Source organism: Cebidichthys violaceus, unplaced genomic scaffold (assembly GCF_023349555.1).
Source record: "Cebidichthys violaceus isolate CVI_PGR_0920_01 unplaced genomic scaffold, fCebVio1.0.p SCAF_26, whole genome shotgun sequence".
NCBI lineage: Eukaryota > Metazoa > Chordata > Actinopteri > Perciformes > Stichaeidae > Cebidichthys > Cebidichthys violaceus.
The window spans coordinates 5,580,460-5,715,027 of record NW_027176439.1 but is presented as its reverse complement, the minus strand read 5'-3'; the positions used below and the strand labels follow the sequence as shown (position 1 = coordinate 5,715,027).

Below are 134,568 nucleotides of genomic sequence, written 5' to 3'. Positions count from 1 at the left end.
CGCAGAGCCTCCTCTCATTAAGCAGAGGCCTGCAGAGCTGTGGCAATTAACTTCAGCATAATGACTGGCAGCGCTTTGGTGACATCTCGAGTCGGAGGGTGGTGTGTGTGTGTGTGTGTGTGTGTGTGTGTGTGTGTGTGTGTGTGTGTTTGGAGGTTGTTCACCGCCCGTCGCTCTTTGTAATACCCTAACAAGCAAACCGTTGTAGTCATAACCACCGGTGCAGTCAATACCATGGAGAGTAAACGGCACCATGAGGACATCACTGGAGGGGGTAGTGTGGTGCTTTCTACACTGACGAGGAGTACAGGGGAACGTGGCTCTGCCCTCCAGAGATCTGCTGACTTTAAGCAGACGTGACATGTCCTGCAATGACTTGGGACACCTGGAGGAACAGTTTCTGTTAGTTGTTACAAACTTTAGAACTAGATTTGGTTTTAATTTTTTTGACCGTGCTTTTCGGCTCATCAGATAAATATGTCAGTTGTTGGTCGGAAACGCTACAGAGAGCAGAGGACCTCCAACATCTGGGTTAGGGGTGGCCTACCGGTGGTCCTGACTGACAACGAGGCCTATTGTGACAAGAATGACCAGTCATGTGGTGTTGCTCCTTCATTTCCACAGCACTAGGTGCACCAACAGATATTTTTGATGAGTTATGTGGGAATGAATGGCGGAGGAGCACCATAAACAATCATATTGCACAGCAAGAGGTGGCCCAGAGGTTTGGGGTTTTTTCCACACACAAGACCTTCCATGAACTTCCATTGATGAAATGTATAAATCAGCAAAAGCTCCTTCTGAGAACATGTCTGAGAAACGCCGTGGCATAGGAGAGACTGTAGCGGCTGTTGATCCTGAGCATCGAAAAACAAACACGTTCACAGTCTGCACTTGAAGTTTTGATCATCGATATGTTTAAATATGTATAACAGATATTGTTAAGATGATTGTGTATTTACAATTGAAGTAATCTCACTCTGTTTGAGGAACCAATTTAGAAAATGAAAATCATTTTTCCTAGTTTGCGTGCCCCTGGCTCCTCACCCGGCCGCTCTGCTTTCACACTTTGTTTGCTGTTTTACTGATCCGTGGCACGTTTGCATGAATTTCATCATCAAAGTGCAGCTGCCATCTTTGCCGGGAGAAGAAGCTGGCAACGTGCCCTCTGACGAAAAAAATCAATGAGACATTTCGTTATTTCCATTTTCCTACAACACTCCTAAGCTGCTTTCAGCTAACAATGCATACACGTCGCTAACGATGATGTCACAGCATCACCTGGACTTTCTTCTTGATATCACCACAATTGATTATAATGAGATTTTGTGATTATATTCAACACATTGTTTTCTAAAAGCCCACTTTAACAGCTTTTCACGGAGATTTCAACCGCATCTCCCGGTCGTCATCAGAGCGTGGTATTGACTCAGTTACCGTCACATGAACTAAGTAGAAACCTTCTGTCTGGAGTAGCTAAGGAGAACCCTAAATTGGTGAAACTGCATGGACCCCGGAGGAGAGGCTGAACAGCTGCTTTTCCACTATCGTGCCGTTGCGAGTATAAGAGCCATCTTTGGGCCAGCTGGTGCTAAAGTCCCAGTGAAACGGAGGCTAGAGCGTCTTTAGATTCCTCACTGTGACGTAGTCCCCAGTGCAGCGGAATATTTGAACAGTCATAAGAGGGATCAAAAAGGCATTTTTCATTCCATCTTGACTCTAATGGCGACGTCCTTACGAGCCGAGCTTCTTTCCAGACACCATTAACATTTAACAGATCGATTTAACAGATCTGGGAAGCTCTTATTTCTTACGACTCATAAACAGACACTAACTCATTCAGGGAACATGATTTAACATAATTCGTTATACATTTTGGCTCCATGTAGAGTGAATAAACGAGATGTTTCCCAGATAAAACTCGTCTGCCTTAATAAAGCAGTTTACACATTATTTTACTGCTGATATATTGATAGTGAGCAGAGGATATGCATATGATGTGTCCAGTAGCTGCTGTGCTGACATCTCTACTGCTGCACCCGTCGCTATACGCCTAAAGTCAGGTACGCCCTTATGACCTTTGACCCAGGGGCTATTGGTGGGACATTGGCACCTGGAAACTAGCCCCGACAGAGCTCACACTGAGGTGCCGTCTAACACCTGAAGCGGAGATAAAAACCAAACCGGCATCAGCACGCAAAAGAAGCTGAACACTGGAAACAGACAACATCAGACAACCAGTCACAGAATGGTCAGAACCGCACATCTTACAGGAACAATTTCAACTTTCGGTGGGTAGCAACTGCTGTGGATTAGGATACATTAAATCACATTAATTCATTAACATAATTGGTATAAATTTAAGACTCGGAAGGAGTTTCGATCACTGCTTGGTGTAACATTACTAGCTGATTGTTGTGAAGATGAAAATATACCAAACAGATACAGAAAAAAACCTTTTGGAGAACCAGACCCAGTGTGTTTATTTCACTTCTAACTTCGACATGTACCTCTACCCTTTATGAATACATATGTTCAAGGGAGGATCGATAAGCTGTCGGAGGAGAGGTGGTATTTGTGGTTGATTGCACAGCCTGCTGGTTAATAAGGCTTACAATATGCAAAGGTCAGCTTGGCATGAAAAATGCTCTGCCTCTAAAAAGCAGGCGCAGCTTTGTGCAGGTATGAAAGGAGGATTGCGGTGGGCAAGAGAAAACAGCATCAGCTTGTGTTCGTCTGGATGCCAAAGACGGCAGAGTGGACGTCAGCTGGAACATACGAAGACGCCCGTCTGCGTTAACTCAGTGATGGGTGGTGGTTCGTTTTAAACGCAGTCTTGTCTCTTTTACTATCGTTTTCATTTTCTTAAAAGTGTGTTCATTGCTGCCTGATGAATATTTTACTTTATTAGAATAATAACTTGATTTCAGCATCGCTCACGTATTCATAAGCTCGCTGATCTCAGACTAAAGCCACTAAAGCTCTCTGTAAACCTCAGAAATGAGACTAACTGCTTGCAGATTTAATTAAAAGACTAACACGAAGGTCATCTGACTTTTCACAAACATTCGTCCATATTTTTGTGAACAAATATCGTGTGTGTTTTGGTAGATGGGTGTGCCATGTCTCATAATTATGACTTAGTTTCTCATAATTATCAGTTTTCTATAATCATAATGTACCAAAACATAACTATGAGTAAGTATCTCGTAATATATTAGTGATAGATACGTGAAAAAAAAGGAGTCTATATTCAGCTATAAGTTACGGGAAGTCCAATAAAAAAAACTGTCAGGTAACAGGAGACAATCCCAAAAACTATGAATGCTAAACATACAAGAAACAAGCAACTAGAGCAGACCAGCTGACACCTCAAACAGGGAAAACACACACGAGACACATCAACTAATGAAGCCACCTTGCAACCAGAAAGGTAACAATTAACCTTCATGAACGGAAAACACGCCGTGAAAGGGTTAAAGCAGAGTACGCCACGGTAGCAGACCGTAAATGACAAGGTAGACAGCAGCTACGCCCTAAAGCATAACCCCAATGTATTCTAAATGGACCATAATTTACTAAATAAACATCATGTAATATTGAAGAAGACTTGAAACTACAGATTGGGATCATAAACTCATGTTTACAATGTTTACTGAGATAATAAATCAAGAGAGAATTAGGGTCATTAGGGTCATATTGTCACAGACTTCTTTGCAACCGGACTTCTTTTTACGACCAGAAGCGTCGCCCCCTGTTGGCCATTAGAAAGACCTGCATCACCTGCACTGAATGCTGGCGCTGCACGTACAACTGTGAGGTGAGGGATTGTCCGACCTAGACAATAACCAAACTATCATTGATAATCTATTGGGACCTCAGTTATGAAGCAACAAAGCTTTTCTTTAACCCTTTTTGTGTGAGTGACAGGCAGACACAGTATGGAGAGCAGATCTAGCAAATAAACACACACTGACATGACTGAAGTGATGCAGGCTAACTGATAGGATATCAGTTTTACAAAGTGCTCAGAAGGAGCTCTTCAGCTTCGTTTGGCGCTGGCATAGTGTGCATGTGTGTGTGTGTGTGTGTGTGTGTGTGTGTGTGTGTGTGTGTGTGTGTGTGTGTGTGCAAATGAAATGTGTAAAGCCACACAAACAAACACACAAACACATGTTGGTGTAAAGATGTATAGCGGTACATTTGCAGAACATAATATGCTCACTAATGGGTGGGCGCCTTCCTTCGTTTCTTTTCAATTAGCTTAATACATTTGTTTACGACTGAGGAATAGATTTCATCAGTATTCAACTGCACTCTTTTGAAGCGGTGAGAACGAGGCTCGGGTTTGAGAGACGCCAGCTTCATAGAAAACAGTTTGATTGTCTAAACAAACACCTATTGAATTACCATTAATTGCATTTCTTCATTCGCTGGAGTAGATGTCCTGGCTGAGAAGATGCAGCTGAGTCACGCCACAGCAATCTGAGTCCGGTGATCAATAAATGCAAAGGTTTATTATCTTTGTTTACATCTTCTATTTGTGAAAAATAAACATTCACCATCTGTTAATCACGTCTCACCTTCTAAATCCTTTTAATTAATCCTCACCGTTCCATCCATCACAGTGCATTTCAGAGTGTGGTTCTCACAAAGCACAAAATCTTCCGATTAGATAATATGTGTGCGCTGAAGCAAATCGACACTTGATGTGTGGCTGATAGAATGACAATAATAGGCACACAGACAAAAGGAGCTTTAACCATTGACTCTTATTTGATTTGGCAGGTTGAAGAGTACATTCTCATTTAAATCACACAAACAGTGTTGGCTGCCAGCAGCAAGAGGGCCGGTCGAATCCATAAATTAACTAAATCATAACGCTGAACAATAACATCCTGTGCTTTGATGATAAAAAAAAGAAAAAAGAAAGGTCAATCGCTGTGGTTATGGACAGAACATTCATCTTACTAAATCGTGTCGCTCTGCAGCGCTATAAGAACAATCATGATTGCTCCATCAGCAACAAGACCGTTCATCTTTATTTAAGACGGCTCAAAACTATTCATTTCACAACACAATCGACTAGAGACCCACCCTTTCGGCAATGCAGATTGTGACAAATACGATTATGAATATCGTTACTAAATCTCACAGTGGTTTTAGGTGGATTGAAAAAGAGGAAGAAACAAGATGGTGCTTTTAAATCAATGCTAACCTTTCTGATTATTTAACAGTGAAAGCCTCTCATTGTAGAACTGGGACTGACAGCAATGCACACCGAACCCACTGGGACTTTAAGTTTGATCGGCGTCTATTCTTATTGGAACATGAAAGTTGATGACCTCACTAGATGTCTTGTATACCCCCCCCGTCATCCCATCAGTCAAGATGTATGAAAATCACCTCTATTTTCTATTGTTTTGCCTGATTACATCTCTTCTCATGACTGTGTGGGTCTATAAGGATAAAGGAAAGCATATAATATTTAAATTGTAGTGTTATACAATAGCATCAATAGCCATTTTAAATGAATGGCAATGTCCTTAGCTATATGAATAAATGTTCTCCTCGTGCAAGCCACTTAGAAAGGAGTTGTTCGTACAAGTGACAAGTGTTTCCAGCATGAACTCTAATGTATGCTGTTGGGTTTCACTGGGGTCTCACTGTTCTCCAGGAAAAGAACAAAAGTCGACGGGGAGAACTAAATGTTTCCAGGAAGTGCTTGTAATGAGCTGGCAGGTTGGCAAGGAGAGAAAAAAAAAAAGAAGGAGCCAAGCTGGAAGCCAAACAGCAAAATGGAAAATAGCAATCATATCCTCACAAATTGTTTAGGAGAGCACCTGCTTTGTTCGAGTGGAGTGGAAGAATAGTTGGGTGAAAAGCTGTCCACAAAAGGAAAATAAACAGCAATGACAATGTCCTGCAGACGTCCTCATGACAGTACTGTACGTCTTCACTTCATGTGTTTGAGCACATAACTCTACCTTAGTCATAAAAATCTGAATTGGGAATTTCTAAACGGTTCATAAATGTGTTGTTTGTCCTCATGTGCTCCTTCCTACTGTCTCCAGAGAGAATGTAGAATTCGTACATCTTCTTTTGTACAAGATGTTGACATTTAAAAAAAAAAAATAGTCAAGAGGTAACTGAAACGAATGAAACTGCTATAAATGAGAAACAATACAAAGCGCGTGTTTTAACGTGGCTTTTTGTTTAATTATAAAAAAGATGGGGATGTGCAAAAACCACAGCAGCTTCTGACAACAGGCCTCAGAAATAAAGACAGACAGACAGACAGACAGACAGACAGACAGACAGACAGACAGACAGAAATAAAGAAAGACAGACAGACAGACAGACAGACAGACAGACAGAAATAAAGAAAGACAGACAGACAGACAGACAGACAGACAGAAATAAAGAAAGACAGACAGACAGACAGACAGACAGAAATAAAGACAGACAGACAGACAGACAGAAATAAAGAAAGACAGACAGAAAGACAGACAGAAATAAAGACAGACAGACAGACAGACAGACAGAGGAACTGCTGTCACGTCGGGCAAGTCCCATTCCTGCTTTGTATTCAGAGCTTGTAGATGGAGTATGGAGGGAAAACAAGGAAATGACATGAGAAGTTGGCAGCCATGTGGCTTTAGTCTCCCCGTCCCTCTGTTGATCCGTTTTTGTTTTTTTAATTGTCCGTTTGGCTCTCTGAAGCTTAACCACAGACCTTATTTCACACATCTAACCACAAACCCACTCAAAGAAACATTGACTTTGAGACGAGGGAACCGAATGTACAAAAACTGCGGTAAAAACACGACTTTCTGTGTTTTAGGACTCAACCCTGCAGCACCTGTGGAAGTAAACCTACTACTGTCGGTAGATGAACACTACGTGGTCCTGAGTCCGGCTGAATATGCAGGCGTGGAAGTCTCTTGAACGTCTCAATTATCCAGCAGCTACCAGACATTAAAAAAAAAAAAAAGTTTTGCAACGTCCGCCTGGATATTCACTGCTGGATTACTCCAGGCTGACAGTAGCACAGCTAAGTGCTTGTTCCAAGGCCAACATGAAAATATTTATAACGGGAGATTAACAGCATTCTGTTCGGTTTACATTAGAGCCTGGCTGACAAATCATCTGTTATGGCAGCATAATTCACGAACAACGAGGGAAATGTTTTCATGAGTGACACACTGTGAAATGAACGTGGAAGCCTGGGCTTAGCTTCTGTTCCCTCCTTGACGTGTGCGTGATGGAGCCTCGATGCGTAGGTAGGAGGTACAGGTGGAGGACGCTTATACCATTACAAAATGTCATTTTATCTGAACGGGGCTCATCACACATGGACAGTAGAGAGAATACTAACTGCGATATGGTGAAATTTCAGCTCCAAACTTTGAACTTCAAAACACAAAACTCCTGCTGTCACTTCATTCCGCAGACATGCTTTAAACCAAAGGCACCCTTGTGCCCTGAAAAATTGGTTATTGTAAAGCAAATTTGCATTTAAATTTAGTTTGAATCAACATAACAACAAAATATTTGTTTTGAACTTATCTGCAGACTGTGAGTATATCAGGAGCATGATCACGGTCAAGGTGTCGCGTTTCATTGGTTTTCTCTTTTCAGCTGCTGGCAGCAGGATTCATTTATTGCCTTCTTCAAGCAACTCAATGCACTTTGTTAAGGCCACAACGCTTTTGTAGCGGTCTTGTTAAAAACACCCACACAGGTGTTTTCAATTATTCTGGCTGATTAGAAAACTGCTCAGGTTGAAGGTGAGCTGGAGCTTTGATGGGAAGATCTGAGGCGACTAGTTTCTCCTGTCCTAACACGACAAAGTCCACAGGAGCCTCAGGAGGACGTCGGTCCGTCCTGAGGTCCAATCAGCCAGATTCACTTAAAACACCTACGCCAACTTCAGACACAAAACGGGACACATTTACTGATATGTGCGCAGAAATGTTACTATTTTGCGCAATACATTGCACGCAAAATGATCGTCAGTTTCGTGACACATTACCACTGGTATCAAATCACTCTACATTGACAGGCCTAGAGGTGCATCTTGGAGAAAGCGGCTTAATGTTACAGGTTTCAGGGTAACACACACACACACACACACACACACACACACACACAGAGACACAGACACACACTACATTCAATTGTTGTTGAAATATGGTCATGGCGACCAATCAGTCTGTGATCAGCATCTCTTCTCCTCTTCCGTAGACATTCCTCAAAGTCACAATTGTGCCTCATCTCCCCCTAGTTGCTGTCGTTTCACTAGGAAACATATCATCAGTGCTCATAATAAAGTAATGTAATGAAATGCCAGCTGATCGTCAGCATTGAGCATCGTCTGCCCCTGGGTCACAGTTAACAGATGGAGCTCTCAGATTGCTGTATGTCTGATGGAAGATAGAAAATACTGTCTGTGTGAGGAAAACGCAAAAACGAGCCTCTCGTAGTCGAGATCAGGGGCTTCACCTCCTCCGCACTCCAAAGGGCTGATAGCTTGACACCCATCTTCAACATCATCTAATCTTCACATTTCTCCCCACTCTGGGCCACTTGTGCTGCTCAGTACTCTCTCTGTATTTAACCTACAGTGTAGAACTTTCTGCCTCGGCCACCACGGCTCTGCTGCACATCTGCTCTCACTCCAGGAATGTGAGAAAAGGTGGGATGACAGTTGGATTAACTTATTATTTATACGCACTTTTGCTCGCCCACATAATTCACAGGCTGGGTATTAGCTGGCATTAACATGGATCCGAACCCAAAGCCTTTTCCTGGATAGGTTTTCACTGCCGTGGTTACGCTTGTCTTTCCAATGAGACCATTGTCATCCAATCACGCCAGGATGCATTAACTGTCAAGTGTGTACGCTCCAAGACCATTGGGATCCGGTCAGTCAGACCACATGTCACAGTGGCCTGGCTCGCATTGAGTACGGCTCTCAGTGAGGCGTAGACAGCATGTGGACTCAATGCAGACAATTTATCAAACCTAGATCTCACATCGTCCCCCCCCCCCCCCCCCCCCACATCAGAGAAGAGAGGAGGAACACCGGGACTGGAGAACAGCTGAGACCTGCTGGATCCTGTTAAGTTACTGGGGATGAAAATCCAATATTTCCTGATTTTGCTGCTTCAAAATAAAAGCTTATAAATAACAAAATAACAGGAGACTTTTATTGTGAGCAATTTATGGGAAATTGTGTTGATCACCCAATTAGCAGACCTTTGTAAGCGGCTATTCTTCAATAAAAGAAGTCTATGATTCATCTGAGAGGAAGAGTAAGCAGCAAAAAATTCTATATAGAAATATATATATAAAACCTTTAATTAACCAGGAAGTCACATTTAGATTAAAACCTCTTTTACAAGTGAAACATAGCCAAGACAGGGTCAAATAACAGTATCCGACCGATGACAGGACAACAGCATCAGATCACATTACATCACATTACATCACACAGTGCATTAAGGAGGCAGCATTGTGCTCATGCGTTTGTTAGTTAATTGAAGCAACTGCAGCAAGCACTGACCACTTCCTGTAATCTAAGTTTAAAATCATTTGAAGAGAAAAGGACCTCAAGTTTCAGCTATTTACTGCAGCTCATTTCACCACAAAACACATCTTATCACTATCCATCAGGCCGGTCGCATCGATGTGTCAAACGTCGTCACACACACACACACACACACACACACACACACACACACACACACACACACACACACACACACACACACACACACACATGTGTGAGCAGAGTTTCCATCTGGCGCATCCAATGACAAAAGCCCCATTGAAAAGACAAGCGTAGCCACAGCAGATAGGATCAGCAGGTCTTTTTCAGCGATCCCGCCGAAACTGGACGTCAGGCTGTCGACACCGCCGCTTCCTTTTGGCAGCTGACTGTCAACTCAGCGCGTCAGTCTCCTCTGGTGTTGGTGGAAGTCCTTCCTGTGACACATTCCCGTTGTCTGTCCTAGCTGTCATGAAGAACACACTGTTGGCTGGGATGGACACACATTATAATTGATTGATTATAACCCAAACTCACCCAGAAAATAGAGCCTGCTACACACACTGTGCCAATGTCAGTCGTCTGAGAATTAGAATTTTTTTGCTGACTTTTTGGGAGTGTAGCTACATAAATACAGGAAGAAAACTACACCTGTATCACTTAATTTACTATAGAAAAAATTAAAAGCTTTCATTTCTTTGCAAATGAATCTATTAGTTGTGTGCATATGCATTGGCTGTACTCAATAGATGTGTAAGTCATGGTTACATTTGACACGTGTGTCTAAAAAGCATGCAGACAGTGGTCCTGAACATCTCAGGGACAGACTGCATGTGTGGAAAGGGGCAGTAGAGTCTGAGAGCAGCAGGAATGAAGGGTTTCCTGTGTGTTTTGCTTCATTTTACTGCTAAAGATGCTCCCGTGTGTGACCTTCACACGCAGCGGAGAGCCAGAGTCTTTGCTCGTGAAGTCCGCAGTTTGCATCCGCTCACACGGTCACACATAGAGGACTTCATCAAGTTTAAGTTAAGCTTCAATACATTTGGTGTGTTTGTATGTCACACTCATTGTGGCATAGCTTACATACAGAATACTCATTTCCTTTGACGTCTTCTGTTCGCCTGTTGGAAAAGGGTTTCTGAGGATGTGTGCAATCTGACGAACACTTTATATGAAGCACACGGAGGTCTTGAACGGCTCTTGTTTGTGCCGCCAGAGATATAAAGTGCATGGCTCTCTGTGTACCGGAGGAGTTTTTAAGTACAAAAATACACCGTTTATGTTTAGAACGGCAAATGTAAAAGCACTTATGCACTGGCTGGTTGAAGCACTATTTTGTACCATCAATTATTTTGAGTTATTATCTTCCTCCGTCTGCTAAGAGGAAACACCAACATGCTTGGGGAGTCTTCTTTGTCGTCCTTTTCAGGGTGACTAACAAGTCTTGCTACATCACAGGCCTGCTGTCCAAACTAATGACCACTTATTACCAAAATCACTGTGAGGAATACCCTAAATAAGATCCTCTCTCTCTCTCTCTCTCTCTCTCTCTCTCTCTCTCTCTCTCTCTCTCTCTCTCTCTCTCTCTCTCCCATGTTCCATTTTCTTTCCACATGATTCATCTTTGAAACCACAGAGATGTTGACCATTTTCTCATCCTTTCTGCTCCGGAGAAACAGCCTTCGCATTGTGTTGCGTCATGCTTTTACTTTTTTACCTTCTTATGTACCTAAAACTTCATGTGTCCACTTAATTTGCTAGCATGTTAACCCCAAAGATGTTAAGAAGTGATAAAATGAAAGCCCTTCAAAATTGCATGAGCTAACGTCAAATCACAAATTGTCTCATGCCTGCGATTTTGAAGGGCTTTTATTTTGAAATGCTGCATCAGAATGTCCTGGTTCTCTCTGAGTGACACCTTGAGGTGGTCTGCTATCAACCTGAGGTGACATGATTTTGTAACTATGCACCATTTCCTCTGAAGATGCAAATTTTTGGAAAGTTTTACTTGAAATGAGAAGAACATTTATTTATGTATTTCTATATTATTTATAATCCATCCAGTTCAATTTGAAAACTGGGAATAATAATTGTTAAAATATAATTGATGTGTACTTTCTTTACTTGATTTAACAGTTGTTGACTACACAGAGACGTTGTTACTAGTACTAGACTTCTTGAATATATATATATATATATATATATTAGATGATCAATCAGGTTAAGTACAACAATTCTTTTAAAGATCACACCAATTCAACACAAAGCTAAGAAAAGCAGTAACATTTTTACTTTGCTGTATTGGTACTTTTACAGGATCTGAATACTTCTTCTACCACTCTGATATTTAAATCTCTGAACAACATATGAAATTCATGCACAGGGATGGAAAGTCACAAAGTTGCCGAGCCTCTTCCAATTTGCTTCTCCCAGTTGATGCGCCAGATTTGACCTCTAACATGCTTTGCTGGCAGCACATTGTGTTTTCCTTATTTTAAAAATTCACCCAAGCACTCTGAATTTTTAAAAGCATTACACACAAGCAAGACCATTCGGACTGCTTCTGCTGAGCACCTAATATCTGCGATTGGCTTCATAAACCCAGGCCTCATCCCAGCCAGTAATCCCACCATGTAATCCCTGGAATAACAATGCAAATGAACATAAGCGTCACCAAAATATGAGACCAGTGGGTTTCACATGACAGCGGCGGCAGAGGGCCTCCTCTCAGGCACTTTCTGCACTGATAGCTGTAGTGCTGTGTTGAATTAGTCACAGCGGTAATCTGTCACTAGGCATGATGCATTTCCATAAATTGACTGAAAGCTTTTGATTAATTTAATTGGCTTGGCTTCAGTCACTGCACTTTTATGAATTTATAATTGTATCAAGGGACAGCTGCTGTTTGTCCCATTCCTTTACCAGCCTTTGTCATGGATGATTTATTGCGTACAGTTGTTTCTATAATGAGGTTTTTAAATGTCTTTTTTTGTGTGATAAACAATAGATCATTGGGCGGTACAGTGAGCAACATGGGACTTCAAGGGTTCGTTCAACTTATCTTTGGATTGAAGACAGATAATTCTGGTGTTTCCTCCCAGAGACGAGTTAGCGTTCTAGCATTTGATTGGCTGGAAGGTGAGGGGGTGTCTGAAATCTCACTGCAAACATCGTCCTTACTGGCAGACACAGAAGGAGCGAGAGCTGATCAGTGTGCTTCAGCTATCTTAAAGGTTGTCTCTGTCTCTGCGTCCCCCCTCGCTAATCAGAGACATCTTTGATGTGTCTGGGACTCTCCCTCTCTATTCCAGGACGCTTCCCACTGAAACGCTTGGGGAAGGGGCTGTGAGCTGCATTTCATCACAGGTGGTGAAGCTACCTTTGTGAAGACTGAGACACATAATGGTGAGATAAGTGTTTTATGGCTGGCTATATCCATCTGAAGGAGACTCTGGGAAGTCATTGTGTCCTGCACATAACCCCCCCGTAACACCACATGTCCCCCCGTCTCCAGTCTTTGCAGTAAGCTAACATAATTGACTGCCGCCTGTAGTTTTATATTTAGCATACAGACATGAGAGCGGCGGCAATCTAAGAATCCAACTCTCAAGAAAGAACACAAACAAGTGTGTTTCCCAAAATGTTGAGCTCTTCCTTTAAAGTCAGCTATCCTCAGCTGGTATGAGCCTCACTTTGTCTCGAGATGGTTTTTCACTTCAACTGGGGGAATCAACACAAGTTCAAAACCATTTCAAAACGCTGCCACCAAGAATAACAAAACCGGTGACACGATTTCTTTGCCCAACTGTTCTGATATTTGGAGTCGGCCCGTTTGTATCACCACCATGTTAATCCCAGATGCTTCAGTGGTGTCAGTGAGCACACAGCAGTTTGTCCTCCTGACATGTAGCTCTATTCTCTATTGGTCCTGTCATCCCTCCAGGGAACTGCCTCTGTTATTTGTCACTATAGGCTCCGTACACTGAGCCAAAACTGCTACCTGCAAAAGTTTTCAATAGTTGTCAAATCACAAATTGATTTTCTTAAATTCCTTGAACGGTAGCAGCATGTAATTTGCCCTTCACAGCGTGAAAAGACACTGGATCTCCGTTGTACGGGCCTAAAAGGAGCAAGCATGGGGGCTGTAAATTGGTAAATCGGTGGCTTGAGCCTTGTTGTGATCGCTGGAGTAGGGTATCACACCTGCTGCCCATCTGTTGCTGTATACTTAGGGACCTCTAGGGTGGCAGGTCCGGACTGATGTGGTTCTCTGGTGCTCATGCTAATGCTGGTCTGCGTGTGATTAACTGAGGCTGGAGGTCAAGGACAGCTAAAGCCACTTCGTGGTTTTGAAAAGTAAAACTGATCGGTGGGGTTTTACATCGAGTGATACCAGATTAGAGAACGCTGCTGTTAAAGAAGGATGTGTGTTGTGAGAGTTTGTACGTCGGTGGAGAAAACTGTTAAGGCTGAAGACAGCAGCACAACCGGGAAGGACCCAAATACGCAGTCTGAGATTCAAAGAAGATAATTCAACTGAACAGAAAGTCTCACAAGTCTGGACAAGACTTTGTCTAAATCTATCCAATAGTTGTCGAGATACTTCAGGACCAAAGTGGTGCACCGAACATAATTCATTAAAATAACATACACAAATAAATTGAATACATATCTCTATCTGGCTTTCCTTTTAATCGCCATTTAGATGTGAACTTGATGTGAACTAGACATGAAATTGATATGTTCCAATTACATAATCAAACCTGAAGTCATTCAAAATAATGCCGGCACTTTACAGTCTCCTCAGTTAATTAAAAGTGCGGCAGGGTTATACAATCCTTCCACACCAGACTAGAGACCTCCAGCAATGCTGCAGTCAGTGAACACTTAACCGAACAAGACCGAGACCAACTCCAGCCAGTCCAACACTGACACACACACACACACACACACACACACACACACACACACACACACACACACACACACACACACACACACACGATCAAATGTGGAACATGCGAACCTATAGGCACTCCTCAAATTGATCTGCAAAAATCCACATTCCCATAAAATCAGTCACGGAAAACAAGCATAAGTGTGTAAGTGTACATGAGGAATAAAAAAATAAATAATAGATAGAGTTGAATTTTATTTTGAAGGAATTTTCCTTTGTTTTTATGAGCAAATCACAGTAACGATGTTAAGTAATGTAGTGATATCCCAGCAGACGTGGTCTTAAAATAAAAGCCCGAGTTGTCTCAAAACTGATGGTTTATTCTGAAACAAGACCACAAACTTCAGAGAGTGGTCTGGATAGCGGTCTCCAGACCGAGACTGATCTTGAGGACTACATCACTGGCTGGTTTGATGGCTGGCATCTAAGAAAAGTGTTGATATCAGCCGGAGAAATGAGCAAATCTGAACAAACAAAGTGTGTGTGTGTGCATACAGGAGAGCGGGGGTTGATGGCGCTGCTCCGAGCCGGTCTGTGATTATGTCCTTGATGTACGAGGCTGCGACGCGGCTGACAGTGAAGTGAAATGATAGTCCTTCAATTTGTCTCTGGAGAGACGCCTTCCAGGATTCAAGACTCCACTCAGCTCTTCACCACCTGCCTCCACTCACACACACACACACACACACACACACACACACACACTGTAATCACACACACACACACACACACACACACACACACACACACACACACACACACACACACACACACACTTTACCATAAAGGAAAGGGACACTCAGTCGCGTCAACATAGTTTAGACATGCTTAATAATCTCACACACAAATGTGGATTCATATAGCCCACACACACACACACACACACACACGCACACACACACACACACACACACACACACACACACACACACACACACTTGTAACTTACTTACATATTTCTTTTTCAAAAAGACTGATGAAAGAAGCTAGAAGCAAGTGGATCAAAGGCTAGTTTGGGTGAGACTTCAGGACCCTGGTGACTGACTAGTGCTGGCGTCTTCCCAGGTAGAACGTCAGCTGTTACAAACCTCTAGAACCTCCTATTTCTCAAAGACCAATACACTTTGCTTTGTGGTTTGACGGGACATTTATCCTCCTCCTCACAGACGTGTAACAAAGGGAGTCAAGGTACAACTCATCCATCCTCCCTGTAATCATCAGGCAGCTGTTTTCCTTCTCCCGTCTCTGCCAAATCCATCCAAAAGCTCTGACACCCTTCACCAAATGTGGAAGGAGGACAGTCGAGGAGACTCGAGATGTATTATCATGAGCTACCGGGCTGCAGGTGCTACCCAGGGGCCGATGCAGCGCCTGAGATGTGATAATTAGCCTCGATGAAGGCTCCCCAGGCTAATTTTGTATCCATTTCTGTCCTCCTCTCTCGTTTGTTCCAACACATTTCACACTCTCTCTGTCTCTCTTCCCTCCGTCGTCAGTCTACTCACTTTCCTCTCACACTATCTGAGCTCTCCTTCTTTCTGGTTTTTGGCTCTTTTCTCTCCAGCTTCCCACACTATTTCACCAACTTCCTTCTCCTCCCTGTTTTTTTGCTTCAGTCTTCTGGCTCCTCTTCCCTGTCAGTCCTCCAATTTCCTTCAGAGTTTCAGGCTGTCATTAATAGTTTAGACCTCCGGCCATTATATTGATTTGCTCTTTTTTTCCCCTGCTTTTCTTCTGTCTACTTTAACTATCCCTCAGTGCGTTTGCTTTACTGCCTTGGCTGACAAATCTAATTACTGTCTCAATGCTGATCAATGTCTAACTTAATTATTGAACTTGTCAATGACAGAAATGCTGTTGCATCTGTAGATTAAACGATAAGGCAGCGGAAATGGTGGCAGATGTCTTCTTATTTTTTAAATCAGACTTGTGTATTTCGTTGGACAATAATACATATCCTGGGTTTTTCACTGTTGCTCGGGGCTGAAGACTACAAGTTTGACCATGAAAAACAATCTGGGGGCGTGGGTTTAGAAAGACGTGATTCCCAAATCTCTGGAGTCGGCTCCTCATCTCCGCTTGAGACAAGAACTGACGCCGAAGAAAGCACGGGATGAAAACATATTTCAATACGTCTGGTTCTGCTACATCGATTTCTAAATCACTGTTACTAGCATTCATGTGTTCGCGAGGAAGTAATAACACCGAGTTCTTAGATGTGCCCAGTGGCGTGGTGTTGATTTGATTTGACGCGTTTTTAGTGTCGTTCATTTGTGACGTGATGCTTGTCGTTTAGGCGGTAAACTTTCTCTCTACACTCATGGAGCGCATTCTTCTCATTGAACATACATCCAATGCGTCTCTCTAATCATGGCGGCATCATATTCTGACGCTCCATTGACTCAACGAGCATTGGCGCTGCACTACAGACCCTCTTACAATTAGCAAACAGTGACGACGGGCTTGAGTGTGCCCACGCAGTTTGGCAGTGGAAGTGCAACCGCTTGTAAAGGACATGAACCACCAGAGGTCGTGAAACAAACTGACCTCCTACATCTGTGGGCCATTTGTGAGTCGCCTCGCGGCCCAATATTTGGTGGCCGGATATATGAGCACGTCTTTGAGGGAGAAACCAAGCATGTAAGGTTACGCCAGAGTCAGGAGCATTCAGATGTGTTATCTGTGGTCACTCACACTGAAACACCTGTTGCTCTGAAGCTGTTGCGATCCTGTTGGACCGTAGAGCTCGAGTCCGCTGTCTGACAACCGAACATGCAACAACCAGACATTTTGACGCTGTTACCTTTTTGAATTCAGTGTTTAAAGCTCACTAACTGGGGGCGAAACATCGCATGCATATTTTTGATAATGTCAGCTGGAAATGTGTCTGTATCCAATTGCCACCTCCACCCCAACATCCACTCGAGTCCACGTTCTCCGTGTGAGGAATTGTATTACTGTCACTCAGTTTCCTTGTGTGGAGTGACGCTGTACATATTCTATAGTCACATAATAATCATAATAATAACAACTGCCATACAACCTGCAAACAACCTGTTGCACATGTAAGGCTGCCTATACTTCTCCTCGCCTCGGTGCAAATCTACTGAAGTGCAAAATAGACCAAAGGAGTTTTCACTCATTTTCATTTATTTGAATGATCTTAAGGAGAATGCACAGTAATTGCAGAGGTCTCTTTGAATCAAATGGCACTTTTTAAAGACCGGATGTCTGCATTATGGACTTGATGAGCAACATCTCATTGTAAAGCTATCATTTTTTTGTCACATGGTTACCCTCTGTCGACCACATTTCACTTTACCTTCATATTACCTTGGTTTAAAACGGCCACGCTTTGGGTTTTGTACTTGATGTGTGAAAGTGTTTTATATGAGAGAAGGATAAAAGAGAAGATGTGAAAAGAAGCACAGATGGTGCTACCTGGAGGTTAGGCTTCCTCTGACAGACCTCAGACATTTGCTCGCTGAATTTCTCTCCGCTGGTTTGGAAAATGACAGGAACCAGATGCAGTGCGAGGCTGAGCTTTCCAAAGGCTGACAGGAGACCTGCTTATTATGACCTTTTATTATAAATCATACATCGGCTGTGGTTTAACTCTCATACTGCTGGAGGTCCGCCCTAAACGAAGCCGGCGATCAGGTGAGGTTATTTCTTTACCGTGTGTCTGCCCGTCATTTCAGTCCGTAAAAACCTGCAATAAAGCGTCCATCACCATGATGAAATGAACTGCCTGCTTTCAGTGGAGACATTTACTCTCCCGAGGCGGTCTGAACTAACCTTTTCTATCCTGACGACAGCTTTATTCTAGGCATAGCACCCGACACCTTTGGGTAAAGAAATGTCCAAATTCACTTATATCAAACAATAACAGGAAATGAACCGGCAGCTTAAATATTGTACTGGTTTTGCACAAATCAGCCAATTTACTGCAAATTACATCTATTTAACATTTTGAAGAGTTGCTTTGCTTTTGTTACTCAGAAACCTATGGGTGACATCAAGGAGAATATTTCCATATTTTATACAGGCCATGGTCTGCATGCAGTGACTCTTGACAGAGCCAGGCTAGCTGTTTTACAGTGCTGCTTCCACTCTTAATGCTAAGCTAACCGTCTCCTGGCTCCAGCTTCATACTGAGTGGTATCGATCCTCTCATCTAACTCTCCGCAAGAAAGCAAATATGTCTTTTCCCCCAAAATATCACACCACTCCCATTAATCCAATTCAATACTTGTACCCAGGTTTTTTTTTTCACATGGCCTCAAGCATTTCTATTCATGTAATTGTTTCATTAAGAGATCAGATATGCTGTTGTATCCACATGACAGGGAGTCTCTCGGTGTTATAGCTGACAGAAGGTTCCGATGCTTGAAGGCAGCTCCGCTGTGGTTTAATATGCATGCGGTGTGCTCTGTCTGAAGGTCCAGCGCTGCACAGACATGTTTTTATCTGACACCAGCAACACACTCAGCCTCTTGTTTTTTCGCCTGTTATCACACATGCACTCACACACACACACACACACACACACACACACACACACACACCGAGCCTCCTGTCCCCGCTGCTTCTTCCTCGTCCTCCTCTCTCTCATCTCTGTGCACTCGGACCGCGGGGTCAGGATACACAAAGACAGAGAGCGAGCTGCGGCGGACACACATTCAGAGTAAAGTGTTGTTTGGTCTATTCTCTCTCTGAACATCATGGCAGCCGTGTGGCACTTTCTGTGCCAGATGCTCGCTTCCATCTTTTAGTCACAACTGTTGTTTATGTGGAGGACAAAACAAATGAAACGAATACCGTAACGTTCTTTAATAGAAGACATTAAAACTGATACCCAGATTTTGGCAACAATCACAGATAAAACCACCCACTGTACAGTAAATGTGACTCCACAAATAGTCATCGACATTAGAGGCGCTAACGGATACACAGTCAACGCAGAGCAGGGAGAAGATAACACAAGATTTTTTTTTTTTCTTTCCTCTTTTCAAATAGCAAAAGCATGATGGACGTCTTGGAGAAACTGTTGAAAATGCTAAATGTCTTTCAGGAATAAGTTAGCGTGACGTAAACGAGCAAAAACAGATACGACACAATAGAACTCAGACTGGCACACATGGCTGTGTCTGACCACTACTCAGTGCATGGTTCAGATTCATGTGTCTCCCCCATGTACAGTATTCAGTCACCTATAGGGTCAGAGATGTATTATTTTTCACTGCACAGTAGTCAGCTTGTACTTCAAATGAGAGTTGAAGTGCTGACTTTCAGCTTTCAGAGTATTTGAGGGATTAAGAGAACATCTTGGGGGATCAGGAGGAGGAGTAGTTGTAGTCCTGCACCCATGGGGGGTCAGGATTTCAAAAGGCTACAAGTTCTACACGGTGGGTCGGATCTCAATGTGGTCTGAAGTTAAAGCTGAGAGTCAGCATTTTAAAGGACACGGCTGTGATTAGATTTTTCTCATTGTCATCAAATCTCACAAAGACCTAAATGAACAATGCATTAACCCTTCCTGCAAGACTTCTCTAGAGTCGGTCAGCCTTTTCATTATCCCCAAAAACACATGGTTTCATTTCTTAAAAAGGCTCAGTAATCTACTAAAACAGCTGGGCACCGTAGCTTTAAGCCAACGCTATTCAAGCAGCAGTAAACAGTCAACAATAATCAACTGCAGATGAAGACAAACTTGGCGCTCTGTTGAGTATTTCCAACCCAGTCGGCAGAATAAAATGCTGGCATTGTTTCTGAACCCGACATGTTCAACGTCGTCGTTTCTACATACGTTTCAATCGTTGTGCTTTTCGTGCTTCAAGACTGCATTCTTAATTAAGGTTTAGGCAACAAAAGTGCTTCGCTGGCTTTCGTAAAAGTTCATGTTTTGGGTTAAAATAAGTATGTTAGTAATTGTCAATGCAGCTTCATGATATGGGAACATAGTGGGGGCATTGTCATAAGCATACAGGAACACTTCTGGGCAGACAGGTGATCACATTCAATATTGAGGGATTATGTAACTCATGTGCAAAACACATTTTTCTCATCACCACAAGCACCGAAAAGCTTCTTTGTATTATAAGATTTTGATCCATTCGTTATAATTGGAAAAGTCTCGTATCAGGTAACGAGAACATGATTCCAGGCTGAATGAATAAAAACAAGGAGATTCAGTCTGAGGGATGTGTTAACAAGAAGAAGAATACAGGAATATTCACAGCCTCAGCCTATAACTTAACGGGTTCATTGAATGCACAGGAGTACAGAGCCATAGCAGAACCTGACTCTCAACCTTCTGATTACATCTAGGACATAAATATCAATAAAGCTATGTGGCAGGGTCAGTGAAAGCGGTGCTATTTAGCTCTCAGACACAGCTGAGAGAGAGAGACAGGAACACTTGTTGTCCACTTGTTTAGGAACAGGCACTAGTACTGTAAGAAGATGTCTCTTCATGGCACGACGTCTTCATCAAGGACACTCACTCCCATGTGCTGCTATTCTGAAACTACACGTCTCCATTGGGCTAATTCATTTTACAACACAACACAGATACAGATATCTCTAGATCGTGATTTAAGACAAGTTCTCTTTTAAAGTTCATCGTCGAAACATCACGTTCAAAAATGTAGTAGGTTTCACAGAGGAGACCACGGAGAAGGTTGGAATTTGTGCGAGACGAGTAAAGTATTTTTCACAAAGCAACAACACTGAGCAATCTTTACATTGATACTATAGTGCAGAGGCTGTTCTTGGCTGCAGTGCAGTGGGTTCATACTGGCAGGGTGCAGTTGTTCTGACCCTGCTACTATACTAACACATATGAGGCTATTTACTCCGGCTGAAGCATCACCCGTGTGTTTACGTAGTCTTCTAAATAACATTTATTTTCTCAATGAAGAGCACTGCGAGTAACACATAAGTGAATGTAAGGACACTACCTATGTTGTGTGTGGCTCTCAGGTCACTGTAGCAAATAAGCGCACTAATCCTTTCTCTCCGTCTCACACACACACACACACACACACACACACACACACCCACGGCCCTGATGTGGTAATCTGTATATATTCCCCCCCCCCCCCCCCCCCCACATTTAATAGCGAGACCAAATGCATGGGTGTGCGCCTTGTGCGCGAGGTGCGCTTCTTCTGCGCGTTTCGGGCCGGTCGCCCTCTCCACTCCTGTAATTAGCATGATTGGAGAGCGAGGAATGGATGGAAACACAGGAAGAGATGGCGCTGATGAGGCTATTCACCCCGCTGTTAGCCTGCCTGGCGCCTCTCCTCAGCAACAAGCTGGCATCTTTTGTCTCCATCGCTCCAGCTCTCACCAGCCACGGTGTGTGTGTGTGTGTGTGTGTGTGTGTGTGTGTGTGTGTGTGAGAGGCAGAGAGAGGGAGCCTGCCGTATGCTCATTTGAAGAGCACTCAAACAAAGTTGATTACACATTCATTAAAGCCACGGGTTCTCGTTCGCTCGCTCCACTTGACCAGTCCAAGTGACGGCAGAATGAGAGGACGCACTCTGCATTCAGGACACGGGGGGGGGGGGGGCTGGATTATTCATGGCTTGCTGGCTATGATTAGGGCACCGTGGTCAAATGAAGGATAAATAAATAAAAAGACAATGAGGTGATATCGGTTCATAGTGCTCTCTCCACGTCTATACTCCTCTCACTACCTCAGCCAGCTGACGCTACATTATAATGGACGCCACAGATATGTTGTGTCATGTTATGTCTGTCATCTGCCCCCTGTAATTACATTTGACGGGCTTCGTTGGGATTCAAATTCAATGTGATATTTAAACATTGCGCTGACAAATCACATCAAGATTCATTTCACTTTGCAAGGTCGGCCTGTGTGACCGAATCACATCCTCTGCCTTCGGGTTTCAAAAAAGAGGAAACTGGTGCTCTACACTTACAGTAAACACACACACACACACACACACACACACACACACACACACACACATTTGTATCACTACCCTCGTGAGGAGCTAATTTGCATTTTATCCAACTCTCTGACATCATCCAATCAGGGCAGGAGGCATCAAGGGTGCAGGTCTTGTTCATACTGTAATCAAATAACTACGTTCTAATAACATCAAGGGCAATGCTCCTGTTCCCAGCTGACTGTCTGTGGTTGAATTGTGATGATACTGAGAAGGTCTGCTGCCTTTGCAGATGCTCATTTAGATGTACAATATCATTTTAGGCTGATTCGCATCTTTGGATGCTTCCGCCCAAAGGAGAAACACAGAGGAAAGCTATTGCTTGAAGGTCAAGTCACAGCGTGTCACTGCTGCTGCTGGAGAAGCTACAGGTTCTCTTGTCCATGCTTTTAAATAAAAGAAAATAACCTGCGGTTAGGGCTCAGTTAATACAATGTGGTGTCATAACTCCAATCAGGATTCAGCATTACAGATTTGGAATCAAGATGTGACGAGAGGTGTTTGTCCTTGTTTCCAGGGCAATCAAATGTGATTCAACTCCACCAACACTGTCCTGATGAAGCAGATTAGCAGTATTGTTAAACTCATATAACAATAAAGCATATCTGAGGAAGTTGAACACCGATTGTTGCTTATATACTCATTCGTATTGATGTAAAAAAATAAATACTTATGAACTGAAATCAGGTTTTTATGGGCTTTAAGCCACCAGTATCTGATATAATCATTCATCACTGAAGAACAATCAGGGCAAAGTCATCATCCTACTATGTGTATTAGAATTGCAGTGAAAGTTCTTCCCTAAATCTTCTTCCCTTCAAGTTGGAAGTCCCACACCATCACTCCACATAGTGTATGTCACATTGTTGGCGCGCCGCATCAAAGCCAGAGATCTATGCTCTTCATGTTCTCACCACTGAACTGATGACTCGGCCAAGACATTAATCAGCCAAGAGCTCTGCAGGATGTCTCACTTTATCATAAAAAGTGGAATGTCTTGTGTCATGACGGCGCGTTTTCTTTTAATGTGACCTCCTGGTGTCCCTGCGCCGTGTTTGTACTTAGGCGTTAGATGTGCGTTCATGTCGCCAAGACAAAGTTCTGTTAGTCTTATGATTCGTATCATGTGCTGCTTTCAAATACAGTCGTGTATCTGATGCTCAGTTTCATGTCAGCTGACACTGGAATGTATAACAACGGCTTTTTGAGAATAGACCAGGAGTCAGGGGGTGACTGTGGGGTGTGTGTGTGTGTGTGTGTGTGTGTGAACGTAGAATGATGGTTGCGTGTGTATATCCATCTTTAAGAAAGGATCGAGTCAACATTTTTCAAAAATGTTTCAAGAAAAATGTGATTTTTCATTGTGAAGAGGCTTACACCAACAAGGATGGATTTTTAAAAATGAATAAATCATGATTCAACTTTCAATCATGTTGCAACAAACTAATCTAAAACTCTCTCTTAACAGCTTAGTTTTTACTCTAAATTCAAGTTGCGCCAGAACTTTAATCTCCAATTCAACATTTAATCCAGTATCAACTTTAACTTTGAACTAAAAGAGGTTTAACTTTTAAAATGACTGCCTTTGTCAGACGTACTGAGCTGAATAATCAAGTTCTGTGAAGACCGTTATGGGACAGACTCAACTCAATTGAATTTCCTCCAGAATACCGGTTCAGAAAAGAACCTGTTGTTGAGCTGAACCGGACGATTGGACCAACAGTACTCTGTTCTTTTCCAAACTGTGCTGTTTTTATCCTCTATTTTTTGGCATTATTGCCCCAGAATTTGTAGCTTGTTCTGGTAAGCCGAAAGATATTGAATTGCATCAAAAAAATATGTAAATCTAGAGGATTTAGTTATTAAACTCACTCCAGGACGTTTGTAGTAAAACTGTTCTGGCTTCCATTAAAGCGTTATGCGTGGAACCATGAAGTGATTATCATGATATGAGTTGGAACTAATGCAGCTATTTGCCACTGTGGTACAGAGACAAGCTTCATATGCTTTCACTAAAAACCCCATGCCAAGCGTGACAATTATTACAGTAGTTACTGTATATATGTGTGTGTGTGTATTTTCCACCATAGGAGGTTAAGACAGTTTGTCCCTTTGGGCTTCCGTAGCCCCTTGTTACCTAACCAACCTTTTCCTGGACCCCTGCAGAGTGAGCGGCGTCTCTGCGTCTCTCGCCCTTTCACAGACAATACGCTGCACAGCAAGGCACAGCGCTGCACATTAGAGCGCTATGACATGAACAGCCTGTGCACATTCTAGGCTGCGGCATCCACAAAGCCCTTTAAACCTGAGACTAACATGCATCTCGTATGACTGGATTACATTTCGGTGGCGCAACAGCATATAAAATACAAATATTTAATAAGAGAGGTGAAGATCTGATCACCTAAACTAGGTAGAGAGGAGGTCAGAGATGACTGAAGCCAAAACACAGAAATACCAAGACGAAGCACACAAAGTAAATGCAATCCAGCCACATGAAGACACAGAGTGCATGTTACTGCCAGGTGGAAGGGTAGAGCAGCTAATGAGGGTCACAGGAAAATGTCCCAGTTTGAAAGTGTGGCCTTGTATTCAGATCACCAACCCTGTCATGTGTCTGATAAAGGTGGAGCGAGTAACACAGAGAGGGAGCTGAGGCAACACTTATGGTCGTGAAACTGCATTGATTCTGTGGGAAACTGGAACATTTCATCTGCTCTCTGTTGCGGATCGATCTCTAAGCTACACACCGGTGTTGCTCGGGTCCCAGAAAACAAAACCCGGGATTGAGGTGAATGCCTCTGCAGTGTTTGGAGCTCCTCTACGTTTCAGAGATGATGCTTTCAGTTGTTGAAGTCCATTTTTAGCCAGATGAAAGCTGTGCCTGGTGTTGCCTGCGTTTCAGGCGATTGCTCCAACTTTTCAGCACGCCTGCAGGGGATCCTCCTTTCCCTCCATTAGAGACGTAGCGGTCTCCACACCCCGTCTCTTCGCGGAGAAAACCTCTGTTAAAACGGAGGAGCCGTTGCGTTCACAGCATGCCGGTCATGTCATAGCTCCGCTCCGAAATAGACTATGCGAAGTCACACAGCATGTGCGATTGAGGATGTGTGAACCTTTACTCTGCTCTGAGAGAAGGCTGGTGTGAGAAGCAGAGGCCCTGAAGATCGGAGGTGCGAGCTTCTGCTTGAGTTTTAGCCTTTGAACTGGAATGTGCTCATGTCATCGAAGTGCTCCTTTTTTTTTTTTTTGGAGCAGACATTTCTAATGGCGGTTGATCATTTACAGTGAGCAGCATGAGTCCTTTTTACAAGGGTGTTGTGGGTGACGACAGCAATCAGTGAACAGCAACTTGAGAGTCTCACTTGCAAAACGACCTAACACGACGTTCCAGTGAAATCACCAGAAATGTATTCATCAAAAACTTCGCCACAGACACACACACACACACACACACACACACACACACACACACACACACACACACACACACACACACACACACACACACACACACACACACACACACACACACACACACACACACACACACACACACACACACACACGACTCTCTCTCTGCTGCTGTCTGGCAAAATGCCACCTGCGTGTGAAGCCTATTCCTGCAGGTTGTTGCTCGAGTAGAAACTGGACGTCTCCGATACGGTTTTGGAGACGCTCCGGGACGATGACCCATTGGAGGTGAGGTCCAGGGAGGAGTTGCGCGGTCCGGCTCCGACCACGGCCCCGCCTGGCCGTGGAGCCGCAATTGCCTTGACCTTCGGCTGCTCCATGTCATCCCCGACCTGGAGAACAGTGGACACGGTGGTCTCCATCCGGCTGGCCTTGTAGACGCTTGTCTGGGTCTGAAGGTAGCGAGTGGACTTGAGCTCCAGGCCTTCGTAAGAGCCTCGAGGGACACACGGGCAGAAGCGGAAAGCTTGTTTAAAACCAGCACGAAACCTGTTCAAGAGAAGCAAAGTCCCACTTAGTTTGGTTTAAGTGCACACAATTCAAATATGGTATGAATTTACCATTTGCCAATAAAAGAAACAGAATTACAGACAGTTTGACTAAGGACTGGCTGATACAGTGTAGGTGTACAGTGGCTCATAGAGATGTAATGTAAAATAAGGTAAAGAGCAAAGACAGTGAGTCATTGTTTTGATTAACACTAAATGTTGCATGTGACATTTAGTGACATTTATTCAAAGACTCATTTTACCAGCACTTGATGTGTAGCGTGACATTAACCACAGGAGGAGGAGATGAGAGAAATAAGAATTGTGCGGCGGTCGAGATAAAGGAATCTCAAGAGGCTGGCAACTAAATGAAAGCACCTCATCTCAGGAAACACACATAGAAACGTCCAACAAAGCCGACCCAAAGAGAGGACTGAAGACGGGGGGGGGGGGAAGTCAATCGCTGACAGTAGGAGATAAAAAGAGATTGCTTGAGAATGAGAGGAAAAGGGCCATCACCGGTCACGCCTTTGAATATAAATGGGCTGAGCCGTTATATTAAACAGGACGACGACTAAACCTCAGCTCACTGCAGTCTAACCAATATATTCTCACTTTTGATTTGTTTCTCCGACAATACAAAGACAATTAACAGGCGGCCGCAATGCGAGACAATGGGAGATGATTGATTGAAGACAACAAGCGGAGTCGACCATCTGTCTTTATTTTTTACAAATGACGATTCGTTCATCTGAATTCATTGACTCTTTTTTTTTTTTGACAGGCGTTCTGCATATAACGCTTACATGTTGACAGTAAATTGTTGGTGCTCACAGTGGGATTCAGGCAGTTTCACAGACTGGCTTTTAAAGTTTATTCTGACTTCACTTCAGGTGTGGAAGTCTTTGAGGTGTGGAGAGGTCCTCTCGACTGAGTTGTCAGCTGCTTGTCACTCAGGCAGCAGTAGAGGATGTGGTGTGATGAGTGTACCTGAACAAAACCAAAATGTTTTCCCCTCTGAAAAGTTCTCATCTTTTCTTGAAAAAAAGGGGAACAAAGCTCTCACTGTATCTTGTCAAAGGACAAAAAAATACTTTTGATGTCCACATTTTTTTGTCCTGATTTCTTACAAATGAAGATTTTATTATTTGATGATCTTTTAAATGTACCATATTGGGATTGTAATGAATAAATGGCGAGATGATTCAATTCATGAAGCTATGAATAGTGTATCGAAACACTGCACCAAGGGAGGAAATTAATTAGTAACAATACTCTAGAAATGATTTACATGTTCTGCAAATACTCCAGTATTCAAATAATGAGCCTTAAATACCATCAACTACAACTTGAATACAAAGCAGTGCTGTTGTCATTTACAAGAGCTTCTACTTTGCTGCACTTTCATAAGAAAAGTAAAGTTAGTGAAACTGAAACACGTCCTGCAGATGTTACACAACTCTTCTAAAGCACCTCATGCTTTATTCACTGCATTTAATTATTGCCTTTTGAGATAAGAGCTCCAAGGCACAGAAACACCCTGCAGAGGAAATAACGCAAGTTGAGTCAGTGGCTTCTTTTAAATTTAAGCTCTAAACATTCTTTTCTCTAACTGCCTTCCAGGATTTCACCTGATTCTACTTTTCATTCTGTTTTGCTATTTTGATTTGTATGTTGTTGTTGTTTTTTTACTTATATTCTATTTTGATATGTTTTTTTATTTATTTTTATGTGAAGCACTTTGTTACTTAGTTTTCAGAAGTGCTATATAAATACAAATATTAACAGCAAATGAATGAATTAGTGAGAACAGAATATCTGTTAAAGCTGCACAGTTGTGATTATGGCATAACTATGTTTTTGGATGTTTTAAATGTACAGCAGGGAGGCTTCTTCCTGATATATGATCAAGCATGCTGTCTCTAATATAAGCCAGGCTCAAATGGAGGCCTAGCTCTCTCTGCAGTTGAGGTGAATGTGTTTGAGATTTCCCAGTAAAAGAGTAACATGATCCATACGTATGCGTGTAGCTGCTGACTGACCTGTCGTTGAGGCAGCAGTAGATGATGGGGTTGTACATGGTGGAGCTCATAGCCAGCCACATGATCGCCAGGTAAACCTGCTGGATGAACCTCTCCTGCCATGTCTTTTCAAATATGGCAGGAAAGACGTGGTGCAGCAGGAAGAAGACGTGGTAGGGCAGCCAGCAGATGGCAAACGTGCACACCACCACGATCATCATCTTCACCACCTGTTGGACACACGACAACAGCGTTAAGTCTTCATTTGTGTTTCCCTGTCCATTGTTGTACTCTTCAGACTAGATCACAACGGACGAAGGGCCGGAGAGCTACAAGTGTTAAAGCCTTTATGCTGTAAAAAAATGTTATCAAAACACCTCAGTACAATGATCCTGTCATAAAAAGGTTCAATAGGATACCTGCTCCATAAATCATTTATAATACGTATAAAACCTGTCCAGGGAAACCATCAAACACAACAATGTTACAGCAGCTTTTGGACGAGGCACGCTGCACTGCATTGATTGTCTCCCCTGAGGACTCCTCTCCTCCTCCTTCTGTAACGAGCCTCTCTGATGACTCCACAAGTGGCAACAAATCTGTCAGTCCAGGAAAAGCTTTGAACTCTCTGTCCGTCAAAATGGAAATCCGATACTCACAGGCGCATCATTTGCGCTGTCAATAACGGACAGTGCTTACTGGCAATGAATTGAAAAAAATGTACATGGACAGACACAGAAGATCTGAGAGGCTGCCGCATTAGGAGGTGGACCGGCGTCCTGCACATGTAACACGATCAAGGGATTTCTACAAGTCTGGAAAGTGAGAGTTATTGTATTTGAAAGACTGTTAATTCTGCCCACCACAGCTGCTGATAAACCAAATCATAAATGTTCTTTCTGCAATGTACAAGTCTCCATCCTGTGGTTGTATGGCCAGTAGGAGAGAAGAACACTCGGGAGTCTACAGCCAGGCTATAGACCATGTGAGGCTGTTACCTGAGCCACATCTTTCAAACTAAATGTTCACGGACTGACCTGCGGGGCCTCATCAGTGCAGAACCACAAATATGTCTGTGTGAGATTCTCATTTTATGTTCTAGGGCGAGAAAAGAATGCCTCTGCAAGTTGTATTCGTTGGAAGAGTGTTCTATCAGGAGTAACAACACTCCGACTGTGAACACACCTGACAGGCATGGGCCTGATACTAACAGAAGATCAAGAGACCGCGGTGGGCTGAAAAGACAACAGGTAGGCTGGAAAACCAGCAAAGAAGAGAGGATGAGAGAAGCGAGCGCTGTGTCTCAGGGTCATGGTGCTGGGATGATAAATTCATCACTGGAAAAATACCGGCAGACATCGACATTGCAGTCATGTCCCGTTCAGGGTGTACAAAAGTGCATATGATGTGGTTAGATTCATCTTATTAAACTCGTTTGTAATCCAAACACTGTGGGTGGCTGTCTAAAGCGCGGGTTACCTTGCGTTTGGCGATAAGCTGCTCCTTGTAGCGGTCAGAAGAGTCTCCGGGGATTTCGCTGGCCCAGAGAGTCAGTCCCACCACCAGATAAGCACAACCCATCACCAGCAGAGGAAGGAAGTAGATCAGGATGGCCACGCACACATAGTACCTACAACAAGACGTACATCCCATGTCAGAAATATATCAGATGCATGTTTTTTTTACTTAAGGACAGAGAGACTAAAGTTGAGCCTGTAGAACAGGAGCCACCGTTACCGTAAATAACCTAAGAGCAGAGCTGTGCATGGCAGTGAGTCCTTAGGGCGATGCCCAACACTCAGCTTCATGTTTATTTTAATGACGTTCCAGTGGCAGTGGGCATTTCCTAGTTAACAGAAGGCTTATACATTTTACCATATTATTATTATTATACCTGCCAATTCCCCTTATCTCTGAAGCACTAATGCAGCAAGTTTGAAAGCAAAAAGTTACTCATTCGAGTCGAGGGTGGAATCAATCATCCTCAGTGCTAAAGGACAGATGAATAGTTTCGCTTTGTGACACGATTATGGATGTGAGCGGTATCAATTAGACTCTCGCTCCAATAACTGTCCAATGAATTTAAACCCTTAATGAAGTACTTAAATATGACAGTTTCAGTATTTTGCTAATGATTTGGTAATTTAAGACAGACACACCATTTTGATCCTGTTAAATCCAAATTGCATCGCGTCACTATTTTAACCGTATTTAACCATGTTCAGTGACGGGAGACCCCCTGACTCCAGCATCCACAGAGGGACAATCAGTTTTCCCCTCTGCGGACGCTGCAGATGAGACTCACGGGCATTTTCTTGGCAATTATCTACAATTATGTTAATTCCACTTAATACCTGGGAGCTTTCATCAGAGAAATAACCACACACTGAGAAACACACACGTACAGAAACACTGTACCCGCTCAAGGGAGAACATAGATATCAGAGTAATATCTAATATCTTGAGCGCTCCGTCCCTGAAGACTTTTGATATTTACATTTTGGAAGACACTAGTCTTCCTCGCATGTCAAACCAAAGCAGTACGCTTTTAAAATGAATCACTCAATGCAACGAAAGCTAAAATAAGGAGAGGAGGTCTACAGTAGTTTTGGGTTACTATCTGGTGACAGAAGTTACAATAAACACAGTGTGTTTTCAGAAAGAAAATCAACAGATAATGTAGCTCTTAAGCCCCCTCAGTGGGAAAGGAGTCTTTTTGTTTTTTAAGTATGCTTGCACTCAACACAATCTTTTCTTCTTTCATCCAAATCCAATTGATCCTATAAGTGCTCGTTAGATGGGACTCTAGGAAGGCTTTGTTTGTCAGCTGAAGGAAAGCCGTCTATATTACGCTACAGTCAAAGTCTTGTGTTAGAGAGATATCTTGTATGCAAATTGGTCATTAACATGATGGATTTTTGGAGGTTTGGTTTATTGTAAATTTGCCCGGTCCATATCAGACTTTAGTCCATACAGGACATAGAAAAGAACTGTGAGATCTTGACCAACACAGGTGTTTGCAATGACTTTCCCTGACTGGACCTTTGCTCAGGTCAACGTATCCTCGTACGACGGTTCGTATGATGTCTCACGGAAGGTTCAACCTCATTTTTCTTGCGTCCTACAACAACACGTGTCAACAAACCTCTTGCACCGACTGTGCTGTACCACCAGGCAACAACATGTGCAATGACACGAGCGCTGCGTTCCAGACAACTCTGAACTCAGAAAATGTCCGACCTCCTACGAGAATAAGTACAATGGAACGCCACTCAAAGTCAGGATTCCTACTTGTGAATTATGGCAAATTCATTGACTCAGGAAGAAGCCTTCGTCTGACGTCACACAACAGTAGAGGCGCATGTTGTAAATGGAAAACCATCAACTAAAAGGCAATTTAAAGTATATTTGTCTATATAATTAATAGCTATCATATAGTATGTTAAAGGACTGAGGTGTCTTTCCCAGAATTCACCTGGTTGCCATACGTTACCTTTTGACATGCATGGCATGAAGTAGGACCTCTACAGACTCGTTCTTCTTTGTACAATGAGAGTCCTTTTATTTTTGCTTCGCCGTGCATGAACGTAAACCAATCAAACACACCATTTGGAGAAGGACAACAACAACTGTTACCGCAACAGCAGTCAAAACCCTTTGGCCTTCCTGCGTCAAACACCTGCCGACAACAGGGACTTCTTTACCTAAATACCTGAACCCAGGATATCAGTACTTTAACGTTTGGTGTCTTGCACCTGGAATGCTTGGAGGTCAAAAGTTGGTAAATTTCTCAACCAGCAAAAGTAGGACAACAACAGAGCGAGAGAGACGTAACGGTCTGTCCAACACCCACGCAGTCTGGAGAAGAGGACTAATCAGGGAAACAGAGTGAAACCACCTGTGTGGATGAACCAGGCTGTGCAGGAGCACAGATGATTATGAGCATTAACTGTAATCACATTGCCATATACTCTACTGTTTCCACAGTTAGTAAACAAGAGATCAAGAACAATTTTTACTCACAGAAAATGATACGATATTTGCACCAATGAACATCAGCGAAACTGTGGCTTTGGAATATTCCACTGTTACACGTCACACAACAAAAAGCATATCTTTATGTTTTTCTTGTACGCCCTCATCTACAATTAGTGTAGCGGACCCCAGCCGGACAATGGTGAAGCGTACTGATGTTTCCAGAGGCCTTTATTTATTTTTTCTCATTTAAACCAATCTCCAGAAAACACCCTCCAGAAAACACCGTAAGAGCTACGGAACAGATACAACACAAATGAGCTCTTACGAGTTTAAACGTTCCTTAAATTACATTTCAATATACATGGGAGCATTAATTCAACATTTTCTCTGATATATACATTTCAAAAGCACATGTAAAAACCGAAATATAGCATTAGCTTAAAATTACAGCTTAGTCATTTAGCTAACCCTCTTAAGCTAACATCAGCATCTAGTTGAAACAGAAATACATTAAACACACAATAAACACACAATACCTTGTTCCCGTTCCAGCTAGGTGCTTAACCGTTAATTAATAAACTAATATTGCAGAGGAATATTTTATAACACTTTTCGTCTGCACCGTCAATTATCTTTTTATCCAAATCCAAAGTCAAGCTACTATACTCTGACGAGAGTTGGATCTGCTTCCGGTTTCGCCAGAAGGACTTCAAAATAAAATGACCCAAAACATAGAAAGGGCACTTACAAAATAAAAGCTAGCAGGAAGTTATTAACTTAGGTAACAAAGAAAAGGGTTTGTTGGAAATATTCACCTTACACGAACAGAACCTCTTAAGAGTCCTTTACAATTAGCTGTAATGTGTGTAATTAGGACTTAGTTATGATCATGGTTGAGCATGTCGGCTATCTGGCAGAGCTCAGTGTTCATGGTATCAGTAACACCTGTTCTCTTCTCTCTTCACATGAGTGGAGAAGAGAAACGCAGTAAAAATCTAATCTTGTCTTTAATTAAACCAAGACGTCAAGCATTCTGCCACAGCGGCAAAATGTGACGCTATTTAAAGTATTAACTAAAGCCACACACACACACACACACACACACACACACACACACACACACACACACACACACACACACACACACACACACAGCAGCAGGTCACACGAGGAGCTGATAACATTTAGCACGAGGCTGGGGAAAATCAATTCAGAGAAAACGGAAGCTGCCGCAATCTAATTAGCAGACATGGGGTCTGTACGCACACAAGTGACCATAGGAGTGATGAGCTTCAAAGACCACTCTTGAGTAAATCCTCGTCAATATGTGTGTCTAGAGTGTGTGTGTGTGTGTGTGTGTGTGTGTTTCTCAAGAGTTACGATTGAATAGGATGGACAACATATTGTGCATCACGTCTGCTATGTGTTATGTTGAAGTAACCGGATTCCATTGAATCTTCGCTGGACTTGTTTGTCAGAGATGTGTTGAATTGTCAGTTGTAACAGGCCTGGAGACGCAGGAGAAGTGGAGGGCGTGTTAATATATCTGAAAAGTGAAAGGACGTGACAGTCTCTCCAATCTGGGACGTGTTAAGATGAAGAAAAAGAAAAGACGTCAGCATTTCCAATCTTGGCTCTGCTCCTGCTAAAGCGTGTGTGTTACTTTTCAGCTCTCAGGTGTAAAGCTGCTGTCATTAGCAAACTACTACTTTCTTTCTTTGAAACAAGTCAGCCATGTCAGTGTGACATGGCAGGATCAGGCTGTGGGTAGAGACGGCTGCACAGCCAACACGTCCGCCAACACGGCCTCGTACCTAAACAACAGAATTAGTTGTTTTGCTAATGACCAAGCAATACTTATGTGACGTGGTTAGGTACTAACGTAGTTTGGTATGTAACTTCAAATAATTCCCCGACTTAAAATAAGTCAACGTGAGGACTTTTTGTTTCACATGGGACATGAACAGTTCTGTTTTCTGTTTGTTTGACCCATCCATCCACTCCGTTAGTTTAATTTTTTTACCAAAATCTTTTCATTTTGTCACCTTCTACCTTCTTTTCCCCTCTCCCTGTTACTCTGTTTGTCTCAAAAACACACACACACACACACACACACACACACACACACACACACATCGCACCGCGGCGGCACTCAGTCTATCCCTGTCTGTCTTGTCTCGGTCCGTAGTACAGCATTTGTAGGATGGGTCGGGTCAGAGTGGTTGACATATTTTTGCATGTTGAGTGGATCTCACAACAGGCTGGGTGGGTGCGACTGGACCGACCTGCGCATCACACCTGAGCACAGTCAGCAGGACTCGGGAGCATCAAAGCTTTATTATTAATTATTCAACCTGTGTATTTCATAAGATGAGATCAAATCTTATGTCCAATAAGTCAAGATTGAAATGAGACCACATTTTTGGTTTTGGCTACATTAGATTGACTGAAATGTTCAATATACAGTATATATATATATATATATATATATATATATATATATATATATATATATATATATATATAGTCGTGATAAGCTGCTTGCATAGACGATCCATACTTCAGGTTTTCCTGTGCGGCGGCTTGGCTTCAACACTTCTGATCATTAACATCATTGCACACGGCAATTTCCTAAAAATTTCCTTTTTGTTTTCCTAAAACAAAAATGCTGGAAATGACACCAGATGTCCGTCTAAATGGCATATGCACTCTTTCTGAAGTGCTCGTTCTCATTAGTCCTCCAGACAGTGAATCATGAAAGTGTAAATCAGTCACCGATAGTTGAAGGCTTCGTTTTCAGATCCTGGTGATTTGCATGATTAAAGTGGTGTCGTAGGCGGTTAGATGGTTGGCACCACATCCAACATCATATTAAGATAAGCAACCTCTGCTAGGATTTTTGGCTCGACTGTGTATCAATTAACAGTGGTGCCATAACAGAATAAATCCAGGAGCCAAAATGTGATATTGAAGAGAGGGATTGGCAAGCTTCTGTATCTACAACAAACAGGAAAGTAAATGAGCTTCCTCAAAACAATTACATAATACCCCCCCCCAAAAAAAGTCTTTAGAATACAAACAGTGCTCATAAAAAAATATGAGGATGAGTTGAAGAAGAGTCTATGGTCTGAAGAGACCAAAACAGAGGTTTTTGACCGTGAAACTTAATGCCATATTTGGTGTAATTTGTGAACATGTCCTCGAGTGGAGAGATTCCACCACGACATTCAGTGGTGTATTTTTCTGTTGACAAGTTTAAAAAAAAATAATTTAAATCTATTTTAATTCAATGTTGCATTACAATAAAACATAAAAGCTAAATAAACATACTTTTTATAGACAGTGTATACTTTATAGTCTTCTTCCAGTGTGTGACACAATAAGCCAGAGTAAGTGTGTCCTGTGTTTCAGAGCAGAAGTGAGCATGGTGTGGAATTCTGACAGCTGAAAGAAATGCAGCCAGAGATTCAAACTGTTCTGTCCAGACCTCACAGCGACTTCTTTATATGGTTTGGTATTTTTCACAATTTCACTTGTGTTCTTCGTCTGGTGTTGGAGGTCGCTATGTGTGTGAGCTTCGACTGCAGAATGAAAGTAAGAAAACAAAGCCAGTGTCTTGTGATTTTTCCTGAGATTGACGACATTTGTCTGACTTTAAATGCTCACAGTTGACAGGTTTGTCGAAAAGTTGTCTTTGCCAAGATTTCTCGACAGAAACATTCCCAAAAGTGTAGAGATGTTTACTGTGCTGCTGCTCCAGCCATGAAAAGCTTCCAGAAAGGGAATTGATATTTGGTGATACATAATGCAGTACTCAGGGTACTATTGACCTATTCTTATGCAGCAGACATGTCTTTTTAAGTATTAATATTGGGGTTACTGGCAAGAATCTTGCTGCAGCGAGCTGCCGCGGTTCCACAGCCTACGCACATAATGTAAACATTCTCAGACTGGTTATGCATAAGCTCCTTTTATAATTTCAATAAAGTGACAAATGTTCGCATTGCCTGAATTCGTTGATGTTTTATAAAACCTAAAGCTGTGCCCTTAATTACGTAATATAAAGTCAACTAGAGGAGAGTCCTATAATCGACGCTGCTGTAAAACAAGCGCTGCGTCCAAAATCCGTGATGGAAGTGTGTCACGTCTCGCGTCTCATCTCTGTTGAGAGTTACGCCAATCAAGCAAGATGTACGGACTGAATTGCTGATAAATGATACAACGTGATATTGGATTACATACTCGTTAATATGCTGGATCGGCCTGGACTCTACTTTAAGGGCATATTGAATAAAATACATGTTACACACATTGAACAAAATATATATTATGTTCACATGGATACAGTTTTTTTTATTTATGTGCATTTGTTCTAAGGCTGCATGTGAATGAGACTTAAACCAGTAGCAGTATGGAGCACTGCTTTTACAAGTGTTGTGATTGGGAGTCTCTCATTGGACAGCCAAGACCTGCACCTTTATATAGTTCTACTGCGAGCGAGCTGATCAGATCGCTCAAAGATGTTTTTTTTGCTGGTGTTGTGTCTGTTTGCATGTGTTTTCTCAATTCGCAGTGCGTTGAGCCCTCAAGGCCACCGTACTTATCACGTCCTGTCCGTAAATATTGATCAAGAAACTAGTAAATGCTAAATGGACCTGTGCTCGTATCGCGCTTTTCTAGTCTCCCGACCTCTCAAAGTGCTTTCACACAACATGTCATTCATTGTAGCGGTGTGGAAGCATGCAGTGGTGTGAAATATCCTACTACTCTTCAAAGTTCTATGCACACCATTTCTTACATTGCAAGTGTCTTCATTTAAAACAACTGTAGATGAAGAATGAACTTGTAAGAGGTCTCCCTAGGGGCCCCAGCAGACCCTCAGCTCCCACTGATGGATGACGCTTTAGGGAATAGAAGCTGCACTTTGTCACCTCTCTGTCACACAAGCTGAATCAATAACACTTTCTTCAACAGAGGCCACATACACACTGACAAATTACACACGGCGACGTATTTGTATAGTTTCTTGTGCTGCTGCCTCTCCTCTCCCCCAGCGGACTAGCATGCTTTATTTCCTGGCTGTTGTGGGTGTGTGAACATGCAAGTGTGAATATGAATATGAATGCAACAAATAGGAGTTTCTGGCTGAGCTCAGAAAATAAACTGGATCCAAATCTATTGTAAAGTATATGAGCATTAAAGTGTGGCTTATTTCAAGGAAATGCATATTTACGTGCATGATTCAATTGCTCCTGCTTATTTAAACATGTAGGTGTTTGTACATAATTAATGAATGTGTGTGTGTGTGTGTGTGTGTGTGTGTGTGTGTGTGTGTTGGGAGGGAGGGCAGCTGTTCTCGGGACTTTGCCTGCCGGCCGAGGCAAAAAGAATACTCGAGGTAACAGGACGCCTCGCTCCACGCTGCCTTACTGCCACTAATCTCAGGCTCATGTCGTGTGAAGCCCAATTCAGTGGAGAGAGATCACAGAGGACGAGGTGTGCTCAGACTGAGATTTCCTCTCTCTCTGTGTGTGTGTGTGTGTGTGTGTGTGTGTGTGTGTGTGTGTGTGTGTGTGTCTTTTGTCAGCGTCACATACAGCAGATCTATTTTGTGAGGTGTTCTTCTATTTCTTTTCTCGTGAGAAGCAAATATGTTCTCTAGGATGAAAAGATGAGGATGATTCTGCAAATTGAGCACAATTTGTTAGTCCTCACTTCCATGGGGTTATGCGGTGTGTGTGTGTGTTTACTATTTGCGGAAGAACTTGGATCAAGGGTTTACCTTAGTGAAAGGTTGAAGGTTAGGAGGAGAGCACTGGGCAAAGCTAAAAAAAAAAGATTGCCCGTCTATCTACCTTCCTGTCTGCACGCACTCTGCACTACCAAAGTATTGCACAAGCTGCCAGCTCGACAGCTGCGAGTACTAACAATAGCCATGTTTGCTGTTTACATGCATTATGCTAATTTTGGGGGCGTTGCTTTGGAGGGAGGAGTGGGAGTCTACCGATCAGCATTTACTATGTTCTAAAGGTAAAATTACAGTTTTTTCAGACAGTTTTGTACTGTTGTCAACGGAGGATGGTGGCTTTGAAGAGTGAATCGATAACAGCTTCAGTTCCCAGTCGGACAGGGCTGTCTGATGACAAAGTGAGGCAAGGTAAACGTTCTAAATTTAGTTAAATTTGGGGTTAAAGTAGAAGCTGAGGTGAGGGGGTGGCATCCTACCGACCCTCAGGAGGGGCTTTGCTCATCCTAGTCAGCTTTCTTTTTTTACATATTTTGGTCATTATGGGTTAGGGGCCTGAAGAACACAAGAGCACATATCTGCCACGCAGCAACAACTACCAGGGGGTCTCCAACGAATGGTTTGTTACATCAGTCTTAGTAATCAGTTTACAAGCAAAGCAAAGTGTGGAAATAAAGCAACTGTTGCAAAGCTTCAGCACAGAGACGGGGAGGGTTTCTAATCGTCTGCTCACTGCATAGACACCTGTGTGTCTCTTTGTGTAGGGGTGATAATGTTTCGGGGGTGTGGCGTGACAACAGTTATCTAAATAAGCGTGCATTCCCAAACAATGTCATCTATTAATACTCTCCCATGACAACTCACTCACTAATTCCCACCGACAGGAAAGCAAGGAAGACGTGCCATCAGACAGGGTGACTGTAAGAGCGGCAGCGGGACAACGCCCGGAAAGAAAGACATGTGGGATCTGACCAGGGGTCAGCTTTAATCAGATGGTCATTGAAAGAGGTCATTTACAGCTGCAGCAGCTGAGCTGAATGACTACCGCTTTCTCACTCAGCTCCTATGTGTCCCTTATTACAGTTTCATTAAAAAAAGTAATGACTGCAGCTGGCACCCCTTAATGAACATCGAACATCGCTGTTCATACCGAACTATATTTCCATGGAGAAATGTGAGCGAGGCAGTAGAAGGGGAAGGCAACAGCGCGCTGGCAGCAGAGCAGGGTACACACTGTCGCTGATGAGATGTTGCCATCAGCAGAGCTGTGATCAGAGCTCTTTGCTGTGTGTCTGAGTGCCGGCATATGTGCGTCATTGCGTGGGTGTTTTTCTGCGTTCGCTGAACTACTCTTGTGTGCACATTTACGGGACGGTACCTGTGTTTGTGCCTTCATGTGTGTGTGTGTGTGTGTGTGTGTGTGTGTGTGTGTGTGTGTGTGTGTGTGTGTGTGTCGGCTAGTTATGCCAGTGGGATTACAAAAAGACAAATGAAAGAAATTGGAGCTACTGGGGTGGTGCAAAGTGTGAATAAATCACTGTCAGGCATGCTTCATTTATCCTGTGTTTTTAAAGCAGCTTCGGAAACTTTGTCTAGCACAGCAAGGTTTCAGCGTGTGCAAGGAGAAGATTAACACCAGCATTTGCACAACCATACATTTCTCACATTCTCTTTGATCGTAGATCATGGGGTGAGGGGAGATGGAATAGGTGCGCTTTGGCAGCAATGACAGCTTTAGCTATTTCCTCTGCACGAGGAAGAGACAGTGTTAAAATGATTTGCTTTGGTTCTATTTTAGCAGACCAAAGAAAGATGATATCTGGAGGAAAGGTGACCGGTCAACCCTGACAGTCACTGAACAGTCAGACCAGGTTCACATATAGTGCCCGTAAATCATTCTTAGTGCATGTTCTGATCTTCACTAACCTGCTGTAATTCAAATGGTCTCTGGCAAGCGTCTCGCCAAAACCTCCGTGGCACTCTGAGTTTAAAATGACATGCAAAGAGTCCTCAGAGGAGCCCATGGGAAAATGAATACTTAAGGGGCGTCCCCTCGCTGCGCGTTATCCCGTCTCCAGTGGTTTCAATGAGGGTAAGGCGGCAGAGGTGAAGCAGATTCGATCGAGGCAGTACGGGGCATGAAGCGGTTGTCGCCCAGAGTTCACTGCGCTGAGCTTCTGTTGTGGCTTTGGTTAATCAAATCAAGTCAAAAAGTCAAAGTGTGTAGCTCAGTGTAACTTCTGGATGTTTGAGCTTCACTGTGCAGAATAATGTATGTGCAGAATTTGAAACTGAGGCTATTTCTGTTCTCTGTTCTCACCTTAAATCTCTAACCTGGGACCAAGGGATGAATTGAGCTGTTGAATACACAGTAGACGATCGGACGTTGACCCTGCATGACTGTGAAACAGAAACACCCTCGGTATGCCTCAGGAGTGAAATCCCCTCACTGTCTATTGCAGTTTAGAAATGTGCACTCTGTGCAGCCCTCTGGCTTAACTCACTAAATCTGCAGCAATTCAAAGGACTAACTATACCAAATCAGGGCTGCATTTTGCTCCATGAGGCGCTGCTTGAACAGCCTCTTTCATTGAGAGAATCAAGACAAAATTGCAAAGTCGCACGGCTGAATCAAAAGTAAACATTCCTCCAAAAGCGACCTTGAACTGTTGTGGTTTGATGAACAGCTAGGCCAGCTGGGCCAGCTCTCTGTTCACATGAGGCTCTTTTACATAAATCAAATGATGCTTTGGTGTTTAATGGCAGACAAGGTTTGTGTGTTGAATCAGACTTGAGTTTTTTTACGCAGCTTAAAAGCCATGGACGCATGTTAGTGAGCTAATGAGTGTGAATGAACGAGGTGGGAATCATAGCTCTCAGATTTGACCTGAAGGTCACGGATTTACAAAGAACTGAATAGAAAAGAAATCACTTGTATATCCACTATTAGCACTAGAAACTGTTCTGTCTTTTTATTCCTTAAAATGGCTTTTTAAAACCTTTTTTTCCTTTATTCTATTTATGATTGACTCGATTGTCTATTGTTGTCCTGTTTTCATGTTGGGCTTTGTAAAGCACCTGGTAAATTGTTGTCTTCTTCTTCTCGTAGAAGTACAAATTGAAAATGAACGGTGGAGAAAGGCTTCAACACAATCAAATTGTTCTTTTCTCCTCTCCGACTCGGCTCGGTTGCCTTTCAGTAAAGGGAGAACACAAATCCCCTGTGATGTGCCTTCAATTTATTCACTAGAAAGCACAAAAAGCTTCCGTGCTTTTTCGACGCGCTCTCTAATTTACACTTAATACAAACAACATCCTCCCACATTTGCTATCAATTCAGAAGTAATTAACGGCGCTTGTTGACTATGTGAATGGCTGTTCCGCAGAGACACTCACATCTTTTTGAAGTCGCACACAGTGTATTCGGGCCAGTCAATGTAGCACACCACCCGGCCGGGGTACTGGTCCGTGTTGGAGTAGTAGTACTGAGGGAATGCCAGGAGCAGAGCCAGCACCCAGATCACGCTCACCACCACCTTGGTCTCTGTGGAGGACATGCGCTGCTGCAGAGGGTGGATGATGGCCATGTACCTGCAGGGGAGAAGACACAGTGATGCTGAGCAACACCTGAGCCTCTTTTACTCCAGAAGAAGTCAGGTTCAATAAGTCACCACCATGATCACTTGTTTACTGAATGATTGATTCGCAGTTCACAGCTTGGCTTTGAAAGTAATATTGCTGAACTGATAAAAATACATTGATAGTCATCTGAAATGAAACAAAGACACATGAATAAAGCAATAATTTGACATTTTGGGAAATACGCTTATTAGCTGGTTAGCTCAGCCTAGCATGAAGACCAGAGGCAGAGAAAAGTAGTTCTGTCCAAAGAAACATTGCAATCAAACAAGAAGTAGTCCTGCAAATAACTCGCCGCAAATCCATAAATGTCAATATTACGCACCGGTTTTTTTGTATGGATTAAATAAACAAGATATGCATTCAGACACACACTGCTGTTGTTGCCTTTAGACAGAGCCAGACTAACTGTTTCCTCATGTTACCTCTCTTTATTCTAAGCTAATCAAATCTAAGCGGCTGCTGCCGGTAGCGCTATATTTATCGAACAAACGTGAAAGTGGTAGCGTCCTTCTCATCCAACTCTCAGCCATACATATTTTCAAAACTGTTGATCCGTATGTTTTGGTGCTGTAGTGTAGCACATTGGATTTAACATTGAGTGTAAGGTTAAAGTGATGCAGTGATGGTTGAAGGTGCAGCAGGACCTCATCTGAACTGAATGTAACATGCTTAACCTAATGAAGATCAGACTTTAAACAAAAAATCCCCCAAAACAGGCGAGCAGTGAGGCTGTCTGCAGCGCAGGCCTGGCACAGCGCTACCAGTGAAGATAGCAAGTGTCTGCTCATGTCTGTGACTCAGAGCCCTCAGGCCTTCATGGACTGCAAAGGCTTTGACACCAAATATTAAATGTGATGACTTATTTAAATTCATAATTACTAATGCAATAACTCTCTGTCCCCTAAAATGCAGGGACTACATATAAAAAGTCTTCAACGTTCGCAGCTCCTTCATTTGGAATGATTGCTCAGAAATCTATTAATAAATGAAAATATTAGAACTACAAACCATAGCTGCCCATTGCAAAACATCCCTAACCCAAATAAATGAGTTTTGAACGTGATTGTGTTTGATTGTTTACCTAAAGGCAGACTGGAGGAGAGGATGAAGAGATGGAGAATTCATTGTTAAGTGTGTGTGATCACAAGTTATTTAGGTCCTCGATGTAGGCAAAGTGTGACAAATGATCATTTGTGTAATGCTCATTTGAGTCATAAACTGAAAATAGAGTTGGTGAAGGGTAACTCAAACTTCACACTGAAACAAAAACCTGCAGGACACACACACACACACACACACACACACACACTCGCCCACACACCTACGTCTGAAACATTTAAAAGGAATCGAACGACACAGCGAGCTTTGATTTGTAAAAAGTCATACTGGTAAAAAAAATCAATTTTCAGGATAAAAGCTTTTTTTGTGTGTTTTTTTTTTTATGGGGATGGAATCACGAACGTGTGCTCTGAGAGAAACCAACACCAGAGTTACATTACAAAGAGTGTTATGAAGTATACTTCTACTCAAATGATTACCGTGTGCATTTTAGTAATCACATCCCATGTTCATAATCAGGCTCCTAATCAGAGAGACGACGAGTGCATGAATAACTAAAATGACCTGGAACATCATTAACACTGAGCCTCTGGAACACTTACAGGCAGAATCCAGTTCCTCAGTAAAAACACATTCAGGGTGTAAAGGGAAACTAAAACGCTTTACCTCTGTTCTTCTTTTAAATCTTCTGCATAGACGTTTGACTGAAGTTCATTGCAGATTTGATTGAATTGATTTATCTTCATTTACGTCCCTTAGGCATGGGCTGTTCCTCCAAACTACTCAATGACCTGGAAGCTATATTTATCAAGTAAAGTGCTGATTTGATTGAAATGAATTTCTCAGGGACACATATATTAATTATGCACTTCACGTGTTAAAAACCTTGATGCTTGACTGTGTTCAGTCGGGAAGCATGCGCGGTATACATTTCTACAGAGCATTAACATCAGTGTTATTATTTATTTTTTTTTGGACCCCTTTTAAGCAAAGCTCTCCAGTGAAATGTCGGGTCTAATTAAAGGCTTGATTCTACTAATAACCCAAATGAATCTGCTAAATGGACGTCAACTTCTCCCTCTAATTATATCAGAGACAAGAGGAGGCCTTTGAAATCAAGCGCTCCCAGCGGTCTGCTGAAAAGCGGGCGATCGCAGCCTTGCCTTTACTTTGGCTCTGCTTCAAACAGCGCTGGCAGCCATGTGGCTTTTCTTCACGTAGGTGAGTCATAGTCGGGCTTGTTGGTGTCAGAATCAAACACACACCTGCAGAGGACGGAGCTCTGCTCGCTCCACAGCTCAAATCATCATCACCACCCCTGCTGGCTTGCAAGCAAGCACTGTGCTCAGATCAAAAGCAACCTGGACGCCTGACCAGACAACAGCAACGGTGTAGTTTTATAGTCAATCTGGCGTGATTGAAGACTGAGGATTACCAGGAACGATGAGAGAAGCTGGACTATTCATATGGTTTCATATGTTGTTGTCAAACGTTGAACCCAATCTGAAACAGACCTGAGCAAAACCTACCAGAACCTACCGGCAACAGCATGACGTGCTGACAGTTAACATGCAGCCACACTGGAAAAGAGCAGAAATATAATAATGTATCAAGATCATTGTGATCCTAAACTAGTCAACTCACAAGCTTTCTGATCGACGTCCGCTATGCACATTCAAACCCCAATTATTATTCAATTTCGACGTGTTTCAGTTCGAGCTGTTTTTTCTCTCAGCATATAATCTATAGCTCCGCCAGCGCAACTCGATACGAACGCTCCTTTTATTCTCGCTTTTGATTTTTCTCAAAAGAAAAGCCTCCCTGCACCCTGGATGAATGATGGAGGGAAATGGCTGAATGGATTCAAATGTCCCAACAACCGCTGGCAGTCCAGAGGTGCTTCATGTTTATGGATTTGCCTGGAGAGAGCTCTGCTCTTACTGCATTTTATTTAACATCTTGGAAAGCACACCTTTGAGACTTCGCACTCCAAATATCTGTCTGTGAGCAATATCTGATTCCTCTCAAGATAATACCTTCTCACTAGGTGGCAGACAGCATGGGCAGCTGGTGTTAGATTGCATGGGTGACATACACCTCCAATTATCCACAAATAGCATCTAAACGGCCGTGGCAGTGCAACAGTTCGATATAAACACCGCGAGGCTGCTTCACTGTTTTCCTGAAGAAAAGGAAGTGATTAAGAAGGAAGCAGCTAAAGCGACGGATGGAATTGCCTTCAAGCCTGCCAGTGATTTTTTTTTTTGGTCCTTTTTTTCCCAAATTGCTTTTGAAAGTAGGCTTTGGTAATTTGATCATGAATTTGCTTCATCTGGATTATTGGCCTCTAAGGTTTTGTTTTGCAGAAGGTTACGCAAAACGGATAAAGGTGGCAGAGCCTGCGGTGTGTGTGTGTGTGTGTGTGTGTGTGTGTGTGTGTGTGTGTGTATACCTGTGTGTGTACATATGTGTGTGGTAGGTAATTTGAAGGATTGTCACTGTTGTTTCTATTATTGTCTACATGCATACATATGAATCCTTGAGCCACCTCAGTCTCATCAATAACCAGCAGACACCATGTCCTGTGCAAAACCAATATCCACCTGCATCCCCTCTTCCATGGTTGAGTGTGTATCCTGTGTGTGTGTGTGTGTGTGTGTGTGTGTGTGTGTGTGTGTGTGTGTGTATGTGCACACATAGGCAGTGTGTGTCCACTGAGGCAGAAGAAGAAGACCTTGCTTGTTGAGGTTAGCCTAATCTAGACAATCCGATCCTCAAAGCATTCAGGAAACGTGACAAAAGCAGAGAAATCACGAATACAGAACGCAGCGGACGGCTAGAAAACACAATGCTGCAAGTTGCACAGCATACAAGCTCCACCATGCCCAGATATGAGGCACCGCTATGTTAATTGGTGGGCTATTAATAATCAAAAGGCTAACACTAGGCTAACTGCAAATATCTGCAATAATATCTGAAAGTTGAAAAACTAAATGTGTGCTCATTTTGCATCTAGCGGTTAATTTGGCCTTAGCGACTTTATGACTCACAAACGACAAATATCCCAAACATGTCAACGTTGCATACAGTGTCTTTTCAAAATAAACTTCCAAATAGGGTTACTTAGTTTTTAGGTCTAGTTGGTTAGGGTTAGCACTTGGTGAGGAACAGATTGCGGTTTGGGTGGTGTGTGTTCTCCTAAGTTGCAGCGCATTGAGCTTTCAGGGCCACCGTACTTATGACTTCATTTTACAAAACAATTAAAACAACAAATAGGAATACCAAATGAAAGATGACATCACATCATCAATTATAACAAAGTCCACCGGCCGGCCAAGTGCCCTGAAGCAAGGCACTAACGGCTTCGAAGCCGCTTGTCAAGCACTAATCGGAGATGGTTTTTCAGCGACAGGAGGTGACAAGTGTTGATTGGAGTGTTGTTTGTTCACTAAGAGGTGACATAGCTCCGAGGCAGCTGTTCAAAATGATCTAAATGCGTGACGCTGCCTCTGGTGGATGTGGATTCATAGAAGCACTGACGCTGTCGTTCAAAATCATCAGATCTGTAATTAACAGTGGGAATGTTTGATGCCTTCCTGCTCACTAGATATCCTCTGTGTGTGTGTGTGTGTGTGTGTGTGTGTGTGTGTGTGTGTGTGTGTGCAGTGACCTGACCAGCAAATACACCAAAGAGATTCAGCATTCAAACAGGAGGGACAGAGACAGCATAGATTCCACCCTCTACATGTTGACATCTAGCATAATCAAACTTACACCACAGACATCTGTTACATATTCAGGAATAAAATGTGTCTTTTCACTCTCTTGTCAATCTGTTTCTGCTCAAATATTATCTTAGAGTGCCAGCGACCTTAGCTTTCTGTTGGTGTAGTGGTTCGATTTCAACATTTAGGAACAGAATGCAGGTCTTGCAGAATAGCATCATCCGGCTATGCCATTTAAAATACTTGGCCATGCTCTGTGGCTGAATGGCCGGCAGCGGTGGTCTGACACTGTGGTCCAGACGGAAATATCACTACAACATCGAGATGGATCGACATCCGTGGCATCCAGAAGATGCACCCCGCTGACTTCGGTGACTTCAACACTAGCGCCACTATGACGTCCGCAGTTATTGTAGTCCATCTGTTACTTCAGCACCACGGACAGCGCCATAGATTTATCAATAGACACCACGACGAGAGCAGCTTCTGGCACGCGCTGCGGGGCGTCTGCTGGAATCACAAGCATTGTCTAGAGCAAGTGAAGACTATTGATATTTCAGAACTTGCACAAACCTCAGTCAAATAAAGATTCTCTGAGTCAGGTGGACCCTCTGCCTCTGCACTCTCTCTCTGCTATAGGGGATGGAGAGGAAGGGATTTTATGAGCACCGGGAATAAAGGCATAGACCAATGGCTCTGTTGTGGAACAGACCTATTCGATCCGTACACGACGACGACAGGGAGGCTTCGAGTCCTAACCACGATGGCAAAACGTTGTTACTCATTGAAATCAGATCCACGCCTACCTTTATTACCTTTCACAATAAAAGCCCTGGAAATATGCAGTACACGGCGCAACTGTTTACCGGAGGGGGAAATCACATTCCCTCAGAGCATTTTGCGAAAAGAATCTCTATGAAATAGCTTACAGAAGCTTGGGCTGTACAGTAATTTACCTCAGACAGACTGCCAGAGGTAAATTATACCGACTCAATAGGATTACGGTTGTTGACTTTCTGCATATGCAAATCTATTCAAACCTTTTATTGAAAACGTGTGACAGATTTGCATCGCCGCCGCTATGAATAGTTTTGATGTAACGAGTATTTAGCATTATCTTTTTGTTTATTCATCAAGCCCCCGACGGGTAGAGGTCCCAATCGTATTTGATGTGCACTGTCCCCTATAAATAAAGAATAACCATTCAGACCATAGATCCATGAATAGATCAAACACGATGAAAATACATGTGCCTATGGTTTGTGATCGGCTTCAGACTAAAGGAAAATTTCACTCACAGTAGAAATCCAAATCATTAAAATGTCTTCTTTCTCACACTGCTCTAATTTCACCTCTGCATTTGACCCATACTAGGCATTTAGGCGCAGAGGGCTAACGTGAAGCACCTAGGGAGCAAGTTGGGATTCTAGCGTCTCGCTCAAGGAAACTTCGACATGCAGAGAGGAGGAGCCGGCAAACTGGCAACATTGTGATCAAAGGATGACCCGCTGTACCCTCTGAGCTACACGTAGACATACAACATAGTCCTTTTGTGAAGCAAAAACCTATTGTTCCCACTTCTCATGCACAGATAACCAGAAAGAGAGAGGTGGGCAGAATAACTTCCCGTGATGATCCCTCAAGGGGGAAAAAGAGACTTCGGAGTGAGAGGAGGAAGTGGAAATTGGATGTGGAAGGTGAGGGAGCCGGAGAGGAGGCCGTCTTGAGCTGTCGTTGATATGCTGTGCAGTAATGCTGCAATCCATTGTACTCGGAGCTCAGATAAACGTGCAATGGAACGGTCATTTAAGTCGTAATACCAGGTCGTAAATTCGGGCGAGAGTTCTCCGGCCCTCGTTTGCCAACATAAACACACCTGACATCACAGCAACAATTACCTTTTCATCGTCTCTTACTGTATGTCCTGTTTTATGGAGTGTTTGTGTCGTAATGCATGATGGTGACAACATTATAGCTGCCTTTTCCATTTGTTTCAGTGATTTGTGCTTCTTTGTGAGCATGGGGCACCAGCCTCCTCGCGGTTACCACGGATCCTTGAAATGACTTAAATTAGATTTCTATTATTATTTCCCACAGGGTTCATTTAAAGATGGTTACTTTATGTTTGTCTCTTTGCTAATGGCTGTGGTAATTGGTGTAGGTCCTCTGTAGATGCTTGTGAAGCTCAGAGACTTGCCATACGAGCATCGGTTTGCTGCGGATGTCCATGTTTTCCATGCAGCAGGTGCACTGGGAACGCATTTAGACTGAAAGTCAGGAATACCGACTCCGAATTACCGACTTGCAATGGATTGCAGCATTAGTCTTCTGCCTGTTTGGACCTGGTCTGTCTGGGAAAAAGCTGGCTGTTGTGTGCTTCAGCCAGGTGAATATAAAAGGTCCGCCATGGTCCGGCCTCAAACAACCACTCTTTTTTTTGCATTTTTTTTGCATTAGCTCCTCAGCCGTGTGAGAGGCAGCGCGTAATCGCTCAGGAGTCAGAGAGGCGGGGAAGTGGTCGGCTGGCAGCTTGTAAATGAAAAACATTCTTATTTCTCTAAACAACTGCCACAGAAGTGCCCTTAAAGCCCAGAGCACTTATCATTCGTCAGACGCTGACAATCGGTGCAAAAAGCCACATTTACCAAGGCGTTTCCCAGAATGCATTTCAGTAGCAGCTTTTGGGTTGCCAGGTTGTGCCTGCTTAATCTTTTGACTGTTTAGCTGTTTAATTCATCAGGTAGAGCCTCCAATGGAACAGAGAGACATACAATAATAATAATAATAACAATAATGATTGATGAAGACTGTGATTATGATGATGATAATAATAATAATAATCCATTATTATTATTCATTATTATGAATGCTTCATAAAAATGAAAGGAACCGATAATTGTCTATTTTTCACAATGTACTTTTCCTTCTGATCATTTGTTGAAAATGTAAATTTTTGCATCATAATCCTAAAGATTACAGACCTTCTTGATTTTGTGACACCTTTGGTTGCAGCAAATACTCCTGGAGCAGCAGCGTTGTCAGAGATACATTATGCATCGTTTTTCGGTGAATCCCCATTTTTTTAGCACCGGAATTGCGGACTCCACCGCTCCTGATAGAAATAATGACTGAATGTGAATACACGGAATGGCTATCACAGAAAAAATGCAGACCATAAATAAAAATGAGGTCTGAAAATTTTAAGGATTATAATTGAAATAGTTGGTATAAAGGAAAGCTGGGGCTAATTTCCCCCTGCTGTCTCATCGAGCAGACAGACTCAGTGGGCTGCTGCTTTCTTTATCCATGATTATGTCAGTGTGTGTTTCGTTTGAGCTTTCTTTTATGCTGAAAACGTGTGAGTGTAAAATCAGGCGTTTTTCAGTAGTCGTATGAGATGAAGTAACCTTCCCTTATATGGTGACAAAACTGCAGCACTTTACTTCGTTTAGCTCCATCAAAGCTCCTTTGAAGATAAACAACAGGTGCCACCAATGAATGAATCTTCAAAGTCTGATCTGATATCTTTTTTATTATTTTTTGGGGGGGGGGGGGGTAACTTTGTAAAGTATTGGTCCCCTTGATGGCCACAAACATCCAAATCTCGCCCGTGTCTTATCCTCGATGATTGCTGCCTTTTCATACTTCGGGTTGTTGGGAACGAGAAGAAGCGTGTTTGGGTTATCAGCAAATATGAAAAACTAAATATTGACATTAATAGAATTATTAATGTCAGTAAGATTATTAACAATTATTAATAATAAAATTAAATTAAATAAATAAAATAGGGACCACTAACCAAACTATAAACTCAAAATGAAAGCCCTTCAGAATCACATTCATGAGACAATTTGTGATTTGATGTTAGCTCATGCCTGCGATTTTGAAGGGCTTTAATTTTGAAATGCTGCATCAGAATGTCCTGGTTCTCTCTGAGAGACACATTGAGGTGGTCTGCTGTCAACCTGAGGTGAAATGATTTTGTAACTTTGCACCATTTCCTCTTAATAATTGTCACGGTCTCTGAACATATGAGACACGCTGGTTTTAAACTGTCCGTGGGAAGAATTAACCTATAAGAGTCTGTTCATTGTTGGTTAAAGACTCTGGTCTCTCTGGTCTCTCTGGTCTCTCTGGTCTCTCTGAACACTTTCCTCTCTTTGGAGAACTTCATGTGAAATAACTTCTCTGACTCACGTATTTATTCTCCTTCCTCGTCTCAGCCCCGTGTGTCTACATCTCACTCAGTCAGGAAACGTGTCAGAATACACACATTTGATTGACTGAGCTGCATCACGTGATGTGATGTACAACGCATGTAATTGGTCGGTTTGTTTCCTGGACCACTGACCGAGTGCCGTAAAGGCTAGAAAAGCTGCGACGGTTAAAATATAGGCGCTCCGTCAAAATGTAATAATTCTCAATTATCCATCGGTTTTAGGTCCAGGGTCCGGATACAACGGTGTCTGGGTCCGGATCCGGTGACCCCTGGTATATGGTATATAATCCCACTGGGTCTCCAACTAGTGACATTTTATAATCTACTGCAAATGAACAAATCCTTCTCTCAAACCTAGTGTTTTGTGTTCAACATTAAACCTGGTACCTGCCTGTAGCCAACGTTAATAATTAATGTGGACTTTTCTCTCGGAAGGTGAATGATTAAGCTACCCAATGTTTTTTATTGTCACGGCAAAGCCAGCCAAAGTGTGGCAAGCACTAACTCGTCTTTTTAAAATATTCAGCAAACGCCAATCCAAACTGAGTTAGTCTCCCTTGTGCTGGTGTGTTTACTGCACCTCACAGTCATCTATGGAACACTTAATGGTTATGCATCAATGGACATGTCCATTATTGTTAATGCACAAAAATAAATGTATATATAAAATATATAGACTGTTCACAAGTCCCAAATCTTGAGTCAAAGTCAAGTCTTTTGAGGACACGTCCCAAGTCGCACTGAAGTCAGAGAGACTCGAGTCAAAGTGGCAAGCTCCCCTGTGGTTCTAACTCAGCACTCACTGGCACCGGCACCCTGATTGCACTGGCGATCTATGGGTTGTGTGACGTTCTTGCACCCATAGATCGCCAGTCCTGAGTGTAGCAATGATGAAGCCTTATCAGCTGCAGCGTCTCATCAGCGGTGATGGAGCACTGTGCTGCAAAAAAAGTATTGCATATCTAGCAACTAATGGAAGCTCTTCAGCTCTCACAGGAAGTAGTGATTGAAAATGAAGAATTGAAATATTAACTGCACCCTAAACAGCAGTGAGAAATTGTGGGTGAATCATTTTTTTTTTGTCTCTACAACAGCCAGATAAAGTATAAAAGTATATTTGTTCTCACGTCCTCTTGCTCTAAAAGTTCAAATACATTTTCGAAAAGGTCAAGTTCATGGCTTTCTTACTGACAGAGAGATATACGGAAGAATTAGAGGCCATCATCACCGAAGATGTAGAGGTATAGAAGACACCTATTCAGACTTGACAAGCTGCAGGCAGGATGTTCACAGCTGTATGTGTGGGAACGGTAGGAACAGTATGACACATTGATGCATTCATATCCAGAAACACACACACACACACACATTCACACAATTAACACAGATTAGAGATACACAAGCAAACACACTTTGTGTACAGCGATCCCGGACACAGACGTACAGGTACACACACAAACAATGTGTACTCGCACACAACCATACGGACAAAGATGCACGCACAGACGCATGAAAATGCAATGGCTCACACACCCATGCCCAGGCACTCGCACACGTTAGCAGAGCAGGGCTTTTTATGCATCTAGCTTCCATTGACCCTCGTCGACACAAGGAGCTGCCGCCATTGATCAATAGCCTGGTCCTTCACACGTGAACGTTCATTGAGAGGGTTATTGCATACACTGAGCTCCACAGAGCTTCCTTCAACATGTGACTATAAGAAATTTCCCCGCTGTAAAATCAACGTCACCACCAGCAAAATCCCTCCGCCACTTAAATCCCTGCTCTACTTTATAACCACGGCACTTCTGTCAAAAACAAGCGACAAATATGCCTGTTTGGAAATGACCACCACTAAATGTTTCTGTCGGCCTCGGAGCGTTGCTCAGGGGCCCAGGCAACCGCTGGCTTTCTTTACAGTAAAAGTCCTGCATTCAAATGTTTACTTCAAGTAAACAGTGAAAGACGAATTGTTAATAATGCAATGTACTTAAATTGACTTAACTTCTGTTCAAGGTAGAGCCTTCATAATAAATCCTGATGCATCGTATTTTAATTGTTACATTTTGTGGTCAGTCAAAATCTAAATCTGCAACATAACCATTTATTAACCGACATGCCTCAGTCAAGTGAATGTAGGAGCAACGCCATGGATGTGTGAGGTACCCACTGTATTAGTCAGTACCCAAGGGAGCGCAGTGTTCCCAGCGGTCCCACATGTACCACAGGCCACGCATTCAGCCTCCTCTGAACAGGCACGCTTGAATCAGGCACTGCTCTATCGCCTCCTTAACGCTGTTTTCTCACTCAAACTTAACACCAGCGAAACTCTGTGTATCAGTATTTTTACATACTATTGTAAAAGCTGTTATATTTACGTCAAAAAGACGACATAACAGAAGTGAACTGTAAATCAGACTGCACTGTGCAACACTCTGGTATATCTAAAAATAAATACAAATGCATAAACTCGACAGTGAGACAGTGAGGTGACCTTAATGACAGACTTGTGAGCGGGGAGGAAAGGGTACATTGTTGTAATTGTAGGGGACAGTTCTCGTCTAGTCAGAGCGGTGATGGAGTCACGTTTAGTTCCACCTTACTCTCCATTCCTCAACCCCTCAGTGGAAATCCATCCTGATAGAGGTGGAGAGATTATGACCGCCAGCCGCATGATCAGATGTCCCTCTTGGACACAATGAACGCTGCATATAATGGACATAAGGGTAGAAAATTGCAGGGGTGGATCAGACATGCAAAAAGTCTGTGTTGCAAGAGAGGGCACACAGGACACTTGAAAAAATGGCAAACACAATAAGCCTGTTGAATCATTTTACAGCATTTCTGATTCATTTCTGTGACATAGAAGATAGTCAATGCTGTAAGGTTGCACAATCATATATATATATATATATATATATATATATATATATATATATATATATATATATATATATCCTTATTGTTGTTTTTTGTCGTTTTTGATAATTGATAATGATTTACAAACTGATACTGTTGGGTGACACATGTCAGTGTTCAGAGTTTATATATGTAAACAGTTGTTTGGTTGCATTTGTGCATTTTGATGTGAGAGAATCTGTTGTGTTGAGCTGCATGTTGGTAAAGAGAAATAACTGCAATGTGCTGCACTTTGAAATAAAAGTTTCCTTTTTTTTTGTTTTGTTCAAAGAGCAGTTGACCTCAATAACCTTTTACCTAAAAATCTAAATAACATCTCAACCTGTTCACCACCTGTACGAGTTGATGATGACCACAATCCTCCTAGATGTCCGTAGTTTTGTATCTAAAATATTACTATAGGACCTTATAAGAGTGGGCGAAAGGGAATTAGACAGAGATTTTCTTTTCTGTAATGTGATCACTTTGATTTTTATTCTTAGCCAGTATGAGCGCAATATTCCTGCATTGTGTTGTCAATCATTTAGGAGAATAAGGTGAAGAACTTTGATCAGTCGTGAATTGATAATGTTGTAATTTGAACACATTTCTCATATACTTCTGCAACAGACTCGCAGCTTACCTGTCCAGAGCGATCGCGGTCATTGAGTAAATGCTGGCGAAGACAGCTGCGATCGGAAAGAAGTTGTGAAAGCGGCAGTAATACAGTCCGAAATACCACTCGTTGTGCACCGCGTATGTGAAGTTGATCACCGTGTTGAAGGCGGACATGGAGGCTTCGGCGAACGCCAGGTTCAGGAGGAAATAATTGGTGACGGTCCTCATGCGTTTATGCGCCATAATAATCCAGATCACTGTGACGTTGCCTACCACGGACACAATGACTATACAGCTGTACGCAATGGCCCAGAGCACAATTCTCCAGACCGGCTGCACGAACTGGTTCCAGTTCGCGGTCCCGTTACTGGTGTCGTTGGAGCCGCTGGTCCAGTTTGGCGCATTGGTGACATTGAAAAAAGGATCCATTTTAAGACCGAAAGTCACTTTAAAACCCACCAACTTGATACAAACCTAATTCATAGAAAGACAAAGTGACCAAAGTTTAAGAAAAGCACGACGGCTGCGCGCTCTGTTGGAATGTTCACTTAATTAAAGACTCTTTCTTGGAAATAATAGATTCAGTATAAGTAACACATGTGGACGTTACGATTACACATGACTATCTATTAAACTACTGTTTATCACTCATCTCTGTGCGTAAAAACGCGCAAAAACCATTCCGTGTTCCCTAAACTGGTCGGACATATCTGAGCTCCCTCTGCTCCGTCCTCTCCTGTTCTCTGCTGCTTCTCTGCGCAAACTGAGCGGCTGCACACCACTTTTATGCAGCGAGCCGCTGCGCACCCGTCCAATAGGCAGTCTCTGTAATTATGATTATGCCATTTATTCCATCCGACTCAGACCGCACGGGGAAGCCAACAGGATAATCATGCCTAAATACCTCTCATCTGATTAAATTCGCTCATAATTGCTTTGTAGGCAATAACACATCGCACACAAGCAGGAGACTGAATGAACGAATTCAGGCACATGAGTAATACTGTGCCAATAGCAATACAAATAGTATCAAAGTTGTAATAACAATGGTTGTAGTTGTGCGGAGGCATCATTGATGACCATCACTTTGAATGGATTTAATCTCAAAATGAAATTGAAGGAACCCATGTTTTATGTCTGGATGTGGTGTTTAATGCGCTGAGGTGTCACACTGTCCCTGTCTTCCCACTCACCGCCCCCTCTTGCGGTTTCACAGTCTGGACTGTGCATTTGGGGATGAGCTGCTTCGTAGAACGTGCACATGCTGATGATCGATAGTAGTAATGAAACATGCACTTCAGAGGTTCTTTACATATTTTCACAAAACAGGCTTAATAGTATAAAAAATGTATTTTATTGATTAACACTACAACGTAAATTCTTCATAAGAGGGGCCATATTTTCTTCAGCAGACAGCCCACTTGCTCACAATATCAAGCTTTATATATTTTATCAGAGCTTTGTTCCCGGCTCCATTTTTTTTTTGCAGACTGTGTTTGCAGGAGTCTATACCCAGAGGGGCGATGTGAGAGGATGAATGAGCTCATTAGGAGGGTTGCTTCCAGGCTTGCCACTGGACTCTTGAAGGCACAACGACACTGGAAAGCAAGAAGTTGAACAGACCTTAACTCACAGCCCTTCGTTTTGTGATCGTGGAGTAGAGGACCTTTAATCGCCACAGGTTGTGGTGCTGTGCTGTGAATTGATATTTTTTGCAGGACATGGGTTATTAATATTATGACCTACTGTTGCATTTTAAACCATAGCGGCATGACTATATTAGTCTGATGGTGAGTTGCATGTCTGCTGTATCTGGTCCACACTGACATATCTGTAACCGTGGATGGATTACAATGCAATTTGGTACAAACATAAATGTTCCCAGAGGATGAATCTCAATGTCTTTGGTGATCCCCTGACTTTGCCAAAGCATCACAGAGCCCCTGGCCTGCTGTTCCCTCTCCCTCTAGATGAAACATAGAGTGTTAACTAAATGACATTACAAATGTTAAGTTATTGGAACTAAACTTGAATTGAATGCATCTTTGTCTAACAACATAATAGAACTTCTGCCAGTTTTAAATTCTTTAAAGTCTGCAGTTTAAATTTACAATTTTTTGTTTGAACAAACATTTGAATTTGTGCTCTTGTTTTGCTTCAGGAAGAGTTCCCTGTGAGGCTACAGCAGGTATTCAGTAAGAATATCTTCATGTACATTTCTCTGGACATCCTGTGTCTTTCAGGTGTGAACGGACTCTATAGATTCTATTTAAAGCAGAGTTGTGTTTTTTTTTTTATACCAACCTTGGCCAGACAGGCAAGCTGCTGATTACCAGAACAATTTTTTCATGAATAACTGAATGAAGCTGCTACATTACCAGGTTCCACAACAACTAAGAGGTGCCATACAGCTGGAGAGGGTCACGGTAAATCCACTAGCGGAAATATAGCGGCCACATAACAATGCCACACAGAACTTTTGGAATAATATTGGAAAAAGAACAGACAGTTTCTTTGTGATGCACTGAGGCCATCATTTACTACATCAAACTCACAAGCTCAGAAAATAATGCAATTTACATCTTTTCTTCCTTTCTATTCCCAATTCTCGTAATGTTACTGTAATAGTGTTGCACTGCAGGCTACTCTTTTCATGCACGTTAATGCTGGAGTACCTTGTGCACCTCTTGTATGAGCCTGTTGCCATCTTGACTAAGGCTCACTGGAAGAAAAAAGAAGAAGCAATGCTATGTGTGAGTATTGTGATTAAATGAAGGTAACAAAAAAGGCAGATATGCAGTCAGTTATAGTTAGTTGATTTTTCCATCTGTCTGTCCAACACAAACAACTCTTGGCCAGGTTACTATGACATGTCACAGGATTTTCAAGTCAGAATTACCGTTAGAACACGTTGGTCTGTGACAAGTCTAACAGCTGAATGTCCATGAACGTTTCTGGGAATTCACGGCCCCCAAAGTGACCCACAACTTTTTTATATAACGATCAGGTCACAGGCTTTATCGCCTTTATTACCCCTTAAGGTTAAAAACACTAAACTTGCATCTGTGTGATAGAAATATCTTCAGGCTTATTCACCACATTGTGGGTTGTAACAGTGGTTTTATCTTCTGATATCAAACACTGGCTGGTCAACACATGTTCTCTTCTCTTCTGTAATTGTCTGCAAATGTCTGCTTTTCACATAATGCCTGATCTACGTCCTGCCCAGGTCAACAACTGCCCGATGACCCCAACAACATCATTGACCAAAAAATGTTCTCCTCCAAATATAATTCCATTATAGACAGTGTCCAGTCATGGTAATTATGTCCCTCTTGCACAAGGACGTTGCTTTTCTCTCTTGGGAGAAGCTTCGATCCGCTCTGGACTGTCCTCTCCATCACACCTGTCAGAGCTCCATGGTGGAGACTAAACTGCTTGGAAGGAGAAGCACAAGAGGTGAGCGACGCCCAGTCTCTATAGCACACACTCTGATGAGATATTCTTCCTCATTTCACTTCATCACTAGCTGCATCCTAGTTGCACTGCATAGCTGTAGCCATGAGAACATCAGGTCGGTCACAATGACCTGTACGTCTGCTGTCCATGCACCTCGTGACATGGGGCCTCATGCAAGAAGCAAAATACGAACATTTTCTGTTATTTTTGTTCAATGATTGGTTCTTATTTTGTAAATGAATTAATTAATTCTGTGATTCACGGTTTTTAAATTCTCATTATTTCTTGTTTTAGAATAATAATATGGATTGGATTGTGGATGTGGGCAAAATAAATACTATTGGTGCTAACCTTGGATGATATTACGTGTGTTCAGCTTCTGAATGGCTTAAATACTGCTCTTCGATGTTTTTCATTTTCCTGTGACACCAGTACTGACACTCTAGACAATCCCATGTTGATCATAAGTTCATCTAACAGTACCTGAATTAAACTTTTGTTGAAATTCTTCCTTCTCTTACAGGCTGTATCTCTTCAATGCTTGTATTTGCACACGGCACAACACCTGTCCTCATATAGTGTTTAGGGGCGTTGACTATGCTAATATTCAACAAGTGGTCCCATGTGTCCATTTTATGATCAACTGGGACTCATCATTCAGCACACCTGCGCAAGATGGTTTAGAAAGTTTAGTGCATCTGTGGTTGAATTCTCCTATTTATTCTCTTTACAGACAATTAAGACAAAACACAAGAGACATTTAATAGAATGTTGCAGTGCATTTAAATATCTTACTCATAATTAAATTAGGCTATAAATGAACAGAGATGAGTACCTGTAATTGTATCAAATTGAATATGAACTTTCTGACCACATCTCTTTCTAATAAAGCATGCATCACGTCCCTTTTTCCCAAAGCGATTCAGTTTGAACCGTTCGCATATTTAGATTGTTGCTTCAGTTCAAGGTGCTGCCAGAACAACACTCGTCTACGGCCGCGGGAGCTGCTCTGTGGAACAGTGGCACTTTGCCCTAAATGCTAACATCTCCATGCTATCATTCTTACTGTGACAATGCTAACATGCAGATGTTTAGCAGATATCATTTTTACAATGTTTACAGTCTAGATTTAGCGTGTAAGCGTGCCAAAATCTTGAATTAGCACTAAACACAAAGTACAGCTGGGGCTGATGGGAATGCCAATAGTTTAACAGTTATACAGAAAAACCAAAGTATTTGGACACATTTAAATGTTGACATTGAAACAAACATCATAGTCAGTCTATTTTTCAAAGTTAAAGAAAAGCTATTTTCTTGTTAGCTTCCAAAAGCTGTCATCACTACTGTGACTGATGCTGAGCATCCCCTCATGGCTGCTGCTGCTGCTGCTGCTGCTGCTGCTGCTGCTGCTGCTGCTGCTGCTGCTGCTGCTGCTGCTGCTGGGGCTCTCTTATCAACTGTTGTGACGGGGCAGGGCCGTCGTATGAGTCTCAGGTGAAAGCAACAGGCTGTCACAGTGAAAAGGGAATCACCACTGCACAGGAGCAGTAAAATATATAGGGCAGCTTGGTCAATGACCCTTCACGTCAAACCATGATGCTCCGGGTACCCGCCTGGTGTCAGCTTTCCACTCGTTGCTCGCGTACACTTTCTATTCAGAATAAGAACTAGTAGAAGTGACGTTAAAACTTTAAAAGAGTCGACACTGACTGTTTGTTCCACACGGGACACACACTGCTCTCTGTGTTTGTTTGACACATCCATCGATGGTCACGCATAGTTCATAGGATCAGAAGTTGTAGTTTGACACATCCATCGATGGTCACGCATAGTTCATAGGATCAGAAGTTGTAGTTTGACATGTGAACCACTAACAATGCTGCCATGTTTGACGAGTTGGGATTGAGAACAGTTCACGGTCTGCACCTTAAACTCTATATCACTAAGTTGCCCCATTTACAGATAATTAAATAATAACTAGACCCATGTGTATATGTATTGGTAATTATGGTAATCAGTAATTACCTTTTTGGATAGTGTAAATTGAAGCAATAGGTCGCTTGATATCTTTTTATTGCGGTATGAGCTCACATTTACCATTCATGCATTATCTAGTTTAACCGAACTATAAGCTGCTAGTTAAATCTGTCAGATTTCAACAGGTCTAAAATAGGTGGTCACACATCGATCTTATGAGAGGATTATGTTAACTGCTGTTTTCCCTCAGATTAGCCTGATTTCAGTTGTTTAAAGACAGGATTGTATGTAATAATTTACTATTGAAGTTAGTGCGCACATTCAAAATTGCAGATAAAAACACAATTCTAATGTCAGGCTCTTTGAGGGCTCCTCCCATGTCGGGGCAATAGTGAAATCGACTCTCTATGACCCTCACTGCAACACCCCTGACTGGAGACACCAGTAAGAGCAGAGTGATCCTCATGGATCTAACTGATTCTGGCCCCTTCATTCTAGCTTGAATGTACATTCTTGCAACAAAGTGAGCTCTGACCTGTGAGTCTGCAGGAGTCTTACAAAGTCTGCACCAAACCCCGGCACTTATTCTTGAATGTATCAGTTTCATGAGAGTCAGATCATATAGTCGCTGAGAGTAACGGTGAAAGAGCTGTGATGCAGGCAAACTATGAACATTCAGAATGTATGTATATATATAAATATATATTATTTAGTCTATATATATATATTTATGTATATATTATATTATTGTATATTAAATGCTGGATTTGTTTTGCAGTCAGCTAATGTATCTAATCTCAGATGAGGAAAATATTCATCTCACAGAGCCTCATGAAATAAACAAGTCATCAAAAGGGTGATTCAAACCAGAAGTGGGTTTATAGAGCTGCTCACATTTGAATGTGTCTGCAGCAGGAACATATTAATCTACTATATAAAATAGCAGAAATATACTAGTTTTGTCAAATTAGAGCACTGATATCCATCATAGTGTAGAACTGCCTATACATAGATATTAATATGATGGCAAATTCATATTAAATTTGGGTGAAAGTATTTTATGCCCCTTAGTTCGTAGCGATCACAAAAGGCTCTGTGTGTGTGTGTGTGTGTACGTGGGTGTGTGTGTGTGTGTGTGTGTGTGTGTGTGTGTGTGTGTGTGTGTGTGTGTGGGTGTGTGGGTGTGTGTGTGTGTGTGTGTGTGTGTGTGTGTGTGTGTGTGGGTGGGTGGTTTGGAGTGTGGATAGGGGCTGGCAGAGGAAGTGCTGGATTCAGATGACTTAACAGAAGAAATGAGCTGGGTTACTGAATTTAAACTCTATTCAGTTCATGCAAACTGTCTCCCCGGCTGGCCGATGATCCTCAGGGACTGAGCGACATTAAAACATTTCTGACTTCCAAATGTTATTTCTGACCTTTCGATTGATTGGCTTTCAGTAGCTTCGACTAAATGTTTCCCTACTTCTCACTGAACAGTTAAACTCAATTATGTGTGAAAGATGTGAGACTCTTTGATGAGCTGCAGACACCCTGGCCCTCAAAATGTGCACAGGGATGAGAGAGAGATGGAATTCCTTCAACAAAGATCAATGAATATGCTGATGAGTGAGAGAAGCCTTCAGAAAGATGAGGGTTATGGATTTTGCAGAGCAGTGCATGATCATTCATTCTTTTCTTCTACTTATTCTTGTTCATGGGACTAGATGCAATCCTAGCATACACTTGAGTAGCACTATCCTTCCAGATCAGGGCAGAGCAGTCCAGCCTAAGGCCAGAGGCCGTCGGGTCAGCCACAGAACAGCTGACAGGAGACACAATAAGTGAGGATATTTACACAGAAAGAAGATAACGCTGGTTGAAGGACTTCAGTAATTTGTCAAACGTAACCTGATGACTCATGCTTCTCCCTGTCTACACTCCATCGTGTAGACGGGAGATGAGGTTGCACATCACCTGAAATTGAAACTATGCACCACAGCTATGTAAATGCACCTCTCTCCAGGACTGAGCAAATCAGGAGGAACTACTGATTCCAAAAGACATAAGAAAACCAACAAACGTCTAAAGATGGGAAACTCAAACACTTGTGCTGATAATCATTTGGGTGAACATATGGCGAGCTTTGCGAGTGTGTAAACCAATTTGCGAATGCATCAGTAATGTCACAAGCACGCCAAATATATCCAACCGGTCTGCGGCAACAACTGATGCAACCTGAAGCAAGAGGGATTAGCTGTGCGCTCTGTCTGTAAGTAATGCATTACAGCTCTTAGTTACTAATTTATCTGCTTGTATTTCTCAAAAACATGTTTTTCTGTCTTTTGACTTATGTGCATATTCTTGTCACATTCATTTGAATGACTTTTGTTCAAGTCAGTTCACGTGACGAGAAAAGTAACGCAACAAGGATTGAATTACTTTTAACAAGACTCATGGATTATATATCTGTAACCTACTATGTTGTTACTAGTATTACCCAGTTTCTTTAGAGAGGTCATTATATTTTTATATTTATTTTTTGGGGTGGGATTTTTATAAAATGTAGTTTTTTTCGTCCCTGAGTTCCACACCTGTTTTCTACTACAGGCATTTCTGACCTCAATGTCTGCTTTTTGTTTAACGTTTTAATTGATTTATCTTGTTTTATAGTTCACAAAGCAACAAACACTGACACAATTAAATGCAACACATATGATAGTTTAAAGACAAATGATGTTACAAATTAACCGCAGCAGCTAAATCAAATTAAATAATGAGGATGTGTTTACTGCCCCTTTAAGAATGTAGTCAAAACAAAGCGTGTTCGCTGGACCCGGCCGTACGGAAGTGGTTTTGTCTCAGTGGCTACAACACTACGTGAGAAATGAGGGCTGCTACATATATAAAAATCAGTTAGCTCTCTTAAAACCCTTCTTTTAATTTAACTAACGACATTAGATGTTTAATTATCATTCTTTTGATATTGCCTGACGTATAAACGAGGGATAGTTAACGTTTAGCTAGCTTGTTAGCTAGCTTCACTGATGTCAGCAGCCATGCCGTCCTACTCTGAATTGAGGAAAACCAACCACTTCTACTACTTCATCAAATTCACCTTAAACGTCTACTCGATGCTCTTCTCGGTAAGTGTCTGTTCACATTTATAAACATCGGTATTCTTTGTGTTTGAGCTGCAAACACTTGTCTGCTAATTGTAGTAGACGTGAGCCACCCACTAGCGCCAGTGAGTCATCGCTCAGAACCTCATGCGAAACACTTGCGTTTAAACGCGCTATGTGCTCCAGGAACATAACACACGTGTTACAGCATAAACTCAGGCATATTCAGAGTCTGTACGATCTGCTGTACAAATCGGCGTACACCCTGAACCAGAATAACCACATATTGGCGAACAATTTCAATCTAAAACACAGATTCACCAAACATCCTGTCGAACTTCCGCCTGTACAGTGTTACAGCGTGAAACGGGGTATAACTGGATTTTTTATTAAATTAATTGCCCCGTGTTGACATTGGCGCATTCCGTATTTACCAGGAGACTATATTGATTAAAAAATAAGTCATTACTTTTGTTAACAACATTGTGTTTTTGCTGTTGAGTAACGTCACGTAAAGTTTCCGTATTCTCTAACGGGGTCTGGTTTGACGTTCTCTGGATGCTAGCTAGCTGGTGAAAGATTAGCTTGCAGGATAGACATTAGCACTAAAGACATCCTCCCGAATTGAAATCTGTTGACACAATAAGGATTATTTTTGGGCAATCTAATGAATAAGATACAGAGACACTAATATGTAGCATGTGGTATCGATACACAGCGATGTCTGGCTAGCAAACAGCACGGTGGTGCAGGGCGTTGTATCCGCTTAAAGGGGCGCTGGTGTGGGTAAATACAGAGTTTTGCCGACAGAAAATAGGAGCAATCTGAAAGTCTCTTTTGTTGCTCTTTGACCCAATCCATGTTCATTTGTATGATTAAAAATGAATCACAACAGTGAATGATATATGAATAATTAATTCATACATATTATGCCTCCCTATTTGAAATGTTATCTTCCTAACCATGTTGGAAAAGTTCAAATATTCCAAACTCAGTTTGAACAATCTGTTCATTGTATTCTGGTTTGTTTGGAATAAGGTGAGCAGACAAATATGAATCAGTAACTTTAACACAGCTGACCACACTGATTCATGTTGATGGTAACACAAGTGTGTGGCTGATGAACAAATCCAAATGTATACATTTCAGTTAAATAAGCAACTTGTGTGTTCAGGACAAGGGTCCTATGAACCTTTTAGGGTTTCAGTGTTTCCCACACGTCATTTACAGTTATCTAAGAATGCACAAGAACATCTATTTAGGTAACTTTGGTTGTGGTTAGAGTTTTTCTACGCACCAGGTAGTGTTGAGCAGCATGCATATTATGTTGCTCAACCACAGCCAGAAAGTTTTTTTTCTTTAAGTGTATTGTTTAATTTGGGAGCCAGCAGACACCTAAACTGCTGGACAAGTCTTGCCAAGTCATTGAGGAGTAAAGATGAGTCATCCTCAGCCTTCATGGGCCCTCTTATACAAACCCCTTTTTGTTTTATTCCTCCATCTCACCACTACATCACTTTCATCTCCTGGAAGACTGACACAATAATGTTCAATTTGTACCCTCACCAATCTGCCTGTCAGTGTTTGTCATACATATATATATATATATATATATATATATATATATATATATATATATATATATATATATATATATATATATATATATATATATATGTATGTGTACGTACACCCAAAAGCACATTATGAATATATTACGAATATACAGAACCTCAGAAGTTTGGTTTCATTAGCACTCCAGAGTCTCTTTAGTATGATCTGTCGCTCCTCTCTAATATCTTCTTACTGCTGTGATTTAGGACAATGGGGCCCGGCTGAGCTTGACAGCGAGGAGCTCATGCGTTTTGGTTAATGTCATTTAGCTAAGATTCTTACGACGGGAATAAAGCTGCAGATGTCAAGTGGAAATGACTCAGCCTCATCCAGCGGACCTTGAATGGGTCTGCTTGATGTTATTTTCTCTTTTTGTTTTGCTCAAGGTTAGTAATACTCGTACCACATCATAGTACACATACCATGCAGTGACATTCTGTCTTGCACATTGTATCATTAGCAGCCATCCTTACTGTGAAGCAGGCCTACGCACTCATAGAAGAGCTATCGGCTTCGCTGGTCAATATCTTTTAAAAATGATTAAACTCATGTTTGAGCTTTTACGCCACTTTGTTTTCAGCATAGTTATTTACTGCTCTGGATATCGAATTCAGCACTTTTTTGATCAAGCAAGGCCTCAAAGTTGTTCATCGGTGCCATGATTCTGTGGTCTGGACAGGTAGGGCACCTGATCCGTCAAAACCCCTCAGACTGCAAGTTATCCCAACCTTCTATTGTCCTGGGATAACTGATATATAATGCTAGCAATTCCGGGTTTGGTCTATTTGTTTCCCGAGGCGGTATCGGATCCCTTTTTCTACAAAGGCTGCTACTCATTCTTATCTTCATTACTGCAGCACTGAAGGTAGGAAGTCTGACTTTGGATGTTGGCTCAAAGCCACATGGATCTGCCGATGCTTTATGGAGGGTAGTGAGCAGTAAATAGAGTTGAAGTGGACAGACAGACACTACTCTTGAGGCAGATTGCATCCATTTCCAAGTGGAAATCAATAGCAGGAAAGCAAGCGCTGTTTGTTACTTCTCTCTTTGTAGCGCCTGCATTAGCTGAATATAAACAGGAGAACTACACTTTCTCCATTCGACTACTTTGTGAACATGTACTCTGATTACAGTTTTCAGTGTGCTCAGGCTCACTGTGATGTAATACTCTTTACAGTGATTCACTGTGGGATGCTATGTCTAAGTACATGTAATCATGTACTTGTGTACAATGTTGAGGTTTCTCCATTTTACCTTGCTGTCAGTTCACCTCGTGGGCACAACCGGGGTGCCCTTGAGCAAGGCAACTCAGGGGTTTAGCCCCTTTGCTCTACCTCTCCACCTGCACGTCTACGAGTCTTCTTCTTCATCCTGCTACTCCTCCTCTGGACTTTCTACTCGACTACATTTGTCCGACAGCTATAATTACGTTACTGATGAACATTTCTACATTTAAAAAGAACGTATAAAACAATACAATGTTGCAGATTAAACCAGTGATTCACAGTCTTCTTGGTTTGGTGTCGGCTTGCTTGGAGACAGTGGGGCTGCGTGTCACGTTTCAGATGTCTGTGGGTAGCTTCCAGCTCCACCAGAGTGATTCCTCCTCTTAACTTATCAGACGGTTTCGTTTAAGTAACCGTTTAAGGCCCCAAGAGGTCAATTATTGGCAATTTGATATTTGAATTTAGCTGAGGCTGACTGTCTTTGGTTGTATCGGTACGTTTACTTGGTTGCTCTTTGGAGCTTAAAACAGTTGTGACGATAAAGTCATATTGCACCAACACCACATTTTTACCGCAATCTTTCTATATTGTGTGCCCTTAATCATCCTTTCAAATGTTGCAGCCTCCACCCAACCTGGTGTGAGCACTCTGTACGGCTTCAGCACACTTTGGGGTTCCTGTACCAGGAACCAAAGCATCTGTATGTATAGTAAATACATCTTTGCTGCCTAATACGTCACTTATTTTAGAAATGTCTGTGGCGCACTATGATGTGGCAAGAGACAGGAGAGTAGTATCTGTAGAAAGAGGTCATTCATATCTCATAATGCAGACCCAACATATCTGAACGGAACATTTTCTGACGTATGTGTTCTGGCTGCAACAATTGAACTGTAGTTTTGAATTTAATCAAGAATGAGGAATGAAAGTAGACAAGCTGACGTAGGGAGGCCATTGCCTTCCTCATCAGGTTGGTGTTGTTGTTAAACCGACCTGACTGAAACTAAAGTGGCACAAACTACACAATCAATCACTAATGACTGTTTTTAATTTGCTCTTTTTCAGTAGAACTAGCTAAGTCCTCTCGCTGTCTTTACAGCCGCGTTCTCTGTTTCTCTTGTTCTTCTGCGTCACAGTTTTCTTGCGCATCCAGTCGGGTGTTTTGAACTCATCTTGTATGAATTTCCTTCCCTGAGAAGAAGAGATGTCCTGCCATGGCCTTTCTTATTCTAATGTGACACGTTCAGCCACGTGTTGCAGAACTCTGCCGAGTATCTCGGCCCAGAACAGAAGTGTGTGGCTGAGCCCTTCTTGATTCATGTCATGGAGACCAAGCCCTCGTCACCGTTGCTTGTGTCGGAGCACAAACCCCCTGCTGGGCTCATAGAAATTGCATAGAAGTCAATGAGAAAATGGCTTCTCTCTTGATTTATTCCCTCAGTAAACATTGTAAACATGACTTTATGGTCTGAATCTCTAGTTTCAAGTCTTCATCAATACAGCATGATGTTCATTTAGTGAATCATGGTTCCATTTAGAGTAAAAAAAGATGGTTCCTCTTAGAACTTTAACCCTTTCACGGTGTTTTCAGTTCATGGAAGTTAATCGTACAATGTTTGGTCTCCTAAAATGTCATTTTCAGCGTTACTTTGTACTTAAATCTAGCCTCTCGAGACACTTCTGGTTGTAAAAAAAAAAAAGATATCAAGGTGGCGACCAAAATGTCAGAACTTGAGGCTTCAAAACAGCAGAGACTGAATACAGCCGTATAGTTCAAGAAGCTGAACACTACTTGTTGTTCATACTGAGGATTGTCACGGTGTTTATCTCATGAAACCCCCCCCCCCCCCCCCTCTCCCTACAGCTGATGGGTCTCTGCGTGCTGTGTGTGGGGGTGTATGCCGAAGTGGAAAGGCAGAAGAACAGAACCCTGGAGGGCCTCTTCCTGGCCCCTGCTGTGGTGCTCATCCTGCTGGGCCTGGTGATGTTCACAGTGTCGGTGGTGGGCATGGTCGGATCCCTCAGGGACAACAAGACCCTGCTGCACATGGTGAGGAAGAGGAGGAGGAGGAGGAGGAGGGGCCAGAGGCACATGTCTTTTAATGTTGTGTGTGTGTGTGTGTGTGTGTGTGTGTGTGTGTGTGTGTGTGTGTGTGTGTGTGTGTGTGTGTGTGTGTGTGTGTGTGTAAAAATGTTTATTGGCAGCATTTTAATTGTCAGAATTGTTTACAATTTGCATTGTCAGCTGAGTTACAAAGTCAGGGATGTAATGAGGAATAAAATATGAAATTACACATACATGGGTACATCTTCAAATGTATGAGTGTAAACATTGTGTACATCTGTATGTAAATATACAAATTACACACTCAAAGCTGAGACACATATATGCTGTGTTCAAAGTGTGCCCAGCAGCAGCAGCAGCAGCAGTAGTTCATAACATCAGTGACCACTTAGAATTCACCTCACCTCCAATGCAAAAAGCACAGCTGTTGCTTTTGCCAATAATAGAAAAAGAGCTCAAAGTGTGCAGGGATATGTTATTGTAGTTGCTATGCGACTATCTAATTGGCTTTAGCTAAATAAGATGAACTGAGAAAAGGGGATTAAAAGTTCACCGCAGAAAAAGGAAGTCTGTGATGTTTCTGCTCGGGCTGTGATGAAGAGGAGGAGAAGCGGGTCGTCCTGAGGAAGGTGCTCTCTGAGAAACATGGACGTCCTGCTCCTTGATGTTGGCTTGTCTTGTTAGCATTTCTAAAGCAAATATACCATAAATAATCCAATCAAACAACCCAATACAGAGTCCTTTAATAGTGATCCAACGCAATATCTAGAAAACGTGTTTCACTGATCTGATCTGCATTGATATCCTGAATAGATACTTTGTATTTAATAGGGCTGTAAATGGTTTTCTTGGCGCTCTATGACTTAGTTCTCTTTCTCTCCGCAGTTCCTCTGTGTTCTCTGTGTGCTGCTGCTTCTCCAGGCGATCGGGCTCACCATGGCCCTCATCTTTGAAAACAAGGTAAACGTCACCTTCTCCCACATGCTTTACATCCTCACACGTTATCGGCCTGATGACGGCCTCTGGCCACAGTGAGGTCACTGCTCCTTCACTGTCTCCTCTGTGTCTCTGCCCCTCTCCACTTCCTCTAGACGTCCGCCTTGGTGCAGAGCAGTATACGAGAAGGGATCAAACACTACTACGATGACCTGGACTTCAAAAACATCCTGGACTACATGCAGCAAAAGGTGGTTTGATATTTGTTTTTACAGACGGGAAAAGTATGTGGGAGATAGCAATAATAAGTATTGTTCTAAATTCTAAAAAGTATGGCATATCTTTTATTATATTGCTGCATTAAGTAGATGCAGGATAAACAGATCTACAGGTTGATTCTCTCACAGTACTTCTCTGTGCATTATTCAGAGCTTTAGTAATGATAGATTTGTTTCTTCGTATAAGTCAGATGGTCACACAGCTTTTGTTTTCCTGCATTGTAATCCAGCCGGTTTAGCGCCAAGCCGGTCATTTCATAAAAACATGACGTTAATTTCAGTATTATGCCTTTTTATTTTCAGAAAGACTGGGAATAGTCAGTCTGCTTTGTCCTAGTTTTGTGACCATTGCGGCGTGAAAAAGTAAAATAAAAAAGCCTTTAGCCACACACATACCTGCTTCATGAAGTACTGAAGATGTCCAGTAAGTACTGTCTGGGCAGTTCCTCTAGTGGGTGAACAAGTAACAGGAGCTACGGTGAGCTTATTATGGTTCATGTCTCTGGATTAAAGAAGGACGGTCAAATCAACGTTATTTTTGCTTTTCTAAAACCGGACTAAAACATCTGAAGAGCGGCAAAAAAGATGAAGTGGTGTTTGTTCGTCTACCTCGATGGACGGGGTAGTTATTGCAAACAATAGTGGGAGGGGGAAAAAAAAATTGCCGACGATTTAGTTTGTGGCGGTCTGCAGCTATTAAAATCGATGAAGGAGAATAATAAGCGAATAACAGGAAACTGCTTCAGTGGCTATTTTAGAAATATTTCATGTTCTCTCTGAGCAATAACAGCAGAGCTGACATCAGTATCGGCTCCACTGGAGCGTAAAGCGTACGAGCTCCGTTTCTTTGAAATTCTAGACAAATTAATTGGCTGTAATGGGCATTTAACCTTTGGCTGTGAGCTCTGAAAATTCCCTCTTGTCTCACGACTGCCATTCTCACAGTTTGCCTTTTTCCATCAGGGAACGCTTCCTCACCTACAGAGAGGGCGATACATCTCACTCCCTTCCTCGTGTCCTCCTTTCTTTTGTTTCTTTTCCCACTGCTTGTAAAAAAAAAAAAAAAAAAAAAAGTCTCATTTGCGCAGCCAGTGTGGTTCCCGGCAGCATGCAGCGGAGGTCAGACAGAGACAGAGACAGAGACAGAGAGGTCCTTCATCATCTGGGGAAAGGTCTCGACACACGTCGGACGCTCAAACCCAGTGCTTCAGAATGATGGCCGCTGAGTGATCCTCAGAGACTCTGCAGTCTTCACAGGAGCACCTGTTCAGCGCTGCAGACGTGTTTAGTTTGCTTTAGGACGTGGACGTAGAGAGAGGTGACGTTGTCTTTGGTGGCTTGATAAGAAGGCCACCTTGTGAGTGATCTCCGTGGTGAGAACACCAGAAGCTGTCGCTCAGCGGGTTGCTTTAATTCAAGCGACGTTGGAGAACTTAAGCTTGTTGTCGTTTCACATTTTAATTTGAGATGAGCCTTTTTGTTTTGATGGCGTGCTTTGTTCCTAATTGCCTTGTCTGAATGCTGTTTATGTCTTCCAGTTTTCGTGTTGTGGAGGGGATGAGTATAAGGACTGGGAAGTCAACCAGTACCACTTCTGCAACGGTACTGGTCCGTTAGCCTGTGGGGTTCCGTATACCTGTTGTGTTCGCCGCAAGGTGAGTGCCGTACAACACAAACGAACGCATAAAATCCCATAAAACATCCGCACCATCTTACTTCCTGCTTTCACACCTTCAGTTCAGTACAGTTGGTCCAGATCAAGGAGAAAAAAAAAAGAACCTTTTTAGTTCTGCTCTAGTCTGGTTCACGGTCACACCGACTCAATGCAAATATACCGTGAGGACCGGCCCTAACGTCATCGGGACTGACGGGTGACTCACTGCTGATTGGTCGGTTTTGACCGCGGTCATCTTGCAGCATTGGCAGCACATAAACCCCCCTTTTGGCGAAATGAAAATCCCTGAGACTGACAGTCCTGCAGCGCATTACAGCACCGCATGTGTTTTTATTTGAATTCTCTGGTGTCACAAGGTGCTCCTCAATACATAAGTGATCATGGGAAACCAGATATTGCATTGGCAGCTTTCACACCAGCCTAATTGAAGTGAAGCAAACAGGAAAAGGCACCAGAGTCTGTTTAAACTGCACGGATCCAAAAACTACAATTCAAGCTTGGATGCAGTTTTTTTTTTATAGGAAACTCACGGAGTTGATGCCTCTGGAATGAAACACTGAACTTGTAACATAAACATAAACTATAAGGGACATTTCTTCCACTCGCATGCCGTCTTTTCAGACAGGTAATCGGTCATCGGGAATGTTTGGCTGCTTGGAAGACCATAATCAGACGTGTTCACGAAATAGACAGACTCGATTTCTACTGTAATCTGAGGGCACATTTCAGAGGAACCAATTCAGCCAGTTAATTAGCCACTATTGATACTGCGTCATCTGCTATCAGAGTATCGGTGATGTTGCAGCCATCTTGTTCAATAATCCTCGTCCCTGCTGACGGATGGCATGGATCCAAAAAAAAAAAAAAAAAAAAAAAAAAAAAACGTGCATTGAGTTAGTGAAGTCTCCTGCTTTACCAAAGCATCATTCACTGTCTGAGAAAGGCACCTCTGTTGTGTATATGGCCTTTAGGATAGCTCCCTCTTTAAATCCACGGTCACTCCCCTGTGGGCCTCCTCCACCCTCTGTGTGACCGGTATCGCTCCTGTCCCTCGGCCCAAAACACTGATACTGTCCCTGGAGGCAGCGGAGCTGTGCTGCAGAAACCTAATGACAGATTCATCACACACACACACACACACACACACACACACACACACACACACACACACACACACACCAGAGAGATAGGGGAGTTGATTAGGGGAGCTGAACATTGGCTGGGTTTCTGCTGTTATCAGTCGCTACCTGTCGGGGCTGCAGCCCCATTAAGTTCACGCTCTGGCTGTCGGGGGACAGGAACATAACATAGCTCCCTCTTCTGTCCCCATGGTTTTGTGTCTCTCGTCCTCTTAGCTCAGTTAAAGTCTTGTCTCTGACTTTCTCCCTCTTAACCCTTTGCACAGGTGGGAGAGGTCGTCAACACGTTGTGTGGCTACAAGACTCTGCATAATGAGGTGAGAGGAACAGCGGGTTGTTGTAGAGATCCCGGCTCCTAACGCAGCGGGTCTGGCTCACACACGGGTTGTGATTTTTTTTTTTTAAAAATTATTGATTTTTTTTTTTTGGACCACTTTAGACACAGTTCATTTGTTAACATGTTGTCCCCACCTTGAAAATGTCTGCTGTCACAATTTTAGCGAAGGTCCCACTTTTCTTTCAACATAGTAGAGCTGCAGCAATTAGTCGGTTAATTGAGGAAATAGTGATTTAATCAAATTGTAAGTGTAGGAATGGGCAAGATGGATGAAATCTAATATCATGGAAATTATCTTATATATGTTATATGTTGTATTTTTTTTTGAAGGTTTTCCTGAGATACAATCAATCCAAGTAGCAGAGTGGCCTCATCTCTGAAGCCTTTTCTCTTGTAAAACATGAAATATTTCATCACAGCAGGACGTAAATCCTCCGTTCACACACACACACACACACACACACACACACACACACACACACACACACACACACTGCTGTCAGCCTCTAATGGTCATAAGGACTTCTTTCAGTCGTGCAGTTGGAACGCATTACACACTACCTTTTATGTCATACATAATATGAATATTATGCGGTTTCGAACAGTGCCCTACACTGGTACTCTCTCTCCATTCAATGATAACATTTGATCACGTGAATATGCTGTCATTGAATATAATATGAATCCCTGTAGTGTGAGATTAAATAATTAGTTATCTCGTATACAGGATATTGGGCAAATGTGATAATAATTTAAATTCTGCTGGCTTATTGTCATTTAAGAAGGATTTGCATTAGGCTCTATGATTTAATTGTATCTCTCTTAAGAACTACAGAGGACATTCTTAATGTCGTGACAGAAGAGTCTGTAATGCTACATGCGTCTGTCTTTCCATCCTCCAGCACCTAGTTTTTACAGCGAACACTGTGTGTGAGACATCTGTGGAGTGTTAGAACTTCACCGGTTCAACCTGCTGGTTCTCTTCTCGAGGTAGTGACTGTTCACTTCTGGTTTGAAAGTGAAACTTTCCTCTCGTTGTCTTCCTCTGGTCTGTGCATCAGCGTGAAACCCTGCATGAGGTGATCTACGTGCGAGGCTGCATCCATGCAGTCAACCTCTGGATGAGTGACAACATTGGAATAACTGTTGCACTCTGCTGCGCCATTGGACTTCCCCAGGTAATTTAAAACTCCGAGCACCGACTCACTGACGCCGACGTTGGTTTGAAGCCCTCTTTCCAACCAAATGCACCGCTTCAGATTATCCTCGATATCTGAACTGTAAGCTCCTCACTTCCTGTGACATTTTAATTTTCCTCGCAACAACACCGTCCTGCCAAATCTTTTTTTTTTTATGCTTCATAAAAAGCCTGATTTGACGCCGCAAGAAGCAAAAACTGAATTGATTTTGCTTTTCAAAAAACTTGCTTCCGTGGCTCATTTTGACATTTTTATGCCATTTGATGTCTCTATACATCTTCTCATCCATATATTCAGACTCGTCGCGGCTCCTCAGAGAGGTGTAATTTCAACAATTACTCTTCTAAAACAACTGCATGAATAAATACCATCGGTTCTTTCCAGCACCTCTGCTTCGGTATAAATTGGTAGCTTGTAAATCTTGCCTAAAAATAGTGAATTTTGCCTTCACACCACCGCTTTCTGTGAGAAGAATCCACTCACTTGTTGCCCGTCTTAAACTTAGTTTCCATTCCTTTGAGTTACTGTGTCTTATGTACTGTGTTGTTGGTCCTGTAAATACATATTTCTTCATACACACAGCGGTGTGACGATTGGGGATATTGTGTTACTCTGGACCCGAGTCAGTATTAACGAGGTCCACCGTCTCCCTGCAGCTGCTGGGCATCATGCTGAGCTGCGCCTTCTGGAACCTGCTGGTGGACATGAGCGAGTCGACAGACATGGTGGACTTCAAGCTGAAGAAGGCGGAGGTGGAGTACAGCGAGCTGGACCTGGCCGGCGCCGGCTGGTGCATGTGTCTGCCGAGGGACGGCGGTTACCTGCCCGTCCCCGTTGCCGAGCCCGATCTCGACCCCATCGATGTTCACATGCAGAGGCTCAAGAAGCAGGCGCCCCTCACTCACTCTCAGCTCCGAGAACTGCAGCAGTCCAGATCTGCCACCGGGCTGGACGAGGTAGACGTCGGCCGGAAGCAGAAAAGGGAACACTAGTCGGTCTTCTTGCCCTTTCTTGCCTTTCGGGTTTGGCCTTTTTGTTTTTCTGTCGTTGTAATCATTGCATTTGTTGGAGTTGTGTTGCACTACTTAATGGTTGAACCTGTCCATTATTGGATCAAGAGAAAGTTGGTCAGCTAAAGGGATCAAAGGTACTTTTGGCACTTTGTTGGTGAATCTGTTTACAACAAAAATTGAAGCAGCAACATTGGCTTTTTTAAAAAAAACATTTTTTTTTGTCTTTGTGGCAGTTGATATTCAAAGATTCATGGCATTATGTTATTTAATTTATTAAAATTTTGTAGCCTTTGAAATTGAGCTGTGTCTCATGTGCTAAAGCTTACCTCAGGCTGTTGTAAGGACAGCCCAGTAGTCAGAGGACAGTACTATTTGGTGTGTAAATTAATCGTAGCTTGAAAAGATGTTTTTCAGTGTCCGAGAATTAGGAATAGCCAAGTATGTCTTGCGTGTAGCGTCTGTGACGGATGTGTACAGTTTGTGTATTATTTCTTTTTACTATGATTTTGATTTTATTTCGTGCAGTCGGTGTACATCGTAAGACTGGTAGTCGTGGAATAACATGGGATGCATGTTTTGTACTGTATATAAAGTAAATTAAAAAAAAATTAAAAATTCTCAGTTTACATGTTAGGCTGTCATCGGGGGGGGGGGCTTCAGTCTATTCCATTTTTAAACTAAACTTTTTATTCCATCTTTTAATGGAACAACTAAAGGGATTATCCAGACTTCGAATCCAGTGAAAATCTACTCCTGACGGTTTTTTGTACCTGAGTTATGCACTGTTTTGAGCTTCCCCCTAGCTCCTGCCTTGTATCAGCACTACTGTTCTTGTCAATAAAGCTGAATTTGTCTACTGACTTTCGTGCCGACTTGCTTTGCATACAAGCACAACGACGCTGCAATAAATCTCAACCGCAAACTGAAACGCTGCGTCTCCAGAGAGGATTATGTAATTTAGTGTCACTCCCCAAAACTCCAAAAACAAATGCATTGAATTTTCTTCCTCCATAAAACATTTGCATAATTCTATTTAAAACGTAGCATTGTTTACATCCGTGTTTGTTAGTTCACGCTCCCCTACCGTTGTTGGCGCACTGCAGCATGTCTCGGCACGCAGATGAAATAATGTGAAAGAGATGAAACACTTAACAGGGAACCTTTGTTTCCCGCCTATCAGGTGATTATTATAATCAAATGTCTTTATTTACAATCCGGATTGCCTTCCAATTGACATTTGTACATTTACCAGATGAATGTAGAGTATTTAAACCGTTGATGGTTTGACATTTTGAGAATTTATGTTTATTGGCTTTCTTCCCGAGAGTTAGATGAGAAGAATGATGTTATTAAGTTTCTTGGCCGGGACCAGTTGCCAGGCAACCAATGGAGATTGGACTGGTGTTGAATAGTCAAAAAGAAGCCTTTGTGTTTTCCGGACCACTTTTCTTTGACCTCCATGGAAAAAAAAATAAATAAAATCGCCATAAGACCAAGGAGGGATGTGGAGGAGAGTTCAGAACTTTGGAGAAGAACCGCGGGGCTGAGATGAAATGGTGAATGTGACTGTGGTGGATTTGAGTAATGAAGTGAACGTCTTCACCGAAACTTTTCTCAGGAAATGATTTTGGAACCTAATTAAAGACTGATGAAGTGTGTCTCAGCTGCAGCACTGTTCTCTCAAAACAGGTAAAACTAAGTGGTAAGCAGTGACGAAAATATGTATGAGAAATTAGTTTCTTTGACAAAAGCTGATCTCTCCTTCCTCTTGTGGCCCCCCCCCACACACACACCCCCCGTTTCACAAGACCTCTATCTGGATGAGACCAGCCATGTTAATTCAATCCACAAACAGCACATACGTCTCTCTCTCCCCCCCCCCCCCCCCCCCCGCAGGTCATCTCTCCTCGTTCACTCTTCACCTCTCTTCCTCCCTCATGATGATGATCAAGAGACAGCAGGTGGATTAATTATGGCAAGGAGAGGAACTGCGTCAGCCATAGAAAATAAAAAACCCCACCACTCAACGGCCTGAGAGCAGGATGTGCGCACATCCAAACAAGTCGTGATTATGATAATATGGACGTGAATTGTTGATACAATCGGGAGAGGAGAAAAACACACGTTCACACTGTTCCCACCACCCTTATCTGTCAGGGAACAGGCTCGCGTATTTGGAGGGAGGCTCACTGTCCATATTGCTTGCTGCACATGCAGTATATTGAGCTCAGATAATCACAATGTGCTGAAATTACAGCACACACACACACACACACACACACACACACACACACACACACACACACACACACACACACACACACACACACACACACACACACACACACACACAGTCAACAACCTGCAGCCATACGGGGGGGGGGGGGGGGGGGAGAGCTGATGAGCAGCAGAGCCACAGAGAGATTATATCATTTTGTATTTGATCATTAGAACGTCGCTATCATTCCAAGTATTTGAGCTGCTATGATGAGAACCCCCATCAGTGTTTTGTCATTTCATCAATAACTAGCGCAGATGTTTGCGTCTGTAATGTGGCTGAGCAGAAGTATAAAAAACACTAGTAGTGCCTTACAAAAGGGTTCATCCCCTTTGGCTTTTGTTCCCATTTTGTTGCATTACAACATGGAAGTTAAATGGATTTTTAATCCAGTGGGGCTTCCACAAAATAGTCAAAATTGGTGAAAGGAATACGAAAAATAGACGGTTTGTGGACTACGGTTTTGAAGCCTCCAGTTTGTGCAGTTATCATTTGGGTTTTTTGCAACCAAATGTGGAATAAGACCTTTTTAGGCAACCAAAATGTTACGATTAAGTATTTCTTTATAATCCAACCCTGACGACTTTGTCCCTGACCTGTGTGGAGAGCTCCTGGTCTTCGTGGCCCTCTTGCTTCGAGGCGTTGCAGATTGTGGGAGCGTTAAGAACAGGTGTGCACTGAGATCATCTGAGCCTCAGATCGCACACAGGTGAACTTTATCTCGCTAATTATTGGACTTCTGAAGGGAATTTGTTGCACCACATTTAATTTAGGGTCTTCATATCAAATGGGCTGTATACATTTGCAAGTATTATTTTTTTATTTTTTTTTATTTCACCTCACCAATGTTGATGATTTTGAGTAGGTCCATTACATTAAAAAGCAAATAAAAATCCATTTAAACTACAGGTTTTAATAAAACAAAATAGGAAAAAAAAAAACAAGGTGGGTGAATACTATTGCAAGGCACTTCAGTAAATGTACTTAGTTACATTCCACCACTGCTTTAAACAGTGCAATGCCTCATAATGGCTACTAGGGGTCAGACTGTGGGTAAGGGGGGAACGAATACAGTGAATCAATGGAGGCCGATCGAAGCGACACTCATCAGAGGGTTCTAAAATCTCCTCAATCTCAATGTGAGATTCTGCAAAACATATATAATGTTTCCCCTAATCCTATTTGCATACCCTTTCTCCTTTTCTGAAACACATATTAATGTCACCAGCATCAGTCCCTGAGGTATCTCCAGCCCTCTCTTTTAACGTTTGCAGGACGGACGAGTGTCCACGCCTGTGTGCGCCCTTGATTGAATTGCCTACCTATCTGGCAACTGTTACACGGAAAGCTCGACCGAACAATCTGCAGCCAATTTCACACTAAACGCTCCATGTGCTGCAAGGTACGAACACAGATTTGAGACTTTTTACCGGAAGCTTCTCCCTCAGGGCATGAAGACCAAAGATTTATTGTAGAGCACGGTAACACGGGGGGGGCTTCTCATCAAACGTAAAGCCTCTGTCTCATCCTCCTACTTAACCTCTTTAGTTTAATCGCTTATTACAGCCGCAGCTCTATGGATCTGCAGTCCCACTCCATTAAGTTTTAAAAGACTATCTTTAATGGCCTCTCTCTAGTGTTCTCTGCTCTGTGGTTTTGCACAGTGTGAGGAGGAGCAGCGGGGTTATCATCGAAAAACAATCAACTGAGCAAGCTTCAATTTATTTGTTGTTAAGAGCTGGGAGGGTTTTTGGAGCAAAAGCCATTTAAAGATTAAAGTGTCCCGCTCTCACGTACTAACTCAGCTGGAAATCATCCATCTTCTGCGTTTGATAGATTCATGAGTTACTTTGTTATGTAGTATTGTAATTTACTTTCTGTTCGTTGAAGCTATTTTTAACATGTCCCCCCTCTACCGCCATCACGGTCACTGATTTTCTCCCAGAAGGCCTTTTGACAACACAGAAAGAAGGGTGTGAATCGCTGCTTTCAGATAGAGTCGAGTATGTGACCGTATCATACATCTAAAGCCATTAGCATGTTTGTATTGTAATTGTGGCACTACCCCATGGTCGAAATGTGGACAGTAACACCCAGGTACTGCTGGGATTAGAACCCAGTATCTCCATTGTAAATGTTTTTTTTGGAAGGAAATTTTACATGTTTGTTAAACTCCAACAATTCACACATTGAGTTGTAATCCGCTTACACACACGCTCACAGTTTCACCATGCTGCTGCAGTGATGTAGCTGTGCACTCCAGGACCCTGTGACATCACTGCTGGGTGTGTTTCGGGCAAACAGGCTTAAAAGAGGATTCACAGAGCCTCGTATCATCGGGGTACAACACATGCGCGGTAAAGTCACTTGCCCGAAAGGCTCACTAGTTGGCGCACGATCACAGAACATGAGGATGATTGATTCGTTACACTGAGGCATCTGCATGGAGGGTGTCAATAGAAGCCTATGGTTGAGAATTGCAATTCGTGCTAAAAAAAAACAAAAACAGATGGCCGGCGCAGCTCTGCTCCCCGGCGCAAGGAGGCTACAGCCGGGAGGAGAGCAGACGGCCGCTCTGGAGGCGGAGATACAAAGGTTCGCTCTGGCTGGATTCCCATTGGTTTGTGGGCGTCACTCTTCCGAGTTCCACATTTTGGCCATCACCATCTTGTTTTTTTTTTTTTGCAAAGAAGTGACCATATTTGGACTGCGGAGGAGTGACGCCGTGGTAGAGATGCTGTATGGAGCTGTGGTAGCGACCTGTCAATCGCAAGGTAGCCACGCCCTAAAGCATATTCTGCTCTGTGGTTTGTTTTATTCTAAATGGGACCATAATTTCCAAAATTGACATCGTGCTGTATTGAAGAAGACTTGCAACTAGTGATTGAGACAATAAATTAATATTCACAATGTTTACTGAAGTAATAAATGAAGTGAGAGGTAGGGTCATTAGAAGTTCTTCTTTTTGCAACCAGAGGAGTCGCCCTCTGATGGCCAGTAGAGAGAATGCAGGTTTAAGGCACTTTTTTTTGCATTTTTCGAAATGATGTCGTGGGTAGATTTAGGCTGGGTCCTGGGGGTGAAGTCACACTTTGACTAGTTAGTTATTCTACCTAAAATTGCAGGAGATTAACACCAGAGACTTAATTTAAGAGATCATTTCTGTACTCAGATTACCTCATCTACAATACAGGCATTCTGACTAACTAAGCAAAGCAACTCCTACAGTTGTTGCTCCCCTTTGCAACAAGACAACGAGTTAATACGGCTGTAAAAAAAACACCAGATTTAAATGGAAAAAATTATATTTTAGATGAAGAGCTCTCTATGTGAGTTCCTTTTTGACAGATGATGGACAAATGATGTTTCTAGGATATTCATTGATAATAAAGCACTGCTGGGATTTGAACCCTGTTTTCAAGACGAGTGCTGTGAACCACTAAGTCACAGCACCTCCTACAGCAGAGCTCCCTATTGCAAGAAGACAAGGAGCTTGTATAGATGTGAAAAAAAAACTTCAGTCTGCAAATGTAATCTGCAGAAGGAGATGGATTTGACATGTTTGTTGAACTCAAGAATCCACAAAATGAGTTTTAGTGAGTAATACTGAAAACGTAACTTTTGTTGTTCACAGGAAAACCTGTGATTTAAGTTCTCACCATGCTGCAGTGATGCACAGGTGTACTCCAGCACCCCTGGCATCACCGTTGGGTGTAGTTGTTCAAATCAGATCAAAGAGATCCGTCTACAAAGTAAGGAATCTCAGTCAGGATATGTATGTTCTCTGCTTCGCTCGAGAATCATCTGTTTTTCTCCGTGACCCAGAGTGAGTTTCACCAGTGTTCTTGACTGTCAGCAGCCGCTCCCTGCTTGTGCTTTTTCTTGCCAACCAGAGTGTATTTCACCGGCGTGTCTGACTTGTGGGTGTGTTTCATTTGTTGTAATCATGCATTTTAAGCCAACAAATGCTGAGACCAGATCTCTAGAGACATCAGGGTGTGGGATAGGTTCAGTCTCAGAACACGGGCGTATAGTGAGGAACGTGTGTTCACTTATGGATGGACTGAAGACCTGGACCTTGACGCCATCCATAAGTGAACCCACAACCCATGCCTTTTTTTCATGTTATAGGTAAATCTTTGCTTCACGTCGTTTTATTCTGCTTTCAGTCACTGCAAGCCAGGCAGACTTTAAGGCACATCCGACAATTGCAGACACACCCAGTTATGCTTGATAAGTATGTGGCTTTTATCTAGTATAGATAGACACACACACACACACACACACACACACACACACAAAAAGTAACTCTTTTTAATTCACAGATAGCCGTGCTCATCTACTTTCACACTTTGTGGACTGAAAGCTTCTTGGCTTTCTTTAGGTGTTTTCTTATCCGGTAAATACCAACAGTTCTTATCCAGGAATGTCATCAGGAGCTTTTTGCAAAAGCTTTGTTACCATCCAACTGTGGAGCTGAACAACTTTAGGAAAAAGCCTAATGTAAAATCTATGATAGGATATCGAAAACGGTGATCAGGTGATCCGATGAGGTCTCAGCACCCTGTCGTTCTTTATTGCTTTGTCCATGCTATATATTAACCTGCTGGTACAGTATGGTGAACGTTTTTCCATCGGTGGTCGGTGTCAACCGCATTCTGAAAGGACTTTGTGCCTGGAGCTCTCTGCTGAGTCCTAGTTTTGACCAGTATTGAACCAGCCATGAGAGAGAGAGACACACAGAGCGAGAGACAGACAGAGACAAATAGAAAGGAGCTTTCCTCTTTGCTGAGTTTGTCCCATTCGATAGTTAGTCGAAGCTCCAGTGGCATGTTTTCATTGATGCGACCCGACGAGCAGCAAAGGCCTTTTCTGCTTTCACTCATTCCAGCTGACAACTAATCCAGGTAGGTCGTCTTCCCCTTTTGTCTTATTGTCCCGTCCTGTTCTGTTCTGTTCTGTTCTGTTTTCCTCTCTCTGCTCCGTTGATTGCTTTCTCTGTCTTTCTGAGCTCTTTGTTCTGAATGGTGCTTTTTCATTTTCTCAGCCTGTTGAGTCTGAGAGGGCATTTCCATTCTCAACTTTACCTGCCTTAGCTCTGATGAATGAACATTAGCGTGAACCAGTCTGTGATGGAACGTGAAAACAATAATAGACACTTTGGAGAATTGTGGGCTCTCGAATATCAACTTCAGGCTGATGTTCCACTTAAACATATGTGTCTATGGCCTGACTGTGTCAAGTTGAAAGTATCAATCCATTATGTTCAGCAATAAGAGTTGGGTGTGATAGTTTAATGTTTGATGGTTTGGTTCCCCTGCTTAAAAACATACATGAGATCATTCTGATGAGAGTTAATTAAACAGACTTTTAAAAATGCTTTGAGACGTTGATGAGGCATACAATCATTTCTTTAAAGTTACTGAAGCATTAATGAACACAATTATCCTAATAACTGTAATCTCTCTCACTTTATCTCCACACACACACACACACACACACACACACACACACACACACACACACACACACACACACACACGCAAATCCCTCAAAAGTTTGAGGCCTTGTGCAGCTGGTTAAAACTGCTATCTCTGATATATGTGCAGATGTGTGTGTGTGTGTGTGTGTGTGTGTGTGTGTGTGTGTGTGTGTGTGTGTGTGTGTGTGTGTGTGTACCAGCTTGTGGGGACTCTGATTACACAGTGTCATTGTGGGGATTGCCATTTTTATTTTTTTGGGGGGGGTTGTTTTAAGGTTTAGTTAGGGTTAGAGTAAGTCTCCAGGAAATACATGTAAGTCAATGTAATGTCCCCAAAAGTCATGAAAACAGTATGCATGTGTGTGTGTGTGTGTGTGTGTGTGTGTGTGTGTGTGTGTGTGTGTGTGTGTGTGGTGTGTAGGATTGTTCACGTCTTTATAGAGTGCTGTATGTAGCTTATACGTGTGAGGAGTTCACATAAAATGAATGCTTGTTTATTGTGCATGAATGTTGTGATTTTGCATAAATTTGGAAATGATTGATGTTTGCACGTGTGCATGTTTATGCGTGAGCGTGTGTTAGTGCGTGTGCATATCTCTATCAAGCGGTGTGGGGGTTTTGGGAGGCAGGGCGAGCCCATCGATCAGGTCGTGAGGGGGGCTGCCTGCAGCTCTCGCTCCAGCTGCCCACTGGGTGTGAAGGACACTGATGTGACAGCACTAATTACAGAGGCAGGAAGCCAGCGCTACAAACATTCACAGCAGCAGCTCAACCGGGCTCTGCTGGGCTAAACCCAACCTCCATCAGCCACTTTGCACATCTCATCCCTCTGGGGTGGACCGCATTCTAAGAGAGTCACTGCAAAAAAAAAAAGAGACATTATACACAGAGCCAAGTGAAAAGAAGCGCAAGGTTTGATTTATGGGCTTATTGATTTTATAGTGACAAAAAAAACAGCACATTTTAATACTGAAGCTGTATCTTAATAATGTCGTATTTCAAGTGAATTCCTTTGCAATTTGAAAACAGAAGAAACCTCGGTAACAAAAACACAATCAAGTGATTGGGATGGATTTCTCTAGGCATAAAAGTAAATTGTATATTATAACAGCAGATGTTTGTGCTCTCCGGGAACTCTCTGGTTTAGTAACGGACCAGGAATGACCGCTTCACTTTGCTTTACGTTGCTGTATTAAAGCTCATTTAGACACCAAATACCCCAAATGATGTCTGAAGGCGATTGAATGGTGGCACATTGACCGCAACAGCTTTATAAGGTCACGATATGTCAGACCTGTCTGGTAGCTTGTGTTGAAGCCCTTTCTCCTAGCAGGCAAAATTGTATTAAAGTAGAAATATAGAAATATAGGCAAATTCAAATTCCAAACGGCATTTTGCTTACAATTCCAGCAGCTTAGTGTACGTAACGCTGTGAGAGTATGCTCCCTCTAACCTGTCACCAGCAGGAACAGGGTGGCCTTAAACTCTGCTGGTGGCGTTCAATGTGTGAATCGTTGCCACGTGCGATAAGTTACCCTCACATTTGTTTTCCATTGATTTGGCCTCTCTTTTAATTATTTCCCCATTGATCTGCACTGTAACCCAACATGCAGGTCATTGAACAAGAGCTGCTGCCGGAGTGTTCTATGTCAGAAATAAAGCATTGATGATGCACACACACACACACACACACACACACATACATAAGTCACTGAAACACATGCATTCAAAATTGTCTTTCGTCCTCTATACCAGGATGGACCATGGAGACCGAGGAATGGGCGTCTCTCACCTTCGCTATGAGGAGGAGGAGGGTGAGTGTGTGTGTGTGTGTGTGTGTGTGTGCGCGCATACTGCATGTGTGTGGTTCATATCTATGGAAAATCCATCATGGATTTGCTCCTGTTACAGTAATAGAAACAGGAAATGAAGCCATTACGCCCACTTTGTCTCTTAGTATTATCATGGGACAGATAATTTGTCACAATAATAGTTTTGAATTTGTCCTGAGAGTTTTTGTGGGTGAATGCTGTTAATGGACTAAACATGAGGAGTGAAGTTTGACATGAGATTGTATGAGTCTGTATTTTGGGGGGTTTGGGAGTTGCATATCTTTGTTTGTGTGTTTTCTGTCTTCACACTGAACAGCAGGTTTCTGTTCTTTTTTTCCAAACATCCAATATTGGTTTGCGTCTCCCCTTTGTTTAGTTATTCCACATGGGCTTTAGTGTGCAATTAGTTTTTTAGAGCAACGCTCTAATTGTCTGCAGATGATCAAGCTCACAGAATCCAAAACAGGGATTTTAGGAGCCAAATGCGACGTCGAAGGAAAGCTGCAGCCCTGAGTGATTCTAAATGGACTTGATTTGCTTTTATCTGTGAATGAGCAGACATGGTGTGAAACACAATAAATTCAGAGTTTGTTAAAGTTGTTGAAAACACTTCTCTGAGTATGAGGGATTAATGAAAGATCGAGTTAAACAATCTGCCAGTGTTACTCGCTGTCAGTCAACTATGTTGAGGCCTTTCATGAAGCATTCATTTAAGTCACTTGTTTTGGAAAAGCTGTGCTCTCATTCTCAGGTAAATCGGTGTTCTACAGGAACCCATATTGACACTTTAGTTTTGCATTTTACAGCATTCATGTAGTCCATATTTGTCCCCAGACCATCAGTCCATCTACATAGGTGTCCCAGTGCCTCGGGGATATCGACGCAAACGCAGGCGAAGACGCTCTAGTCGTGAGGCGGCTGACGTGGACAGGGACAGACACTTCAGTCACCACAGACAGCAAGAGCACAACCGCTACAGAGACATAGAGGAGGGACTCCTGGATTCAAACGAGCAGAGTCTCCAAGACATCAACCGCACAAGTAAGTCAGTGTCCAGAGAGCCATAGAGTTACATGGAAAGCAAGAACCGCAAATTGTCTGTTAATTGAACAAATAAGTTCAACATTCTTGTTCTTGTTTTAAAGGGACACTCCAACCTATTTTACATGTCAAAGGCGGTTGACTCATCCTGGTCTTATAGTGTCTACTGTGGCTCTGGAGGGGCTTCATCAAACCTGAGAATAAAAACCTGATGATTATGTCATCTCAGGTTGGGCTTTAGATACACATTTTTATCATAAGACCTGTGGCATGTAGAGTTTGACGACTTGGTTGCGTAGAAGGCAGTGGAAGTCTGACAATTGACACTACTTGTTGCATTATGGGAACTGTAGGATTGAATGTTTTTAGGACTTGAACCACATAGAAACCAAAAGTTGGGATATCACAGCCTCTGCTTTATTGATTTTTAGCATTATTTTTTAAGTCGGCCTCTTACAAGTCCGACAACTTGATGGAGGAGTGTCCACTCAGGACCGCTGGGGACCGATGTGGTCTCTGACCAACCAAACATTGACTCTTTAATGAATTAGGTGCTGACAGTGTGCTACCATGCGCCTGTCTTAAAGTTAAGCATAATATAAAACTGTTTCTGACTGTAGAATAAAGGAAAATGAATAGCCTCTAATGCAACTTCTGCTAACATAGGGAAGTAGGGCTGCACTCTGGTAGAAGTTGTTCCAGTGAAGTCTGGTGTTCTGCACACCGCTGCCAAGGAGGCTTTCACTTCAAACGTTTAAACACCTTCCAAAGAATTGGCACAGACATTATCCAGACTCTGTCACGTATTACAATCGTGTTGCACTCTTCTACCTCATTTCTTTGTATTTGATTTTGCTTCCTTCCAGCAGTTTTAACAGAGAACAGAGGGAGTCTGAGACACAGCCTGAGAATGTGTAGCTTCTGTTTCGGGTTGGAGTAATGAGTCGCCTGGCAGAACGCTGCTGCTTTGGCTTTCAAAGACTCTGCCTGGGAACATTGTCAACCTTGCTAAATCGATTTGGTGCAAGCAGTGGCAGCTGCAGCAGAAGTGTTTAAACTGTCTGCACTGTATCAACACACAACTGTGGTCTTATATATATATATATATATATATATATATATATATATATATATATATATATATATATATATTATATAGTGCCATTACCAGGAGGACGTTTATAGCAGGGACAGTAAAGACGTAAACAGCTTGGAGAGCATTGGAAGGAAAATAAACTCTCCATCAAATATGTTGTGTGAAAGGTGTACGTGGTCATGAATGTTGCATTTCTTAAATTAGTTTCACTTGCCATTCAGATAAAACAACATATAAGTAGAATTCATAGTTCGCTCGATATAATTGACTCGCCCTGTGTACACTTATTACCATACAGCTCAGTCCGTGGGTTAGCATGTCAGCTGACAGCTCATTACCCTGCAGCGCCACTGATGAACATTGGGTTCACTTCAACTTCCATACAATAATGAAATGGATTTTAAGTACAGTAGGCTCACAATTGAATACCTATAATCAGATAGAAATGTGTGATCTGGATGTACGCTTCAATACTGCAATCAATGCTGCTAGTGCTGGAGAGCATTTACTCTACAGCGCTAGCAGTATTGGAATGACATACAACAGCTGGTTGTAAACAAGGTGTAAGGGAACATATTTATAGCTTTAAAGTCACAAAGGAAAGATCAGTTTGATTTGGCCTCTCAGAAAAGGAAAAGGGACATCCTGTTTCGTCTCGTAGAGAAACTGTCGGCTTCTCTTTTTAATATCATGACTTAGGTTGCATTTAATAATCGTCAGGCCCTTGAAGCTCTATGAATGCTCGTATAAAATGTCTACTCTTTCATGCCGTAGTGTCTCCTGCGGCAGAGCGGCTACGCTACATCCTTAATGAAGATGATGACATGCCCACGCCGACACTCTTCACTGAGATGGACACTCTACAGCGAGAAGGAGACGAGCTGGAGTGGAAGGAGTCGGCCAGGTGGATGACTACACTCACAAACACGTGCACCATCACATTCAGACACAGACAGGCTTCTAGCACTCAAAAAACACAATTGCTTTTGTATTTTGTTGCTTTGCTTTTGCTTAAATATTGTGAAATCTGAAGTAAATCCACTTGAAAAATGATGCAGCCAGTCCAAAATACGCATCAGCGTCCAGCAAACTATGTTCACATGATGACGTGACTCATCCATTCATCCAGACACCGGAATGTAAGAACGACGAGGACAGATCTATTCAAAGGTCTTCAAAATAGCCAACATGTTTCAACCACTGCAGCTCTTCGTCGAGGAATTACAAACAGAACAGGTGTTTCTATATAGTGTAAGCAGCCAATAGGAGGCAGTCACATGACCCAGATATTAAAATATCAGGTGAATCTAATTCAAATAATGAAAACACTAAATATCACGAGAAGAGCTTGGGCAGAAACAAGTTTTTATATACATTATAAATGGGAGAGAAGCAACCGTAGATCTTCAACGTAGGTTGCAAGAAAAACAGAGAAGCCCACGCAAAGAATGAAATCACAGAAAACATGTCAGGTTTACATCCTTACAAGACCAGGACGCTTTAACTGATCCATCCTCTGGTTTACTCCTTCCTCGCTGTTCTTAGATTTTGAATTACCTGGAATGCGCTCATGATTATTCCGATTTTTTTCCCCCCAATTTGCAAGAGCACCTGCCTCGTTTCGGATATGCGGTTGAGTACACAAAGCAAGCAGTTATCTCTCTCTCTCACTGCCTGTTGAATTAAAGAAGAATTAAAATGAGATATAGGTGATCTGATCAGGAGCTCGTCCTAGCATTGTGTTGACTCAGTGGCATAGAACACTGAGGCAATTTAATGCAAGGGAGCATGTATTACTGGCATTAGCTTCAACTGAGTTGTTCCTGCTTTGACAAGGCAAAATATCACAAAAGCTGATTGCAGATATACAGTGATATTATATATATATATATATATATATATGAAAGGCAGATATAATATCTCATCCCTAATTATATCTATTAAGAAACTGCTTTGCTACATAGTTTAGATGACATTTGATGTTTCAGGAGGAGCTTCCCTGTTCATCAGTTTCAAAAAACGGATATTAAGGTCAACGTCAACTCAGAAAACGGTTACTTTGCACAATTAACCAACAATGCAGAAAGCACTGTCAACTTTCTATTGCACAGCCCACTCAAACTGAATTTTGGATTACATTAATGCAAAAGGAAAATAGTTGGCATTTTCAGGCTGTGAACTGTTACCAGATCAGACTGAGTTAAACATTTCGGAAAGGTCATAAAAGTGATCGTTTGACAGGAGTAGCAGCAGCACTGATCTGAGGTCTCTCTGCTCTTCTCCACAAACAACCGTCTGCTTCTCATTCGTACGGTGTCACGCCTGGCGGCCGCAAGCTCAAGCCACAGACATCTGCTGAGTAATGGGCACCACCAGCAGAGCCGAGATGCAGAGCTCAATGAAATCTCGACAGTTGTGTATTCCTCACCCGTGTCTTCTCTCTGTGTGGTTGTTGGTTGTTTTTTTGTTGCTGCCTTCAGGTGGGTGAAGTTTGAAGAGAAGGTGGAAGAGGGAGGAGAACGGTGGAGTAAACCACACGTGTCCACGCTGTCCCTGCATAGTCTTTTTGAGCTCAGGACATGTCTCCAGACGGGAACGGTTCTGCTGGACCTGGAAGGCTACTCACTACCGCAGATAATTGGTGAGACGTTCAGCCAACTGAGTGGTCATTTTTGGCCAGATACATTTCTGTTCGTACACAATGTTAGCTACTATCTTGTTAGCAAGCCAAACCTGTCCCTAATGGTGAGCTTCCCAGAAAGTCAGCTGTTTTATAGATTGTCCCAGGGTGAATTGTTTCAGTGCACCAGACGTTCAGCTCCCTCCAAAAGCCCAGGAGTGCAATGCAGTCAGGAGTTGTCTGCTCTGGATGATCAAGCTGGAAGTGACTGCATCTTGAACCCTGGGCCTCTGGCTCAGGCCCAAAATGAATAGAGTGTACCTCTACAACTACAAAGGTCTATTTGAATCATATTGGAACACACTAAAGGGTCCAATTGTGAGAATTCTGCAGAGGTGTAAGCATATATGTTACTGTGTATTCTACATGAAACTGTGTTTTACTGTATTCACAACCAATGTGAGGCAAACCCTCATAGCGTTCTAATGATAGTTGAATCTAATTAGTAGGTGTCGGGTGCATGGTTTGCTACTGTATGCATATTCCCACCATAACTACCTTTTAACTCTCCCTGTTGACATTTGCGTGACACAGCAGCCAACTCATGCTTTTCCCACTTTCTCCATACTACTCACCATATGCCAGAGCGCAGGCTGCAGATGCATTAGTATGGAGTGGTCAATAAATCAATTAGATAATCAATAGAAAATGAAACAATGACAACAGTCACAGGGTTAGTTTGCAGTAAAATGGTTGCAGCTTCACGTAACATATTTTTATATGCATACACATCGATGCTGTTGCTTGTACCACAATTTCCCGTTAACGTTACTCGGTCAAGTGATGCACTCAGTTGTGAACTGCTCTATACTGTGTTAAATTGAGGCCACTGGTCTTGTGCTTTACACAGGACCAGCAGGACTGTATACATGTTGATACTCTCAACATAGACTGCAATGTATGACATGGTAACAAACTACAGTAAGACAATGTGTGAATGCGTGAAATTCTGGATCCCAATGCCAGTTTTCCTCACGTGAACTTTGAATGTGTCCATTTCCAGATGACATCATTGAGAGACAGATCGAGGAAGGCATGATATCTCCTGAACTCAGAGATAAAATCAGTTTTGTCCTGCTGAGGAAGCACCGACACCAGACCAAGAAGCCGATCCACCGCTCGCTAGCCGACATCGGCAAGTCCAGCTCCTCCTCCAGTGAGTGTCCAGTTCTATAGCTTTTTGGAAATGATCTGACAGAAAAGAAAACACCGTGGGACCACTAGTTCCATGATTGATAATACTTTACGACATGCCATCACACAAAATGACACTGTGTACCTGATATATAGCAATTTCTTTTCTTTATCAACGATTACTCCACTCTGGTCCCATGTAGAATTGTGCAGCCTCTGTTAGATTTGCTATGCATATATTGGACTCACTTGGTAAATGAATGAACGTACTCCTGCAGTCAACAAGGCTCATATCCTCCACAAGGGATGTATTAATGTTTGATGAGTTAATTACCGCCGTAGCATTTCCTCATCTCATCCGGGCAGGACACCTACTGCTAGACAAATCATAAAGCATCACCCCCCCACCCCTCTGTTACTGTTTGTGTCTGTTTCTGTTTGCCTTCTCTTGCCAGATCGTAATGTAGGGCCCCGAGGTGGTCCGGGGACAGGTCCAGGGCCAATAGCGAACTTTAATCGATCCACAGAGGACCTCCGAGTGAAACAGCAAACTGCCAACTACGGTCGCCTGCGTGAGTGTGCGTCTATACGTTCACAGTATGTGGTTTGCATGCAATTCTGTGCATTATGGTTAGACACAACTGTCATCAGGAACAAGCCTCCAGTGTTGTCAGAAGGGGTGTGTCTAACATAAGATCGCATGTATTAGGGCAGGGAAAATCATGGCCAATGTTTTCTAAGCCAATTTCCAACTCAATGTTTATTTCTGATAGAATCTTCTGATTCCCCATGGTGCCCCCCTGACTTGTTCGTGGTCTCCCCTGTGCCACCTGCTTGTCAGAGAGGAATGGCATCCACTGCCCAAAATCAAATTGACCTACTTATTTACTCAAAGGCCAGTGTCAGCCATATTGATCTACAATGCATGGTGGGAAAGCTGGACTCAACCCCTTCACCCACTCATTCCAAAACGCATGAACCAACATTTGTTTACTGTCCCCAATTTAAGAGTTATTAAAGTCCTCAAAATGTAAATCGTGCTCTCTGCCTTTGGGGTAAAATATTTTAAGTAACAGGTCATGGATTTTGGCATCTTAACAGTTTAGTGTAGTAAAACAGTTTGGATTGAACTGGATGATTTTCCCAGAGCGTTTTCATCTTCAACTAGCATCTTTTAAATACGCACGATTTGTGCATCAACTGGTTTTCTACATTAGATGCACCAATTTCACTCAATATGACATTATTATTAAGTTTTCATCTGCATGCAGTGCTCCCTAATTTCTGAGTCGTATATATTGTCTTACATATCATGCCCAATGATGAAAAAGAGGAGACGTGTTTTGTTTAATTGCGTTACCTTGCTCTTTGATTGTCATGAATGGTAATTGTAAGTACATATATTGTTATTGTAGTTTATAGCTGTATTGTGTAGCTCATTTTACAGTTCATTAATGAGCTAAAATATATTGCATGTAATTAAGATGTTATAACTGTTGTTGTTGTTGTTGTTTTGAACTCCAGGTCACGCCCAGAGTAGGAGTATGAACGATATTGCAGATACTCCCAGCACAGACCAGGTGAAGACTTTAATCTGCTGCATATACTTCAGCAGTGTGTACCGTACTAACACATTAGAGAGTGATGTTGACCGAGCTAATAACAACCTCAAAATCAACATTTCCTCAAAGCAAGTGGGTTTTACATTTGCAGGGTTTTGGCTTTATCATTAAATTCATGTTTTATTCATGTTTTATCTTCTACAATAGCAAAATGTCTATGTATCTGCGTCAAAGCTATGTCTGGAGTCTATGCTCATTTTCCTCTTTGTGGATTTGTATTACTGCAGAGATTACCTATCTCATGTTTCAGTAAGGCGCTGTGTTGTGTTGAATTGATGTTTCACCAGAGTGGCGAGAACCAGCTCAGTCCTAAGTGTCATCAATCTTCCGTTTGCTGTTACTGGTGAAGGCGACAGCTAGTGATAGAGGAAGCATGCGAGCACATAACTCATTTGTGGGGCCGATGCAATAATGTGGCTTAAACCCAGCGACACATGCTTGGACCGATGCGAGCGCGTGCCGTTATTGCTTGGATTAGGCTACCAAGCTTTGGAACAGACAGGTCAAGATTAAGTGTCCTTCACAGCGATATGAACTAATGTTCAAAAACGAATGAATGGAAATTTGTTACTTTGTTGGTGCAACTATGGCGACGAGCACCGGTTGTCCAGTCCCAAGTAACCCGGTCATGAGTGGTTGGCTGGATGTTCAAATTGTATTTACAGGCCTACAGCAGGTCACATGTGACAATGGACAAGCGCTAGTTTGTTACTGCCTGTGTGTGTGTGTGTGTGTGTGTGTGTGTGTGTGTGTGTGTGTGTGTGTGTGTGTGTGTGTGTGTGTGTGAATACTGAACTGGCACCTGGAAAAACATGGATCTCATTGTCCGGCCCGCGTGCTTGGCCTTCACATGAAGCCACAGGTTTGGGCTGTGTGTTATTGGCAAAGGCTCTTCATCACTGAGTGTTATTGTGCTGCCATCCAATATCCTGCCACACCTTGACATGCAATCAGACGGGTCAGGTTAGCTCGCCGTCCCTCTGCCAGCCTTGTTTTGCCTCTCTGATTAATGCTGTTCAATGCTCATGAAATATCACAGGGTTGTTATCTTGCAGCACTTCTGCCGATTTAACTCCCAGACTCACTGCCGGGTTTAGAGACACTGTTCGTGACAAACGATAAAGATGACACTTCAATGATCAATGTGGGAGGAGCCAGTCAAATATATACGGCTGCAACTAATAATTCATTTTACTGTTGATTTAATGGCCTATTGTCTTCTTGCAGGGGTTTTTTTTTTTTCATGAAATAATACAAAATCAGTGCATTCACTTTACTATCACATATGACAAAGAAAAGCAGAAAATGCTGACATTTTAGAAGCTGGAATCAGGGAATGTTTGCCAATTTGGTGTTGAGAATGACTGAAACAATTAATTGAATATCTATATAGTTAATATATATATAGATAGATAACATAAATCAGACGTGTACTGATAAAAGATGTCTTAACTTGTTCTCTCTCTGTCTCTCTACTTTTTGTAGCTAAGAAACAAATTCATGAAGAAGATACCCAGAGATGCAGAGGCATCCAACGTCTTGGTGGGAGAAGTCGATTTTCTCAACAAACCCTTTGTAGCCTTTGTCCGTCTGGCCCAGGCCACAACACTAGGAGGTCTCACCGAGGTCCCTGTTCCCACCAGGTGACATGATCTGCAGTCTTTTGCTTGTCAGAGACACCTGCCACCCCCGCTCATGCCTCCTACTTGTCTCATTACCATACAGATTCTTGTTTATTCTCTTGGGACCCCTGGGAAAAGCCAAGTCATACAATGAGATCGGCCGAGCCATAGCGACCCTAATGGTGGATGACGTAAGTCCATGATATGCCTTATTTATTTGACAGCTCACGCTGTATCCGTCTCTCTAAACGTGTTGGAAGAGAACGTGTCATTTACTGAACTGGAGGTGAAACTGAAATGCATGTGCAGTGATGATGATGTTTAAGCATCAGTTAGGAGCAGGGCTTCTATTGGGATAATGAGTCACCCATGGCTTGTTAATGGTAGTGTGTATTTGAATAACAGATGCAAGTAGTAAATAAATAATAGGCTATTAGATTGCCACAGTTTTGCACAAAAACAGTTTGTTTACCTGCCACAATCAAACACTGACTGTAAGGATAGTGGTGAGGGATCTCCGGTTGATCCCGATTGTAATCTGGCATCCTAAAAGGAGTTCAAATGACCTCGCTGAGCTAAGAACATGATTAGCATGTTGACATTCGCTTTTAGCTCAATTACAGCCTCACAGAGCCGCTTTAACAGCCTCATCTATCCAATGACAAAATGCCCGCTGGGTTTGTTTCTGTGCTTACTTCATCTGTGTGTGCGCCCACAAAATAGCGAGCTGAAAAAGAAGCAGAAAACCAAAGATTGCAAGACTGGCTTTAATTACATTTATCACATTAAATAGTTTCATTAAGCGCCCACGTAATCATTTAACGTACAGTAACACAGACATCGTCTGAATCCCTGAATGCAGTTATTAGCTTGATTTAAGTCATTCTAGAAACTCAGCAGCAAAGACTCCAACACAAGGTGCCACATAGCACTCTTGGAGGGGAAAAATATGAATGTTTTCCTCGTTATTAGAGCAGTTCATAGACAGATTAATATCACCGTGATATAAAGATGATTGAAATGGTGAAGTCCTCTCTCTTTATCTCTCCATCTCCCAGCTCTTCAGTGATGTAGCTTACAAGGCCAGAGATCGTGAGGACCTCATCGCAGGCATAGATGAGTTTTTGGATGAGGTGATCGTGCTGCCGCCTGGAGAATGGGATCCCAAAATTCGCATTGAGCCGCCCAAGAAAGTCACCTCGGCTGACAAAAGGTTGGACTTTTTTAAATCCACATCCGCAACACACATTAAGCGCTCAGCGTTTTTGTCTGTCGCACAATGAGCTATATGCTGACAACAGTTGTACAAAGTCAAACCTTCACTAAAATCAACTTGGTAGCTAAATATATTGATTCTTGAATGAAGCTGTATGCAGGGTGCAATAACACCTTCGAGTCAGCAAGCACCAGCCAAAGCTTGCAGGGGTGAAAAGCCTCTAAAACAGCACTGATAAAACATCAGGGAGTAGCCCGTTAATAATCATACATGAATGAATTGATACCCTCCATATTTGCTCACATCTGTGTTGTATGTATCTGTTTCTGCAGGAAGTCGGTGTTTTCCATAAACGAGCTGGGGCAGGTCAACGGCACAGCTGGAGGAGGAGGAGGCCTGGCTGAGGACGAGGAGATGCCCCCGCAACATGAGCTCGGAGAGGAGCTGGCATTCACTGGACGGTAGGTATAGTCCAGGCCACATGGTCAGCTGCTGAGAGGTTTGGATCAAGCTTAACCTGACTCTGGCATATGGAATATGGAATAATATAGACTCCTCAAAGTCCTCTATTGACTGGGAGGAGGAGTGGAGGTTACTTGGAGGCAGGGGATCAACGCTTTGCGCTGAGTCAGCTGGGTTGACGGCAGGAGAAGGCGTAGCAGCTACAAAGACATGACCAGCCTTAACAAAGTGTTTGTTGAGATAGTTGACCATTCTGGCATTGTCTGAAATAACAATGCTGTCTGTCGGCTTTGATTGCAGTAGGTAAATGATATGACGGATTTTTATTTTCCATGATTTTAGCAGTTTTCCAAAACGGTTTGGGGTGAGGGCCGCTGTTAAAAGAATTGTTGTTTGTATAATTAGATTTTGCTTGAAGGAGCGTGTCTGTTCAAAATGGATACAAAGAATAATCCTCGGTCAGTGCAGCGGCGATGGACCGCCAGCTTCAGAACAGAATCAATAAACCAAATGTGATTTTATCCGGATCTAGTTCAGTGACACTTTTTTATCAAGCATCCTAACCAGTGTTTTCTGTCCGTGTACGTTAGCTTCTGTGGTGGTCTGTACCGGGACATAAAGCGGAAATTGCCATGGCTGCCTAGTGACATCTATGAGGGTTTCCACATTCAGTCCATCTCCGCAGTGCTCTTCATCTACTTGGGCTGCATCACCAACGCCATCACCTTCGGTGGTCTGCTGGGAGATGCTACCGACAACTACCAGGTAAAAACGCCAGAGGAGCGGCGAACTCAACAAACAGAGCAAGTGATTTATGTACACTTGGTTTATCAATTAGATTTGCGCTTCTGAGGGTTCTATACATGCTGTCAGGCTTTACATAATAGCATAAATCATGGCTTTGTCCAAGATAAACCGTACAAAATGTGAAAAAACACCACGTTGCAGTTCTATGTGTTTTCTTGGATGGGAGCAGTCACTTCCTGTAGTCTTATTGTCAATTTCAGGTTTTCGGGCATCCAGCAAATACTTCAGGAAGTCCAGCATAGAACCAGAGTTTGCCCTTAATATGCCCTCGTATTAAACAAATGATATAAAATACGTTAATTTGTCAGCTTCGGGTGCTGGTCGGCTGTTTCTCTTACCAATGGACAGAGCCAGGCTCATCTACCTCTGCTTCCAGTTGTTGTGCTAAGCTATTTGGCTGCTCCACAGCTTCGTATTTATTGCACCGCTGCACTGGGAAGTCAGAGTATTTTTAGCTCATTGTGGTTTTGCATCAGACCAGGTCTCCCTTTTCCTATTCCTGCATCAATACCTTTGCACCAACACAAGCGTTGACACACTCGTGCACGCAAACACACAGATGCACGCAGGAATCATTTCAGATCAGTGCTTTGGTTGTTTGAAGTTTAAATATAGCATCTTGTTTAATGTCTGATGCACTAACACACACCGCTGTCACTTCCACGTCACGCCCTCCAACACACACACACACACACACACACACACACACACACACACACCACAACAACAAAAATTAAGATCAGTCCCAACTCTCCCAGCTATTTTCAGCAGCACTTTCATTTCCTTCTTTCACTTGATCTGTGACTCTCGTTCCACAACAATGTGTCTATGAACCCCCCCCCCCCCCCCGAATCCTTTTCCCCTTCCCTTCCAACAGGGTGTGATGGAGAGTTTCTTGGGAACAGCTCTGGCTGGCTCTGTCTTCTGTCTCTTCAGCGGTCAGCCCCTCATCATCCTCAGTTCCACTGGACCCATCCTCATATTTGAAAAGCTCCTTTTTGAATTCAGCAAGTAAGCGTCTGGAGAGCCCAATGATCTTGCAGTAGACAGACAAAGTGGGAATACTGTACCTGACACGCTTCTTAGTGTAATTTAGAGGATTATTATATAATCCCATTATAAAGAAAGAACACAACTGAATCTCCTGCTCTACACTGTATGCGTGTGTCTTCTTGATATTGATACATATGTACTGGTTTTCAAAGGCTACACACTTGGAATAGGTTGCTGCATTTGTTATATTTTGTCCGTATGTTCATGTTATAGATACATACGATATATGTGCAGAAGACTAGCGTTGGTCATATACATGAATTCCCTTCGTCAGTGCATTCACCATGCTTCTCTCTCACTGCCAAAGGAACAACAGCATAGATTACATGGAGCTGCGTCTGTGGATCGGCATGCACTCCTGCCTGCAGTGTTTCATCCTGGTAGCTACAGATGCCAGTTACATCATTAAATACATGACACGCTTCACCGAGGAGGGCTTCTCGAGCCTCATCTCCTTCATCTTCATCTCTGACGCCATCAAGAAGATGGTGGGCTCCTTCAAATATTACCCCATCAACACAGACTTTAAGCCCGACTACGTCACCACCTACAAGTGCGAGTGCCTGGCTCCAGACCTGAGTGAGTTCACCCCTTGGCTCAGGGAGATGCAGGGGGCTTATCGACAAGGCGGCATATAGGTGGCTCTTTTTGGGTTATGTTATTGAACATCACTATAAAATACAAGATATAAACCTGCCGGAGTTTGCAAGAATGCTAATTTACATCCGAGGCAGGCAGGTTGTAGAGGAGACTAAAACCGTCTGTGTTCACTTCAATCCTTCAGTTGTGGAGAACATTTTTCCCCACTTTTCATGAACGACACATTCTCACTCCCAACCTGTCAAATACTGCCGCTTGGTCGGTGACCCTCGGTGTCTGACTTCAACATACGGAGCCACAGCCTTTAGCGTCTGTATGAGACGCTCCGGGTTTTCAACCAACTCCAGCGTAAACCCATCCGTGTCAGTATTATACGGTCATAGCATCTGAAGTGGTATGGAGTCAGAAAGTCCACAAAAGACAGACGGGACGGGGGGATGGATGGGTCAAACAAACGTGGGACCTTCAGTCAGAAGCCGCGTGTGAAACCAAGTCAGTCGAGTTGGGAGTGAGAATGTTTTGTCATGACATTAAAGCCTAGTTATTGGAGAGTGTTCGATTTTTTATCTTAAACGACATTTATCATTTCAGCCTAAGTATAAGTGTAGCGCTGCATCTAAGAAGAAAGCCCAGTTCTCATTGGTGAAGGGTGGTAGCCTTCCTTTCCCAAATACAATCATGCCTCCAATTACGTACTAATTACTACCAACCATTTTCGAGAGCAGTTTATGAGTTCATTTCCTGCCATACCTCTACACTACAATACTAACTTGAAGAGTCACTTGAGATCCATCACAGTGAGAAAAATGAGCTGCAAATGGATATTTTTCCTCTGATCGGGTTGAAACAGTTGCGAGCAGAAGCTGCTTCGTAAACCGTCGCTTTTGGTGGACGAGAGTGAACGGCCAGCAGCAGAATGACAAACTGTTGACTATTGACTGTCTTCTTCCCAATTATTCATGTTTACTCGTCGCTCTGGAGTTCATCATCAAACAGGTGCCTCTTAAAGCCAGTTTAGGAAGTCAGATTAAAGAATAAAATCAACTCATTGTTTTTCTAGAGTAAGTATAAATACATTTTTCATTTATCTGTGGTTTCTGTTGGCCAGGACAATACACCGTATTGACTGTTATTAGCTTATGCAGATATACAATATTGGCTTGTATGCCGGCAAATAAGAAACACAAAATTCCACTAAATAAATGTCAAGTGTATGTTTAAACTGGAGTAGAAACAGTTTCCCCATTGCTCTCACTAAGATTATTTAACTACACAACGCACCGCTCAGTACACACCTTTAGTAACCAAACAGAAGCTGTCCTGTTAAGAAAACATTGTTTGTGTAAAAAGATACATGTTGAACTATTTCTCTTGGGCTTGCCTGGCTTCATGGTAGTCTACTTTAAATGGGATTCCTTCATTGTATTCACAGATGTTCTGTAAGCCGTCGACCATCTTTGAAAGTGGCAGTGATTTGCAGTCATTGTTGTAAACGTCGGTTTCTGTAACTGACTTGTCTCTTGTTTGTTTTCGCCATGCACAAACAATTTGGCTACCGTCTCTTGGAAGTGAGTACCTCTCTGTTCGTCTGCATGAGCCTGGAGTGCTCTCTGCGATGCCCAGCCGCTGGATTCTCATTGTGTTTTGCCTTTTTTTTTTTTCTCCTCCTTTTGTTTCCCTCCTCACCCCCTCTTCCGTTGCCGTCTCATTACCTCCCTGTTTCTGCCCGTCTCTCTCCCATTCATAAACAGTGGCTGCAATGATCTTCAATGGTTTAGTTCCAATACCAGATAACAGCTCCAGTGTCTCTGGGGTAAGTACTTGTTTTCATTCCCTTTTCGTTTTGTTGCCTCTATATACAACCCTGTCTCCTTCAGAAATATCTTCCCATACAACTAAACTGCACCCTCAATTACGAAAAGAAATTATTCTGGACGGAACAGTTTTAAATCGTTTCAAACATGTGGTGAACAAACAATACAAAACAAAAAAAAAAATGCTACAAAACTACTTAGTTAGTTTGGCTTAAAATGTTTTCTAAGTTTAAACAAAACCAAACAAAAGTACTTGATTATGTTTAGGCAACACAGGTTCTTTATTCACACAGGGCACAAACGGCGGTGTTGTGGGTTAAAGACCTCCGTCTTGTGGTCCATCCATCACCAATCAATTTAAAACGTATTCGTGTTTGATTCGTCCAAAATAAACGTAATCCACGACAAAATATGTTTCCCTCAAAACGCAAACTCACAATGCAGTTTCGTTGTATGAGAACGCAATTTTTAGGAGACAGAGCTGTTATTTTGGTGCGTTGTATTTCAAGCTGAAGGTTTAAAGGGTCGGAAACATCAGCTTTTCCCAGAATGAATTACTGGGGTTGTATTTAAGCCCATATGATAGCAACGTTAGAAAAGAGCTACCTGTTTTGTTTACAGCCAAACCAAGTATCATCAAGTCTGTCGGATAAAGAAGCGGCTTTATTCTCCTCTTTCTCTCCTTTGTTTGTTTCTTTCATCGAACCCATCGTCTCGTCTCACTCTGGATTACAACTTCACTTCTGGGATGACAATTTGTTACTCCGTCTGTGTTTCCTTTTTCTCTCTGCGTCAAAACACTTCACTCTTCTTCATCCTCTCCTGTCTCCCCACCACCGCCAACCACCACCCCAGTTGAACGTGACAGGTTTGGACTGGAGCCAGCTGAGCAAGAAGGAGTGTCTCAAGTACGGAGGCTCTCTGGTGGGAAAGACCTGCAAGTTTGTCCCCGATCTGGCCCTCATGTCCTTCATCCTCTTCTTCGGCACCTATTCCATGACCGTCAGCCTCAAGAAGTTCAAGTTCAGTCGCTACTTCCCCACCAAGGTGACAGTATGATCCGTCAGTCTATCTGTGTGTCTATTTAATGAATAATACACATATAACAACACATTTTGCAGAATAAGTAAGATGAGTCTAGTTTAAATTAAACCTCATCGCACTTGAGTGGAATTGGACTCACTGAATCCTCTCAAGAAACTTTGTCAGGCTGCCTGTTCCGCTCTATTTGTGGCCAAATTTATTCACAAAAAACTTACCAAATTAAAAAGAAAACTCAGAGCTTCAAGTCCTATTGTCAAAAATCAGCTAGTTTGACTCACCAGATGATGGTAATTGCTTTAATGAAATAGAAACAAGCTAGGGTGCTTTTCTTCCTCTATGAGAAATGATAACGTCATTATATATATATATATATATATATATATATATATATATATATATATATATATATATATATATATATATGTATATATATATGTATAGTTGCTTCCTATCAGTCTGTGTCTCTGATAACAGTCCTGCTAAGAAACGTTTATTTTTCTAACTTTGTTTTTTTCTCTGTCTGTTGTCAGTTGAGGAAACTCATCAGTGACTTCTCTATCTTCATGGCCATCATGACGTTCGTGGGGCTTGATATGTTGCTGGGACTCAAAACTCCCAAGCTAATCGTCCCCACAGAATTTAAGGTACCTATTTTCAAAACTCTTTTCACAGTAAATACATTTGTTAATAAATTAGCGATATGAATTAGGGCCAGGAGACAGTTAGCTCATCTTAGGTCTTATTTTGGTCTAAAATGTGTCCGTACCGCTGTGGCTGCTCGGTTGTTGAAGTGAAGTGACCTCTCACCTCCCACTAGCCAACTCGGCCGGGTCGCGGCTGGCTGGTGATGCCCTTCGGTAAGAATCCGTGGTGGGTTTACGTGGCCAGCTTTGTCCCCGCGCTCCTCGTCACCATCCTCATCTTCATGGACCAGCAGATCAGCGCCGTCATTGTTAACCGCAAGGAGAACAAACTCAAGGTAGGGCACATTTATGGATGAAACACATCTTTCATATTTAACCATAAAGTGGTATTAGTGCACGTTTCCAGCTAGAGTTAACATTTAAACAACAACAAGTCAAATGTCCCCCGGCAGAAAGGCTGTGGATATCACCTGGATCTGTTCTGGGTGGGCGTCCTGATGGCCGTCTGCTCCTTCATGGGCCTGCCCTGGTACGTCGCCGCCACCGTCATCTCCATTGCTCACATCGACTCTCTGAAGATGGAGAGTGAGTCGAGCGCTCCCGGAGAGCAGCCTCAGTTCCTCGGGGTCAGGTCGGTCCTCAATAAGAGAGAAAACTGTGACTTCGTCCCTCGATGCTGCCGCTGGCAATATCGCAGCATGAGAGACGCACTTTGTTTGTTAAGTCCTTTGTAATTGAAATTGTGAAAGAGAGAAGCCTTGTGAAATTAACTTGACCCGTCTCTTGTGTGTATTTCCTCAATGTCCAATATACAGAGAACAAAGAATGACAGGCATTTTGGTGTTTGCCCTAACTGGAGTCTCCATCTTCCTCGCTCCAGTGCTCAAGGTATGAAGTATATAGTGGATGAATCACGTGTTTCTTATGGAGGACTAAACCATCTGCATATAGCTCACTTTTTAACAAATGCTTTCCTGAAAATAAGACTGTTTAGTGGTTTTAAGATCCTCTGGAGGTCAAGTTAATCCTTATTATTGCTTCCATTACATCACGATGGAACCCCAAAGTATTCAATATTAAATAAATAAATGAGACGGTTAAATACATGAATGAACAAACAAATACGTGTTCATTCAAAGTGATTCAAATGACATTTATATGAATGAAATGTTGTTTACTTATTTTATGTTGCGTCTGTGTACGACTGTATTTATCTACAGCTCGTTGGTTGATTCAGACTTACGTTAGCGCTGTTGTTGCTCTAGCTAACGGGCTCAATGTGGTAGCATTCGTTGAGCTTGTTCTCACAGATGAAAGGATCTTCTTAAGTCATCAACACAGGACAGAAAACAACTTAGTTCAGACTTGCCTCTCAGAGCTCATGTAACACACATCAGTGCCATTAGCGGTCTAGAAACGTGTATGAATATTGACCGTAATAACATGTTTTCTGGCCTTCTTGCTGCTTGCAGTTCATCCCCATGCCCGTGCTGTACGGCGTCTTCCTCTACATGGGCGTAGCTTCCCTCAGTGGAATCCAGGTACACTGTGTGGCAGCTGTTGATGTTGTTTATCATATTAAATTGAGTTATTGTGGCTGGACATCTTACTTATTGCATTTCTGACAGCGGGCGGGAAGCGGCTTATTAAAGCTGCCATGTAAACAAACAAGCAGGTGGGCGGACGGGATCCGTTGTGTCCTTACACATAGCAGAGAAAGCAGAATAGCAAGGGGGATAAAACAGGATTTGTTTTAAGCTCCCGCATTTTGTAAATGTGCACATGTGGAATGGATAAACAGCAGATATCAAAGCCTGGGCTGAATACATAAACTGTACCTGTGGGTGGCTGTGCTGAATGTTTCAGTGGTATCTCATTATAATAACCAATATCTAGAGAGACAATTTTACAAATACATTCAGAGTTGAAAAAAAAAACGATATCTTGGGACTCAGTGAGTTTGTGTCATCTCTCATCCATTTTCCCCTTCTTCGTCTACAGTTCTGGGACAGGATTAAGTTGTACATGATGCCGTCCAAGCACCAGCCCGACTACTCTTACCTCCGTCACGTTCCTCTGAGGAAGGTCCACCTGTTCACACTGGTCCAGATCGCATGCCTGGCTGTGCTCTGGACCCTCAAATCCACCTTCTTGGCCATCATCTTCCCCGTTATGGTATGTGATAAAAATGCTCACATTTGTAAAACACAGCATTGATAGATCCTGTGTTGTTGTATCGTGGGTGGAGGAAGAGAGGATCACGGAGGTAAAGATCCAACCAGTATTTTCAAATAATATATCCATTTCAAAATGTGTTGTTCGGCATCATGTCACTTGTAAAAGAGTCTAACTATTATAAAGAGGAAGTGGTCTGATTGCACAGTGATACATGTTAATGTCATTTACAAATGCCATCCAGCTGAATCATAATCAGACCATAACTTGGATGTGAGATGAATGTTAATGGGAGTTCAAATCAGGCTTGTGTCTCAGTGTATCTCTGCGTTGAACCCTTCAGATTCTGGGTCTCATGGTCGTCCGAAAGATGCTGGACATGGTCTTCTCCCAGCACGACCTGGCCTGGCTAGACGACCTCCTTCCCGGGAAAGAGAAGAAGAAGAAGAAGGGGAAGGAGAAAGACAAGGAGAAGGACAAGAAGAAGCCCAAACCAGACGACAGTGAGGAGGAGGTGAGGAACAAGAGCTTCTGCTGCCCCCTGCAGTAAAAGATGGATCATGACACAAGTCTCTGACGATGTGCCTCTCTATTGTGTGTGTTTGTGTTTGCTTGCAGGACAAGTGTCACGCCTACTCCAACCACTCACCCAGCCCAGATTCAGACTTGGATCGCAGGTACTGTGTCCTTAAACTGCACATCCCCTACAAAGACCTTGTCTATTCTGATGTTGCACAGTCTCAGTGGAGAGCGTACTGCCAGGCCGCTGCTACACACAGTGGTCTTTAACACACACACACACACACACACACACACACACACACACACACACACACACACACACACACACGTGTGCATTGGAAAAGTGTGTCATACACAGTAAATGTGCACAGATTAAAGGGTCAGTTCACACAAATTCCAAAAAGAAAAAAAGGTAAATAAATCTAGTTTTAGTTATATCTCAGTCAACCAACTAGAATACTATGTGAATGTATAGTATGTGCATTCCCATGATTAAAGTGAGGCTTTAGTGTGTGAGTGTAGCAGCAACCTCCAGCTGCTTGCAGACTTTAGCTTCTGAGCTTTGTGCAGATGTGGAACAGTTGCAGCACTTTAAAAAACAAAGTTTGAATAGATCAGTTAGGCAGTTTTTTGACCACCACAAACTGAATTCCATTCACCTCCATTGTAATGAGGAGGCCCAAATTGCCCAAATTGACACGTTTTAATTGAATGACTTAACAGCAAACACAGATGCAGAGGTAGACACTGTAGCATGGATGTAGTCCATAGAAGCTCTTCTTTTTGCCATATTATTGCATTGCATTATACAATGAGTTGTGTACTGTGTTGTTTACTTCCAAATGAATTCATTACAATGCCCTTGTTACTTTCATATTCATTCATTCATTTGTCAGCTTTTAAGAACACATATGACTTTAAATGGTCACTTTTGTTGGCAGACGTGTTCATTTACGATTGCAGACAGATTATTTACGCGTAACATATGTTATCGTAGTCCAGCTTCCCCTCGTTGTCCTGTTTGAGATCAGTCTCCTCTCCATGCACTTTAAGGCAATGCAGATCGTTGTGATGCTGTCAACTGCATTAACTCCTGCTGCTGCTCTTCCTGGGTCACGTGTCAAAGCCCAATGTCTTACAGTGTGTGCACTGCGCTGAACAACTCGGCGTTGTGTAATTCTTCATTGATGTGTGTCGATAGTTCTCTGAGGTTAAGGGTGACGACCTGACATGCATGCTGTATAGTCTGCTCTGTGTCTCAGAGCCATTGGTCAGGGTTCTTTGTTTGGATTCACGTATATGGAATTTAAATAGATGAATACAAAATAATGTGTGGTGTATTAAGCCTGTTGTATAGTACATGGAAAGGATTTATTTTAGGCCAGTTTGTCTACAAATGTATAATTATTAGCATTCAACAAGCATCATTGTTTTGGTTGTTTCTTTTTCCTCCATGTGATGAATCACTTTCACGAATCAGTCCGTGATGCTCACCCCTGCATGCGACATGTAGCCTCACCCTCGCCTTGTCGCTCTCGGTGGAGACGTTCGCATTGAAGAAGCAGCTGCTGAGCGACTTCTTCTAAACATTTAACCACGAGTATTCAGTCCGACCCTGTTTCTTTCTCTTTGTGGGAGATTCTTCATGTCTGCATTGCTTTGAAAGAGGCATGGTTTGGAATTGACTGTGTAATTTATTATTGATTCATTTGAATTTGTTTCGCCAGATGTTGTTTAACTGTGGATTAAGGTGAAGACAGTGTTGCTATGTGATTCTCTTTTGTGCTTTTATATCTGCCTTGAATGCATTTCTTTCACCAAAATCCATCTGTTTTGAAACCGCTTAAAAATAAAACAAAAAAGATGTCGCCTTCAAATAAGGTTCTGCATTCAGTCGTGTGACAACATGTGCTGACTTAAACAGAGTAAATGGTGTCAGGTTGAATGCAAATTAGCTTGGAGGGAAACTTCAAAGTCAAATCTGTATTTTTGTTTTGTGAACTATTGAGGATTTACTGCAGCAGCTCATTTCTCTCATCAGTCATTCCTCTCCTGCTTTATCACTGACATGAGCTGTTGCAGTGGGAGTCGCGGTGCCACACGGCTGAGCTCCTCCGCCCTCTCCTCCTTCAGCCCCTCATTGCTTTTGTCTGTGGGTGTGTTTGGTAACCGGAGCTTGCCCTTCCTCAGCATCACCCTCCACCTGAAGATCTCCTGCCCGTCGTCTCCGGCCATGCCTATGGGCCGAGGGATGGCCTGCCCGGTGCCCCAGGTCAAGATCGAGATGGAGTCGGACTACGACTCGGACATCGACCACCACCGCCCTCGGGACATTAGCAGCGAGACCACGTTATGAAGCTCAGACTCTACGTCTTGTTGACAGACTCGGTGTGGGCAAACTAGTCAACGCAGCCGGTGCTGCCCCACCGACGGCACAAGGCTGCGGCTGTGAGCAAAACTGACTCGTTAACAGACCGACTGACATGGGACCGACCCGGTCAGTGCACTTTGAGAAGATTAAGGTTTAGCTTCGTCTGCTTTTAAATTGGTGCCGTTTTGACAGATTTTGCTTTGAATAATAATATATTAAATACATTTATTTGTTTACTTGTATAATGTAAATTGTCATAATAACAGAGGAAATATTTATTTGTATGTGCTGTATAGGATTATATATTGAATGTGAAAATATTTATCTTTATACATGTTAGCTATATATTGATATAGTACTATTGATGTAGTTACTCCAAATCCAAACGAAGCTTGAAATTGGTACAATGTCAAAACGTATTATGCAATCATTTCACATCAGTGTGTGTGTGTACAGGCTTTGATTCTGAGGCAGGACATGTGAAAACAAGCACCGTCTGAACTATTTACCATGCGGCTGTAAAGTCTACTGTCTTTTACTATATGGTAGCATTTGCATATTTGTGTTTTGGTGTTTGTTTGAATATGCTATAGTGTGCCTCTGAGCCCAGAGGACCGACTCTCCTTTCCCTGTTTCCCTCCAGCTCAACACTCTATGCTGGCACATTAACCTGGAACAAAAAGAAACAACCAAAAACTCCTGATGTTGTTGAAAAGGATCGAATTATTATGCATGATGTATCGTACGGGTTTATATTTGTGTCTTTACTCTCGAAGACTCTGTATGAAAACATGATTGACTTCCACCACAACACTTCATGCATATGTCAATAGCAAAGAAATTGACAGATATATGAAATTAAAATACAGTTACTCCAAAGCATGTGGTTTGTCTTGTGTTGAACAAGGGGCTTAAACACACGTCATCATCATCAGGTCGGCCAGGTCATGTGACCAATCCACCATACGTCACACAATTAAAGGTTTCCTGTGGAGTTTATAATAGTCCAAACAGAACCGCTCATACATTCTGAGCTGGCTGTGGTTTCCGTGCGGCAGGTTTTTTTTTGTTCACATCCAAAAACGTTGTAGAACTTCGAACGTGGATGAAAGAGGAGAACTTTGAGAACGCATCAACGGGTATTAAATATCGAAACGTTTCCTCGTCACAACCCTCCTGCAGGAGCTACTCTTAAAAACACTGTGAATGCCTCAGCAATGCCTGGCCTCATGCACAGATGTTGGGTGTTTTGGTAATGAAGGAGATGCATTCAGAGTGGTGTGACCCTCACTTTTAATTCTTTGGCACGACGTATAGTACAATCATAGTGTTTATAAAGACGGGGGCTTCACCAGTATGGGTTGTTTGATAATATCGGAGTAATATTTGAGACAATAAAGTCACAAAATAGGACACCAAACGTCCGAAACACAGAATTTGAGCACCATTACTACCATTGATAGTACAAATAATAAATATTAATATGATTCCAATTTGGAATACACTCAAAATGTGTCATTTACTCTTCAACGACGACAAACTTAAATCATCTGAAATTTTAAAGTGGCTGATTTCCAATCCCGCCGATAGCAGCGTCACGTCAGCGCACACGACGGGTTCAGCGGAGCGTCGGCGTGTTTGGTGAACCCGTCGGCGAAGCCCTCCCCTTCCACCAGCGCCGGCCTCCTGCTGCACATGGGGCACAGTTTGTTGCGTTCCTGCGAGGCTCTCATCCAGATGATGAGGTTCCAGCGCTGGCCGGAGGAGATGGGCAGGGCCCCGTGCATGTGCTGGCCCCGGTGGAGGAGGCCCTCGGTCACCCTGTGTTGAACCTCTGAACACTCCATCTCACTCAGAGGTACCTGCAGGGGGACAGGACCACTCACTTCAGACAGTGTTTAGCTGTTCTGTATGGAAATTACATGCAGCATCGTCTCACCGTTACAGCTGTTATAATATATTCGTTCTCATCTTAGAAACTACGTTCACAACTGTTCACTGCCGTAGGACAATATTTGGACCAACAGGTGAAGGGGTGTACGTCTGGCTTCTGATGTGAAAATGGTGATCTGTCCAGACGTGAACCTTTTCTTAAAGGTTCCTCTCAGAAAGGATTCAAAATGCACAAAGAAGCATTTAAGAAAAGAACGTTTGCGTCAGAATAAAATCTCAACTACAGAAAAATCTTTTCAGAACTCACCTGAAATTATGGTGATCCATTTTCAAAGTCTGATCCAAATAGTTTTCTCTCCTATTTTATAGTTATATTGGCGACTTTTGAAGTGTTTGTTGTTGTAATACTCCCTTTTGGCCACAAGGGGCCAAAATGCCACAAAAGCGTTCATGTTTTGTTCCAGGTGATTTTGAATTTACATAACTTGCTCACACACACAATATAATGATGTTACCTGTGTTTAGAGTGCATTGAGAAATCAATAAGCAATTTATTTATTTTCCCACCTGTTTCATAGATGATGTCATGTTTTTAAGGAACGTACAAAGTTTTATCCTGCAAAACCTTTGTTCACCTGCTCTGAAGTCATAAACACAGACGAGAAAACTATTTAGTATCAGACTTAGAAAATGAAAACCAGAGTTGTTTTTTCTCACTATTCTTTTAGAGCTTCAGTATAGATAACTATTTCAAACAAAAAAGACATTTGACATAATGCGACACGTAGTAGAAGTGGTGGTTGTCTGTATGCTAACAGTAGTAATAACAGCAGCAGTAGTACTAGTATCACAGTATAGTATTATACCCGTTTGTTCACCTGTCTCATGTCACCAAAGTACAGGTTGCCCTCGGTGAAGTCCCTGCCCAGCGACACGTTCAGGGTGACCTCTGCATTGTCGTAGTGGTAGCTCAGGTCCAGGTCTTCGTTCATGTCGTATTTAACGACAAAGGCCTTGTGGCTGTCCAGACAGCGCCCCCCACAGTCCGGGTACAGCAGGGAGGTGAGCGGATGCAGGTAGAGCTCACGGAAGGGTGTGATGAAGCCCTCGTCAAAACCCAGTTCGTTCAGCAGGATCTGGAAGAGAGAAAATGAGATGAATATCATGAATATTAGAACGTATAACCCCCGTTTTATTTCCTGACCTTCTTACGACTATACATATTTAAGTTAGACCTCTTTCATGGCTTCAACATTTTATAGCTTCCTAATTTAAGGTTTCAGCTGCTGGCCTAAAAAAAAAAGATATAATGCACTGAATTTTTAAAGAGGTGCAGTATATGCATGCTACTTTCAAATGACCCCGGACTCATTTAGACAAGCTATCAAAGTTCCTGCAAGGACCTGCTTGGAATACACCTCTCGTATTTCTCAGAGTTCTACATATTTCATGCCTGAGGGCCCACGGTAGGCCAAGGATCCAAAGGTCACGGCAGAATAAAGACGAAATGTGAACGTCAGAGCGAGGTTAATTGGTGCTTTTTCGGGGGGTTTCCGCCTGCAGGAACACATACATTACCCCATAATGGTTCATGGTGTTGGGTCTTCCTTTAGGGGCGGAGGACTGCTCAAAGTGCTCCAGCTCCTCCATCAGCTCCTCGCAGAAGCTTTTCTCAAACACAGGGAAGCGATAAACCCTTGCAGCTTCAACAGAAAGACGGGAATCACTTAAATATGCACCATGCGGCGCGTTAGTACATCAACATATTGTTATCTAACTGTGATGATGTGGTGCTATCAATACACACACATGAGAGCAGTCGTCACTGTCATGAGTCAACGTTTAGGGCCATTCTTGGATCAGTACTTTGCATTTAAAGTGAGCTGCTGCTTCTTCAGCCAGTGAGAGGAAATGAAAACAGCTCCCAGCTAACCTGCCTCTTCCTCCAACATGTCTCTGAGACCTTCTTCACCGATGCTGCTGCTGCTGCTGCTGCTGCTGCTGCTGCTGCTTCGACAACACTCGACAATCTGCTTGAACTTCGGTGCGAGGAAGGACTCCTGAGGAGAGGCGGTGTGCAAAAGTGTGTCTCAGCAAGGTGTCATTAACACGTTATTAATGACGCTGTTCGCAGCGGCTGATGCAGAAGGTACCTGCAGGTGGTAGACGTGAGGATGAAGAGGCTGGTACATGGCTTTGATAGCAACGGCCCTCTCGACTGAGGTCACACTTAGACGCCTCCGCCTGTCCACTTCCTGTGAAATCTGAATGGAGTAGTCATACAGTTAAAGGCAGGGTTGGTCATCTAATAAATGTTTAAAACATTTATGATATTTGTAGTAGTATCATCACAAAAAAAAGTATATATTGTCAAAATATATTCAGATTAATTCTCTGTTGATCAACTAATCAATTGATCTGGAGCTCAAATATGTACTCTTCCTCACCTTGTGGAGCACATCCTCAAACTGCTGGTCCGTCGCGCAGCCAAGCCTCCGAAGTATCTGCGCAGCAATTATTAATAAACACAACACGTGTTCACAAACCGGACATTTCACTCCGAATATCATTTTTTTTTTTTTTACTTTTAAAAACGTAACTAGGATCCACTCACGGACTGGTAGTCCAGTCTGAACTGCTGCTCGGACGAGAAGCGGACATGGAGCTTGTAGTCCTCCAGGAAAACATTGTCAGTGGTGAAACAGTTACAGGTGTAAAACCGGCGACTTCCGTCTTCCTTGTTTGTCATTTCTACCTGTTTGAAAAAGGAAACGCTTCAATCGAACACACACACACGTGTAATGAACGTAGTAATACCATCAAGGCTGTTTACTAACAAGCTACGCGGCTAATTCTGTCTGCGTTCACGCTAAGTTAGAGAGCAGCAACAAACAAACATAGCACTTCCGGTTCGAAGCCTTTAATAATAAAAGTGTAATTTCCATAAATCCTAAATTGACTATGGTTGCACACCTTGTTTGTTTTTTTTAGCTGAAGAAAAATAGTAGCCATTCACATTAGACTTTATATTTTTACCATCCATGTGGTACTGACGTTGGTGTTGACAAATTGGCAGCCGCGGTTACAAACTGTGACCACTAGATGGCAGACACGCGCTATTTTTTTTACTATTTTACTATATTTAAAAAAAGAAAAGTAAAAACGTAACACAATGAATACACAACGGGAACTTTTGGGGGATTGACGGCAGGTAATCAAAAATACACATATACAATGGCTGGTGGCAGTATTCATAATGAGAGACATTTACCGTATAACTTGAAAACTAGACTTTTTTTTTTTTAATCGACTGGCAGGAAGTACCCGTCGTTGTCCACAAGAGGGCGCTCGTTATAAAAATAGATGCCAAACACATTCATACAAACGTAGAAGAAGAGAACGAACACAGGCACGAGCGTTGTAGCTTCATCCCGAGTGTTTTTGTTGTGGATTATTTGCTATTCGTCTTCGGTAGGAGCAGCTAGCACTGCTGGTAAACATGCCGGTTGGCAGTTAGCATCTCGTTGTTTGTTGAGAATACACGCGTTGTCCGTTGCGCTACTTTGTAAAGTCCAAAGCGGAAATGTTGAGCGTGGAGTCGTTGCAAGTGGCTGAGGAGGAGGTGGTTGAATCCAGCTCCAATAAACTCGGTGACATTTACACTTTTGTGGCTAAAGGCTGCTTTCCTCAGACGATGAATCCCTTACGAAAGAAGAATCTAAAAAGATACGCCCAGAAATTTATGATCGATGGTAAGTTTTATTTCAGAAAAACTTAAAAAAAATAATTAAAAAAAACCACTGAGCATGTACTGCTTTCATCACGGACTTCCTTTTCAAAAACCAAACGCATCTGTAGGAGGCTGTAGAACATGCTAACTAACTTAATGATCCACTAGAACCTGCACTCATGAACCGGCTCTCCTTGTCCAGTGTGTGTGTTATTCCTATGATCCTCCTCCAACAAAGCAATCAGAACTACTTATAAAACACCACATTTTCTAAATAATGCCAAACTGATGCGCTGTGTTGTGTCCGTGTGTCTGCCATCAGCTGATCAAGTGATTCACAGCATGTCCCCCTTTTTGAATTCGTCCCTACATCCAAGAGGGCAAGCTGTACTATGTGGGACCAAAGAAAGAAGAGAAGAGGGAGGTGGTGATAGAGGCGGAGAGGAAGAGGCAGGTTTTTCTCGACTGCCACTTCAACGACATCGGTCATCACCTGGGCCAAAAGAAGACCGTCCACAGGATCCAGAGCAAGTACTACTGGCTGGGGATCATCAAGGACGTGGTGGATTGGGTACGCACATCTTTATGACTGCAGTATTATGTTTACATCAGTGACACGCGATGATAATGCAGTTATAACCGTTTCAGATCAAAGTCTGTGAGACCTGTCAGCACACAGAGAGGAATAAAAACATGGCGAGGATTGTCCGGCCTATAAAAGTGGACGCACCTTGGGATATCGTTGGGATCGACGTAACAGGTTTCAGCCTCAATTCATTTGACCACATTTTGTTTTTTAATATTCTGTGTCATTTCTTTGCTCACTGTGAGACCTCTCTCCTCTTTACCAGGGCCTTTCCCAGAGACACAGCAAGGCAACACAAGTGTTACCGTCCTCATCGATTATTTTAGTAAATGGCCGGAAGCTTTTCCAGTGCAAAAGACCGACGCTCTCTCTGTTGCGAAATGTATTTCCAAATGCATATACAGGTAGAAGCATTTCACTAAATCTTTGATATTCATGTTTAGGTTTTTACCGGTATAATCTGCTGATGTCTCTGTGCTCTCTATATATATATTTTTAACCTGGAATATGACTTATTCTGCTCTCTATTCAATCAGGTTTGGTGCCCCTAAAACAATAGTGTGTACACAGAATGCTGACTTCTGTGATGAGGTGAGATGTGAGTCACAAAGCCAGTTAGAATAAAGCGAGCAGAATGAAAGGATTAAATAGTGTATCGCTGCTCGACGGACCAGTTTCATCAGTGCCTGTTTTGGTGTGTTCTAGGTGACGAAGCTGCTGTGCGGCAGGTGGAGCATTGTGCAGAAGGTGTCTCCTCTGGATCAACCTCAGCTCAATCCGCTCCACGACTGCACGAGTCCGTTACTGAAGGAGGCCATTTTGCAGATGGTAACTGAGAAGCAGGCGGAATGGGACGACTTCCTGGACCCGGTGCTGTTTCTCTTCAGGACGTCCGCCAACCCTACGACCAAGTTCAGCCCTTACTCCCTCATGTTCAGCAGGAAAGCTAATTTACCGAACGAGGTAGGACTCCGTTGTCAAGGAAAACAAATCTGACTCTGTGGTTCCTTTCTGCTTACTGATTTGACTTCCTGTGCTCCAGACTACTTTGAGCCTGCTCGGTTATGACGACCAAGACCAGGATATGTATTCCACAAAGGAGAAGGCCTCGGCATATATGACCATAATGCAGGAGCAGCAGAACTCTGTGAAGCAGCTGGTACTTGTTTTGTCTTGCTCATTTACAGTGGATGTTGGTGGTGGAGCTTGTTCTTTGTTCGTCTGATTGTCACATGCACACCATCCGCTGCTTTGTGGGGTTGGGGTACATAGACAGCATGTAAGAAGTAAACGTGAATTACAATACATTCTCTGAACTTGCTAAACCTGTATTCAGTCTCCTCGACGCCTCTTCCTTATGCAATCATAGAGTTTAGCTGTGAACTTGTAGTCGTTGTTGCTGACATCGACACATCATCACCTTTTAATAAGGTTTTTTACGGCAAACGCGTCAGCAAGCGGTTGTCTTTTTACATATATCGGATTGATCAGAGCTAAATTTGCATTATTTCGGTGTCGTATATCTGTCCATTTGTTGACTATAAGTCAAATTATTTCTGCATGCTAAAATGAAGATGTTGCACAATAAAAGAAACAAAACCAAGAAACCATCTATTGTCAATACAAAGAAACGATTTCGTGCCGATTTTATACGTTTTTGTCAATTCACTGATTGGCCACAGCTGATAGTAAAAAAAACTAACATCCCTTCTGTTTTGTGTCTGCATGTGTTTCTTCCTCTTCCAGGTGATAGCCAATATGAACGCTGCCTACAAACAAGAGAAGAAGAAGAACACCAAGCGGAGAACGCATAACGTGCGCTCGATGACTTTTAAAATCGCAGATCCTCTTTTCTGTGCAGGAGACTCGCCCTCCCCGAAAAAACTGAAAGACGGTATTTATTTATCTTTCCCCGTGGAGACGGTGCTGGCCACCGAGCAAAGCAGCCCGGAGGACATGAAGACCGGGTTGGAATACCACTTGGCTGAGTCCGACTGAGGAGGACTGGGAAGAGAATGGTCGAGTGGACGGATCAGTGGACCTGAAGTCTCGGACGGTCGATGGAAATCCAGACGTCGGTGAAATGAGTTCGATGCTTATTGCTGCTAACCGAACGTCTGCTGGTTGATCTTTCACTGGTGTTTAGAACCAGAACACGCGGGGCAAAGACACGACTGGGAACATTGACCCACATGAACTGTTGAGCTTTTCCCCGGTTTCCCTACAAACATTGTTTCCCATAAACATGTTAACTTATTTTTTTTCCATCTGTGTCATACGATAGATTGTTAAGCTGCGATACTTTAAGATAAAAGTATTGTTTGATTGTCGTAGCCTTGGTGTATCGTCGTTACCTGATGAGAAGTCAGATATTGCTCATGAGGATTTGTTAAATAAATGAGTCGGATGCATTTACAATGGTGGAGTTTCATTTTCCAAATGTTGGCTAAAATTGTAGTTTCTTTACTTTGGTTTAAATTTATTTATTTTTTTTAAAAAGAAGTCGTAATTTAACATGTTAAAAAAAAAAATTCCATTAAAGAGTCATGTTATACTATGACCTTTTTATACCATGTATTTTTATGACTTTTTTTTAACATGTTAAACTATGACTTCTTTTTTATTAGACTTTTTCCAACATACTATTACCTATTATCATATTAAAAGTCATAGTATAATACATGCATAATATAGTATGTCGAAAAAAGTTATAAACGAGTCGTAGTATAGTTTGTCAAAAGTCATAGTAATGTCTAAAAAAAGGAAAAACATGGAATAAAGTCAGAGTGCTGTATAACAAAAGAAGTCATGGTATAGCATGTCATAAAAGTCTGTTTAGTCTCTTGAAAAAGTCTTAGTATAGTACATCAAAAATGTACTAGTATATGTTTTATTTTAAAAAAAAAAAGATGTACAGGGTATTGAAAAAGTCTGTCATAAAAAGTCATAAAGAAATCATAGTACAGTATGTCACAAAGGTCAATGTATAGTATGTGAAAAAAAAGTTATCAAAAAGTCATTCTGTAACTGAAAAAGTCATGATATAGAATGTCAAACAAAGTCATTCATAAGGTAAAGGAAGACGACGGCGACGTGGTGAAGGTGAGTGAAGTAACCTGTTCATCCTCAGAGCTGAGTCCACGTGTTGAGACCCGTCAGACCGGTCTGTGATCCACTCACAGGTGGAGACGGAACATGCAGCTGGGAGAGCTCGTCCTGCAGCATTGCTCAGTGGGGGAAGTGCTTCAATCCACCAAGGAAAGGAAACGAGCAACTCTTAATAAAGTACGACTCGTAAACAACAGATGTGCTTTTTTGTTACTTTGCATATATTGACTTTGCATTACGTATAATTTAAGAAATAAGCCGGAAAGTAATCAGCCTGTTTTAGTAAAGTACCAGTGTAATGGTGTTTTCAAAACGTTAATAAAAAAGTACAAACAAATGATGTTTAAAGTAACAAAATGTTTATTCATGAACACAGAAATAAAAGTAAAACAGTCACATGACAGGAAACGTTACAGTGAGATATTAACACATTCAGTTACAGAGATGAAGCTGCTGCTGCACACGTATGTAAACCAGGGAGTAAACATGTCTCCACAGGAGTTTCTGCTCACTGTGTGTGTGTGTGTGTGTGTGTGTGTGTGTGTGTGTGTGTGTGTGTGTGTGTGTGTTGCTAAGTTAACGGCTTCTCCCCAGGGTGGGCTTTTCTCATGTGAGTCAACAAGCCAAAGTGTTTCCTGAAGTCTCTTCCACACGTTGTGCACGTGAGCGACTTCTGCACCGCGTGGGTCTTCATGTGACTCTTCAACGAGGATCCCCAAACGAACGCTTTCCCACACGATCCGCAAGCGTACGGCTTCTCGCCCGTGTGGGTTCTCATGTGCCGTATCAGCGGTGAAATATCACAGAACCTCTTCTCGCACGTCTTGCAACCGTACGGTTTCTCGCCTGTGTGGATTCTCATGTGGATTTTCAAGTCGCTGGCAGACTTGAAACCTTTCCCACACGTTTCACAAGGATATGGCTTCTCGCCTGTGTGGATTCTTATGTGAATCTTTAATGCTGATAAATGATTGAATCTCTTCTCACACGTTTTACAAGAATACGGCTTCTCACCTGTGTGGATTCTCATGTGGGCAACCAAGTGATTACTACGTCCAAAATCTTTTCCACATGTTTTGCAAGAATACGGCTTCTCACCTGTGTGTGTTCTCATGTGTTCTATCAAGTGTTGACTACGTCGAAAATCTTTTCCACACGTTTTGCAAGAATGCGGCTTGTCACTTGTGTGGATTTTTTTATGAGCCTTCAATGAGGATATCTTACTGAAACTTTTCCCACAGAAGCTGCAAGAATGTGACTTCTCATCTGAGTGGGTTCTCAGGTGTTTGTAGAAATGCGACCTGAACTTGAAAGCTTCTCCACACATGTCACACTGGAAAAGTGCTTTACCTGTTTGAGGATCACTGGAAGTCTTTAACAAGTTGTTAATATCGTTACAGTGACTTCTGTTTTCATGATGTCTTTTCTTTGGCTCTGAATCTCTAGTTGATTCTGAGTCTTCATGCTCACTCCCTTTCTGATCTTGAGTCTCAGCTACATGAGAGTTGTTGGAGAGGAGCCGGTGGTCCCTTGTTGGTTCTGGTTCAGTGTGGTTACTTTCCTCATAAGTAGGAATCAACATGAAGGTCTCAGTCTCCTGCTGCACTTCAAGCTGCTCTCCCTCCTGACTGGTGCACAGTTCCTCCTGTTCCTCTTTGATCTGTGGAGGATCTGGGTCCTCTTGGTCCAGACTGGAGCTCCTCTCCTGAATACAGAGCTGCTGGTCAGAGAGAACCTCCTCCTCCTTACAGACATGTTGCTGTGGGAGCTCTGGAGGGACAGAGAGCAACATAAATATGATACTACTGTGATGATAGAAAATCAGATATTACCCACATAGCAGTCGACTTGTTGTTGTTTTAACATATAAGTTGTACTCACTTATCCCGTGTAACTTTATCTCAGGTTTCCAAAAAACATCCAACAGTCTGCTCTGACGGTGGATCTCTTCCTGATACTCGACGATAGTTTTTTCGAAAACTACGAAAATTTCTTCCGCAGCAGCAGATAGTCGCTCGTTGACAAACTCTCTCAAAGACACAACTGACGACATCGTTGCTTAATTACAATTAAGGTGACTCTGTTAAGTTTGACTGACGCGTACTTCCCTCACGCGACAAGCGCCCGTCTTCTGCTTACTTCCGCTGTGTGTCACACTGTTAAGTTCAGACGGTGGAATGTCGTCGTCTTCTTCTTCTTCGTCTTCTTCGTCTTCTTCTTCTTCTTCTTCTTCTTCTTCTTCTTAGTCTTCTTTTTTTTTTTTTTTTTTGAGGTTTATTGGCGGTTGGCAAACTTAATTGGTGCATTACCGTCACCAACTGGTATGGAGTGTTGATAGGGATGTTTAGTACTTATTGATACAAAATAAAAGAAAGAAAGAAATAAAAAATAATAATAATAATAATAAATAAATAAAAATACTTTAAGATAAAAGTATTGTTTGATTGTCGTAGCCTTGGTGTATCGTCGTTACCTGATGAGAAGTCAGATATTGCTCATGAGGATTTGTTAAATAAATGAGTCGGATGCATTTACAATGGTGGAGTTTCATTTTCCAAATGTTGGCTAAAATTGTAGTTTCTTTACTTTGGTTTAAAAAAAATTTTTTTTTTTAAAAAGAAGTCGTAATTTAACATGTTAAAAAAAAAAATTCCATTAAAGAGTCATGTTATACTATGACTTTTTATACCATGTATTTTTATGACTTTTTTTTAACATGTTAAACTATGACTTCTTTTTTATTAGACTTTTTTCAACATACTATTACCTATTATCATATTAAAAGTCATAGTATAATACATGCATAATATAGTATGTCGAAAAAAGTTATAAACGAGTCATAGTATAGTTTGTCAAAAGTCATAGTAATGTCTAAAAAAAGGAAAAACATATGGAATAAAGTCACAGTGCTGTATAACAAAAGAAGTCATGGTATAGCATGTCATAAAAGTGTTTAGTCTCTTGAAAAAGTCTTAGTATAGTACATCAAAAATGTACTAGTATATGTTTTATTTAAAAAAAAAAAAGATGTACAGGGTATTGAAAAAAGTCTGTCGTAAAAAGTCATAAAGAAATCATAGTACAGTATGTCACAAAGGTCAATGTATAGTATGTGAAAAAAAGTTATCAAAAAGTCATTCTGTAACTGAAAAAGTCATGATATAGAATGTCAAACAAAGTCATTCATAAGGTAAAGGAAGACGACGGCGACGTGGTGAAGGTGAGTGAAGTAACCTGTTCATCCTCAGAGCTGAGTCCACGTGTTGAGACCCGTCAGACCGGTCTGTGATCCACTCACAGGTGGAGACGGAACATGCAGCTGGGAGAGCTCGTCCTGCAGCATTGCTCAGTGGGGGAAGTGCTTCAATCCACCAAGGAAAGGAAACGAGCAACTCTTAATAAAGTACGACTCGTAAACGACAGATGTGCTTTTTTGTTACTTTGCATATATTGACTTTGCATTACGTATAATTTAAGAAATAAGCCGGAAAGTAATCAGCCTGTTTTAGTAAAGTACCAGTGTAATGGTGTTTTCAAAACGTTAATAAAAAAGTACAAACAAATGATGTTTAAAGTAACAAAACGTTTATTCATGAACACAATGCCACATGATCCCAAGATATTTAAATATCTGGAGATAAAAGGAGGTGAAGTGTATGAGGTAATCTTAGTTCTGTTCATCAAACTGCATCTAGATCAGTGTTTTGGTGTTTTTTGCTGACTGTACACTAAAACAACTAACAAAAAAAACACACACAAAATGCTGGTCTTTAAAAATATAAATCCATTACATTTTAGGAAGTGTATAAAAATATCAAAAAGAAGGCACGTTCACATTTCATAGGACAAAGTGATGTCATTCACTCTCAAATATACATCTGACCTCTTGCGAAGGTGTGCAAGTAAATTCATAGAACTCTCAAATATTACAAGATGTGCACCGACTTCAAGAATATATTAAACTTTAAACTAAAAGGGATCCCAACATACATACATAGACATTTGGCAAAAACCCACAACCTTTAAAATCCCACCATTAAAAGCCCCTACAGTACACTCACACACACCGTACCGTACAGAAATAAAAGTAAAACAGTCACATGACAGGAAACGTTACAGTGAGATATTAACACATTCAGTTACAGAGATGAAGCTGCTGCTGCACACGTATGTAAACCAGGGAGTAAACATGTCTCCACAGGAGTTTCTGCTCACTGTGTGTGTGTGTGTGTGTGTGTGTGTGTGTGTGTGTGTGTGTGCTGCTAAGTTAACGGCTTCTCCCCAGGGTGGGCTTTTCTCATGTGAGTCAACAAGCCAAAGTGTTTCCTGAAGTCTCTTCCACACGTTGTGCACGTGAGCGACTTCTGCACCGCGTGGGTCTTCATGTGACTCTTCAACGAGGATCCCCGAACGAACGCTTTCCCACACGATCCGCAAGCGTACGGCTTCTCGCCCGTGTGGGTTCTCATGTGCCGTATCAGCGGTGAAATATCACAGAACCTCTTCTCGCACGTCTTGCAACCGTACGGTTTCTCGCCTGTGTGGATTCTCATGTGGATTTTCAAGTCGCTGGCAGACTTGAAACCTTTCCCACACGTTTCACAAGGATATGGCTTCTCGCCTGTGTGGATTCTTATGTGAATCTTTAATGCTGATAAATGATTGAATCTCTTCTCACACGTTTTACAAGAATGTGGCTTCTCACCTGTGTGGGTTCTTACGTGAGCCTTAAATATGGAGGACTCACGGAATCTCTTCCCACACGTTTTGCAAACAAAGGGCTTCTCACCCGTGTGGATTCTCATGTGAACTTTCAAGGCGGTGCTACGGCTGAAGTCTTTCCCACATGTTTTGCATACATAGGGCTTCTCACCTGTGTGGACGCCCATGTGTCTCTGCAACTCTGACTTATACTTAAACTCTTTTCCGCATGTATCGCATTTGTTAGTCTGTTTACCTGTGTGAGTAACATCGTGACTATCTAACACGTTGGACTTGTTAACATTGTTTCTTCTTCTGCTTTTCTGATGTCTTTTCTTTGGCTCTGGCTCTGAATCTCTAGTTGATTCTGAGTCTTCATGCTCGCTTCCCTTCTGATCTGGACTCTCAGCTACATGAGAGTTGTCGGAGAGGAGCTGGTTTTCACTTGTTGGTTCTGGTTCAGTGTGGTTACTTTTCTCATGAATAGGAGTCAATATGAAAGTCTCAGTCTCCTGCTGCACTTCAAGCTGCTCTCCCTCTTGCTTCAGTTCGACCTCCTCCTGTTCCTCTTTGATCTGTGGAGGATCTGGGTCCTCTTGGTCCAGACTGGAGCTCCTCTCCTGAATACAGAGCTGCTGGTCAGAGAGAACCTCCTCCTCCTTACAGACATGTTGCTGTGGGAGCTCTGGAGGGACAGAGAGCAACATAAATATGATACTACTGTGATGATAGAAAATCAGATATTACCCACATAGCAGTCGACTTGTTGTTGTTTTACAGAGCATATAAGTTGTACTCACCTATCCTCTGTAACTTTATCTCAGGTTTCCAAAAAACATTCAACAGTCTGCTCTGACGGTGGATCTCTTCCTGATACTCGACGATAGTTTTTTCAAAAACTCCGAAAATTTCTTCCGCAGCAGCAGATAGTCGCTCGTTGACAAACTTTCTCAAAGACACAACTGACGACATCGTTGCTTAATTACAATTAAGGTGACTCTGTTAAGTTTGACTGACGCGTACTTCCCTCACGCGACAAGCGCCCGTCTTCTGTTTACTTCCGCTAGATGTCACACTGTTAAGTTCAGACGGTGGAATGTCTTCTTCTTCTTCGTCTTCTTTTTTTGAGGTTGATTGGCGGGTGGCAAACTTAATTGGTGCATTACCGCCACCAACTGGTATGGAGTGTGGATAGGGATGTCTAGTACTTATTGATACAAAATAAAATAAATTAAAAAAAATATATATAATATCAAAAAAATAATAATAATTTAAAATAATTAAAAAATAAATAAAAATACTTTAAAATAATAGTATTGTTTGATTGGCGTAGCCTTGGTGTATCGTCATTACCTGATGGGAAATCAGATATTGCTCATGATGATTTGTTAAATAAATAAGTCGGATGCATTTACAATAGTGGAGTTTCATTTTCCAAATGTTGGCTATGTGAAGTATGTCCACTTATTAAACTACCAAACGCTATCAAATCAAACAAAAAAAAAAGAAAAAAAGAGAATTTAACCTCCAGCCGGCGAGCAGCAACATCAAAACACCTCTTGCATGTTAAACCTGAACACTCTAAAAATAACTTTCTTTCACTATTTTCTTTTGAAGACAGCCACACACATCTGCAGCCTCGATGAAAATACATTGTCTATAACTTTAAACTTCAGCATGAATCTGGTTTTCTTACATCACCACCGTGTGCAGCTTTATTGTTAGAATACATGAGATCAAATAACAGCAGGTGTAGAACAACATTTATGTGCGTGTCTCATCTCTAAAGTCCCCGAAAACAAAACGTATATCAAGTTGAATCAATTACAAAAATAAAACAATACATCGACATATAAAATAAAACAGAAAAGACAATACTCTAGTTGACAGGATGACAACACAAGTCACCCAACACCACTAGAGAGTTAACAACCCACTCATATGATCCATTCTTGCACCAATGTGTAGGAGGCTTCATATAGAACCGTCAAATACTACTTGAGGTCCATGCACCTCGAGTTCTTGTTGAATATTACACTAAAACCTCGTGAATTGACATTCATCTCGACCAACAACATCACACCGTTAACAGCAACCACTGTGAAAGCAGCGCGTTTCATTGATGCAGATTACAATTATTTCAAAAATAAATAGTTTGCCAACAGAAATGTCAGTAATAATTGAATAAAAGGGATACTTTCGAGTAAGATGCGGTCATCTCAACGTTATTTAAAACATTTGACATTGTTACAGAGATGTAGTTATTGCAAAAGTGTATTTCATTCAGTCAGTGAACACGTCTCCACGGGAGCTTTAACGCCATGGTTTCTCCTGTGTGTGTGTGTGTGTGTTGATCCTCCGGTGTTTGTTTTTTAACGATGCGATTGGAGTAAAATTCTTCCCTCCAGTGCTGCAGCTATGCGGCTCCTCATCTCTGAGTTCTTGTGCGTTTTGACCAGTAAGCGCTACAGTCGTCTCCCTGCACATTTGACAAACACAAGGCTGCTTGCCTGTCTTCTTCGTCCCTTATATGACACATTCAAATACATTTTCCTGCAGATTTTGCAAAATCACAGCTCTAAACCATTGTGGGGTCTTCTCATGTGTACTGCCAGGTCACCACCAAGTCTGAACGTTTTCCCACATAAGAGGCAAGTAAACGGCTTCTCGCCCGTGTGGATTTTCATGTGGACCGTCAAGTCCCCACTGAGTCTGAACGCTCTCCCACATACTTTGCAAGAATGCGGTTTCTCGCCCGTGTGGATTGTCGTGTGAGTGTTCAATGCCGACGTCTGGCTGAATCCTCTCCCGCATGTTTTGCAAGAATACGGTTTCTCACCGGTATGAATTCTCATGTGAGAGTTCAGTGAAGACTTCTGACTGAATCGTTTGCCGCAGGTGTTGCAAGAATACGGTTTCTCACCCGAGTGAGTTCTCAGGTGCATGAGTAAGTTTGACTGATAGATAAATGCTTTTCCACACGTGCCACATTTAAAAGTCTTATATGAATGAGGCAAATCCCCTGTGTGTACTATCAGATGCCTCTGCAAATGGGACTTATACTTAAACGTTTTGTTACACATGGCACATTGGATAGTCTTTTGACCCGTGGGAGCGTTGCTGTCGATCTTTGACGTAGTCGGGTTAGAGTGACTCTTTGTGAGTCTCTTCCTTTTGTAACGTCTCTTCTTAACTGTCGGCTCTGCATTTTTAGTTGATCTTGAGTCTCCCTTCTCGGCTTGTTTGTGATCTTGGCTCTCAGCTGTGTGAGAGTCATGTGAGAGGAGCTGGTGGTCACTTTCTGGTCCTGACGCCACAGAGCTTATTACGGGTAAGTCGATAGTGTCATCAGGGTTGATGTTTGGAGTCTGAGCTTCAGTGTGGTTACTTTCCTCATAAGTAGGAGTCAACATGAAGGTCTCAGTCTCCTGCTGCAGTTCAAGCTGCTCTCCCTCCTGACTGGTGCACAGTTCCTCCTGTTCCTCTTTGATCTGTGGAGGATCTGGGTCCTCTTGGTCCAGACTGGAGCTCCTCTCCTGAATACAGAGCTGCTGGTCAGAGAGAACCTCCTCCTCCTTACAGACATGTTGCTGTGGGAGCTCTGGAGGGACAGAGAGCAACATAAATATGATACGACTGTGATGATAGAAAAACAGATATTAAGCAGAAAAATACTAGTAACGTTTTGTATTTAACCCATTAGGATCCTTTATTCATGTACAGGTCATATTGCCCTGTTGTTGTTGTTTTAACATATAAGTTGTACTCACCTATCCTCTGTAACTTTATTTCGGGTTTCCAAAAAACATTCAACAGTCTGCTCTGACGGTGGATCTCTTCCTGATACTCGACGATAGTTTTTTCGAAAACTCCGAATATTTCTTCCGCAGCAGCAGATAGTCGCTCGTTGACAAACTTTCTCAAAGACACAACTGACGACATCGTTGCTTAATTACAATTAAGGTGACTCTGTTAAGTTTGACAGACGTGTACTTCCGTCACGCGACAAGCGCCCGTCTTCTGTTTACTTCCGCTGTGTGTCACGCTGCATCCGACGGTGGAATGTCTTCTTCTTCGTCTTCTTTTTTTGAGGTTTATTGGCGGTTGGCAAAAAAATGAATTGGTGCATTACCGCCACCAACTGGTATGGAGTGTGGATCAGGATGTCTAGTACTTATTGATACAAAATTAAAATTAAAATAAAAAAAATAAAAATAATAATAAAATAAGAAATAAATATAGAAAAAAAAAAAATGTCACTGTCTTGATATCACTGTTTCATCTCTCCTGTTCCTTCCTGCACATCTCAGCGGTAATACTTAGTGCATGAGCCTTCAAAATAATTTTAATGTAAAAACAGTCTTAACCATTAAAGTGTAAATGTAGTTCTGTATAGTTCCTCACGTGACCTCAATGTTCCTCTCTGTGGAAGTCTGATTTAAAATATGTGGAGCTTATGACTATAACTTCTTTATGCAACCATCTCCTGTGTGCTCACAAATTATGACAATTCTTTCATAGAGTACTATAATAATAAAAACTTGAAAATTCCACAAGAAATGTTGACAGAGTGGCTGCTACTGCCCGAAGACGTCGCAATATATACACACACGCCAATATTACCAGTGGTAACTCAGCATGTATTTTCAAGGTACACCACATGCTCTGTGTGTTTCACTGTGAGAGACATGTAGAGAATACAATGGTTGTATTGTCTTGTTTACTTACCATTGCAACAGGAAATTGATCAATGAATAACTGAAAGAATGTTTTTAAAATGTATTATCAATGTAGCATGAATAACTACACCCAATCCACTGACAAGAAACCACCTGGGCTTACAAGTAACCACAAATTCATACAAGTCAGGACCAGAGTGCAGCGTACACATTTTAATAGAAAAAAAAAAATACAAAAACAACTAAGCTAATTCTGAGCTTCATGTTTAGATACAGTTACTCCAAAGGGGCTTTTATTTTGTCAAGGTGGGACAGGGTGGGCGAGAGAGAGGGGGGGAGGAGACAAAATCATAATGTCTGACACACACAAACAGAGGTTATTAAATGGCAGGCTTCATCACAAGCATTCCAGTTAGAATTCACTCTGCGGGGCTTGCATTTTGAAAGGGTGGGGCTGAGTGGGGGAGAGGAGACATAATCATAATGTTTGACACACACAGAGAGGGAGGGAGGGAGGGAGGGAGAGGGAGAGAGAGAGAGAGAGAGAGAGAGAGAGAGTGTGTAGAGACAGACAAACAGAGAGAGAGAGACACAAAGAGAGAGCGTTTGTGTGTGTGTGTGTGTGTAACTGGTTGCCATGGTGAGGATGCACCTGGTGTTACAAGGAGACTGATTAGGAAACGTTGCAGTAATCAGTGATTTAGAACAAAACTCCTGCCTCCTTTTAACAGAAAGCTGGAGTCTGAGTGCCAAAATGTGCTATCATGAGAAAGATAAGACTCTGTCGAAACGCGGTGATGTGGTTTTTAACGTTTGTGGTGTTCAAAATGTGAGCTCCAGAGCAATATACTAAACTGGTACCGTCTGCTTTCTTTGAGAAATGAGTGGTCAGATTTAACATGGAGTCTAATGGAGTCTAATGGACAGTCGGTTGGAGTTCATGTCGCTGTGCGCAAGTCCGGTGGATTCCAATCACATCTGTGTGCGACAAGAACAACAGTTCCAAGCTTTTGGGCCAAAAATGGTGTATAAAGAGTAAAAATTGTGGGACTCGGCACAATTTGTACGTAAAAATCACAGAATACCTTTCCTGCTCTGCTCCACTCTGACAGTGATGCCCTCACTCTAGAGCTGAACATTCTGTGCAATACACACCCATTATAAAATCTGAAATGGACCCAAAATGTTCCTGAAATTTAAACGTTGACTTAATGATAGCCGTGCTAGTTATCAAAATGCCCATTTGGCTCAATACAGTCCAGCGTTTTGTCAACGTTTCAAACTTAAAATCATTTCTCTACATTAAAGTATGGCTGGTCAATATGGACCCAAAGTTAAGGATATCCTTGTAATTCATTCTCAGCAAAAGGAACATAAGATAATGTTGTAAAAGATAAATGCTGTAAAATTTACAGTAAACACAAGATTTTCCAGGACATTTTATTTTTCCTCTTATTTTCAATGACTGGGAACTTGGTCAACTGTTTCACAGAAATGTTCAGGTGTTCAAAGACGTGTGGAAAGCCTGATTATGGATATGTCGGCTTAGAACCTCATTTGTATGCAATCTATCATTTCTATTACTGCTAATGAAAGAGCTTTACTTACACCATCTACAGTTTCTATAGTTGCAGACGAAAAAAGAAAGACTAGTTGGCAAGGCAACATAAAGTGACCCGAGAGAGAGAGAGAGAGAGAGAGAGAGAGAGAGAGAGAGAGAGAGAGAGAGAGAGAGAGAGAGAGAGAGAGAGAGAGAGACAGAGAGAGAGAGAGAGAGAGAGAGAGATCTAGCTTCAACAGAGTTCACAGTCAACTCTTATAGGTGGTATATACAAATTGTAAAAATAATAATTGAACAGGTCAAACATTTGTAAGAACTATGCACTCATGGTGCAACAAACATGTCAAAGATTTTTTTTACATAAGTTTTGTTTGACAAAAACAAGTAATATGAAGGAAAAAAAAACAAGATTAGTTCAACAAAACTTGATGTCATTGTTCATAATCTACTTCATTACAATAACATATTGTAATTGGAAATCATGTGTGTTTGATCACGAACCACAAGAACTGAATTGTCTCCCGCTGATCTTTTACGGCTTCTCACCAGTGGACTCTTCTCCTGTGGACCAACCGGCCACTGGACCGATCTACGCCGCGTGGAATCGCTTTCGTTTGTCCTCATGTTTTGTGAGAAACCTTCTCACCCGTGTGGATTCTTTTATGAATGTTCAACGATAATGACTTACTGAATCTTTTCCCACAGACGTTACAGGAGTGCGGCTTCTCGCCCGTGTGGATTCTCATGTGGACTCTCAGGTTACCGCTGAGTCTGAAAGCTCTGCCGCATGTTTTGCAAGAATGCGGTTTCTCGCCCGTGTGGATCGTTAGATGAGAGTTCAATGCCGACTTGTGACTGAATCTGTTACCGCACGTTTTGCAACAAAATGGTTTCTCACCCGAGTGAGTCCTCAGGTGAATGATCAAGCTTGACGGATAGATGAACTCTTTATCGCACGTGTCACATTTTAAAGCGCTACATGAATCAGACCTTTCCCCTGAGTGTGCTATCAGATGACTCTGCAACTGTGACTTATACTTAAACCTTTTGTCACACGTTTCACACTGAAAAAGCGTCTTATCTGTGGGAGCGTTGCTGTCGATCTTTGACGTAGTCGGGTTAGAGTGACTCTTTGTGAGTCTCTTCCTTTTGTAACGTCTCTTCTTAACTGTCGGCTCTGCATTTTTAGCTGATCTTGAGTCTCCCTTCTTGGCTTGTTTGTGATCTTGGCTCTCAGCTGTGTGAGAGTCATGTGAGAGGAGCTGGTGGTCACTTTCTGGTCCTGACGCCACAGAGCTTATAACGGGTAAGTCGATAGTGTCATCAGGGTTGATGTTTGGAGTCTCATCTTCACTGTGGTCACTTTCCTCATTAGTAGGAGTCCACATGATGGGCTCAGTCTCCTGCTGCACTTCAAGCTGCTCTCCCTCCTGACTGCTGCACGGTTCCTCTTTGATCTGTGGAGGATCTGGGTCCTCTTGGTCCGGACTGGAGCTCCTCTCCTGGTCAGAGAGAACCTCCTTCTCCTTACAGACATGTTGCTGTGGGACCTCTGGAGGGACAGAGAACAAAAGAAATAGGACACTACTGTGATGGTGAAGGACAAAATGCAGATATGTGAGCATTTAAACGATAGTGAATCGTGTCTTTGTTGTACACACCTATCCTGTGTAACTTTATTTCAGGTTTCCAAACGATGTCCAACAGTCTGCGCTGACGGTCGATCTCTTCTTCGTACTCAACGACCGCATTTTTAAAAACGCCGAATATTTCGTCAGCAGCAGCAGCGAGTCGCTCGTTGATAAACTCTCTCAAATACTCAACTGACGACATTGTTGCTTAGTTACAAACGACTGCAACTGAAATATATATATCAGCTAATACCATACAGCCATAGAACTGAACAAAACAGCGGCCGTATCGATTACCGCCTTGTTTTTCTTCTTCTTCTGTTTCTTTACTGCCTTTTATGGAGTCCGCTCTACTGCATTGCTGCCCCCTGCTGGAACTAGTCCCTTACTACGTCATCTTCTTTCTTTCTTTCTATTATATTTATCCTTTTTCTTTGAGGCCAGTGCGTCTCTCAAAAAAAGTGTTTATTCCACCTTCATGTCCACTATGGAAAAATGTAATATTTTAAGCAGACAGCAAACCTATCGAAGGACGTAACATACATCAGACAGGGCACATTGTGAAGAACAATACAATAATTACGTTCAGGTTTGACTAAAATTAAACTATATTTTGTCTCTTAACTTCCCATCTTGGATTTGTTTAGAGTACAACAAGTTTTAAGAGTTAAAATAAGTGATGAGAGGTGGTGTAAAAACACTTGTCTAAAGTACATTTGTCTTCATTTTGATCGTTAAATGCACACATATGAAATGTCTCCTATTTAGCACATAAATCATGTGTCTCCCACAGATCTTGCAGACGGGTGGGCTCTTCTACTGTGGACCAAACCAGCCACCGGGCCTATTTCTTGCAAGAATTTGGCTTCAACTTCTCACCTGTGTGGATTTCTCAGGTGCCTCTGAAATGAAGACCTACATGTCAAAGTGTCACATTGTAAAAACATTTTGCCCGCGTGAGTATTTCTGTTAATCGTTAAGTTATAGTTGTGTACATTACTGCTGTGAATTCTGCTTTTGTAATGTTTTTCTTTTTTTGGTTGCAGCTCTTCATTTCCTGCCTTCACACTTGGCTTCTTCTTTGAACCTGCTTCACACACACACCAATATTTTAAACACGGCATCATATCAAATAAGATAACTATAAGTTTGTTTTTTTGTAATATCAATCACCAAAATAACTAAAGCTGTCAAGTTAATGTAGTGGACTTAATAGTACACATCACATGTAATAAAGCAACATAATAAAACATAATCAAATGTGTTTATTTCTTTGGTTTTGGCTGTGCAGTTGCAGTTGACCCCAAGTTTCCATAGCTGCCTTCATTTCATGTTGAACGAGCTGGTTGTTATTGTAGGTTTTACAATATAATACATGCATATTAATAATAAAAAAAATTCACAACAACACATCACAGGGTCTGCAATTTGTGTCACCTTAGAAAACATGTTGAATCAATCACAAATGACATGACAAGTGGCCCAACATCACTCGAGGGAATGTTCAGTAATGAGTCAATCATATTGAAACAATTTCCCCAGAAATGCTGCATTCATGTGGCTCCTCCCCTGCTCTTTCACGCCGTGCCAATTCAAACACGCTGCAGAATCTTTATCATGGCTTCTCACCGGCGTGGTCTCTTTTCTTGTGGGCCAGCAAGCCGGTATCATATCTGAAACGTCGTCCACATGTCTTGCAAGAGAACGGCTTCTCGCCCGTGTGAATTCTCAAATGGGCCTTCAGTTGCGACCTCCGACAGAATCCTTTCCCGCACGTGTTGCAGGAATACGGCCTTTCACCCGTGTGGGTCGTCATGTGGGACCTCAGATTACTAACGAGTCTGAAATCTCGCCCGCATAACTTGCAAGAATACCGCTTCTCGCCCGTGTGGATGCTTACGTGAGCCGTCAACGACGATTTCTGACTGAATATTTTCCCACAGGTGTCGCAGGAATACGGCTTCTCGCCCGTGTGGATGCTTACGTGAGTGTTCAATAATGACTTCTTAATTAGTATCTTCCCACACGTGTTGAAAGTGTGCATCCGTGGATTGCCATCCGAGTGGTGAGATTTCATGTGGATCTTGAAGCAGCTACGCCATTTAAAACCTTTCCCGCATGTTTTGCAAGAAAACGGCTTCTCGCCCGTGTGGATTCTCATGTGAGCGTCCAACGATGCTGTCCGAGTGAAACTTTTCCCGCACGTGTTGCAAGTAAAAGGCTTTTCGCCCGTGTGCATCATCATGTGTCTCTGCAACTTTGACTTAAACTGAAAAGCCTTCTGACACGTGTCACATTGGAAAAACGTTGATCTCGAGCCTCTCTTCTTGCCTCGTTTGTTTTTCGGGCTCTCAGCTGTGTGAGAGTCATGCGAGAGGAGCTGGTGGTCACTTTCTGGTCCTGATTCCACAGGGCTTACAGCGGGTAAGTCCATAGTGTCATCAGGATTGAGATTTGGAGTCTCATCTTCACTGCGGTCACTTTCCTCATCGGTAGGAGTCAACATGAAGGTCTCAATCTCCTGCTGCTCTCCCTCCTGACTGGTGCACAGTTCCTCCTGTTCCTCTTTGATCTGTGGAGGATCTGGGTCCTCTTGGTCCAGACTGGAGCTCCTCTCCTGAATACAGAGCTGCTGGTCAGAGAGAACCTCCTCCTCCTCCTTACAGACATGTTGCTGTGGGAGCTCTGGAGGGACAGAGAGCAACATAAACATGATACGACTGTGATGATAGAAAAACAGATATTAAGCAGAAAAATACTAGTAACGTTTTGTATTTAAACCATTAGGATCCTTTATTCATGTGCAGGGGCCTGTTGTTCGAAAGTAGAATAAAGACATCCAGGATAAGTGGGAAAGCCAGGATGGACAAAGTCTCATAAGTTCATCCTGGCTTAATTGGTTGTTCGAACGCCGAGCCAGGCTGAGGAGGGGCGGCTTTGTCAAGCCAGGTCTAACTAATTCGAGTAAGTGCGCGGCCACGGCTTTCTTCAGTAGACCACAGAGATCGATCGCAGATTCACTGATGAGACGACAGGCGTGGACACTTTCCTCCAATGAACAGCGGATCCGAATGCTGACGTAAGGTGACACACCTCTCATAAAACGAAGCACCGCTGCTGTCTGGAAGTTTGGAGACGGACTGATTAAATGTGTAGCGTAATTAATTGCAAGCACCTTTGCAAGTGCAGCCATTTCTAATGACTGTAATGACTGCAATAACATCAGATTTGAGCTGGCAAACAATATGAAGGGTGTTTATTTACAATGACGAACACACGAATAGGCCCCAAATTATGAAAAAGAACTATCGTAATAGGCTAACTTTATTTATTTTTTTAAATTTGATCATGTTTTGTTTTATTTCTTTTTTTTTAAATAATAATTTAGCCTACGTGTTGTTTGTTTAAAAACGAGGCCAATGCGTAGCCTTCATCAGAACATGGACTGACTGTATAAAACACATTAATTTCTGACTCCAAAGATAACAGAATCAACTAAGCTTGGCATTGAGCCTGGTCTGGAGCAGGCTAGCTGCAGAGAATAAATCACCATGGTAACTTGACCAGGATAAAGTTCTCCAGCTTTCGAACAACCGACTGCTAAAGGCTAAATTCAGCCAGGATAAGCAACATATCCCGGCTTAATCCCTTATCTAGGTTTCGAACAACAGGCCCCAGGTCATATTGCCCTGTTGTTGTTGTTGTTGTTGTTGTTGTTGTTGTTGTTGTTGTTGTTGTTGTTGTTTTGCCATATAAGTCGTACTCACTTATCCTGTGTAGCTTTATTTCAGGTTTCCAAAAAACATCCAACAGTCTGCGCTGACGGTGGATCTCTTCCTGATACTCGACGATAGTTTTTTCAAAAACTCCGAATATTTCTTCAGCAGCAGCAGATAGTCGCTCGTTCACGAAATCTCTCAAACACTCAACCGACGACATCGTTGTTTAAGTACAAGTGGAACAAGAATCCACACCAGGGTCTCGACGGAGTCCCTCAACTAGTTAAACACGTGAAAGCGGTCAACATTATTTACTTCCGCCGGATGTTACACTGTTAAAGTTCCGACAGTCGAGGTGCGCGACCTTTTCTTTCCGCTTTCAACCGTTCATTCACAACTTCGATGGGAATGATGTATTTCTACCTCGCTTGTTACTATTCAATGAAAGCTTTTGTTTCTTTGAAGTTAGTACAAAAACAAATATGCAATATGATTATTTAAGTAAAAAATAATGTAAACGCATTTTGAATGCTGTATTCAAAATGTTAGTTCGGTAAAAGTAAGTAATTATTAAGCTATTAGCAGAATATACTTTAAGAAAGAAACGTTAAATGAATCATTATTTAGGCTATACTTACATACTATCTTATTCTTATCACTGTCCATTTCAACAAAACCCCCAAAATATTATATTATATTATCACTCAAAACCAGATTTCGATAAATACAGTTATTGGTTTAAAGGAGCGCCGCTGAACCTCTGAGTTTACTGAGCACCTACACTTAATTGGGCTAAAAGCTATACAGTTAGAGAGAATGTCCTCATCCAAAGGTCCGGAACATTAAATAATGTCTTACCTTGCGCTATGATTTAGTCCCATGTATATTGAAGTAGCCAACAGTTGTATTAACGTCTGTACGTATAGTCAACATCTGACTGTCAAATCAAATAAAGAGAGTTCAATTGAATAATATCTAAACAATATCTATTGTCAGATTTCAAATTAAACTGGATTAATTATAAATAATATACACTCTAATAATAAATAAATGTTCTTTTATTTCAAGTCAAATGTAGGCTGAATTAAAAAAAAGCTTTTGAAAAATGTGACTCTTAAAATAAAGTACAATTTAACTGAATTGTCTTTGCCCTGCAGCTTTAAATTGTGAGGCGTGAACTGGTCAATCAAAAGAGCCACGATATCCAAATTATCTTCATCTTCTAAAAAGAGACATTTGTGTTGAGGCACTTTATCTGTGCTTATTGAAACCACTTGTTTACGCTCTATTCCTCTCTGTTATCATTATTGTTGGGCAGTGAATTAATGCCTTTCTGATAATTTTGGGCTTTTAGATCGTCTATTTTTTTGTACCTTCATTTTGTATTTGAGTGGGTACGTTTGCTCAAAAGATGTGTGCTTTGTCTCGTAGCGGGGCTTCTAATCTCACTCCATGGTCTCTGAACACATGAGACATACTGGTTTTGAACTGTCCATACATAGGAAGAATTAAGATATATGAGTCTGTCCATCCATTGTGGATTTAAGACTGTGGCCTCTATTGTCTCTCTGTCCAGATGTCTCTCAGAGAACACCTCGTGAAATAACTCCTCTGACTCACGTACTTCTCCGACTGTTGGGTCTCTTTCCTGTGTGTGTGCAAATGTCACCGGAGTTGCGACGCTTATAGGAATACACATATATGATTTACAATGCATGTAGTTGGTCTGTGTGTTTCCTGGAGCGCTGAACGAGCGCTGGAAAAGCTGTGCCGGTAAAGATAGAAGCGCTCCGTTAGAATGTATTAATTATCAATTAAAAGCAAAGTATGTGTTCTACATTAGACCAAATGTATGTATGTTTTTCATTATACTTTTCAATAATATGGGCAAGTCAACACAAAGGTATTGAAAAAAAAAAAAACCTTTTTAAAAATCAATATATTGCTGCAGTAATGCACATGGGTTGGGAGGTGAGCTAACCCTCCTTCTATATGAGGTGAAACTGCTGAATCCTAAGTGTGTTGAATATTAAACTTAATGCTAACTGTGATCAGTGTCAAATAATACTTTTCCTAAACCTCCAGCCGCTGAGCTACAACAAAAAACACCTCCTGCATGCCTTAACGCTCTGGAAAGAAGTGTCCTTCACTTTGACAATGTCACTCGCACACACCTTGATGTAAGGAATGTGCTTATAACTTCAGACAAAAGGATTAATCTGGTCCTCACCTTACAAAGCTTTATTGTCAGAATACATACAGGAGATCAAATAACAGCCATGTAGCGCACCATACACGATGTGTGTGTCATCTCTGAAGCCCCTAAAACATATCAAGTTAGACAACTTACAAAAAAAAATACATATAAATATAAAATGAGCGGACATGCTGCAGTCAGAAAAGAAGATACCCCAGTTGGCAGGATGATGACGTAAGTGACCACGCAACAATAGAGAGAGGGGTTCTTTCCTCTTTGGAAAAAAATCTACATATTTCATATTTGTTGTGCAGAATTATTTTTTTTTTTAAAGATTTGGGGTATTATGTGTCCCGTAATGTCCCGTAGTGTTTTAAAGAAATACAATTGCAAACAAAAAAACACGAGTAATGCAGTACAAAAACAAAAAACTGGGTTAGTTAGTGTTGTTGACAATCTTCTACTTATTGGGGTGACTGTGGCCAAGTGGTGAAAAGGGCCGCCTTTCAATCAGAGGGTCATGTCAATGTGTCCTTGAGCAAGACACTTAACCCAAAAATGTCTCTCGTAGCTGCGTCTACGGTGTGTAGATAGATACTGAATTGCAAGTCGCTTTGGATAAAAGTGTCTGCTAAAAAAAAAAAAAAAAATGACTGTAATGACTGTAATATTGTCACTAAGATCACGTGACCTCGTCTCAGTAGTAACCATCGTGTACATCCCATCACAGCGTGCTGCCATGGTGGATCCGTTTTATGTGTAATCTCAGGAGACCAATTAGTCTGAAATACTTCCCGCACGTTTTGCAGGTATACGGCTTCTCGCCCGTGTGGATGCTCGTGTGGCTCCTCAGTGTCGACGTCTGACGGAACCCTTTCCCGCACGTTTCGCACGT

The 134,568-nt window shown here is 42.3% G+C and overlaps 8 protein-coding genes across 10 annotated transcripts in view; 3 read left to right on the top strand and 5 right to left on the bottom strand.

Moving 5' to 3' along the window:
- Positions 1–21,612: 21,612 nt before the first annotated feature.
- tacr1a (tachykinin receptor 1a) lies at positions 21,613–55,098 on the bottom strand. Of its 2 annotated transcripts, none has more exons than XM_068720787.1 (5): positions 54,383–55,098; positions 41,593–41,787; positions 29,952–30,102; positions 28,494–28,702; positions 21,613–26,452 (listed from the first exon to the last, which is right to left on the bottom strand). In XM_068720787.1, the coding sequence occupies exons 1-5, from the start codon at positions 54,784–54,786 to the stop codon at positions 26,107–26,109; spliced, it is 1,305 nt and encodes a 434-aa protein (XP_068576888.1). In that variant the 5' UTR covers positions 54,787–55,098; the 3' UTR covers positions 21,613–26,106. The 2 variants fall into 2 exon arrangements, with proteins under 2 accessions (XP_068576888.1, XP_068576889.1); XM_068720788.1 differs by lacking the exon at positions 21,613–26,452 and adding an exon at positions 27,203–27,441.
- A 7,502-nt stretch (positions 55,099–62,600) lies between these two features.
- On the top strand, positions 62,601–75,233 carry zgc:110329 (uncharacterized protein LOC550500 homolog). The gene is made up of 8 exons (XM_068720969.1): positions 62,601–62,915; positions 67,596–67,781; positions 68,682–68,756; positions 68,888–68,983; positions 70,549–70,665; positions 72,091–72,141; positions 73,223–73,339; positions 74,017–75,233. Exons 1-8 carry the CDS (start codon positions 62,817–62,819, stop codon positions 74,350–74,352), a joined length of 1,077 nt encoding a protein of 358 aa, XP_068577070.1. The 5' UTR covers positions 62,601–62,816; the 3' UTR covers positions 74,353–75,233.
- Positions 75,234–83,898: 8,665 nt separating this feature from the next.
- slc4a5a (solute carrier family 4 member 5a) lies at positions 83,899–105,853 on the top strand. The gene is made up of 25 exons (XM_068720841.1): positions 83,899–83,947; positions 84,800–85,006; positions 86,877–87,006; positions 88,583–88,743; positions 89,786–89,938; positions 90,372–90,488; positions 91,441–91,496; positions 93,024–93,181; positions 93,264–93,351; positions 94,219–94,373; positions 94,709–94,837; positions 95,429–95,603; positions 96,523–96,656; positions 97,006–97,277; positions 99,077–99,111; positions 99,968–100,159; positions 100,687–100,800; positions 100,974–101,135; positions 101,253–101,431; positions 101,616–101,688; positions 102,273–102,341; positions 102,802–102,975; positions 103,319–103,489; positions 103,594–103,652; positions 105,688–105,853. The coding sequence occupies exons 1-25, from the start codon at positions 83,911–83,913 to the stop codon at positions 105,851–105,853; spliced, it is 3,366 nt and encodes a 1,121-aa protein (XP_068576942.1). The 5' UTR covers positions 83,899–83,910.
- A 1,291-nt stretch (positions 105,854–107,144) lies between these two features.
- On the bottom strand, positions 107,145–110,636 carry ogfod2 (2-oxoglutarate and iron-dependent oxygenase domain containing 2). Of its 2 annotated transcripts, none has more exons than XM_068720844.1 (7): positions 110,376–110,636; positions 110,209–110,265; positions 109,915–110,025; positions 109,695–109,821; positions 109,340–109,464; positions 108,628–108,897; positions 107,145–107,730 (listed from the first exon to the last, which is right to left on the bottom strand). In XM_068720844.1, exons 1-7 carry the CDS (start codon positions 110,508–110,510, stop codon positions 107,464–107,466), a joined length of 1,092 nt encoding a protein of 363 aa, XP_068576945.1. In that variant the 5' UTR covers positions 110,511–110,636; the 3' UTR covers positions 107,145–107,463. The 2 variants fall into 2 exon arrangements, with proteins under 2 accessions (XP_068576945.1, XP_068576946.1); XM_068720845.1 differs by having other exon boundaries at positions 108,640–108,897.
- Positions 110,637–111,161: 525 nt separating this feature from the next.
- zgc:113436 (uncharacterized protein LOC503528 homolog) lies at positions 111,162–114,495 on the top strand. Its single transcript, XM_068720843.1, has 8 exons — positions 111,162–111,513; positions 111,869–112,062; positions 112,140–112,251; positions 112,343–112,481; positions 112,614–112,668; positions 112,783–113,040; positions 113,120–113,236; positions 113,824–114,495. The coding sequence occupies exons 1-8, from the start codon at positions 111,345–111,347 to the stop codon at positions 114,073–114,075; spliced, it is 1,296 nt and encodes a 431-aa protein (XP_068576944.1). The 5' UTR covers positions 111,162–111,344; the 3' UTR covers positions 114,076–114,495.
- A 1,201-nt stretch (positions 114,496–115,696) lies between these two features.
- On the bottom strand, positions 115,697–117,348 carry LOC137879891 (zinc finger protein 436-like). The gene is made up of 2 exons (XM_068720842.1): positions 117,067–117,348; positions 115,697–116,955 (listed from the first exon to the last, which is right to left on the bottom strand). Exons 1-2 carry the CDS (start codon positions 117,236–117,238, stop codon positions 115,757–115,759), a joined length of 1,371 nt encoding a protein of 456 aa, XP_068576943.1. The 5' UTR covers positions 117,239–117,348; the 3' UTR covers positions 115,697–115,756.
- A 1,440-nt stretch (positions 117,349–118,788) lies between these two features.
- On the bottom strand, positions 118,789–128,055 carry LOC137879797 (zinc finger protein 420-like). Its single transcript, XM_068720694.1, has 6 exons — positions 127,788–128,055; positions 126,750–127,678; positions 123,657–123,834; positions 122,471–123,487; positions 120,687–120,863; positions 118,789–120,571 (listed from the first exon to the last, which is right to left on the bottom strand). Exons 1-6 carry the CDS (start codon positions 127,957–127,959, stop codon positions 119,448–119,450), a joined length of 3,597 nt encoding a protein of 1,198 aa, XP_068576795.1. The 5' UTR covers positions 127,960–128,055; the 3' UTR covers positions 118,789–119,447.
- Positions 128,056–129,034: 979 nt separating this feature from the next.
- Positions 129,035–134,568, bottom strand: part of LOC137879796 (zinc finger protein 208-like) — an 18,364-nt gene continuing 12,830 nt past the window's right edge. The window contains exons 8-10 of the mRNA XM_068720692.1: positions 134,400–134,568; positions 131,525–131,701; positions 129,035–130,442 (exon numbers count right to left, since the gene is read on the bottom strand). The exon at positions 134,400–134,568 is cut by the window's right edge and continues 779 nt beyond it. Coding sequence (XP_068576793.1) covers positions 129,373–130,442; positions 131,525–131,701; positions 134,400–134,568 — 1,416 coding nt within the window. The 3' untranslated portion in view covers positions 129,035–129,372. The remainder of the gene's footprint in view (positions 130,443–131,524; positions 131,702–134,399) is intronic.

What these genes read in the sequence shown, in the direction of transcription:
- tacr1a (XM_068720787.1), bottom strand. Translation starts at nt 54,786, where the DNA reads ATGGATCCTTTTTTCAATGTCACCAATGCGCCAAACTGGACCAGCGGC. An exon ending in AGCTTATCGCCAAACGCAAG is followed by an intron (nt 28,703 to 29,951) that starts GTAACCCGCGCT and finishes TGTGTCCAACAG; the next exon opens with GTGGTGAAGATGATGATCGT. An exon ending in TACTGCTGCCTCAACGACAG is followed by an intron (nt 26,453 to 28,493) that starts GTCAGTCAGCAG and finishes TCTCTTGAACAG; the next exon opens with GTTTCGTGCTGGTTTTAAAC.
- zgc:110329 (XM_068720969.1), top strand. Translation starts at nt 62,817, where the DNA reads ATGTCAGCAGCCATGCCGTCCTACTCTGAATTGAGGAAAACCAACCAC. An exon ending in ACAAGACCCTGCTGCACATG is followed by an intron (nt 67,782 to 68,681) that starts GTGAGGAAGAGG and finishes TTCTCTCCGCAG; the next exon opens with TTCCTCTGTGTTCTCTGTGT. An exon ending in CCTGTTGTGTTCGCCGCAAG is followed by an intron (nt 70,666 to 72,090) that starts GTGAGTGCCGTA and finishes CCCTTTGCACAG; the next exon opens with GTGGGAGAGGTCGTCAACAC.
- slc4a5a (XM_068720841.1), top strand. Translation starts at nt 83,911, where the DNA reads ATGGGCGTCTCTCACCTTCGCTATGAGGAGGAGGAGG. An exon ending in TGCCAACTACGGTCGCCTGC is followed by an intron (nt 90,489 to 91,440) that starts GTGAGTGTGCGT and finishes TTTGAACTCCAG; the next exon opens with GTCACGCCCAGAGTAGGAGT. An exon ending in ATGCTACCGACAACTACCAG is followed by an intron (nt 95,604 to 96,522) that starts GTAAAAACGCCA and finishes CCCTTCCAACAG; the next exon opens with GGTGTGATGGAGAGTTTCTT.
- ogfod2 (XM_068720844.1), bottom strand. Translation starts at nt 110,510, where the DNA reads ATGACAAACAAGGAAGACGGAAGTCGCCGGTTTTACACCTGTAACTGT. An exon ending in CTCACGTCTACCACCTGCAG is followed by an intron (nt 109,822 to 109,914) that starts GTACCTTCTGCA and finishes GCCTCTCCTCAG; the next exon opens with GAGTCCTTCCTCGCACCGAA. An exon ending in ACACCATGAACCATTATGGG is followed by an intron (nt 108,898 to 109,339) that starts GTAATGTATGTG and finishes TCTCTCTTCCAG; the next exon opens with ATCCTGCTGAACGAACTGGG.
- zgc:113436 (XM_068720843.1), top strand. Translation starts at nt 111,345, where the DNA reads ATGTTGAGCGTGGAGTCGTTGCAAGTGGCTGAGGAGGAGGTGGTTGAA. An exon ending in TCAAGGACGTGGTGGATTGG is followed by an intron (nt 112,063 to 112,139) that starts GTACGCACATCT and finishes TAACCGTTTCAG; the next exon opens with ATCAAAGTCTGTGAGACCTG. An exon ending in ATTTCCAAATGCATATACAG is followed by an intron (nt 112,482 to 112,613) that starts GTAGAAGCATTT and finishes CTATTCAATCAG; the next exon opens with GTTTGGTGCCCCTAAAACAA.
- LOC137879891 (XM_068720842.1), bottom strand. Translation starts at nt 117,238, where the DNA reads ATGTCGTCAGTTGTGTCTTTGAGAGAGTTTGTCAACGAGCGACTATCT. An exon ending in GATAAAGTTACACGGGATAA is followed by an intron (nt 116,956 to 117,066) that starts GTGAGTACAACT and finishes CTGTCCCTCCAG; the next exon opens with AGCTCCCACAGCAACATGTC.
- LOC137879797 (XM_068720694.1), bottom strand. Translation starts at nt 127,959, where the DNA reads ATGTCGTCAGTTGAGTATTTGAGAGAGTTTATCAACGAGCGACTCGCT. An exon ending in AGAAGGTTTCTCACAAAACA is followed by an intron (nt 123,835 to 126,749) that starts TGAGGACAAACG and finishes AATTGTAATTAA; the next exon opens with GCAACGATGTCGTCAGTTGT. An exon ending in AATAAAGTTACAGAGGATAG is followed by an intron (nt 123,488 to 123,656) that starts GTGAGTACAACT and finishes CTGTCCCTCCAG; the next exon opens with AGCTCCCACAGCAACATGTC.